The sequence below is a fragment of the Culicoides brevitarsis genome, chromosome 1 (genome assembly GCF_036172545.1).
Source record: "Culicoides brevitarsis isolate CSIRO-B50_1 chromosome 1, AGI_CSIRO_Cbre_v1, whole genome shotgun sequence".
NCBI classification, from domain to species: domain Eukaryota; kingdom Metazoa; phylum Arthropoda; class Insecta; order Diptera; family Ceratopogonidae; genus Culicoides; species Culicoides brevitarsis.
This window is the reverse complement of record NC_087085.1, coordinates 19,087,203-19,216,600: the sequence shown is the minus strand read 5'-3', so window position 1 is coordinate 19,216,600 and position 129,398 is coordinate 19,087,203. Positions and strand designations below refer to the sequence as shown.

Genomic DNA, 129,398 nt, shown 5'->3' with positions numbered 1-129,398 from the left:
CTAATATTTTGTCCTAATACATATTTTTAATTTTTACCCCAATACATATTCTAAAATTTTCCCCTAAGCACATTCTAAAATTTAACCCCAATGCTCATTCTTAGATTTTGCTCTAATTTATATTCTAAGATTTTGTCCCAACGCACATTCAAAAATGTTGTCCCATTGAGCATTCTAAGACTTCACCCTAATGTATATTTTTTGCGATTTTCCCCCAATGCTAAAATTTTGTCCCAATGATAATATGTCCTAGAAATTTTATCCCAAATGGACTTTGTTCCCAGTTACAGATTTTAATATTTTGTTCCAATGCACATTCTAAGATTTTTTTCCTATGCATATTTGCAGATTTACCCTGTAAGAGATTTTGCCCCAATGTACTTTTTAAAATGTTTCCCAATCGAGCATTTTAAGGTTTTGTTTCAATGTATATTTAAAAATTTTATCCAAATGCACATTCTGAAAATTTGACAGATTGAAATTTCTCTATTTTTCTATACGAATGCAAATTTTGATATTTAGACCAAAAACATATTTTATGATTTCGTCCCAGTGCACATTCTAATTTTTGCCCCAATGTACATTTTTTTAGCAAATATTTTCACTTGCGAGACATCAATTTTTTGCAGTTTCGTACGTGGATGACTGGATTTTTATTTACATTTGAATATGTTGTTTTGCTCCTTTTGGAAAAATAAACAAGCAGAGAAATATAAAACTTTATGAAAGATGAAAACAATGGCCGATATTGGTTACCGCACAACGGCATCGCATCGCAAAAGTATCATTTATCGATTTCAATATAAAAATATGGTTTTATTTTCAGATCTTTCGTTCGAGAGAATTTCAAGCACACACAAAAAAAGTAAAAAATTATATAAAATGGAAAATAAAAAAAAGAAAGCCGGAGAAAAGGTTAAATAAACCATGTGTTTGTTGTGCAACAGAGGGAAAAAATTGTTGTATGAAAAGGAATGGCTTTAAAGTGGTTTGTTTGCGTATGCAAGTGTTTTCGTTTATGTTTATTCCTAAAACCTCAACATAAATTTTATGTGTAAGACAATCATATTTTCCGAAAGAATTCAAAAGAAATGCCGTACATTAAATATTTATTTTGTTTTCGCATGTTGGATTTTACTTTTCTCTCGAAAATTTTATGCGATGCATTTAACCGAGCACAAGTAATCAGGAATTCAATCAGAAATTCTTATCGCGTTGCTCAAAAAGTAGTTTGAAGAACTAATCACGAAAGTCATATCTCAGCTAAATACCGTCAAATTCCATTTCGTGTGTTTTTTGCTGTGGGGAGAATAGCGATAGAGAAAGTTTTTGTGTGTGTCTTACTTTGCGACAATATTTCGTATATATGGAAAGGCAGTAAAAGGAGCAAAAAAGAAACATTTCATAAAATAAATCGTATTAATTAACATTTTTCTCACGTAAATAACATGATAATCTGTTTGCAATTAATCAATTCCGGTTGAAGTTACACACAAACTGTAACAATTGTGTGTGTGCGTGTATGTGGAAAAGTTATCACAGAAATTGAATTAAAATCAAATTAAATTGAATAGAAAATTAATGTTCATTTAATTAATTTCTGTTGTAAGTTTGAATGAGTTTCAAAGTTTATCAAAATTCCACTTTTCAGTTTATTTAAGGGAACGGATTCATGTAATTCTTCAAAAATTTCAAATTTATAGATTTTGCTTGAACAGGATAAAATCAGTAACTTAAAGTTTGAATGGCATTAAAAAAAACTGAAAAGTATGTGGTTTACGAAAAAGTTTGAATATGATAAATAAAACTTTTTTCAATAAAAGCTTTTGCGGAAAATTCTATAATTTAAAATATTAAAAAAAAATAAAATTGTTTAAAAATTTAAAATTAAGATTAATTAAAAAAAATAATTTAATTTTAATTTAAAAAAAATTAAATTTTAATTAAAATTTAAAAAAAAATAATTTTAAATTTAATTTTCAAAATTTTAATTTTTTTTAATTTAAATTAAATAAAAATTTAAAAAATCTTAATTTTGATTCAATAGGGGGTTCAAAGTATCATTTTTTTGCGTTTTTGAACTATAACATTATTTTTATGATTGACTCGTAAGTCATCTAAAATAAGTGTTTTCTGTCTTAAATATTTTTTTTTAATTTTTTTTTGTTGTTTTATTATTTTTTTTACAATTTAAAAAAAATATTTAAATGTAAATTATTTACTAAAATAATTTTTAAAACAAATAATTTATTTAAAATATTACAAAAAATACTACCAAAAAAATATTTTAGTTTTATTGAATTTTATATTTTATTATCAAAAAAAAATTATGATCATTTTTTTTCTTTACTTTGGAAAAAATCACGAACTTCATAAAAAATTGAAATGCAATGGCTTTATGAGTACTCAAACAAAAGTTTTCCAAAAACAAGAAAAAATGTCAGACAAATTCCTCTCACGCCTCTTCCAACAACAACAAATTTAATACCTTTGAAACATAAAAATAGAGCAACAACCTCTCTCGCAACGCACAAAGACCCAATTTTTATGAATTATTTATGAATTTTCTGATTGAACGTTTTTTCCATTGTCATTCCAATTTTTTTTTGTGCTGACTATTATCACGTCAAACATTCCGACGTATCACATGCCAGGCGCAAAAATATTTGCAGAAAAGTATTTACAGAAATAACAATGACAGATTTGTCAGGAATGTGCATCGAAACACCGGGAAAATCTGAAGTAGATTTGCTTGTTTTTCTCCGTATGATGATGATGTCATTAAATATCGTTTTAGTTTAGTTTAGTTTTTTTTTCGTCATTCCTGTAAATATATAAAATATATTTTATTACAGTTTCATCATTTTGACGCGGTGGCGATGTCGTATCGCGTATGACATTTTCCAAATGAAATTTGAGTTTGTGTTATTTATCAATATGTTTGAGTTGACACATAACGTTTTTTTTGTCCTCTTTCATTGGTTTGATTGGTTCAATCACCATATTCATAATGTACTTTTAATGGAAATGTGTCTGGCTCGCAATTTGCACCGTCACACCAATATATATAATTTTTTTTTGATAAATAATAAATAAATGGGTGAATTGATGGTTTTTTGAATTAGATCGCAATTGAATGAAAATTGAGTCAATATATGGCCGAAGCAATGATCAAAAATGTTTTCGATTTTTTTTTGTTTTTTAATTTTTTTTAGAAGAAATATCTAATTTGAAGTACAGGATTAAAAAAAATTATTATTAATTTATTTTGAACAAAAAAAAACATAAATTGTTTTTTTTTCAATTTAATTTATTTAAATAAATGTAATTTAACATTTTATTTAATTATTTTAATAGTCAAAAATTCTTATTTTTTTTTTAATTTTCTCGTAAAAAATAATTAATTTTTAAATATTCAATTAATTTAAATTAAATAATAATTTTAATTAAAATTAAATTAAAATATTAATTTCTCTTAAATTGAAAGTTCATGTACAAAAACACATTTTTTTTAATTTTTTAAGAAAATTATATTTTTCTGTAAATTGATAAATTTTTTTTTTTGAGGTGTTTAAGTGTTTTTAAATTATTCATTTTATTATTGGCTTTTTATTCCATACATGTATCACATGAAAAAAAAATGGAAGTGATAAAAGGCATTTGACTGACACAGAAAGCACTTTCAATTAAGAATGTTAAAAAGGACGAGCATAAACAAAATATTTTTTTAGGACATCTTAACACATAATTCGAGAAAATTTATTCAAGAAGAACGCACATGCTACGCCACAGTGGGCTAATTTTGTTAAAAACATACAAGATTTTTCTCTTACCAACTTTGTGGTATAGACTGAGTGATAAAAGAAAATGTTAACATGCATGACCTTGATGTCACGACGCATTTCGAGGTAATCCCTTAATGAAATTTTCCATCGTGTCTTACGCACCTCCAGAGGCAATTTTAATTTTGACACACAAACACACACACTCTGCCGTTGATAACAAAATTAACGTTATAAAGTATGTTGTTTTAGGAGATCACTCACAAACACTCTCGTATGTCCTTCTTGTGTTTTTTCCTTTGCTCGTGCACCCAGAGGAAATTAAATGGTTCAGGGCCATAAGAGTCTCAAATTTTGAAGGAAAATTATTCCAAATTTTTATTTTATTATTTCATTTTTTCAAAATTAAAAAAAATAAAAAAAAATATATTTTTTTTAACTTTTTTTTATTAAAAATTCATAAATTTTATCAAAAAATTTTTTTTTTTTTAAATTAAAAAATTTTTTTGCAATTAAAGCAATTAATGATTTTCTTAAAATTAATTAATTTAAAAAAAATTATAAAATTTTGAAAAACTTCTGACTAAAAGCCCTCAAAATAATTTTTTAAAATTTTTGTGATCATTTTTTTTTATAAAAAAAATCAAATTTGCTAAAATTTCTTTAGATTCTTTAGTTCAAGTTTGCTCCATATCCTCACAGAAATTTTTTATATATTTTTTAATTTGAAAAAAATGCGGTGTTAAAATTTACTTATTTATTGATTTATTTTTTTTTTACAAAATTTAAATATAATTTTTTCTAAATTTCGTTTTATTTTTTTTTTAATAAAAATAATTTTAATGAAAAATAGTTTATAAAAAATTTTAGTTAGAGATTTTTCAATTTTTTAATTTAAAAAAAAAATTAAAATGTTCTCAAAAAATAAAAATTTAGGAAATTTTCAAAAATAATTTTGCTAAAATAAACCCATTTTATTCCACAGGGCACAACATGTACATTACGAAGACAGAAAAACGTACCTTTTACACACCGAGAGAATATAAAACAAAATAATGTGGTTGATAGCTGCATAAGTACAAGTAACTTTATTAATATGTGTAAACATGACTAAATCGTGACTTTTCTCTTTGAAGTAACTTTTCTTTTTCCCCAGCACTTTTCCAGCACACAGGATAAGAGTTTTATATGAGGCAAGCAAAGCAATTACGTGCTCTGGAAGATTATAAAATTTCTCGTAAAATACAACATTAGATGCTTTATCTGGTCGTGAGTCAGGTATGACCTGGAGTAAATAATAATAATAATAAAATAATGGCTTTTAATGGGCTTGCAAAGACTTTTAAATGGATTTCAAGGCGAAAAAGAGTTACTTTTTAATATGCTTACGTGTGCTTTTACTGCTTCGTAGTTGATCTTTTTTTTCAACATTTAACACCACAAATCCGTTTTCCGATTCGAACAATGCTTTAAAACACTTGTCACTTGCACTCGACGATTTTTACGGAAAAAAAATAAAATAATAGAGAGAACTTTAACAAATTGTTACTGTGTTGATAAGACCGAAGTTAATTAAAAATTCTGCACCGCATTGTTCTCTCTCGGACAAATTATTCAAGGAATTTTTTTCTTCTATTTTTGTTTGTATTCATCTCGGCATATTTCTTGTGGAAAGTTTCGAAAAGAAAAAATACAATGGGAAAGGTCGAGAAATGTAATAAAAATTACAAGATTTTGTTCCATTGTTTGCTAAAAAAAAAATAATAAAAAAAGGTAGTAAGCACGTTATTAATTTGACTTTTCAGAATTTTGCTTGAAACAGAAAAATTCCAATAAATGCTGACGTCTCTCAAAAAAATATGTAAGAAAAATAAAAAAGAGCTAAGACATTAAAATAATCACAGCTTTTAAATTAATGCACACCCATTTGTCGGGCAGAATTATTGGAGAAAAATTTTACAGCCAAACAATATTTATTTTAACATTTTCCTCAATTTATCGAGTCTTTGTCTGCCGCGTAAGGGTAACGCCTTATGAAAGAGCTTTCAAATATAATATTTTTACTGCTAAAAAAAGACGTCTTTATTTTTTTTCGCCAACAACGATTTTATACACACTTTTAACTTGATTGAGTCGAAAAAAAGCGTTCGACACAAAAAAAAAATAAAAATGAAACTACGAAAGAAACACTGAAGACGAAATGTAGAATTGAAAAGCGGTGTCATAAATTAGGGCAAAATTATTGCTTAAACTGACATTTATTACTTTATTCTCTGGCGTTGCGTTCATTTGCCAGTAGAGACTCAATATTACTGCTAAATATCGTTTTTTATTACAATTTTCCACACAAGTAGCAGGAATGAGCTTTTACTAAAACTATTGTCAGCAAAAACCGCACGGATGTACGTGTGTGGCACAAAATAGAAAAAAAAGCCGGAGAATCACAGAAAATAAATAAAATACCAATCCAATGGTGGATGGGAGGGATGCATGATTTTGCTGAAGCAAAGTAAGTCACTCGTAGCGTACACAAAAGAATTTTATGGGGCGATTGCAGAAAATAGCTTTAAGGAACAGGCAGCACGAGAGACAAAGTACGTGTGAAAGTATTTAATAAGGTAAGGCATATAAATAACTTGTTTCAGATGTCAATAAAGTGTGTTTTGTTGTTAGCTTCTGTGTTCATATCAGGTGTTAATATGAGACAAAAACGAATGAAACACGAGTGCTTTTTGTTCATTAAGACTCTGGGAAAATTAATTTTGATTTTCTAGTGAAAAGATACTAGTGTGCATATGACATTTTTCTAATCCCCTTTTTCGAGGTAATTACATCAAATGACTGGAGACAAAAAATAAAGAAAAAAAATTCTTTGAAACCCCCAAAAAAATTGTAACCTCCATCAAAATAAAAATGACCATTCATCTCAATTTTCCATCTTTTTTCTCCCGTTACTTTATATTAAAACCCTTCATTACTATTCATAGCACATTTCTTAACCACAACTGACAGTTTCTTCAGCTATTATTTTACTACAATAATAATAAAATAATACAAAAATGTAACGGAATACACACACACGCTTACACCCCGAAAAAAAAAGACATCGTCCAACATATGTCACAACAACTTATGACTTAAAATGTTCATTTCTTGTCGTTTTCTTTGCTTTTTTTCTCGAGCAGAGCTACTGTTGTCGTCGTGTTTTGTGTGGCGGCAGAACAAAATGATGATATGTGATGTGTGTCAGCAACAAAAGGCCGTTATATTTGAAAAAAGGCGCGTATGTTGGAATAGTTTGATGTGAAAAGTTTGAGTTTCGCAAAAATTTATGAAAAAAAATATTTTATTTTTACTCGACATAGTTTTTCGAAAAAATTAATATCATAAAATTATTAAAATTATAAAAAATTAATATTAGTTAAAAAATTATATTTTTATATTAATATTTTTTTCAAAATTTCAAAACGATTAAGTTTATAATTTTTTTGATAAATATTTTTTTTCTTACTTTTTCTTATTTTTGGTAAAAACTATTAATTTTAAAATTTTTTTGGAATAATTTTTTATTTTAATTTTTCTAATTTTTTGATTTTTTTTTTGGATATTTTTTAATTATTTTTTTTAATTTAAATTATTTAATTTTTATTTTTAATTCACAATAAATTTCAATTTTTGTTCAATTTAAAAAATTACTTTTATTGAATATTGATTTTAAAAAAATTAAGTCCTTAAAGTTTTAAAAGAGTAAAAAGTCGATAAATAATTTTTTAAAAATTCTTACTTTTAAATAAATTAAAAATATTTCTTTTAAAATTCATCTTTGGCTCAAAGTTTTTTAATTTATTTATTTTATTCTGTTTATTTTTATTTCTAACAGAAAATCTGAAAAATCTTTTTATTGCGAAAAAATCGTTTTTTGTGAAAAAAAAATTGACTTTTGCATTTTTTAAAAAGTTTTTATATTTTTCTTTAAAAAAATTATTTTGGGTTAATTTAACTTAAAATTAAGTCAGCTTCACTTGAATTTAAGATTCATTAAGTCAAAAAATTTTTATATAATTCAAAAGTTTTTCAATCTAAAAAAAATACTATTCGAATTTATTTTGGTTGCGAGAAACTTTTTCCACACAGCAGAGAAACGTACAAAAATGACACAAAAAAATAATCGTAAAAACGGTTTTCAATATAGAAGATGGGTGGCATGACATGGCCATATCAACAGCGTTTCACAGGAATGACATACATTCGTCGTAGACAGTCACTTGCCTACATTCATATGCATGACAAAATATTTACAACCACGACGGGTCTCGCATATTCTTCACATATTCACGAGAAGGCGACGACGACGACACGAAGAAAATGGTGAGTCAGCGTGATTTGATGGCAGTTATGTAATTTTTTTTTCCAAAAGGTGGTCCAACATGACAAAAAAATTGACAACTTTTAAGATGACACGCATGGACATCCTAAGCCACCATTGTTACGCCGGGTATGAATGTAAATTTTTCTCCATTTAGTCGAACGAGAGTTGTTTGTTTGATCCAGCAAACAAACTCGCACAGTTATTTTGGTCACGGAACCGAAGATGAAGGGACATCATTCTCGTCATTGTCATTGTATTCATTTTCCATTTTATACATATTTTGCGAGCATGTGACGTGGATGGATGTAACATAATGCCGTCATTGTTGGCTCGAAACGAAATGAATGAGTGAGTGAAAAAAAAGAGGAGAAATATAAAGCAATTACAGGGTAAATGGTTTTCAATAGATTTCGTCTTTTCATCCTTGTCGTTGGCGAATGGCGTTGTTGGGCTGTGGATTGTTTTGTGTGGCGCACCAAGAACGGATTAGAAGCAACATTTTCGTTTCCTTTTGTTTATTGGAAGCCTAATTTAATACGACACCATCATCAGCTTTCATTTTATTATTACCGTTGTTGTCTTTGTTTGCCGAATGCGCACGTAGAAGAGAAAATCGCATTATGCAGATATGCGAGGACGATTGGGCAAAGGAACAAGTTTTTATCTTTGATGTTTGGAACATTGCATCCATTTAATTGTTTGGAAATATTAGAGTGAGTTTTATATAGACATCAATGGTTCACTTACCCTTACAAGGCAATCAATGTTTCAGAATGAAAAGCTGCACGAGATTTTAAAATCAAGTTTTATTTCAATAAAAAAATTTTGAATATTTTATGATTTTTGCCAAAATATTTTAAAATTCAAAAATTAGGCCGCTCCAATTTTTTTTGAACTAAAATAAAAAAAAAGTTAAAAATTTTCATTAAAAATTATTGTTTTTAGGTCTATTTTTTTTTTAATTTTGCAAGGAATTTTTTAAAAAATTATAATTTTTAATTATTTTTTTAAAATCATTAAATTTATGTTTTTAAAATCTTTTTTTATGAATTTTTTTTCAATTTTTAAGTTGAAATTCTCTGAAATCAATTTTAAATAAGAAGTTCTCCATGAATACTTTAAAAACAACTAAAACATTGATTAATAACGAAAAACTTTTTAGATTTTGTCATTTTGTGTGAAAAAGTATTTCAAATTTTTTTTTTTAATTGAGGTAAAAAAAAGTTCATTTATTTCCGGAATTCAAACTCATTTCCCTAAAGTAGATTTACAATTTTTTACCGCAAAATAATGAAAAAATCCTAAATTAAATCAATTTAAAAAATTTTTAAAAAATTTAATTGTCAAATTTTAAACTTTCCCAATTTTTCTCTTAAAAATTTGAAATTTCTCTATGCTCTTTGTAAATTTCCCGGGAACGAAATAAAATATAAACTTTTTTTTCTAAATTGTATTAATATAAGAAATTTAATTATCAAATTGTAAATTTTCAAAATTTTTCTCTTTTTTTAAAAATTTGTGAAATTTTAAAAAATTACCTTTTGCATGCAAAATTTTTGGTTTTTCAAAATTTCAACAAAAGTTTTCGTGCAAAATTGATGCAATACGTCTTTTTTGTAAAGATTATCAGTGCTTAAAACTTTAATTTTTTTAGAAATTTTTCTTTTATTTTTCAATAAGTTATAAATATGTAAAATAATGTTATTTTTCAAAGCTTTTTTTTAAATTTTACAATTCTTTAAGTCTTATTTTTCACATTTTTGATGTCGTGACAGGGTTTTGGGAAATTATATTCACTAAAATTTTACTGTTTTTGTCATTGCTTGAGAAATTTCGCTTTTAAAGGTTTAAGAAAAAAAAATTAATTTTTCTTTCATTGCTTATTATTGATTTCCATCTCAATTTTTTATTGAGAAAACTCAAAATTTCAAAAATTTTATTTAAAAAAACAATTTAATACAGGCTTGTGGTAATGTAATCAAGTCATTTTTTTCTGAGATATTCGGATTCGGGTACCCGGGTACTCGCATTTTTTGGATTCGAAAACCGGGTAGTGAAAACTGTCGAGTAATTGGAGTCTCTAATATTTACCAAATTTTATAGAATTAAAAAAATAAAAAAATCCTGAAAGCATTAAAAAAAATATCAATGAAAATATTATCTTTTACTATTTTTTATTTTTCAAGACAAAATTTTCTTTATTTAGTATAATACAGAGTGATATGAGCTTAAATTGACAATCATGCTGCATAAAATATTCAACATTAATAATAACATTGTCAAACAAAGATATATAATTTTGCCTATTCATGTGAAAGTTTTGTACATGTTCTGTTTTCACTCTGAAACAAAAAAATGACAATTACAAAGCAAAATGCACACGCACTCCAACTTTGTAAAAAGCTAATTACAGCTCTAATTAAAACTTTGTCATTCTACGTAGCTCATCACCGCTACGAGCATAAACGTGCAAGAAATTGAACGAAAAAATATAAATTAATTAACGTTTTTTTAAGGCTTTCACGCTTAATAAATTTTGAAAGAAAGAAAATTTCTGACCTTAATTTTCGATAAATTCGTGCTCAAGAGTGAATTTAAATGAAAACTCACAAATTATCAATTCATTTCGACATTTGACACAATTAAAAAATAGAATGATCATGAATTTTTTTTCTTCGTGTAAAAATCATTAAAACTGTTTTCAATCCAATTAAAATTAAATAAAAAAAGGTACTTCAAACAATGGTTCTTGAAGCAAATACTCTGCAGTTGCTAACAAGGTGGCATGTTTCTTTTTATTCAACACCGATTAAATGCTTGGCAAAGAAATCAACTTTTATTTGTTTTTTTTTTCAGTTGCATTACATAACCGACCAAGGACGCCGCTTCAATCACATTCCTTGTCAATTCAGTAAAACACGCAATGATGATAAAAAAAAAGTATATTAAAATTAGTGAGCAATCAAGTTTAGATCAAGATTGACATTTTCGATAAACGATACTACGAAAACTTCCATAGTAGCGGGTTGTTAATTTAGAAAAATGTTCACGACTGTCCGGTCATGTATTGCGAGTGTTTGACAGATATTACGAAAAGATATTGAGCGCAGCTTATGTTGGCAGGCAATACAGCTAGAGTGGAAATTACATTTGAAAGCGACAGACATTACGAAAAAAAAAAAGTGTTGCCATCGATGAAATTTATTGTCTGATTTCATTTTGTGTCTCGGTCAAGTAGTGGAAAATGTATCGGATTTAATAGAATTTAGCGACATTGGGACTGGAAAGATTGGGAGTAAAGACAGTTGTAAATTTATAAAATTTGAATTTTTGTGATACTAAAATAATAGAATAGACGCAAAAAAATTTTAATTCAAATGTTTCGTGAAAAAATTTAAACCTTGTAAAAAATCATTCCTCCTAATTTTTAAAAACCAAAAGGTACAGTAAAAATTTTATCAGCTTTTAAAATTTCTAAATATTGACGAAAATTTTTCAAAAATAATTCAATTAAGATTACAAAAAAAAAGCTTCAAAACCTCCATTTGTGTTGGCGGGAAAACCGTTGATTTTATAAAATATTTTCAATGAAAATAATAATTGATTCGATGCACTGTCCGTTGTTGGATGAAAGTTGTCAAGTAATTTGATTCTGAACCAAAACCCACACAGCGCTTTATGATGAGTATTTTTAAATATTTTTTTTTTTTTGTAAAAATTCCACGAAATTGGTTTAAACAATGTAAAAATTGAATTACGGTTACAATAGTGGAAAATTCTGTGATGGACTTTTTATTATAGAAAACCAAATTTTAAATTGAATCAATATAGTAATTTTTTTACCTTAAAAAAAAATAACACACTTTATTCTTCTCACCACAAAGTACCGCCCAGCAAGAAACGTTTAAAGATTCCCTTAAAGGTGCCTGAACTATCGATTAAGAAACCACAAATCCTAACAAATACTTATCTCGATCCCAATGATTGAAAAACTGGTGTTGGCAATTTTTTAGAAAACAATTTTTTTAGATTCGAACAATATTTTGTTCTGAACTATGAATTGGATAGTTTATGTTCAAAATTGATCAGATAAGACAACAATGATCGATCTTCTGCACCCGAAGGTCAAAGCGTTAAAATCTACTCTTGAAAGAGTGCATAATCACATGTCAGAAATCTCAAGAACGAACGTGAAAGTCTAATCTCTAATTGCCTTTAAAAATAAACAAAGAGCTTGGTTGGACGAATTACGTCAATCGCCTATCGAATGGAACAAAAATAATTATTTTCGAGTTTCTTACGACTTTAAAGTTCTAATAAAAATTTTCACATCTTCCAAGGAAACATTTTTCAAAGACCTCTAGCCACAGCTACTACAATTTTTTTTAATGAGTATAAATGAACATTTGTTAATTTAAACAAAATAAATTTATTAAATTTTTCATAAGAATTTTTTACCAAGAGCACTGATTTAATCCAATGCAACAAATCCCCATGTTCGATTTCCTTGTTTAACAATTACAACCGACATCCCTTTGACAATGACACAGAATAATAATAATACAAAGCGACTAAAACGTTTTATCGATTTGATTCTCGGTCTCTCGCATCGTAGTACTAAAAATTGTGAGGCAGAAAAAAACTGCAATTGTAACAGTCGCCATAAAATGCGCTATGTGCCAAAGATATTTCCGCTTCCTTTTTCCTGATATTTGACCAACATCGACAGACACACACACACACGTATCGTCGATTTAATATGAATTGTCAGTGAGCTTGTGATGACAATGAAACACAAATTGATTCAATGCGACAAAATTGTGTGTGTGTGTGTTCGGTCAAATGAATTCTCGTTTTTCTCTTTTACTCAAACGCCGGATATTACAAATATCTAATGCGGGTGTAGATGCGACGATAATCGGCCTCTGTTTGGACAAAGAGGAAAATTGTGTCGATAATCAAAAAGGGGTTTAAATGTCTTATCTAATCTACTGATGCGGTTGATTCAATAAAATGTTTAGGCTTATAGTGCAAACACATTTGCGGAAAATGGCTCGAAAGGAAAAAAAAACACACGGACAAAGATGTGTCGAAGATTATCTGCTGATAAAGGAACCTTTTTCTCGCAGTTTACTTTTGCACATTAGGCTAAAATGTTGAAATTTTATAGATGCAAATGAGATGGGGCAACGTTTTTCTTCTGTGGATTATTTTTTAAAGCGCGCTCACTAAAGCACATCTCATCACTCAATAAAGATAAAATCATCGATCTTCAGCGAAATACGGAATTATAAGCCACATTCACTTGCAAATATGATGAATCGTAAGTGATACATTCTTCGCGCAACGCAGCCAGCCACAAATTTCACTAACATAAAATATGATTGATGAAAGTGAGATGTAATTTTTTTCTTCATGCAATTTTCCATCTCGTCATACACGAGGATAAAAAAACGCTTCAAAATGTTCACATGATGAGATAAAAATGGTGTAATGTTTTATTATTGTGCCGCAAGCAAATCTAACATACATTCTAATGATCCGCGTTTGAGAAGAATTTTCAGCTATACACAAAGCTAGCTTGGAAAATGATGGAATAAAGATGATATATTTTGCTGTTACTTGCGCGAAGTGGAAAAAAGATTATCTTACAGAAATATTTTTCAACAACTAATATGATGTCTCTATTAAACTGCTACACACCTTCTTGCGTTCTGGCTTGGTACACGCCTCTTCATGCAACATAAATAATAATAATAACATTTCTCACAACAATTCCTTCAAGAATGGAAAAATGTTGCCATAAAGGGAAAATACTTGGAAAGTAAATAATGATGATGGCAATCCTTGTCTCGTTATTTTTCGTTGGAAATGAAAGTGAGATGATTGTACATTCATCAGTAAATGCGCACGAGGTAGAAATTAGACTAGTTTGAAACATGAAGTTAAGAATTAATATTTTGTTGAATTTTACAACATATAACCCGATTTTATCATTTCATCGAAAAAAATATCGAATCGAACAAAAACCCTAAATTCAACATTCAGGAACGAGATTTTAAGATTTTAGATATTTTTTATGGGATTAGTCAAATAGTTACTTGAATATACTCAAATACACTAAAAATGTCTGAAAATCTTAATAGCTCATTCCATTCAATTCAGGTTTTTTGTCAGGGTCGAAAAACTTTTTTGTGACTTTTTATGAGAGTGGCTTTAAATTAGTTACTTTTGACTTAAAGGCTTTTGTATGATTTAAATAAAAGCAAAAAGTCAATAACGAAAAAGCTTTTACTTTGATTTTTTAATGGCTTAATAGATTGATGAGCTAAAAATTTAATTTTTCAAATTTTATATTTTTTGAAAAATAAAAACTATACCTATTTTCATATTTTTCATGTTGAATAAAAATTATAAAAAGGCTGATCGTACATAATTTGACTCGAAATGGTATCAATTTAATTTTTGAGTTTTGCATTAAAATATTTTTTGTACAATATTATGTATGATAAGTATGATAGATGTTATTAGTCGAAATCAATCCAGTTAAAAAATTATAAAAACGTAAATAATTATGGAGAAAAAATGCTTCAAAATTTCAAAAACAGTTGAAAACGACCAAAAATAATTTATTTGTAGAATTTCTGATTAATTTTAAATGAAAAAATATTTTTCAAATTTAAAAATTTTCAAAAATGATATTTTCTCACAATTTTTTTTGCTTCCTTAAAATAAAAATGTTCAAAAAAAAAAAATTTTTTTTAGTAATCTCAAAAATATGACTTTTAAGCTTAAAACTGATAAAACTTTTGAAATCAAGCTCAAGATTTGATTTTTGACTTTTATTTTCAAAAAAGTCAAAAGCTTTTTCTTTTGAAAAAGTTTACTTATACAAGAAAAAGTCAAAAGTATACACTTTTAAAAATGAAAAAGCCAACTTATTTTATTCTTATTCTGAAAAAGATTTTTGAAAAGTTCAGGTAAAAGTCGTTTTTTCGACTTTTTTTGTACCTTAAGTCTAACTATACACAAAACCATCAAAAATTTTTTGATTTTTTTTTTATGAAATCCTGTTATCAGGTGATTTGTGGGAGGACTCAGTTTTTCTGTAGAACAATTCTGTAGAATCATTTTCTACGTAGAGTTTGTTTCTCATAATTTAGTTAGCTTGTAAGTACTTAAGCACTGAATTTTAAGAACTAAATAATTTAACTAAACAAATTTTTAGAATCAATTAAATCTATTTAACTTAATGTCCCAAGGAATCAACATGTGTTGCTGGATCACAAGGTCTTTTCGAACGAATATAAAGCTCCGTTTTGTAAAATCATAGTTTATTGTAAAACAGCAGTTTATAGCTACAAAATACCACAATGTATCAGCAATTAGAAAAGAAGAACTTTCTTGAGAAGCTCAATGATGTATTAGGATATCTTGGGAAAAAATTTCAAACCTTGGCAAGGAGAAATCATGAATGCCATGTTGAGCCCGTTGAAAGAAACCCGAATGAAATTTATAAAAACTTCATTGTTCCATATATAAAAACAGAGACGGCTTTGGTGGGTTATGACATGTTCAATCCGAACTATAAGTTGTCGTTTCTCTTAGGATTTATATTTGCTGATGTCTCAGTCTATTTGATTATCAACCTCATTGATATCTGGATCATTTGGGGATGTAACTTGCAAACCCTCGTCTTTTGTTTCGTAACTTGGATGCTTGGTTGGACCGGATGGATGCTCATTGTGACTGCTTTGCAGAATATTGTTCGATATAATGATTTGTGTACCTTGGTATACGAATTTGGTGACATGCTTAATGCTAAAACTGAATCTGAGGAAATCAAAAAATATATTGAACATAGTAAAATGTGCAAGAAACTAATATTGATGACTACTGTTCTTTGCGCTGGTGGTGGTCTTATCTGTAACTTTTATCCAATTGTTGTTTACTTTATCACGGGCAATAAAATCTTGCCATATGGTTTCTTCATTCCAGGCGTTAGTATGACGGAAAATCCTGGATATCTCATCAACTACTTTTACCAAATATTTCAATGTTATTGTACAGTACTTGGTACGATGAATTCAACTTTTCATCCGTATTTATTTTTCATTAGTAGTGCCTTTTTTCAAGTGGACAATATCATCATTAAGTTACACAAATTGAATAAAAGAATTGAAGCAAAGCCTCATGAAGATGGAAACGAAGATGATATACGAAAACTTGTGATGCTACATCAAAGATTCCGAAATTTTCTCTCAACAGTCGACGAAGCTTACAATAAGATGTTTTTCTTTAACATTGTCAACTATATGTTGATGACTATTTGTACTTTGTTTGTGATGGTCGACAAAATGTGGTTTGTTGGATATTACATGTTCCTTGTTAACTTTGGATTGATACTTTTACCCTGTGCTATCGGGACCGCTATAGAGATCAAAAACGATATATTGAATAATGAAATCTATGATGTTTCGTGGTATTTACTGGCACCCAAAGAAAGAAAAATTTTCACCTTTTTTCTGTTTGGAGTACACACGACTGACATGCCAAGTTGTGGAGGATTTTTGCCATTAAATATAAATACTTTCCGCTTAATATACTCAAAGGTTTATACACTTTTGATGTTCTTACTTGACTCTCAAAAGAAAAACTAATGTTAGATTTTAATTCAGCTTTTTTAAATAAAACTGATTCGCTCCTTTTGCACGCTTTAAATTTAACTTTCAATCAAGTTCCATTGCGCTATGAAATCGCTAAATCAATTATTATCATTTTTAGATCTTTTGGTTGACTTGATGGACACTTATACATAAAACACAAAAAATAAGAGAAGAAAAAAATTTTATGACTTACATATTGAGTTGATCTATGAGTTGAAATTATCGGTGAGTAGCTGGATGAGAATTATTTGATCACTATGAGAATCAATGACACCTCAGTTTATACAAGATTTCTCGAACAATCTAGTTAAAAATTTTGATTTACTCGATTTACTGAATTTGACCTATATAAAAGAAATTACTGTTAATCGATTTTCAGAAATATTTTATAAAAATTTCCACTGTTTTCTGCTCACAACTTTACGAACAAATTACAAAACAGAAAGTTCTACGGTGACCCAAAAAAATAATATATTGTTTTGCTTTAAATAGATATAAAGCGTTGTTTCTCGAATTTTAAGCTTATTTTGAAATAACATTTGCAACAGAAAAGTATCTTCATGTATCAACAATTGGAAAGAAAGAATTGTTTGGAAAAGCTCTATGACAGTGTCAAAAGTTTAAAAAGAAATTTTCAGAGCTTTTTAAGCAACAATAAGCAATACCGTGTTGAGCCTGTTGGAACAAATCCCAATGAAATTTACAAAAACTTCATTGTTCCGTACATCAAAACGGAATTGGCTTTGTTGGGTTTTGATATGTTTAACCCTAACTATAAACTCACCCCTTTTCTAGCTTTTATTTTCGTCGATGTCTCAGTTTATTTGATCATCAACCTCATTGATATCTGGATTATTTGGGGAAGTGACTTGCAAACGCTCGTCTTTTGCTCCGTTACTTGGATGCTTGGCTGGACCGGATGGATGCTAACTGTGACATCACTTCAAAACATTGTTCGGTATGCAGACTTGCTTAAAATTGTCTACGAGTTTGGCGACGATTTAAATTCAAAAACGGAATCTGAGGAAATTGAGAAATACATAAAGCATTCCAAGATGTGCAAGAAATTGGTATTGCTAACAACAGTACTTTGCGCTGGTGGCGGCATAATTTGCACTTTTTACCCAATCGTCATTTATTTTGTCACAGGTAATGCGATTTTGCCATACGGTTTTTTCATCCCTGGCGTAAGTATGACGGAAAATCCTGGATATCTCATCAACTATGTTTATCAAGCGTTTCAATGCTATTGCACGGTTCTTGGCACAATGAATTCAACATTTCATGCATATCTTTTCTTTGCCAGTAGTGCATTTTTTCAAGTTGATAATATCATTATCAAGTTGCACAAGTTGAATGCTAACATTGAAGCAAAACCTAATGAAGATGGTAACGAAACGGAAATCTTGAGACTTGTGAAACTTCACCATAGATTTCAAAAATATCTTTCGATGATCGATGAAGCTTACAACAAAATGTTTTTCTTCAACATTGTCAACTATACATCAATGACAATTTGTACCCTATTTGTGTTAGTAAAGAAATTATGGTTTATCGGGTACTATTTGCTTCTCGTTAACTTTGGATTGATATTTTTACCTTGTGCCATTGGGACAGCTATAGAGATCAAGAATGATGCATTGTTGAATGAAATTTATGAAGTTTCATGGTATTTACTTACACCAAAAGAACGAAAAATTTTCAAATATTTCTTGAATGGAGCTCAAACAACCGCTATGCTAAGTTGTGGAGGGTTTTTACCCTTGAATATGACTACATTCCGGGTGACATATGCAAAAGTTTATTCAATTTTCATGTTCTTACTTGATACTCAGAAGAAAAAGTAATCGCATGTTTCTATCATACGCTTGTGTATTTGTTCACTAAATTTTTTGCAATAAAATGTGGTACACGCTTTAATTTTTTTCTTTTAAAGTCTTATACAAACATTTAAAACTAAAGAAAGTAAGATTAAACATAGTAAAAGAAAAACAGGACCTACTTACCTCTCATACCTTACGTCCAGTATGTGGCCTTGGTATTTTGAAGAAGATTATACCATTCTATTACCTGAACGATTCCAAAGTACAACAATTAATAGTTCACTCGAACTAATATAAATCTGTTCATCTGTTGTTTTCTCAATCTATTAAATGCTTGTGTTTTTTCATTTGAAATGTTGATTTTCTCATAAAATTAATCTTTTTTAGGAAACTTATGGTAAATTTAGCTAAAATCAATTACATTTTTAAATTGTTTTAGAGTTTTAAGCCTAACTTTAAAATTTATCGTTTTATTCGCGATGTATCAACCACGAAAAACAGAGAGCCAGCTAATCTTAAGCTTGAAAGAAAAAGTTGATCGACTTAAAAGAAATTACTATTTCACTATCAAGAAAAAAGAAAATAGTGATGAAAAAATTAAACATCCTTATGATTTGTACAAGTATGTAATTATTCCCTACCTGAAGAGCGAAGCCTACTTTTGTGGATTCACTTTATTTGATCCCAATTATAAGTTTAGTTTTCATCTTGGCATAGTAACTTTTGATGCTCTGTCTTATATGGTCATTAATATCATTAACGTATGGTTGATTTGGGGAAGTGCATTTGAAAGTATTTGTTTCTGTCTCGTCACATGGATGCTCGGATGGACCTCGTTGATGCTCATCTATACAATATTGAATAATAAACTCGTGTTTTGTGACTTGCTTAAGCTCATGTACGAGAATGGATCTACTCTAGATATACAATCAGAACAACAAGAGATTGACAAGTACATCAAACACTCTAAAATGTGCAAAAATTTGATTGTTTTTACGACTTTTTTATGTGCTGGCGGTGGACTTGTGTGTACTTTTTATCCTGTAGTTATTTATTTCTTCACTGGTGAGGCTGTGTTGCCATATGGGTTTTTCATACCTGGAGTCAGTACCACAAGCAATCCCGGCTATCTTATTAACTATGCTTATCAAGCTTTCCAATGCTTTTTAACTGTACTAGGAACAATGCAGTCAACATTTCACATTTACTTGCTATTTTCTAGTAACACATTTTATCAGATGGATAATTTAATCATCAAGTTGCGTAAATTAAGTGCAGCTATCGAATCAAACCCCAATATGCGAGGACATGAGGAGCAAATTATTCAAATTATCAAAATCCATAATCGCATGAAAACATATATGTCAACTGTAGATGGCGCATTTAATAAGATGTTCTTTTTGAATATTGCTAGTTATTCCATCATGAATGCCATGACTCTGTTTGTTTTGGTGACAAAATTTTGGTTTATTGGATACTATTTGCTCGGAGTGTTATTTGGTTTGATCTTTTTGCCATGTGCTATTGGAACAGCTATTGAGGTTAAGAATACAGCATTAATTGATGCAGTTTATGAAGTTTCGTGGTACTTGCTGACACCGAAGGAACGTAAGACGTTTTGCTTGTTTTTGATGGGAGTTCAAACAACCCAAATGCCCACTTGTGGAGGCTTTTTGCCCCTAAACATAAATACTTTTCGTATCACGTACTCAAAAATCTATACATTACTGATGTTTTTGAAGGATACTCAAAAATAAATATTAATAGTCATAATGCAGTAGAAAATTATCAGAATGCACTTACCATAAATACCAATATAAACATTGGTTCTTCTATAGAAATGTAAGTTAATATCATAACATTTTCCACGAAAATTTTAATGAATTTGTTTTTAGCAATCGTTGCACCTGTTACATTCACAAAACTCAAATGACATCACCATGTGATGCCCTCTGGCGGAGGATTTTTCTCATTAAATGTGATCATTTATCGTTATTAAAATATATATCTATATATATGTGTTTTTAATTAATACTCACCAAATATAGAAAATTTACTCACCTCAGCGCTTCAGCAAACTAATTTTAGTAAATGATATGAGAGTCAATTTAAAGGAGGAGGAGATACATCCCGAACGTACGTGATCTATAGAAACAGATAACAGGTGGGGGTTAAAATTGTTACGTTAGAGCTCAAATTTTTGCAAATTAATGTTTTTGTCAAGTAAATAAAATACAAAATTATTTTCTCTTAAAAATACCCAGGCTTGTAATTTTTATATTTATTTTAATTTTTATAATTTATATATAATATTTTCTATAGTTTTAAATTTTATCCTTTTTTACAAGTACTAGACACAACATCTACCTTACCAACTAATTTATAGTACAAAATTTTCGTATTTTTCTGTTTTAAATAATTTTCTTCTTATAATTCTATTCTTTATTTATATAATTTTTGACTGAACATTCGAAGCTGTGGTAAAATATTCATCATTAATTAAAATAAATGTTTTTTTTTTACTTATCTATGGTGATTTAATGTTTAATCTCCTTGTAATCTCGGGTTTTTGTGTTGTTTTTTTTGGTGGTAACTTAAGCTATTTAGCTGCGTGACAGTACAAAAGCCACGAGTAATGTTGAGACAGTTGACAGTAAAAGTGGGAGCAATGTGCTTTCTAATTGATTTGAGCTACTGAAGAATTCCTTATCGAGTAATCCGTGCCCGACGGCGGGTTGAGCAGAGGGTTCAACGTCTATTTAAAATGAATTATTCATCGTAAGAAATTAAAAGTAATTAAAAAAACTTTCTTACCTTCTGAAGCTGTGGTGAAATGGAAAATGCTTGACAATTTGTTCCATCCATGGTCATTTCGGGCTTGTAATCGTGCTTCGTAGTTTGTGCTTGGCACCAATCCTTTAATCAAGAAGCTTCTGCGGTGTCGTGTGTTTTGAACGTGTTCATATCCCGCATAGCTCCGATAACGTAATCCTTGTTCGTCATACACTTCAGGAATTACGACATTTTCCCATTGGTTTTCAATGCCAAGACCGTAGTTGTATTTATTTCCAGCAAATATTAGATTTTCTTTGTCGTGGTACATTGCGGTCTTTGTATATTGTTTTCTATAGAATAAACGATACTCCCGGATCGGTGAATAGCTTTGAACGGTCCATGTGATGTTGTATTGATCACGATAGTGACCTACAGTGGGCTACAATTTCTTTTTGTGAAAATCTTGAAAATAAAAAAAAAAAATGAAAAGGGGACTTACCGAGTCAAAGAAACAAATCGAAGGAATGCCACTCAAGGTCAAGTAACCACGATCCCGTCCCAAACTGTTTGACGCTTGACATGTGTAGTTACCGAGATCGGAATGCGTAACATTACGAATGATTAAGCTGTATTTGTTGCCACGATTCTGCGAAAAGAGATAATAAAAAGCGTTTTAATGAAAATTTATCGTCAACGGCGAGACAAAAATTGTGTGATAACGACCCAAGCCTTCGCGTGTAATTCAATTCTCGAATTTGATAACGGTAACTCTCTTGTCTGGTAAAAATCTAATGGAAAATGTTTTCTTGACAACTATAATTTGTTTCTGTCAATTAGTTGTTAAATTTGAGTAAAATTAAAGTTTCGGCGAGAGACGGTTCCGCTTCACAAGAGAAATAACTTGAAAATATTAAATTATCGTGTTACAACGAAAACATTGATGATCTTGTAATAATATTAGGTTTCGTATACCGAGAAATAATATTTTGCAAAGTTAATTATTTGAAGTCAATTTGCATGTTTCAGGAAAATTTTGCAAGCAAGGAATTTCTCCGTGTATGCCTCATTAAACACAATTTTCATGTTGTGCCAGAGACTTTGTCGTTAGTTGTAGCTTGCCTTGTAATTGCATGTCTTTTGAATAATAAAAACAACATCGAGGGAAAACTATTAAAAGTTTCTCAAGTGATCTATTTGAGGTTTTATGAAGCCAATATAATCGAGAAAAGTTCTGCCACTCTGGAGTCATGTAGTGACGGTAAATTGCTTTTCTTTGTTTCCGATAAAATAATAATGGTGTTTTCTTAGGAGGACGATAAGAAAATCAATTGTTCAATGCATGAGGATTATCAAGAGAGTGCAGAGAGAAAAGCAAAACTTCAGTACAGAAATCGATTAGCACACTCAAATAAACAAGAAATGGAGATAAATTTAGCATTTACCTGTTGGGAATGTTGTTCCGTCGTGCCGAGCTGTGTAGTGTCTTTGTACCAGATTACATGCGGTTGTGGTTCGGCATGAACTACACAAGTCAGTTGTGCCTCAAATCCGACTCCAGTGTGTACGAATCCTCGTTCTACTTCGATTTCGGGTGCATCTGTACAAAAAAAAATTGTTAAAAAATCATCTAAAAACCATTTAAAAGTCAAAACTTACACAAAACATTGACAAAAATTTCGCGCGTGTCTGTTTGCCCAACCCGATTGTCAGCTGTGCACCGATAATGTCCGGCAGTGTGTCGTGTCGCATGCATAATTTCGAGTACATTTCCCGTGACATTCGCTTCACCGTTTGGCATTACGTTATTTTTACGCGTCCAAATTATCTTCGGTTGCGGATTTCCCGAAGCGCGACATTCCAACCGGATCGCCGAGTTCTTCGAAGCATCTAAACGACTTGGCGGCGACACAAAATCAATTTTTGGTGGCACCATCACTTCGAGCGTATGCACAATTTCACGCGGCACAATTGTTCCCAGCTGACACACATATTCGCCGGCATCCGAGGTCCGAACGTCCTTGATCTCCAAGTTGTAGCCATGCGACGCGCCCACAGTGCCGGGACTCGCTGTCGACGGCATGAGCCGATAACGGGGATTCATGTTGACTTTTACGGGACCCGCTGTGAGAATGGCAATGTCTTTCTTCCAGGCGAGCACATAATCTTCCGGTTTGTCTGCAAAAAAAAAGTATCAAAGTCATTAAGAAATGTGTCAAAAAAATGGGCGATAAATTCTCTACTTTACCAGTTTCATTAATTTTGCAGGGTAAGATGACAGTTGACCCAATTGCGATGCTGTACTTTTGTCCCAGCGTTAAAAATCCCGGCGTGTATTTGTCTTCCTCAATATAATTGTCTTGGTATCTACTACTGCTACTGGGTGATGTTTCGGTGCCTGCAATGATTTAAGAAAAAAAAGAGACATTAGTTAGGCTTTGACACAAACAATACGACGACGACGACGAAAAATTTATAAAATAAATGAAAGAATATATATTTTTCTTGTGAAATTTTCACTCGTTTGTCGGTGGTGCTGCTGATAAGGAACGAACGAGTAGGAGGTGCTAACAGGCTGTCAAAAGATGTTAGAGACAGAAATTGTTTCAAACAAACTTTTTCAATTTTATCTTAAAGTTTTCTGTGGGCAACTTTTCATGATAAATTATGATTTGTTGTTCAAATAAAATCAAGAGAGATAATTTTAAATTCAAAAGAGATTCATAACTAGATTTCAGATTATCCCCACAATGGAATTTATCACACTTGACCCTTTTTTATTTGTTCTGAATAGTTTGGCTAATGTTGATTTTTCTTCAAAAAGCGACATTTTCGTGCAAACTGAAATAAAAAAAAATTGTCACCACTTTCCAGGTAGACGATGACATGACAAGAAATGGTTTCAAGACATTTATTTGCTTTTTTTATCCTCACGAAAACTCGTTATTAATGTAGTTGCTGTTAAAGTGGAGACATTATTGCACTACCATTGTCACGAAAGAACAAAGTAAAATAAAAGGAGAGAAAGAAAATTGTATGAAGATTAAGTAATTCTTCATGCAACACTAGGGTGACCTCTTGCATCAAGGCTTCTTCTTCTCACCATCTCTCTTTTTTGTCTCTAATTTTGCACGCAAAGATTCCTCGGATATTAAAAAAGTGCAAGATAAATGTTTAAAATATTTTTTAATATACAAGACACACAAAAACTCTCTCTGGCAGCCACCCATCTTATGTCGGAACATTTGTAAAAAGGTTTATGCTGCCTCGCCTTGCGCTCTGCCTTCATCTCAATGCAATTTAGATTCATGTGTCAGACAAAATGGATGAAGTATTGCACTAAATACGGAAAAGGAGAGTAAATAAAATAATAATTTTACACAAGCCAAGTCAAGTGTAAGTTGTCGCATTGTGATTTCTCATGGTTTCAAGCAGAAGAAAAAACGAAGAAAATTGTTGTAAATTGTGAAGAAATGTGAAAAGGAAGAGAAATTGTTTATGAGAGCATTTCATTTTAACAAAGATAATGAAAGAAATGGATTTAACAAAAGAGATTAGGTTAAATTATTACCTCAGTGTTCTCATTAAATGCTCTCTCTAAAAAAGTTTTAGTAGTTTTCAAAATTAAATGAAATAGAAAGGCGCCTCTGGGTAATTTTCTGGATAAACAAAAACTATCCCTTTAAAGGCTTGTTAATGACCGAACGTTTGATGACCAAAAATAAGGTCAACAAACTAATCCACACCTCGTGGGGTTTGTCACTCTTTTTCCGTTCCATTTATCAAAGAGAAAGTAAGAAAAACAGGAAAACTCGCTCATTCATTATAATTTCATAACTTTTTTTTTACTATTTTGGACAGACTGTCCGACATAAAAGGAACGTTTTAATGGATATCTAGTGAAAAAAAATAAAATAAAATAAATAAAAGAGTGAGAGAAGAAAAAAAGGGAGAAAGTGTAAAAAAAATAACAGGAAGTGAAGGAAAAAAACTTTCCTACACAGATAATTTATGATTATACGGACAAAGTTTTACGTCCTAATTTTCTTTTTTTTCTTCTCTTGTTTCGTCAGAAAGTATCTTTTACGGATTTCCCATCAAAATTGTCAGGGAAGTTTAGTTAATAAATTACATGGTGCTGTCTTTATTATTGCCTTGTCTTGCGGACTTTTTGAAAAGAGTAAAAGTTGTGATAATTTTAAGTGATTGTTTTGATACGAGTTGTCTTCTTTTTAATCTAGTTACCTTCAAAACAAAACTTTTTGTTGTGAATTTAAGAACTATATTTTTTGATTTATATCAAAATTTCTTGTTTATTATTTTATTTTTCAATATTTTCTGATTTTTATTTTTTTTTCCAATTCTTGTGTGGATTTTTTTTTTAATTTTTTAAAAATGATTGTTATATTTTTTTCTAAATTTTTCATTTAGATTTTTATTTTTTTACATTTTATAAATTTTCTTGCTCTCACAATTTTTCCCTAATTTTATCGTTATTTCTCGAGTTAAAAAATAAAAAAAATAATAATTTATAATTAAATAAAATTTCGAACATTTTTTAGAAAAAAAAAAAAATTTTTTTATTAATAATAATTAAAAATTTTAACTTTAATTTAAAAAATTATATTAATTTTATTTTTTTTTTATTTTTCAATATTTTCTTGTTTTTCTGATAGATTTTACTATTTTTATTTTTGTTTTTGAATTTTAATTAACTTTTTTTTAATTCTACATCTTGTGTGATTTTTTAAAATTTTTGTCTAATTTTTGTATTAGATTTTTAATTTTATAGATTTCTCATAATTTTTCCTTAATGTTAACGTTATTTCATGGGTCGAAAAAAATTTAAAAATAATAATATTTAATTTTAAAAAATTAAAATTTTGAACATTTTTTTAAGAAAAAACTTATTTTTTAATTTTAAAAAAATTTAATTAAAAAAAAAAATTTAAATTTATTTTTTTTTTACTTTTAAACATTTTTATTTTCGGCCTTGATTATTTTCTTCAGAAATCCATTTAATTTCAACAAAATCTATGAAACACAGAAACTTGTCGGCGAACAGAAAGAAACATAAATTTTTAATCACAACACCTTTCAATATTGTCTAACATTCGTTCTCACATTCGGAAATGTTAGACACATATCTCATTAAATAATAAACGAACATTGTTTGTTAAAATTTTTGCTCAATCACCATCGTTAAACGGTGTGGAAATGATAAATAAATATTGCAACTCTTTTGTTTGATTTTCTCCCCCTTTCAATTATTCAAAGTTTCTGAAAAATTGCATGCACTGCAAAAAAACTCGACTGAATATTAGAAATACAAATATTTGATTAACAACTCGATTGAACATCGATAACTCTTTTATTTAATTTATAACATCATATCTAAGTTGTAATAAAATTAAGGACAGTAAAAAATATGTATAAAAAATAATTTCTTGGAAATAAATGACGCGAAAATAATTAATTTAAAAAAATATCAAAAACATTTTATTTGGAAAACTTTCCACTAATTTTATCAATAAAAAAAAATTGTGATAAAAATAAAAATAAAAATTTTTTCACGTTACTTAGCAATCGATACAATAGAATAATAAAAAATATTATTTTGCACATGTTTTTGCATCACATAACAAAATTTCAACATTTTGCGCTATGTTACATTTTTTTGTTGTTTTTCACGTGTTTGCGTCTCAAATACTCATAGAATAAATTAATTAACAAAAACACACAATAATAGTTAATAAAATTTGTCGAACACAACCAAAATATTGCGATTTATGAATTTTAAATGAGTCAACATCGATACTTTTTCATTTACTTTCGAATTCAATTTTCCTAATAATAATAATAACATGTTTATAATAAATTCATTAATATTTTATTATTATTCTGATTTATGAAATAGGACGTGCTGACCACGAAAAGTGCCCAAAACAAATATCAATTAGCATGAAAATTGTACATTTCGGAGAGGCAAAATGCAAAAAATCAGGTCAAACGTTAAAATGTGGAAGGAAACGCAAACAAACAAATAAACACACGCGCACACGGCAAATCATTGAATTTAATTAGGGACCGAAAATTTTGTGGTGTGAGACGTATGAATGGAGATATAATAACTACCTAATTAGAGAAACATTGTGAATTTTTCTTTTTAATGCGGTGTAGTCACCAGGGAGACGATGTCATGTTATGTCGTTTCATAATCTGGTTAATTGCTTTGCATGTCGAGAAGATAATGTGCCGTTGAATTTACAAAGAGGAAATTTTGTATTTGGAAGTTTTCCTTTCGTTTTAAGCGAGTTGTCACATCAAAGAGTTGTTTTTCGTCATTGAACAGAGAAATTACGTCGCTATTCATCGCGATTCAACGCAGGATAAAGGGGAAAATTTGTTTCCTCATGAGTGGCTTCTCGATGAAAATCAGCAATTTTGCAAAGTTTTGGAGGAATTGGAAACCAGATGCCAGTTTTCTATTTAGTTTTATGGATGGGCGTAGCGCGTCACAAAGAAAGCCAGATAAGGGACTCGTTAAAAATTTAATGTCTTTATCATGAGGCGGATTTTTTTCGTTGTTGAATGTGCTGCACAGGAAGTACTTTCTATCCGAGGGATTTTCATTTAATCGCAAATTACCGAGAAAGACCTGCCTCCTACACTCGAAAAACGTCACAATAATAATAAAATCGTTTACAAGCATTTTATGATCGGGATCCGCTGTTGTGTCGCACGTATTGTGATGTAAAATGACATGAGTGTAAAACAGGGTCGGAAAAAATTTTAGAAACTAAAATGCACAAAATGGGTTTTTAAAACCTTCAATTTTTTCTAAAAAATTTTTTAAATTTTATTTTTATAAAAAAAAATTATAAATAAATAAAATGTTAGGTGAAAATTCATATTTTTTAAAATAAATATTTTAAACCTTTAAATAATTTTTTTTAAATAAATGTTTTTTTTAATTATTTTAATTATTAATTTAAATTAATTTTTAATTTAATTTAATTAATTTAATTTATTTAATTTAATTTAATTTAATTTATTTTAATTTAATTTAATTTAATTTATTTAATTTAATTTAATTTAATTTAATTTAATTTATTTATTTTTAAATTATGAATTAAAAAAAAAAATAATTTGTTTAATTTAATTTAATTTAATTTATTTAATTTAATTAATTTATTTTATTTTTTTAATTTATTTATTTTCAAAATATTTTTTTATTTAAAAAATTCAAAAAGTTTTATTCCAAAAATTTGGAGGGTTTTATTTTTTTTAAAGTCGAATTTTCAAAAAACAAAATAATAGTAATAAAATAAATAAATAAATCGAAACCATTAAAAAATAAAAAATTAAAATTTTTTATAAAAAAACATTTTTCTTTTTTAAAAAAAAAATATTTAGAGTTTAAGCCAAAAGTTAAATTTTTGACTTTTTCTTTTAAGTCAAAGCAATAAAATCAAACATGTTGACTTCATTTACGACCCTGGGTGTAAATTTATTTTTTTTTACTGAATGCTTACTCAGTTGTTAGTCACACCACCACCACCGCCGCCGCCGCCACACGTCAGTAAAATAGATAAGTAGCAGATAGAAAGTGTATTTGGTGAATGTTTATCCTTTTATGGTCCTTTTTGTGTGAGTATAAAAAATCTGTGTAATGCTCCACTTTTATCTTGTTTATGTTTATGTCAACGTCAGGGAAAAAAGCACACAGAAATAAAATGGAAAAACATCGGTTTTTTTCTCACACCCCACTATCACAAAAAAAAGAGTTATACAAATTCATGTCAAAAGCACGAAGAAGAAGAAATTGATTCTTTCGTGCGTGTGTAAGTACAAAATGACGAAAAAGGGGAAAAATACCTTTTTAAATCCGTTATCTATCTTGTATCGAACGTATTTTTTTTTTTGAAAGATTTTCTTGTAATTGTTACCGCACGTGGTACGCTTAGCACGAAAAAAGGTTGAAAATCCCCAAAAAAAATATCCAAAGAACCGAAAACTTTCACGTTCACCCATTTTCCGCCACTTATTTTCAATTTTAAGGTTTTGCTCGACACTTGACTTCACGCCTAATGTGACAAAATGTCTTTATTACGCCGCCGACACTTTAAAAAAAAAGTCGCGTCTATTTGATTTTGGGGGAAAATTACGTCAGAACGTGTGAAAAAACGAAAAAAGTTGAGACGCAGAAACACTCTGGGAAATTTTTAAAATTTTTCTAAGAGATTCTGAGTAACTCTGAAGTCCAAAAGGGATCACATTACTCTCCGTAAAGCGAAATAAAAATGGAAACTTTATGCATTAAAGAGCAAAACAAAGGCCATCAAATAAAAATAAAAGTTATTTCGTACATTTACACGGAAATTGAATGTTTTCGAAGAAGAAAAAAAAACTTTTCGTTGCCACAACAAAAACAAGTAGAAGATGAATTATATCGGTGTTGCCATCATTTTACAATTACATCAAAAAATGGACATGAAATTGGTTTTTATGGCACTTTTCACGTTGTTTTCGGCTGCTCCCAGCGAAACATGATGAATGTGACACGAGGAAATTTATTGAGTTGTTTTCCCCCTCTTTCACTCACTTTTCAACGCACATTAATAAATAAATAAAAAAAAACATGAAAAATCACCAGGCAACTCCATTCGGAAAAATTGAGATATAAATGTGTCAAAAACAAATGTTGCTTCCCACAAACAACAATCTCCCGGAAATTTCCGTCTTTAAAGAAATAATTGGAAAATATTAACAAAAGTATTGAATTTCCTCTGAAAATGACGGAAAATGACCACCATCAACTTAAATCAACTAGAAGAAAAAAAATATCAAATATCCAAGAATCCTTTTTCTTTTCAATTTAGACCATCGAAGATTGCTTTAAGGCTCACCATTCCTTTTTGCCTTCTTGTTAGGATGATGTGACAGAAAAAAGAGACAAAAAAAAATTCGCATGTGTGTGTGATTTCATATCGAGAGAGACAATGAGACCGAAATCGACCCATCTCACTTTTTAGACACATGAGTGCCATCAAATTTTAAGTAGAATAGATTAAAATATTACAATATGCTCCGCTGGCAATGTGTGAGAGTGGAAAAAGGTTCCGCTCATTCATCAAAATATAGACACGAATTCCCATGGCAGTTGTTTCGCACACATGGCTGCGAGTAAAAAGCCTTCGCGGCGGCAACATGGAACATGGACAAGTGAAAAATGTTTGTAGATTAGACGAAAAAAAAAATATAAGGAAGAAAGAAAAAAAAAACAAAAAAAAAAGTTTATAAATGAGATAAAATAAAGAAAACATCAAATGATGCGGAAACGTGTTTAATCAACCAAAAGTGTATTGATTCTTAAAAAGAAAACAGTTTGTCGTTCATTTTTGTGTTGTCGGTTGTTATTTTTGTTCAAAATCGAAGCTATGAGAAATTGGTGTCTCGTAGGTCAAAATATCAGCGAGACATGAACAAGATTTAAAAAAAAGTTTCGTCAATTTTTTTTTCAAGTTTTTCAATATTTTTTTTAAATTTTTTTCATTAACAAAAATTTGCTGAAAATAAATTTTAAATGATTTTTTTTAATATTTAAAAACTAATTCCAAAAATTCGTAAAAAAAAACAAAATCTTGCTCAAAAGATATTTTTTGATAATTAGAAAGGTCTATTTAATTTTTCTTGCATGTAGAAATAGATAATTTAATTATTTAATAATAATTAAATTAATAATTAAATTAAATTAGTTCTTTTAATAAATAATAAAAATTAATTGAAATTAAATAAAATTTAAATTAAATTTAATTGAAGCTTTTTAACTTTAAAAAAAAATTTAAAATTAAAAAAAAAATAATTAAATTTCATTTAATTTAAATTATTTTCTTCGAATAAATAAATTCAATTAAATTTTTAATGAAAAATTAAAAAAATACTTTTTTGAAGCTTTTAAATAAAAAAAAATAATGAAAAAAAAATGCAAAAATAGTTTTTTTTAATTAAATAAAAATTAAGGTTTTTTTTAATTTTAATTTTAAACATTAATTTTTTATTATTTTTCTAAAGGTTTAAAAAATATGTTGTTTTTTTTATTTTAAAGTTTTTTAAAATCTTTAAATTTTTTATTTAATTTTAAACTATTTTCTTTCAATTTCTAGAAATTTTCGATGAATTTTTAAATTAAATTTTAAATTAAAATAAATTAAATTTTACAATTTTTTTTAAATTTCATTTTTATAGAAATATTTTTATTTTTAATTTTATTTCTATTAAACTTTTGTATTTTTTTTTTTACTTCAAAGAATAAAAAATAACTTAAGAATTGATTTTAAGATTTTTAAAATTTTTTTTTATACAAAAACTTTTTTTCTTTGACCTACAAAAATTATATATGACTTCTAAAAAACACAAAAAAATAATCTAAAGCTAAAAAAATATTTGAATTTTGATTTTTAGAGCTTTTAAAATATTTTGAGTGCTTGACGGACTTTTAAGCTTGCGAGACACCAATTTCTCATAGCTTAGGCCTTCGCTAAAAAGACGATAGCGAATCATGTCTTTTCATGTGAGCGAGCGTCATGTGAGATATTATCATCGTATTTTTTGTGTCCTTTTCATTATTTGTATCCGTTTTAGATCCGTCGCAATGTGTACACAAGTAATGAATTCCTTCATCCATCATCATCAACTTATTTAGGACAATTTACTGAACAAACATCATCAAACAAACACACGTGGCATGCGACACACACACACACACACACACGGACGGAAAGATATATCAATGAGGAGGAAGAAAATTGTTTACAATTCTGATAAAGATTCTCTCGGTGAGTCTTTTGTGTGTCTGTGTTTGACACGACAGCACTAAAAACGATGATGTAAGTTAAATAATCCGAAAACAAGAAATTTATTCGGTAGAATTTTGTTTATGATTTTCCGATATGACTGAGAGAGGCGAAATTTCGGTGAATGACCAAAAATCTCCAAATCTCATCCAGACACATTATTCGCCGCACATTAATACGTTTTAATGGATATTCTTGCACTCGGGCAGACGCATTCACATTTCGAAAAAGGCATTAAAACGGAATAGTTTTTGGCATACAAATGTGTTTTATGTTCATTTTTATTGCGTAATTTGTTAGAAATGACTATTTTCGGTCTGTCTCAGATGGGCGCCCGTTCATTTTTGGGGATATAACCTCGAAAAATGGAGTCATTGGTGTCGTCGTCACAGGTGCCTGACGACAATATCCTTTCATTTGTTTGGCAAGTCATCATCATCTGCTGGGGACAGTATAGTGACGACGAGTGTTTATCATGCGATTTAATTTATTCATTTTATTTTCATCATCAAATTAACCTCTTCCTCGTTTTCTCCTCTCTCTTCTCGTCCACATTCGAGGTATTGCTTGCAGAGGAAAATGATTTGCGTAAACAGTTTATTTACCCTATAAATTCTTGAAGGCTTTCCCCCTTTTTTGTCTTTTGTTTTTCAATGACCTCATCCAATATTTATTCACTTCAGCATGCCTTGATTGACATTTGCCTCATGCAAGCAAATTTTATTAATAAAATTTATGGGGGAAAATTATTTTTTATTCAGTTCAATCAATATTCAGTGTTCATAAGTCACAAAAGGCAAAAAAAAATTAAACAAATAAAAGTAAATATTGTGAAAGGGTTACTTGAGCCTTGATTTCATTAAAGCTGTCGGATGAAATTTAAATGTAGTTAGCACTTGGCAAATAGAAAAGTTTTTTCAACACGCAAAATTGTTGTGCACTCAGTTTGTAATTTGTTTCCTGTTTGCATGGAGACACCTCTTTTTGTTTTTAAAAAAATAGTCGTCGAGTTGAAATTTAAGAAAAAAAAGTGTATTTTCTGGATTTTCTATTTTTAAAAAAGAATTTTAAATCTTCTGAGATTTTTTTTTCTAGAAAATTTCGTTTCTTTTTTTAAATTATAAAAACATAAGTGTTAAAAAAATTTTTTTTAATTTTTTTTTTAAAAAAAATTATTTTAAAAAAACTTAAAAAAAATTAAAAAAATAAATTTAAATTAATTTTTTAATTAATAAATTTAATTTAATTTTTAATGAAAAATTAAAAAAAATTTTTTTTGAAGCTCATTTACTTTAAAAAAATTAAAAAAAAAATAATTAATTAACCTTACGTAAAAATTTTTATTATTTTTTTTTAATAAAAAAAATTAAAAAAAAAATTTTTTGAAGCTTTTTACTTTAAAAAATTAAAAAAAAAAAAATAATTAAATTTTAATTTAATTTAAATTAATTTTTTTAAAATAAATAAATTTAATTAAATTTTTAATGAAAAATTTAAAAAAATATTTTTTGAATTTTTTTGCGAAAATAATTTTTGATTTTAATTAAATTTAAATTTAATAAATTTTTTGATAAAAAAATAAATTAATTAAAAAAAAACAAAATTTAATAAACTATTTTTTTTTTTAAAGCTAAAGTGTTTTTGAAAAAAAATATTTTATCTCAGACAGACATTAAAACTTCCACAGAAATATTTTTTTTTATTTAAATGAATTAAAAGTTCTTTCATAAAATGTCAGAACGTGACACACAAGAAATTCCTTAAACCCGACTCTTTGTCATTTTAATCAAATTTTAACATCATACTTTTTTTTTGCTACAAAGTAACAGGCAATAAATAATGTTAACAACGTGTGTCATTTATGTCCATTGCTAGTTTGCTACTTTGCACTAGGGAGCCACATGAAAAAGCGGAAAACTACCCAGCTGGACGTATTTTTAATGGAAATAATTGTCATAAAATTATTAAATTATTTTTTACTTACTAACTCTTATCATTAAAAAAGTTCTGATCACTATCCTGACTCCATCACCTTTAAAGCCAAGCGATGCATTAAAAAATAAATAATTTATTTAATAAATTCAGTGACACCGTGTTCCGTAATCATGTTTAATTTAATGGAAATTCATTAAATCAGCAGGTGCGGCGGCAACGGTAGCGGCAGCAGCGGTGCGCGATATCCGATTCGACATCATCATGTTAGTGGATTTTTATTAATTGTTGCCAATTATTTTGGTGTTAATCAATCGACATATTGACTTTTTGCTGGTTTGCATTTCTCGAGAGTGCAATAAACTGAAATGGCATGACATGTTCAACAAACCGTGATTTCCACTTAAAAATTTTTCTCTTCTATTTAAAATTGATCGCACACATGTACCGAGCGTTTCATTGCAGTTGGAAAAACTTTCTTTTTATCCAATTATGAACGTTTTTTATTTTATTTCCCAGTCAATTCATGCAAGCAAATTTTATTTTATTTTATTTTTCCAAGTATTTTTTTTTCGCTGCATCTCTCTTGTGGAATGTAGGAAAAATATGTAAATATGAAGAAATTTCGTAAAATTATTCGCCTAAAGGGTTGTTTTGTCCTTCCATGTCCATTATCTAAATAAGTCTGCTTTTTATGATGCTTTAAAGAATTTTTAATTTTTTTTTCAAGGTCAAAAAATAAACAAAAATACGTTATTTAAAAAATCAAGTAAACCACGTGGTCTAAAGAAACCTAAATATAAAATATGGTAAAAATTTTAAGTGAGTCACGTGGTTTAAAAAAAATTAAGAAAACCACGTGACTTTGAAAAAAATTAAAAAAAACCACGGGGTTAAAAAAACAAAACAAAAAAAAACTAGGTTCAAAAATTCAAATAAACCACGTGGTCTAAATAACCTATATAATAAATATGGTTAAAAAATTTAAGTGAGTCACGTGGTTTGAAAAATTCCAGAAAACCACGTGGCTTTTAAAAAAGTTAAATAAACCACGTGGTTAAAAAATTACATAAACCACATGGTTTCAAAAATTCAAAAAACCACGTTAATTAAAAAAAAATTATTAGACCACGTGGTTTTTCAAAAAAGAACAAACCACTTGGTTCAAAAAATTTAAGTAAACCCTGTAATATTTTAATTTAAGTAAAAAATATATGAACCACGTGATTTCAAAAATTTAAATTTTTTTGAAAACCCACGTGGTTTAAAATATTTTAAAATTTTTTTAAATGAAAAAAGGCGCTCAAGTTTATTCAAAAATTCAAATAAAATATTTTTTTATTGTTAAGCGTTGCGGTGAGACGCCGTACCGGCAATATCATGTTACTTAAAAAAATAAAATCCCATATCAAATCCAATCTAACTTTTTCGATTGAACTTCTAGTGTACTTATATTTTTTTTTATTCGCTGCTGCATCGCATTTGTTGCAGTCGCTATTCTCATGTTGCATGCAATTTGAAACTTGTGGCAAACTAAACGAATTTGAGCAGTTTAATTTGTATTTATTATTGATTTTATCGGCACAATAAAAAAAAATATTCCGCGAGAAAATACGAATTTTTGTCCGTAATTGACTCACACTTCAGAAAATCCATTGTCCTATTTCAAACCACTTTTCCAGCGACACTTGGATTTGCCTTCGATTTTGCAGCATGCCACAAAAAAAAGGACTTACTGTTACACGAAACTAGTTTTGTGTCAATAGAGTAAGAGGAAAATTAGATTTGAATACGTGCGAGCAATCCGTAAGAGTTTTGTGGCAATATCACTTGAGTTGTGCCTACGGAAAAATCATTTACCTCCGTTTGTTTCCACTCACTTGAAATCCGGGATTCGTGTCACAAGTTTGCTACTGATTTGCCTTTCGCACAACTTTTGTCAATACACTCACGTCACACGTTTCAATGGAATAAAAAGGTATGGAAAATCCACCACCGATAAAAATTGTGTTTTTAGGTAAATTTGCTTGCTGGCTGGTTTTTTGTGTGAGAAGGGTGATGCTTTAACTTTATGCAAATACTCTGTTTTTTTTCCTACGAAACGTTGCTTTTCTTTCACACACACACACATGAAAATCTAACTTTAGACAAACACACACTTTTTTCTCCGGATGAAAACGTCGACGATGGCACAAACAACAAACAGACCGATATATGTCGAAGGATTTGATAACAAGCCTTGTACGTGGTCGGATTATGAAATATTTTACGATTGCAAAGGATTATTCCGATGTTTTGTCATTGTGTGTGTGTGTGTGTGTGTGATAAAAATGGCCCAACGCATTCAACACAATCATGAAGTGATTGTAAATTTCTTGATTAACATTTGCTTTTTATGTTTTTGTTCGAAGTCGAAGCTTGAATCGGAATAATAATAAAAATCGTTGTCGCACATAAATCATAGTTTAGAAGTTTTTCACAACAATGGGACTTGACTAGAATCTAATTTGTGTGGGTTTCGTAAAAATTTTTCCGAGAAAAGGTGATATCTTTTGGGGATCGCATGTGCAAGCGCAAAACTTTTAATTTAATTAGGTAACCAAATTCGCTCCAAATATGTCACTCATCCCTATTTTTCGAAGAATATTTTGCGCGAGATAACAAAAAGTTTTTCCTGCGCCTGAAAATCTTTTACGTCATCTTTTTGCACTAGGAAAAAACTCATGTCTCGCAAGCTAAAATATCTGCGAGACATGAAAATGTTCATTGGGAAAATATTTTAGAATTAGGGCAATATTTTAGAATGTGCATTGGGTCAAAAATTTAGAATATGCATTGGGGTGAAACTTAAGAATGTACATTGGGACATGTTGATTTTATCCCAATGCACAATTTGAATTTATTTCAATGCACATTTTCAAATAGCACCCCAAAGCACATTCTAAGATTTTGCCCCTATGCACATTCTTAAACTTTGTCCCTATGGACATTTTTAAATTCCGACCAAATTCTAATTTGAAATATTGCCCCAATGTACATTTTTATCTTTGCCCCTAATATTTCAGTATGGAATTTGGTCGGAATTTAAGAATGTCCATAGGGGCAGAATCCTAAAATGTGCTTTGGGGTGTTATTTGAAAATGCGAATTGAGGTAAAATCTTGGAATTTTCATTGGGGCATATCCATTTAAACCCGATGTGAAAATCTGAACTTATGTCCCAATGAAAATTTTAAAATGGTACCCCAAAGCACACTTTAAGATCTTGCCCCAATGCACATTCTAAAATTACAACCCAATTCACATTTTAAAATTTTGCCTCAAATTTTCATGTTTCGTCGGTATTTTAGCTTGCGAAACATGAACTTTTTGTAAAGTGAACATTAAACCCGATAAAAAACTGTTGCTGTTTCAGCGTTTCAAAATCAATATAGTGCCACAGTTTGCTGTGACACGAAGCGACATTTTCTGTCCATTAAATAAAGTAGACAAGTTTTCCACTTATCAGCATCCTGAACACATTTACCGGAGTAAAAAACGGGAAAAATTACTCTTTCTTCTCTCCGACTTCTTGTTTGAGCGAAATACGACGACAATCAGCCTCGCAGGCACATTTTTTACAACCTTGTTTTCGCTACTGAACGATGACATATTGTATCCAGCTAGGAAATAAAATATATTTTTTTTGTCGTCTATAAGATGCCTTTCTCGAGCAGAAAAAAAATATATAAAAAAGGGAAATCAATCGATCTTAATAACGAGATTTATTTTCTCTCGTATGTGTTTTCTGCTGACGGACGCAAAGAAGACGTTTTTTTGCGATATTTGTTTATTGACCACTTATTGGAAGACCGACGACTACTTTCCGTCTGTACTTTATTAGCAGTGACAATCCACTCGTCTCGGGATAATGTTATAAAAAGACACAACTTTTTTATTGGGAAGAGAAAAAAAGACAGCTTTAATTTTTTTTGTTTCGGTAAAGTCAAGTATTTACGACGCAAATAATAATTTTGTGAAGGACACACATTATTATTGAAATTCTGTTTGCCTTTTCCTGTGCAAACAACAAATATCACTCCTTGACAAACAGAAAAAAAATAAAAAATTGAAGAATGAAGACTTATTATCAATAACGGGATTATAATGTCAATATGTACCGAACAGATTTTTCTTCGTTTTATTTTTTCTTTAAAGACGCACCAGAAAAAAATGTCATTTTCTTGTCCTGTTGATGGCAGACGCGCATTAATTTTGACGATTTCAAGTGTGATTCGATAAAATCTTCTGTCAGTCACTTGTTATGTCGTTCAAAGTGAGATTGATAGTACAAAATGATTACTCAATTGGGGCGGAAATAATGTTAGTGGATCATGCTGATAATTTTTTAGGACATTTCCTAGAATTTTTTGTGCTATTTGTTGTCTGTTATCATCGAGATAATAGATAAAAAAAAACATGGATTGTTTTAAGGCAAAAATTTATAAAAAATTCGTGTAGCTTGATAAAATAAGTCATAAAATGTTTAAAATAATATAATGTCATAAAAAATATTTCAAAATGTTAAGAAAAATTTTCTCAAAAGTTTTAAAAGGCAAAAACTTACTAAAAACTTTTTTAGACCATAATATTTTTAATTTAAAATTAAAATTAACTTTTTTATCAAAATAAGGGAAGAAATTAATTCACTTATTCTCAAAAAAAAAAAAATCAAATAAAGCCGGACTAAAAAAAAAATTTTTTATAAAAAAAAATAAATTTATTAAAATATTTAATAATTATTTTTTTTTTTAAAATTTAAAATTAAATTTAATATTTTAATAATTTCTTCAATTAGGTAAAATTAATTAATTAATATCTAGTCAATTAAAATTAATTATTTTCATTAAATTTTTATTGTATTTTATTATATTTTGGGGAAAAAATTGTAATTATTAAAATTAAATTATAATTTTTCTGAAAATAATTTTTTTTTATTTTTTTTAATCCGACTTAATTTGATTTCTATTAAGAATAAGTAAATAAATTGCTTCCCTTATTTTAATTAAAAAGTTATTTATTTTTCATTTAAAATTTTTTAATACTCAAAAATTTTAAATAAATTGCCGACATATAAGATATTCGTGAAAATAAAAAAGAAATATAAAGTATTTAAAAAAAATATTTAAATCTCACAAAATTTTTAAATCTATTAACTTGTGCATTTCAAAGCTCAGGCCGGATTGGCTAAAATTCTTGAAAAAGGAAACGAGACTAAACACACAGGGCCTTGTGTTTTCGCAGCTTTCTTGTTTATTTCCTAAATTAAAATAATTAGGTAATATATTAAAATAAAATAATTTCTTCATTTCGGTTAAATTTAAATTATTTTTTTTTCAAAATTTTAATTTTTTATTTTCATGAATAATTTTGTCTAAGATGTTTCCTTTCAAACAACTTTAAATCTCTTTAATTTTTTCTTTATGCAAAAAAAAAAAAAATTGACCAACCGCCTCCATAATTTTGTTTTCCTCTTTTCATCTGTTTAAGAGGGTCGATGGCCTTTTCACGTCAGTTTCGTCATTATCATACTATTATGTGGATCAGGAAGAAAACAACAAGCCAAATATAGTAGGAAACAAACACATCCTTATTACAACACAAAATAAATAAAATCTTCCATTTATATGTTTGCGAACATTATTCCTTTTGCAACATTTTTTTTCGCCGATTTTTTTATTTTGTCAGTCTGTCTGTGTGCTGTCGCTATATAAATAATCTCATGATGTCTCCGTATTCCACTTTATGGCTGTCGTACGTGCGCTATACAAAAAAAAATGGCATGGAGATATCAAGACGACCGACGAGAGATACACAAATAAATCCTATTCATGAGCAATAATATAAATGAATGGGGAATAAAAATGTAACAGTCTGACTGACACACAGATTTTTATTTAAAGTCACTATCATCGCACGTATCAAAGTATCGCAGTGAAGGAGATTTTTTTTTTCTTTTCGACATTGAGTGTAAGTAGGTAGCAAGACATTTTTATTTCAATATCACACTCACATTTTTCTTCATTTTTTTTTCTTCTTTCGTTTTTCAAGTACTCACTATTTACACATCGTTGCTTGATATCGGTTTTTCGGTCTGACATTGCGTGAAATGTATTTATTATTGCTGTTGTTGTGTTACAAGTACGATTTTTTTTTCGGAAAAAAATAACAAAAAAATGTCAGGAAAATAGAAAAATATATATCGAATATTTCAAAAGCTTTGCTGGCGTATATTCAAGAAAGAAGGTCCTTCTGACGAATTCTTTTTGTTATATTATTGCTTTTTGTGCGTTTTTTGCCTCAATGAGGGGCTCTTCTATGGCTGTAGGTGTGTGAAATCGTTACGGTACATTATTATTATTATCATTATGAGTGAGTAATAAAAATATTTTTAGATTTTATTGACTACTGTACTTCTTGTGAATATAAATATTTGTTATTTTCTCGGTACTGATTTAATAAATAGGTCAAAAACGAAGAGATTTTTCGTGGAAAATCACTATTTTCCTTTAAATTTTCTTCCTTGAGTACTATTCATTTAAAATGAAATAAAAATTTAATATTTTTCTTTTCTCTTTCTGTCTTCGAAGAACATTTTTCACATAATCTTGTAATGTTTTTACATCACATAATGCCATAAAAAACTTTCCACCTACACGCGCGCATTAAAACATTCTCCCGTTTTAAAAGTCAGCATTAATTTAGCGGAAATGTACAAATGGTATGAATATGTTGAAGCATATTATCGTCGTAAAAGTGTGCATCACTCAAAGGATTTGCGCTGTGCGGCGCACACAAAACTCTCGTTTCGCTCGGTGTTTTTGGTGTGCAAAAAGTTTTCTGCATGCCGGAAAATCGTTTAGCAGAGCACCGTTGTCGAAAAGTTTTATGATAAAACTACATCTTTTACTGATGTGCAGAAATGCAAAAATACTATAAAATTTAATTTCCAGCTCATTATAGTGAGAGTAAAGATAGTCTTCAGTTGTTTTTGCAGCGTTTGCTTAGTCGGCATCGTCATCGTCGTCATATGGGAGTAAGATTATAAAATTGAGCCATATGCTTTTAGTTTAGTTCTCTGCTACTTGCATTAATCTATTTAAACAGCTTTAGAGAGTTTTAGATGATGCGCTTGTGAAGACAAAAAAAATTATATGTCGTCCAGAGAATACTTTTCTTTGCTTGGGCCCAAAAGACATGGAAAGCGAAAAAGGTGCACTTTTTGAGATAAGACTTGACTTGACTACACATTGGTCTCATTAAAGATTTTTCTTTTTTTTTCTATCCCTTTCATGTTTTTTTTTTAGTTTTTAAAAAAATTAAATTTTTAATTTTTTTAAAATAATTTTTTAAAAAAAACCAGAAGGCTTATTTTAATTTTTAAACTCAAATTTTAATAAAAATAAATTAAATAATTATTATAATTTAAAATTATTAAAATTAAATTAATAAATTTTATTTAAAAAAAAATAAAGGTATAAAATTAAAAAAAAAGATAAAAAAATAATTAAATTATATAAAATAACATTTAAATTAAACATAAATAATACATACAATATTTTATTGCTTTAATTTTAAATTAAATATAAATTATGATTTGAATTAAATAAATATAAAATAATAATGTGGATCTATTTAGATCAATTTAAAAATATTCATAAATTTTATTTTTATCATATTTAATTTTTTTATTTTATTTAATTTAATTATTTTTTTTTTAAATTAATTATTTTTAAATTATTTTTTTATTTTTTGTAATTTTTTTGTTTTTTTTTTTATTATTATTTTATTAGCTTTTTATTTAATGATATCTTACAAATATTAAAATTATTTTAAATCAAAATTAAAATTTAATTTAAAATAAAAATAAAATAAAAATTAATTAATAAAATTTTAAAATTTTGAAATTCGATTTTTGAATAAATTAATTAATAATTATTTAAAAAAAATTATTTTAAAAAATCCCGCGAAAGGGAACTTTTAAACACACATAAGAAAAGCTGAATGAATTTTCTGCCGTATATCTGGTTTCATTTATTTTTTGTTGCACATCAAGGAAACGGAATACAGTCAGCATGGCAGCAAAGTCTTAAAATTTAAACATCACAAAATTCTTTTTGTTTCAACAAAACTTTTGAAAATAAGGAATTTGATATTTTCCTTCTTGCGTTTTCTCTCTCATCTAAGAAATGGCAAAACGACGAACGAACATTTTATTACATAATTAAAATTTTATTTGACTCCATTTCACGTACGCCATGGCGCTAAGGTGATGTGCCTGCGAGATAAGATGCATGTGAAAAAGTAGACGAAGCTACGGCCTGCATCATAATGAGTGTGTCAAGATATCTTTTGTTTGCTCTTTGGCAACTTTTTTTTCTCTCCATCTCTCTTGGAGTAATTACAGTCTTGAGACATAAAGTTTTTTTTTTGTGCTTAAAGTTCCGAACAATGTTGAGGAAACCGGATATGATGCAGTGGTAATGCAATTGCAGTTGAAAGGTAAAACTCACACAGTGATAAGGAATGGCATTAAAAGTTGCTGGTAATAAAAAAAGGCTTTTTAACGTGTAGTAAAGTAATAAGTTGAGACATAAAAAAAATGAAGAAGAAAATTTAATTAAGAGCGAAAAAAATTGCGTCGTTGTCTCCTGCCAATTTTATATCAATTTTCGATAGAATGTCTGGCAGGACGAAATGAGGAAATGAAACGATGACAAAAAAAAGACAATAAAAATTATGTCATTCGTCTCGTTTTATTCACTCAAGCAAACAGCAGGCCGACAGCCATAGCAGTCTCGAGAGACACGTTTGCTTTATGGCATTTTTTTTTTCGTGTGATATGAAACTGAAGGAAGAAGCAAAGGAACGGAAAACTAAAGTAATAAAAAAAACGAGGAAAAATTCCACAAAAGGCAATTAAAAATATTTCATGCTCAGAAATGACTTGGCTGGCAATCAATGTACCTATTTTGTCTGGAAAGTTTTTTCTTTATTTTATTTCAATTTTTTTCCATTACGGACTTTGATTCGCTATTCAGTTTCAATCAATAAAATTGGCCGAATGATGTAAGTGTTAGTGAAAGAAGGAAGAATTTTTTTCTTAAAAAAAACTTTTCTTCTAATGACGTCCGTTTTTTTCTTTCTCTGGAGAATTAAAAAGGATTAACTTCCCTTTAAAGTGATTTTTTAGAGATTTTCAATTAAATGATAACAAAAAAAAGAACATCGTCGTAACAAGGTGAATCTCGCATCTAAAACATCTTCCTATTTTCTTTTGTATTTATCTTGAGTAAAGAAAAATATTTCTTGATTGTGTAGACGGAACACATGCTGCCTTTTTCTTGCCTTCAATAGAAAAAAAAGTCAAGAAAAGACGAACAACATCCACACACCCACAGATAAATTTTATAGAAACTGTTAAAACTATTTCCACTCATTGTTTATTTATAATACACTTTTAGCAAAATTTTTTGTTCCTGTCTGTTCTTGTATTTCCTTGTCTGATTTTTATTTTTTTTTCGACTATTTTCTGTTTATTTTGCACTTTTGTTTACGAAAAACGGAGAAAATCAGAGCAAGGAAAAAAAAACTTTCATCAGAATAAGTGTCTCTGAAATTGCATCAACGGGTAAATCTGAAGAGAAAACAAAAATAATTTTTGAATCAACAAAAAAATATTCCTACACTGAGAAAAAATAAATAAAAATGAAGTGGAGCATCGAGAAATGACTGCAGTTCTTCGTATAAATTTTTGTTTTTCTTCTGCCGGCATTTTTTTCGTCGTATGCCGTTTTTATTGTTGTTTAATATTTAATAAATTAGCAATAATTTTAAAAAGTTTTTTTTTACGAGCATACCACAACTCCTACCTGATGTTCATTCGATACAATTTACCGCTTTAAAAACTTTTCCTCGTCTTCTGCTTCTTTTCAATAAACTCAAGTGTGTGTGTGTGCAGCCGAATAAGCGATTTGGAAAAAAAACTTTCATCATATTTTGCAAAACTTTTGTGTGAATTGCAATTTTTTATTCATGAACCAATACAACTAGAAACGCTTTTAAATGTTTGAATTTTTAATGACACTGTTTTACGGCGGAGTTTTGCTTTGCGGCAACTGTGAAATTGAAAAGGATAAGCGTTTAAAAGGGAGTTTAAACGATTATTGTAAACTTTGACATCGTGCTGGAGCTCTTAATTTGCTACTTGATTTATTGATTTCTAACGACTTTTTTTCTGCAGTGAACATCCATTAATTTTAGATTTTTTTTCTCTATCTCGTTTCAGTGTAACGAGTCTTTGTATCATTAAAAATCATCAAATCATCAAGGAGATTTTTTTTGTGTGTCATCGCAACGCGCCGATATGATACAATTTTTCAAAATTTATTTTTGTATAAAAATAGGAGAGTAACCATAATGCAGTTTAGGGTTTTTTGTGGAGTTTTGGTGGTGAAATTTGAATAATTTTAAGGTTTTTTTTTAAGTTTTGAATTTATAAATTTTCGTAAAATATATAAATTAAAATAAATAAGTTTTTGTAAAATAAATTAAAATCAAATTGAATTCTAAGAAATTTTAATTTATTAAAAATTTTTTTTCAATTTCTAATTGTCAATAAATTTGTTTAATTTTTTTTAAATTTAAAAATAAAATAATTAAATTTTTTTAAAATTAATTAAATAAATTAATTTAATTTAAATTTATTAAATTTGTAAAAAGATGCTTTCTATTTTCTTTTGTATTTATCTTGAGTAAGAAAAATTTTAATTGAAAATAAATGAAAGTTTTTTAAAATTTAAACAAAAGAAAAAAACATTCGAGTCCAATAATTTTATTTCAATTACTTTTCACTTACATTTGAAGTTATTCTCACTTATTTTGGCCTCGCATGCTTTTTTCTTTTGCTTAAATTTTGAACCCCAATGACTATGAAAACTCAATCAATTAATTAAACAATCGCTTTATTTTTCCAAAATTATCCAGAATATCGCCAGAACGTCTATCTCCTTCTCTCTCTGGCACAAAAGTGACATCTCTCTCTCGTAACCGACGACCGGTAATCGCGATATTACCTGTCGCCGGTTACAAATTTAATAAATTAAATTTATATTTTTTTTAATAAATTTTATTTTTTAAATTAACAGCTAATTCTGCTAAGTAACTTTTTTTAATTAACAAAAAATAAAAATTATTTTTAATTCAAAATTTATCAATTTTAAAAAATCTTTGGTTTCTAAATAAAAAAGAAAATAAAATAAATTACTAAATTTTTTTAAAAGTATTATATTAAAAATAAATTTGAGTTTTTATTTAATTAATTTCAAAGAATTTTTATAAAAAATTTCGAAATAAAAAAATGTGTAAGATAATTTAAAAATTAATTAATTATTTTTTTAATTTAAAAATTAATTAATTTTTTTTTTTAAAAATATTAATTTTTATTTATAAATTCATTTTAATTCTTTTCATGAATTTTTAAAATTAAAAATTAATCATCTTTATCAAATATGTAATTATTTACGGTTTCACGCTAAAACCCTTGTGGGTGCACCTTTCACCCTCATCGATAAATGAGTGATTCACATTCAAGCATAATATAATGAATATTGAGCGATACGTGAAAACAAAACTCAAACTGAAACATTTTTTTATGTGCGCGTTGGAATTTGTAGGATAAATCTCCTTTTTTTCCATCGCGCTGCTCTACATGCAATAAATCATAAATCAAAATATATTTATCATCTCTTGCGCGTTAGCATGATTGAGCTGTTTTTGTTTGTGTTTATAGGGAAACAGCACGAGAAAAAAAATTTATATTCGAACGCGATGAGTGGATGTAAGATAAATGGGATGTAAAGTAGATGTTATTTATAATTTTTATAATGTTATTTTTTTGGCGACTCATCGTCCTTTTGTTGTGTGAGAATAATAATTTTTTTCTCTTATTTTTTTTTCTATTCCTTGTAATCAAATTATTTATTAAAGTTGAATTAAAAAAATATTTTCTTTTTTTTATTTGGTCAATAAGCACAACAAGCCTCTTAATTATATTTAGTTCTATTTTTATACCTCAAAGTGCGTTGGCGACACGTAACATGTTGCTCCCTTTCCGTGTGTGTCACACAATTTAATTTCTTGTTTCTTCCCTTTTGTGTGTTTCCGTAGCATTTACGACGAAACAAGCAAAAATGTAATTGAATAATATCCGGAAAATTACGTTTTTTTCCTTGGCAAAAGGACTTGCTTAATCATCATTGTTGTCAAAGTTCTTTTTTTTTGTTTTTATTTTTAGGAATGAACGAGCAAGACAGGAATGTGATTAAGATTTTCCGCACACAACACCACACCACACCAACGACACCAAGTGTAATGTGATTATTTCAGTACTTGAAGCGTATCAACAGCGCGCGCTTTTGTATTAAATACAAGAAAAAGCTCCTCGATGTCATAAAAGACAAGTGTTTGTCAGGGTGAAAAGCATATAATGAACATATGCTTTTGTTTTGTTACTTTTTCTCCTCGAATTTTCTTTTGTTTACTCATTTTACGCGTGAAAATTCAGTGGTAGTGGAAAATTATGTAATTTTATCTTCTTGATATAATCTAATAATACGAGCGATGTTAACAAAGGAAACTACTTGTTGTCTTTATTTTGCTTCCATTCAACGAGCATTTTCATTAAATTTTGTGGCATCCTCGAAATTTAGGTCAATGTAATAAAAACTTACCCAATTTTGAGTAATTTAAAATTTTTTTTTTTTAAATCCATGGAAACGGGAAACTTACCTAAAAAGAAAAAACAGAGAAAATAAAATTAATTAATTTACGATCAAACGAAATTTTGTTGGTGTAGGTTTTCAATGGGTATTTATTATGTAAAATGTCACTAACGAATCTAATTAAAAATCCTTTTTTCGTTTTTTTCCAAGCTTTTTCCTATCATCATCTGGCATAACAGAAAACTCATCGAAAATCATTAAAAATATTTATTTTCAACCCTTTTTAACTTTACATCATCATTCGTTTCAATTTGAAATACTTGATTTTGATAAAAATAAACCAATGAAAATAATGATGAATTTGATACGGATTCTCATTATAATTATTGATGTTGCAAAATATTTATTTGAATTTTTTGAGGATTTTTTCAAGTACCAAATTAAAATTTTCAAGTAAAAATGATTGAAAACTATTTTTGATCTGGATAAATTTTATTTTTTTTCATAAAAAAAATATTTTTTTGCTATCAAAATTCAACATAAATTAAAGTTTTAATTTTTTCAAGTTTGTAAAAAATTTCCTGTTTTAAATTAATTTGCTCATTTCATGAATTTTCCGCACAAAGTAGTCCAAAAGAGCTTATGAACGTCAAAAATTCATGAAAAAAAGTTTTGTTTCGAGTTTATGTTACAAGCATGATGATAAAAAAAATATTTTACAGGTCAAGCTTGATAAATTAAATTTTGTTATGATTCATGATGAAAATTATTTTCTGAAAAATTCACTGGAAACATCAAAGTCACCCTTGTAAAATTTTAATTAATTAATTGTTGGTAACATATTTATTTATTTTTTTTAGCTGGAGAAAATAATATTTTCAACCTTGAAGTACTCTTTAATTTTGATAAATTAATTTTTCATTGACTAACTGCTCAAGATGACCTATACAAGCGAGCAATTTATCAATATGTCAATTAATTTTAAAAGATGAATGAAGTGTATCGACAAAAGATTTTTGTTGTTATATATACTTGAGAAAATTGAGTAAGGACCAAAGTTACGCATAATTGATTATATTAAATGTTAATGGATTTTGGTTTTTTTTCGCCAAAAAATTTTCAGGAAGGAGATTTTGAAGCCATTTTGAGGAAAATATTTTATTAATATTCATGATTGAACGTGAAAAATAAGAGAACGGAATCACTCAATCGAAGAAAAATGTGTAAAAAATAAATAAAAATGAGAATCAATCGATAAATAATGTGCAGAAACGGAATGCCAGAAGAAATTTATACATACATAAAAAAATTATTATTATGAATGTATCGTTTGTTATCCTTTTAACATTTTCTCGGTTACTCGAGCCCGCATGCTACATTTTTCCTTTTTATTATTTTATTACATTATCGGAGTCAGATTGAATAATAAATATGTTTCCAGTATAAATCGATGATTATTTACGGAAATAATCTTCATATTTTATTGCGTCTTGTTACTTTTCATGCGAAAAATCGAATTGTTGGCTTGAGTTGATTCTTCGAGTATATAAGATTGGTATTTTTTGCTCATTTCCGAGTAATCATTGATTTTTCTATCGAACGCGTCTAGAACTATTTTTATCAGACGCTATAAATTCATTTGATTTATTAGTGGCGAAAGAATTTCAGGAATTTTGTTAAAAAATCACAAAATATAGAAAATTTAAAAAAAAAAATAATTTTTGGCGGGAAAATTTTAAAAGTGCTTTTGAACACGTATAGAACTATTTTTTTTATCAGAAGCTATAAATTTACTTAATTTTTTCAGTAGTAAAGGATTTTTTTCATTTAAGGCACGAATTTTTTAAAAAATAATTAAAATTTTCTTGATATTTTCAATACATATACTTTTTGGCGGGAAAATTAAAAAAAGGCGCAATTTTGAAGAAATTCAAGTTACTCGCCTCTTTTCTCACCCTCATTGCGTATTTACCCCAAAAATTAAAATAAATGTTTTCGTTCAGGTCCAAGAAAACAACACATCCAAATATTTACCACCTTAAGTGAGACGAATCGACTTCCTTGATGCCCTTTTTCTTCGCCACATTATTTATTTTAATTAAAAGACCGAGTGTGCAAAAAAAGAAAAAGGTTTTGTTTGATTTGGACTTAATTTTCGTAGATAAATTAGATTTGTAACAATCGTCTTTTGCTCCCAAAATAAAAAGTTAAATTTATCTACCTGGACTTTTTGGGACGAAGAAAAGTTAAGTAGTCAAGTCAGACACACCTTTAGCGGAAATGTATAAAAAAAAACAAAAAAATCGACTTTTTTAAATCCTTTTTTTTATCTTTGACTAAACAGAAATGAAATTGTCACATAATATTTTAATTCTAACGATGATTGACATACACGAGATCCGATCCCATTCACATTTAATTAGTTTTTTCGAATCCCCTGGCAATTGTAACATTTTTTTTTAGAATTTTTCAGGGATCAGTGTTCCTATTGTGTTAATGTCAATCATCGTCTAACACAAAACAAGCTGGCACGTATAAGATTATTATGTACAAGTGAGTGAATTACAACTGACTGACACATAATTCAATTCTTCCACTGATGAATTCATTCAAACAATGATGTCACGAAAAAAACAACAACTGAAAATTCACAAAAAAAAAATGACTTTTTGCTTTGCATCATGCACAATACTTTCTGCATCTATGCTAATCCTCAAAAATTGAATAGTGCTCTTCTCCATTATTATTCTTGCTGTTGTTAGGATTGTCGATTTCTATTGTCATGTGGCACCTAAATTCAACCGAAATTTGTATGTGTTAATGGTATTTGGCATGGATTTTGATATTATTAGTTCGTGCGTCGTCGGCAATAGTGGCGGGAAACAATAGAAACACGAAAAAAAAGAAGAAAAATAAACACGAGGATTTATGTTTCCATGGCGAAATCGCAGCACTATACTACTACCTACTACAGTGAAAATGATAAGCTAGGGATAATATTACACAATTTTTAATCAAATGAATCCTTGTTTTAGTTTCTCTTTCTCTCTCGACTTCTGTTTCACTAGCTTCGATTCAATTGTGTGTTGGCGCACGGTGAATTTCGATTTGCGTGAAACACAATCGTTGGAAAAAAATTCATAGAAGAATCATAGAAACTAATAATAATAAAAAAAAAATCTTTTATGATTTCGTTCGCTCGAATTGATTTTAGAAAATTAATAATATTGCGTTTTTGGTATCGTTTCATGTTGAGAAATGGGCACGTCAGCAATTTTAATGGCGTATTGGATTATTGTTTTCAGCAGTTTTTTTGTTGCGAAAAAGATATTAGACGTTGCATATTTTCTATGCTAGTCTTGTAGATTTGCACCTTTTATTTAAAAAAAAAAATATTAAAAAATTGAAAAAAAAAAAAATTAAAAAATTAAATAAAAAAAAATTAAATAAAAATTTAAAATAAATTTTAAAATGTTTTTACAAAAAAAAATTGTTTGTTAATTGTGAAAAAAAATTATTAAAAAAAAATATTAAATTATTTTCTTTTAAAAAGTTCTTAAATTCTACTAAAATAATAATGTATTTACACAAAAAATTCTTTATTTTTTAATTCCTAATTTTTTTAAATTAAATAATTTTTTTAAAATTAAATTAAATAAATTTCGCGAAATAAAAATTAAAAATAAAATTAAGGAAAATAAAGACTTTTTTGTGTAATTTAAAAAGATTTCTTACACTCGAAATATAAAATTTTTGTGCAATAAAATATTTATTTAGATTTATTTTTTTTTTAAATTAAATTTTATTTATTTATCAAAATTTAAATAAAATGTTCAAAAATTATTTTTAATTTACAATAACATCAAATTTTTTTGTAGGTATAACATAATGTCAGTAAAATTTATGAACTTTTTAATAATTTTTTAAAAATTTTTTGTTGAATTTTTATATTTTTAATTTTGAAGATAAAAATTATTTTTTTAAAAATTTACTTTATTTAAATTTTAATTAAAATTATTAAATAAATTTATAAATTTTTTAAATTAAATTAAATAAATTTGCAAGAATTTTTCCGTTTATGGGCTTTAAGTAGAAATTTTTCAACCAATTTTTTTCTCAGATTTATGCTTTTAAAATTTAAGGTGAGCACAAGAAAAAAATGCAACTACCTCCTTCTCATCAAAAGCCATAAATTTTCCCTAAAAATCCCGTCCAGTTATGTAAATTAAGCAATTTTACACAAAAACACACACAAGACACCAGCGTACGTTAGTCAAATTTACTGCTCTCATTATGGCTGAAAACCGCTTGTACACTTTGCTTTTATCACACACACACACGGCAACAACGCTGAATGACACAAATCACTGCCAATGTTAATAAATGCACTCGAGACAACTTAATGCGATCCACCTGGAACCGATGTGCAAGCAAGCCAAATATAGCAACAACATCATCATCACACCGTGAACCATGGTGCACCACACTTGTTCCGTGGATCGTGGTTGTGATAAACGTGAAAACATATTTACATAAATTCATGCACACAGAGACATGACACAAGTTCATCTATTTGATCGCAATAAAACAACAACAGCGACAATGACAACGAGGCGAGTCAAAGTAGCAGTGTGTCAATAAAATAGTAAATGAGATCATTTAATTCGTAGAAAACCGTCATAAATCAATAATTATTTACATCAGCCAGTTAGTTAGTTAGTCAGTTCGTTAGTGCTGAGACTGTCTCTTTTCCATTAATTAGTGCGGCAAAGGATTTTCATGTGTACGACATATGTTTGTTTTGAAATAAATATCAATTTGTAATAGGGAGGGAGTGCAGTAGTGGCAACATACAAATTAAAGTAATTAGACAAACAACTCTTTGAACGTAATTATTGTCATTCATGTCAATTGTGAACTGTTTTGTGGTACATTTGTCAGTTGGTGCTTTGAAATTGAGCGCGAAATTCATCAAAAAAAATGTAAGTAATAAATTAATTTTAAAAGGAATTTCAGAGTTTGTGGAATTTTTTTTTAAAGACTTTATATTTTCTTTAAAAAAATACTTTTAAATAAATTTTAGTTTTTACGTTTCATTTAAATTTTATTTATTTATTTGATTTTTTTTTAATAACATTTTATTTTAAATTATTGATTAAATTGATTTTATTATTTTTAATTAATAACAAAAATTAAATTAAATTTAAAATTAAAAATTAAATTTATTTGAAAACATATTTATTGATTGATTTATTAATTCAATGATTTATTGATTGAATTATTAAAAAAATTAATTAAAAATTTGTGAAAATATTAATTAAAATCGAGATTAAAATTCATTTTAAAATTAATTTTCTTTTTATTTTCATATTAATTATACTTTTTTAAAATAATTTATTTTATTTTTAAGTTTTTTTTTAATTGTTTAAAATTTAAATAATTTTTTAAAAATTATAATTTAATTTTTTTTAGTACGAAAATTTTTTATGAGATTATTAATTTTTAAATTGAATTGAAAAGTTTATTAAATTGAAATTTAATATTTTATATAATTCGCGAATTTCATACATTCTGCGAGATTTAATTTTTCACAGTAAAATATATTTTCCAAAAGCAAAATTCGATACTCGGATCGCATTATTATCGATGCTGCCCTGAAGATTTTATTAAAGTGAAATTTATTCTCTTTTTCCCCCTTCGAAACCGAGAAAAAAACTCAAATATGCAAGGAAAAAGAAAAACAAAAGAAGATGGATTTCTGATGTTACAAAACCGTAGAGAAGTTATTTATTATTATTATTTATCCGTTATCGAATTTCCCTCCGTACACTAGTTTATCTTCATATAAACACAGAGAGAGATTAACTTGGAGAAATGGAGCGTTTCTACCGATAAATCATCTTTTCTTTTATTACTCAGTCGATTACTTACTGCCTGTGAAAATGAATAAAGAGCAAGAAAATGTGGGTCAAAAGGTGTCGATATTTTAATGTGAATTGATCGAACTACCAAAGCAAGATTCCGATTAAGATGTTTCAATGTTTCATTAGCAATTAGAGACATTTTAAATTCAAGTGAATCGTTTTGCTTTGAATTTTTCGTTGAAAAGGTCGTTCAAGCAAAAATAATAACAACCTACACCCGACTAACGAGAACACAACCAGCAGCAGGAGAAAGGAAGCAAAAGCAATAATTGTTGTAGGTACCAGGTTTCCTTACAAATAACATACATCATTGTGTGCAACATTGAAACTGGTAGGAACTAGAGAGAATGAAATAATAATAGATGTAATTAAAGTACAAAAACAATGTCCTAGACATCGTCCTTACTCGGCACACAAAAGTTGCCAACAAACGGATGCCTGCAAAACTTTGAAAATGTGAAATAATGTAATTGCAAGTGTTGTTATTAAGTACAAGTAGCATGTGGAAATCCTTCTTAGACCGTTAAATTGTAACCTTTATTCGTGGAAGACGATTGCCTTTTTTTGTTCGTAGCTGAAAGCTGTTTGAAAGTCATGTCTCGGCAACAATTGTTATAAAGACATGAAAAAAAAAATAATTTAATAATCGATAAGTTTGTAACGACAAACGTGAAATCGTACAAATGAAGGGCAGGATTACACGTTGCTAAGCACTTTGGACAGTCAATGAACTGCGTCAAAGACGATTTGTAGGATGATTGTTGCTGGGCAGATAAGCATCGGCGAGGAAAAGAGATTACGTAAAGCTGTTGTTAAGACGAATTTCTGCGTAGAATCTGGCTGGAGGCAATAAACTTTTCCGTTTTTTTTTTATTTATTTATAGACAAAACACGGAAATGTGATCTTTTGTTTACTTCATTCATAAAATTGTGAACTGGGAAATAAATTCGATCACAAATTATTACTTCCCAGTGCACAATTTAATTTTTTTCATTTAAAAATAAATTAAAAATTCTTTAAAACTAAATTTTAAGATTTTTTTAATAAATAATTTAAAAGCCCTTTGTGACTTTAAAGAAACTTTTACTTTTTAAAAAAAACTTAAACAAATTTAATTTGAGAAAATTTTATCTTGGTTTTTTAAACAAATCTGATCTCTTGTGATCCGATCTTTCTGATCTCTTGTGATCCGATCTTTCTGATCTCTTATGGATGACGCCATTAATAAAGGCACCTTACGTAATTATATAAATGTGCACTGGGATAAATAATCGATCATAAGTTTTTACTTCCCAGTGCACAATATGATTATTTTCATTTAAAAATAAATAAACTTTAAAACAAATTTAATTAAAAAAATTTTTACAATGGATTTTGACACAAATCTGATCTCTTTTGATCTGATCTGTCTGATCTTCTAGATGACGCCATTAAAGGATGGCGCCTTACATAATTCAAAAGTTGCACTGGGATATATTATTTGATCAAAATATCAAATAATATCCCAGTGCACATTTTTCAATTAAAAAAAGAAAAACAATCAAAGATACTTTTACAAACAAGAAAGCGTAATTTTAAAATCTATCCATAAAATATTCAAGTCCTTAAGCAAATTTTCTTGTTTTTGTTTATATTTCAAAGAAACACTTACTTAAAAATTCATAAAATTCACAAAATCTAAGCTGATAATGAAAGAAAACAATTTTGAAGGTCATTGAAAGTTAATAACAAAAATTCATTAAAAGTTAATGAAACTTAATTCAGACCATCAATATCTTAAAAGCTTTTCAATAAAACCGAAACAATTCAATTCTTTCTTTTCTCACGTGGGTTTCAAATAAATAATAAAAGCAAGTAATCCACCGTTCCACGAACTTTCGAGTTGAACTGAAATGTAAGTCGATTGAACGCCCCGAGACGCTAAAATAACCCGCTACGCAATAAATCAGTAGTCAATTATTATTACCGCACAAAGCGTTCATCATTTCGTACATTCCACACATTCACCATATACATAAAATATCATTATCACTGTCGGGATTCCCAATAAATCCACTATAATTCCTTTAATGTCGTCGCCGTAATTACATGCGTCTCCTATGGACAACTATTTCTGTAAATTACCGTTGATAATATTTCAGAACATTGTTCGAAAGACCTCTAATTGTAGTCGGAGAAGGAAGACAAGGTAAAATATGTAATAAATCTAATGAATATAAAGCTACTGTATGCATTTAATAACATGTCTGACGAGGTAATTTAATACTCAATTTTTTTGATTTTTTTTTCTTTAAATTCAATGTTGTTACACAATCGATTTGAAAAATTTCAAAATAAAAGGATTACTTGTACGAGCATCCTATTATTATATTATTAAATATGATTCCCACATCTATCTACCCCTTTTTTTGTTTCCCGGAGAATTGAGTCGTATCACGCAGTGCGGTTGTACTGTCGAGTGGAGTGTGTGTGTCTGTGTCAAACTAACTGACTGCCTAAATGAACGCACAAATCAAAATGGATTGTAACATTAGTGCGGTTGCTGCAGGGTATATACACATTTCAAGTCCGTCATTCACACGTAAAATCGTACATGGAAAAGGAAGCGACGTAAGATGACGAAGACATGGAGAATGAAGGAAGCAAAAAAGGGGTATCAACAATAATAAAATCAAAATATACATTTATGGTTATTAATTATTATTATTATTGTTATTATGGTTCTCGTTCTCGCTCGCATGATATGATACTGCTACTGTGCGCTACTGCTCTTGTGTGTTCCTTACATTGTAGTTTTGTAAGAAACAGCAAAAAAAAGTAATAAATATACTTCACACACAAAAAAAATCGAGATTGAAAAGAATTTTTTGAAACGAATAGCTTAATCGCATTTAAAAAAGATTTTATTTTCAGAAATTTTTCCGGGATTTTTTGAAATTTTTCACGAATTTTTCAATTTTTTACGAATTTTCCGAGTTTTAATAAAAATTTTCACGAATTTTCCGAAGCTTTTCAAGAATTTTCACTTTTGAAGTTGCTCATGAGACTCTCAAGAACAATAATAGATTTTAAAATTTTAAAGTTTTTCTGATTTTCCACAAATTTTCCGAGTTTTCCCTAAATTTTCTAAGATTTTTATGAAGTTACGATTTTTAAATAGAAAACTATTTATAAATTGCAGAAATTCGCAGTTTTTTAGATATCTGAATTAAATTTCAAGGCTCGTTCTTACTTTTATGATAAACGGACACGACACACGGACAGACAGACAGACAAAAAACCATTACCGAATTTTATTAAAATAAATTTAGAAATGCGACAAAAATAAACTTGAGAATGTCGGATATTTTATTACTCTATCTATCTAATGATGCGGTTGTACCAGAGACACTCACAAATGAAGTGTAAAGGAAGTGAATATTAAAGCAAGAAATATTTTTTGGCATCATATTTCTTGTGGGTAATCCTCAAAATATTAAATAGAGAGACAAAAAAAAATTCCTCGTATCAGTTTCAAGAAGAATGCGCCAGCATGTAATGCGGTCCAATTGATTAACGATCTAATTAAGATTCCTCTTATTTTTTCTCTTTATTTTATGACGCACTTTATTTTTAAAAATTGAAAAATAATTTCAGAACCGTTTAGTAAAAAAAGTTTTTTAAAATTGTTTCATGACACGTTTTCCATATTAATTTGTAGTAGTTGTTGTTGCTCTTCCGCGACCATGGAACGACAAACAATGATGCAGGACGAAACGAGCCGCGTGCGTTTGTTTGTTGGCAATATTTTTCATGATTTATGACGAATGTAAGGGGAGATTTTAATGAAAAATTTTTTAGTGTGGATGATGAAGAGCTATAAATATTGTGCGATTTATATCATAAATGGCCGTTTTATGGTAATTTGAATTGAGCAAGAGACTATTAATGAGAACGAGAATGGATTAATTTTCTGCGGTTTCGTGCGTTTGTTTGTGTGGCGATGTAAGACAAAGGCTTGAGTACTTAAAATTTATGTTTTATGGGAAAATTTGTGGAATGGAAAAGTTTTTTGATGACAATGAATTTTTTGTGGATGGAAAAATTTATTTCCTTAAACACCCTCGTTTAAAAAAATATTTGACACGCAAGTTTGAATTGTCTTGAAAAAATAACCAAAATTTAATATAATTTTTTATTTGTTGTAAAATAAATTTTTAACCTAAAGATTTAAAATTTAAATAAATTAATTTAAAAATTGAATTTATATAATTAAAATTAAAAAATTATTATACAAAAAAAGAAAATTATTTAAGCAACTTTTTTTTTTATCTTTTTTTTATGTAATTTTATGAATTTTTCAATTAAATTTAACAGAACTCAATGATGGGTAGTTATATAAAAAAATAAATAAAAATATAAAATAGAAATAAAAAATAAATAAAATTATTTAATTAAATAAATAATTATAAAATAAAATGAATTTTAATAAATAGAAAATATTTTTTGAATTCAAAATTTTTATGAAAAACTTTGAATTTAATATTTTTAATTAAAAAAAATTAAAAATATTTTTCTTTGTTTAAAATTTTATTCAGACAATAAAAATTTAAAATTTTTTTAATAGAGGCATTTTAAAGAGAATTGAACAATTTTCGATCCATAAATAAAACAAAATTCAATAACGGACAAAATATTATTTTTAGATTTTCTTTCAAAACAAAAAAGATTCAACTTTTGTTCAGTTAGTTCACTTCAATCAAATGATGGTTATTATGTTCGTTCACCTTCCACGTTTGCGGTGCGCTATGTATATTCTATTCATGCACGTCACTACCATAATTATTGTTATAACCGCCTTGTTTGAATAGCTTTTTAAATTATGCACACCCAGGATTCCCCGCGATGCTCACCACATGATTAAATTATATTTGATTATTATAAAAAATAATAATAATATTGCCTTTGATTACACTTAATGATAGATCTCTGACGAATGTGACTTGCAGCGAGCGAACGACGATGCGTTAATTGAAATTACCAGACGCGCAGCTACATTTCTGAATTTGACACAAAATTCGGGAAAGCACTCATTTATGTTCCGTAATGCGATAACAAAACAATCCAGGTCGTTTGTTTGTGTCATGTCGAAATTGAGGCGATGCATTGACAACGAACGGTGTTTACATTGTGAAACGAATCAATCTTCTTTTTTGGCAACGTGTTGGAACGGGAAAGCTAATCATAGAAAGGAGTCCTTTTGGAAGGGAACAGTTTGTGGTTTTGGCAGTAGATTGATATTTCTAATTTTAGTCCATTTATCGTTCTGACGTTACTTTGTTACAATTTTGCAGGAGGCTGACTTCAGTTAGTGCAGAAAAAATATTTATTTATTTTTTTTTTGTTTTAATAAAATTCCAATTTAGTTTCTGTCCATCGCGAAGTGTTTCCAAGCGACACAGTTAATTACATTTTTTGTTCGATTTTTTGTTCTGATGTCGCAAAATGGACTCCCTCTGACTAAATTGCTGCAGCAGCATTTTCCCAGAATGGTATTTACCATCGAAAACACATACAAGTCCCACACCGAAAAAAAACACAGCAAATAAATCGATCGTTGAGAGAAATGAGTTTTTAGTTAAAAACATGGATGGAGTGCGATACAGTTCCGGTTGTTGCATGTTGCACAGCATTTTCATTGAAAATTGTTGCACAAATCGAACATTTTCTGTCAAATAGTGACGCGCATATACCTCCATTTATAAACTTGAAACCGATATTGCATAATGAACTCTCGCATGCGAGTTTCGGTTTATTTGTTGTGTGAAGACTTTGTGCCAGTCAATTCTTCCGAAATTTTGTTGATTTAAATGCTCCAAATACAAAACGAGAGATCTTTCTACTCCGATACCCTCGTTTATCAGCTTTTTGGATGATGTTGACTGACCGGTGTTTACTTAGTTACCTACCTTTCTCAATTTCGACCGAAAACCACTTGAAAGTGACAAACGAATGTACACCCTTGTTGTTGTTGTGTATACAACATTTCACAAGGAGTCAAAATTGAATTTAATAGAAAACCTTTTTGCGAGAATGGGAAAGCATCAGCAACAACCTGACGTGTCGTCGTAGTTGTTGTCAGCGCGTCGTAACATGTTATTCGATATATTTTGTCGAGCATGTTGTTTGCTTTGGTCTACTGGTTCCAAAATAAATATATATGTCGAGTGACTCGTTCACAAAACGTTATTTAGCTTGAGAAAGTACATTTGCAAAAAAAAAGTAAGTTGACGTCTGAGAAGAGTACAATTTTCTGATTTTGGTCAATTAGATTGGTAATCACAGTGAACGTTTGCTCATGTAATTTACTTTGAAGAACGATCTCGTAAATTGACAATTTGCGTTTGAATTAGAAAAGTGACAAACGTTTTGCACCTTTGAAATAGAATTAAAAATTTATTTGTGGGAAGGGTGTTGCTATTAAGAGCTTTATGGGCTTAACTTCTCTACACGCAGACAACGGGTCAGATTGATTCCTTCAAGATGTAAATTTGATCTCTAAAGGAATCAAATTGATCTGTTAAGCCTTGACAGTTAAGGGATTAAATTGACCTTCTGCATCAATTGATTTTCTGAATCTGTAGATGACCAATTCGAAAAGGAATCAGGTTGATCCCTTAAGATATCAAATTGAGCCCTTAATGGGAATTGATTCCTTTAAAGAAATCAAAAAATTCACATATGGGGTCAATTTGACTCCCGAGGGATATTAATTAAGGGATCAACCTGAATCTCTACAGGGTTGGTCATCTACAGACCTAAAAAATCAATCCTTGCAATTTGTCAGTCAGTCCATTTGATTCCATATTGTTGTTGTTGTGCTGGTTTCCATGCATCAATATCACTTTTTACATATTTTTCTAGTTCTTTCTTAAATTCACTCATTTCAGTATCTGTTTTCACTTTTCTTGTCATTTCATTAAAGAGCAATGTCCTTTTGTATATGAGAGAATTTTGCGTTGCTGCATTTCGCAAAGATGGAAAGCGCAAGTCGTTTTTATTTCGGAGCGAATAAGGTTGCATTTCGTTGACTGTCGTAAAAATCCATTTAAGTATTGTGGCAACAGGCCATTCCTTATCTTGTACTGTAAGATCGTAATTTTTCTCTGTAAACACCTTGGGTCTTAGCTTTTTACCTGTCATCCCATACAGGCGCTCTGGAAATTCACTCAGCTCAATTTTGAGCACGATTGGAGTCAGAAAAGTTTTTCATGATTTCGAGTCTCGAACCGAAGACCTTATGCCCATCAGTCTCAAGAGCGGATCTAGAGGATGAGGATTTTGAGCTGGATAGGGCTTGCTTGATTAGTCTGATATGCTAACCACTAAACTATTTGAACCACTGAATTTTTTAAGATTCAACCAAAAATTTTGTTCCTTTCTATTGAAAACTGTCTCTGCTGAAAACTCTTCATCGCAATAACCAACATACTTCAAAAGCCTCCAGTCAACTCGTCTAACAATGAAAATCTTATGTAAACCACAACGATACAATACAATGTTGTTGCAAAAGAGCAATTCAATTTATTTCTGCCTCGCCTTATAGAACCAATTTACGAGTCGAGTCGAGTGAAATCATTTTCCACTTGACATTAAACCTAAACGTGAAGACTTATTTCTTGTTGCGAATGTCTTCGCTACGGTGTCCATCTACGACATTTTTATTCATAACCGCACATCGTAAAAGTACATCTTTTTCTGACACACCAAGCCTAAGCTTACAAAGAATCAACTCGAACTCTACAATTTTCTAATGAAAAAAAGAAATTTCATAGTAACGCATACTTTACAAGCAAAGGTACTTACTGCGTTGCACAACAATTCAATCGAGTTACTTGTAGCTCCTCATAGATTGGCTTACAACTGAAATTCAATTTCTATTTTTATTTTATATATATTTTCTTCGTCGCCCGTACATTCCGAGTCAATACACATTTAAACTTATTTATTCTTCGTCTTAAGACGTAATGCTGAGAAAGAAATTGAACATAATATCTTTTTGAATAAAAATAGAGAGGAAGCAATTTGTTTAACACTTGCTTCTGGCAACTTTCAATTCGTTCATCTATAGTTTTCTTCTACTTTTTATTTTTTTTCTAGAGACTGAAAATTGTAAAATTGGATAAAAGATTTCATATTTTACAGCGCAAGAATTTACTCCGTTATTATTTGTTTATTTTTATTGAATTAATTTTGTTTGTGTAAATAATAATTAAATTATTTTCAACTCGATATTCGACTTAAAATAAAAAATATTATTAAAATTTTTTTTTTGTAATTTAGAATTTTTCAACTCTGGTACTGAAATTTTGAAAGAATTCCGAAAAATTTAGGAGAATGGCGATTACAGAATCGAAGGCATTTTTATGAAATAAGAACTTAAAAAATTATTGTTAAAGGCAAATTTTTAGAAAGAGAGAAAAAACTCTACAAAACAGAAGATTTTTGGGCATAAATACTCAAAAGTAAAATCAAAATTTAAAATTTTTTAAAAATATAATTTTTTCACTTTTTTCAACCTGTTTTCTAACAATTTATTTTTTTTTAATTTAAAATAATTTTTGAAATGATTGTACCTGAAAAATGTTGTAAAATTTTCAAACTTTTTTGAAGTTCCTGGTCAGTGAGTACAACTGTTCTGATTTTTCAAAATTTTGGTACTTAAAATGGGAAAAATAACCAAAAAATTAAAAAAAACGTGTTTTTAGCTTTTAATTTATTTTTTTCGATCCTCTCTTATAGACAAGAAGAAAATCTTAAAAAAAATAATTATACAAAATTTCCAATTTAAAAAATATTTATTGATGGTTTTCATTGACCTAATGACGACCATCAAATAAATTTACGGAAAAAAATCCATTTCACCCATGACATGTCGCAAAACAAGCAAAGATCGCAGAATCCAATTATTTGATTGCATTGCACGGAAAATTTACCACAAATGAAGGTTAAAAAGTAATTTTTAGATAGAAAATGTTGCCATTTTCCGAGTCATTGTTTCTGCTCTTGCTCTCCTCTTTTGCTTTGTGTGTCTCTGTGTTTATGCCATTAAATTGCACCTACATTTCTATCATTGTATCATTCCAATTGCATGCACGATATTTTATAGTCGCAGCAGCGGCAGCGAAAAAAAAAGAAACGAAAAAAAATAGCAGCATGTAGTACATGCACTTTTTTCTACTTTATTGCATCAAACAAAATAAATTCAGCAGAAAAATAAATAAAGTGCACAGTATAACAATAATGCAAAAAAAAGTGTAGCGTAGTGGAACAGCTAAAAAAAAATATGTGTCGTATACGGCAATTCTCTAGGTAAATAGAGTTGATTTTGATGAACAAACAGAAATAGAGCTTTGTGAGAAAAAAAAATCGGCCGACAAAAAAAATATTTTAGACGCATATAAGTTGTTGTATTATTTTAACATTTTTACCGTCAATTTTGTATGTCGCCAAAAACTGCATTTAAATTCAAACGCTCACTAAAGTGGCACATTCGCTTCGATTTGAAGCGTTATTTAAACATCAGTCTTTAACTAGGAATAACAGGGTTGTCGCCGCCGCCGCGCCATATGTTCCGTTCAATGAATGTTGCTCAATTTATCGACAAAAAGACGTCCAATGTAGCTTTTCGATTCGATTTTATGTGTATTAAAATGTGCATGAAATGAAATTGAAACACACACATGCAGCCTGCGAGAAAAACGATCCCCATTTATATATGTATGTGTCACACATTTTTCAAATAAGTGACTTCAATTTTTTATATCAAACGACACATAGAGGAGCTACACATGCCACTATTATGCCTTGCTGTTTGTGTTGCCGCTCCGCTGCTATGAAAATAAAATAAGGTTTAAAGGTGTACGAAAGAATGGCATGACAAGTATGCAAACGACACACATTATTACTCAAAGTTGTAGCAATTTTCGGAATAGATGCTCATTTTAACGTTTTTTTTGTCGCTTGATTTTTTTTGTGTGCTTTTCTTATTGTGCAGTTATATCAAACGACGAAAAAAAAACGAAGAAAAACGTCGAGGAGAAATGACACGCAAAAAAGCACATATTCAAACAATGACAAGAAGGAAGGAACAAACGTTGTTTGTTTTTTTCTACAGATACGAAAGAAAAAATAAATTAATGCCTATTTGAAGGCATGAAAGTTGTTCTCGTTCTACGAAGAATGACAAATGCGAGATCTATTTCATCAATTGTCAAATGCAATATGGGAGATGACTTGTTTTTTCCTGGGAGTTGTTGATTGGTTAGGTAGAAAAAAACAAAAGTTTTTCAAGGAAAAGTTTACATACATGAACTGTGATGAAAATATTATCATCAAGAAAAGACTTGAAAATTGTTTTTTGGGTTTTTTCATATGTCAACCGTAAAATTCAATTTTATCTGAAAGAGTATATCATTGTTTTTGAGCAGGGTTGACAAATATATTTCAATATCGATTCAAAAGATTGGATCAATTTTTAATTCTTAAAAAGATTTTGATCTAAATTGATCGATAGAGATCTGTTGATCTTTAATTGATCTGATCTTACAGATCTCAATTAAGATCTTGATCTGTTTGGATCAGCTGATCCGATCAATTATGTCAGTCAGAAAAAATGTCAGGTGAAATTCGTTAAAGATCTGTTTGCTTGATCTCAAAGTGATCTTAAGATCTGAAAAAGATAAATGTCACACCAAACATAATGATTTATAAAAAAAAAATCTGATCTTACTGATCTGTTAAGGTCTTAAATTGTATCTGTAGATCTTAAACAACTTTTTAAGATCTGAAGTTTGATCTTGATCTGTTTAGATCAGCTGATCTGATCAAATTAATCTTTCGATTTGAAATTTAAAATGAATCTGAAACAATCTTAAAGTGATCTTTCGATCTGACTGAAAGATCAAAATCAACAAAAATTGAAGGATCTTCTGAAAAAAGAACCAAAAAATTCATATTGTCATCATTGATTCTAAGCTTTTCACAACCCTAACTAATATTACATAGAAAACTAGAACAAATCAAATTAATTTTCAGAAATATTCATATTGCAAGGCAGAATGTAGGAAGCCACACTTTATATAAAATGCAATTTAGACGCACACACACATACACAAAATAAATATAAAGTAATTTTATTTGTCCTTTATAAGTGTGCAAAGTGTACATATTTGCAATGCATTTTAAATATCTCAAAGCAAAATTTAATCAAATAACTAAACTTTTCTCTCTTTTCCTATTTCGTACTTTGTGTATTTATTGTGTATGAGAAAAAAGAAGAAACTTGTCTATATGCATTACAATAATAATATTGCTAGTTTTGTAAAAAAAAATAAGAAAATGCACAAATGACGATAAAGAAAACAAATTACTTTTTCCATCTACTGAAGTAGTCTCTCCTACACCCAAGAAAATTTCCTTTTACATATTAGAGAAAGCCTCAGGGAGAAATTTTGCCATGCATCCAGAGATGTTTTTTCTTGTGTAACAAATTCATATGAAAAAGAGCTTTAAAGGGAAATTGCTTGAAAAGTTTAAACTTGAAAATTCCATCGAATATCAATCAAATTTTAAACAGGAAGAGCTCCAAGTCATTTGTTTATTTTCTGTGAATCATCTGTGCGAATGTAAGTTTATTAATAAATTTTGTTCCCAAAATTTCCTTCCTTGTCGGCAATTTTCATGTGATCTAATATTTGAGGATTTATCATGCATGAAAATATTTCAATAAAGTAACATTTAGATACGAAACTCATAAAGAGGCTTACGGAAGGGCTTGTGATGTTACGTCAAAAATATGAACACAAAATGGAATTTAACAAATATATTTGCATATGAAGCTATGAGCTGAAATTAAACCTCAAGATATTCATTTATTAATTAAATTTTTGTTTACTTACGAGGCAACTTATGACTCAAAATGAGAAATATTTTGACAAAATTTTGTCAACAAGGCAAAAAAATGTTAGAAAAATATTTTACGTTACAAAAACTACATTGAAAAATTATAAAACTAAAATCTAGTGAATAAAAAAATTAAAATAAAATTTAAAAGAAAATTGAAAATAAAATTAAAAAAAAAATTAATTGAAAGTTGAACTTTTGAAGTAAAAATAATGAAAATGGACAATTTTAAAATATTCAGTTAATTTTCCTCGAAAAACTTGAGTTACCTGAAAAAAGGAAAATGCAATAATGTTGTTTTGTTACAAATAAATTATTTTCAAACTTTTCAAGTTTGTTAAAAGTTGAAATTTTTATTTTACCCACAAAATATAAATTATTCATTTATTTTATTGACCAAAAATTTTATTAAAATATTAAAAGCTTTTTATTTTCTTTCTTTTTTTTTTGGAAAAATAACTGACCTGTGAATTTTATTACAACAATTTTTTCATGACGCACTTGCGACGTCCTGTTTTCGTCCTTGACGCAAAAATTTTACCTTCCACATTCATTAAATTTGATGACTTTTCATATTTTTTGATCTTGTTTTAATTTTTATTATGCAAATATCTCGCGACTTGATGCTAGACGACTGAATTTCATCAACTACCAAAGTGCCGATTCAGCTTTTTTATATTTTTTTTTCGTAATGAGGCTTTTTTTATTGTGCCAGTAATTTTTCGTCATCTTTGCCGCGTTTTCGTTTTATTTCCACCGATATCGTTGCAGCTGTAAAAATTCTTTGCGTGCCACGAAAATGTTAATGAACTGTTCATGCAAATACTTGTTAAAAATAAATATATACGGAGCAAAGATAACCTGCTTGTAGTACACCGAGCATCGATTGTGGCTGCTTTGACGTTGCTACAATCCAAACGGTTGTTATTATTTTTTGCCTTTTTTCCGTTTCGCGGAAATGTAAAAGAAATGCAAAAAACAGACTTTCTTTTGCGATTCAAATTAAAATTCACATGTGTGCGCGAGAGAAAACTTCAAAAAAATTACACGAAAAAAAAAAAATAAAACAAGGACCGTGAAGTAGAAAGGAAATGGATTTTTAATGAAAACATTGTACGGGTACAATATCAAAATTCCATGTTTCGCGAGCCAAAATATTGGTATGAATATGCGAGAAATTTAGAAAATTTAGAAATTTCGGCCAAAAATTTTTTTGTGAATGAATGAAAAATAAGTCAAATTAAATTAAATAAAAAATTGAATAAATTTAATAAAAATCTGCAATTAAAAAGATTTTTCTTCTAAACTGCTAAATTCAAGCGTCAATAATAAAATATTTAGACCAAAATTTTTTAAATATTTTTATGTTAAAGAAAAAATTAATAAAATTTATGAATTTTCGAAAAAATAAAATTCCCATAAAATGAAAAGAAAAATATTTTTACAAAATTTTAATATTTTTTATTAACAAAAATAAACAAACAAAACAAAAATAAAAAAATAAAATAAAAAAAAAATTCTTAAAAAAATATTTAAACTTATTTAAAAGAACATTTAGAACTAAAAAATAATAAAAAAATTATTAAAAGGTTGATTTTTAGAGAGCTAGTCATTTTTTTTAACAAAAGAATTTTTATTTTTTAGCATCTAATGTTTTAACAAATTTTTAATAATTATTTAAATTTTTATTTTTTTGGCCAGATGCAAAAAAAAATTAGAAAAAAAAATTTCTTATCAAATTTCTCAGTTCTGATTTTTTTTTGTAAATCGTCGCGAAACACCAATTTTTCTTAAGAACCTAGGCAAAAAAGGAGCAATAACTGAAAAAAAGCTCAAACATTAAAATGACGTTCGTTGTTTACTTGGTTTCCTTTTTCTTTGACATTTTTTTTTGCAACTCTTCAACCTCATCATCATCGTCGTTGTCGTCGTCAACACGAACAACATTTTTTCACACCGGCGAAAGAGGTGAAGATATGCTTCTTGGTTATGTGTCACGTTATGCAAGAAAAAACAAATACCTTTTTTGTACCTTTGTGTATACAACAATTTTCCTCATCAAATACGAAACCATTATATTTTGCCTCGGTCTGTGCAAGTGTTTGTTCGTTCTGGAGCATGATCAAAGCAAAAACCTTTAAATTCGCTCAAAAGGAGTGTTGTTGTTGTTAACAATGTTAATGTGTAAGCCTTCTCGTTTTACCTTGTGCTCGAAATTACACGAAAAAAGGAAAACATTGCAAATTATGAGGATTTTTTGCGTTCTAGTTTTTTTTTTCGTTGATGGGTTACGAGAGTAGCTAGTTATGGAAGTTGAAGTGACACACATTAAATATTCATGCCATAATTTCGTAAATATTGCCAAAGGTTTTGCATTTTCAAAGGAAAAAAATGTTTTGAAAAAAACGCCATTAATTAAGTTATCGCTTGAGTGTCTAGAAAAAATTCCAACTGTAAACAAGTTTCCCGGATGAAAATGTTGATTATATTCCATCATCACTCCGCGAGCCTGTCTTATTCTAATTTATCCATCATCTCATGTTTTATTTAGAAAAAAAACGCGACGAGGGTGGATTGTTATTATTTGTCAGATAAAAATTTGCAAAGAAAAAAAATAATTTCATAAGGACATTCAATGTCATGCCACTACCTCGACAGCGACGACGACAAGAAGAGAACGAGAGAAATCACGAAAGAAACATTTCATTTTACTGTTATTATTATCTTTTCAAACACATTTCTTTTACTTAACTTTACACGACACGCATTTTTACGTTGTGATTTTCCGTCTTTTCCTTTCGTTTTAATTTTCTCTCTCTCTCGCAACGAATGTCTTTTTTCCGGCAGTTCCTTATCACATGACATCATCTCACTTGCGTACCAAATATTTTTAACAAGGTAACGCAAAAGGCGAAAGCAAAAAAAAAACAGCAACTGTGTGGTAAAATAATAATAATGTTTTGTATTGCTTCCTCCAAATTGGTATTTGGAGCATCGTCATCATCATCATCATCAGTGGCAGAAAAGTTCGGTCCCCGAATAGATGTTTGCCATCACCAATAGACAGATATAATGAAGAAAAATGTGCACATTTGTTAAGATTCTTTCTCCTTTTTTGCCGTTCATTCGTTACTTTTTTTGTGTTGACTCATTTAATTTTTCATTTATCCCATTTTCTAGGTCTACAAGTTTTTTGTTTAGGCTCTAGAAGTTTTTTTTTCTCGTCTTCAAGCTGCTATGATATTTGATATTTCCCCTATTCGGTGTCTGTCACTCTAATAATGATTCTAACGATTCGTGCAAAATTGAGTCCAGTTTCTAAATAACAACATTTCAGGGGTGTTGAAACTTGAAAAAATTTAAAATGAATTTCAAGTTGAGAATTTAAATTACACAAATAATTTTTTTTTCTATTTTTCCATTTTAAAAATTATTTTGATTGAATTTAAATTATTTTATTCAATGAATTGAATAAAAATTCAAAAAGAAAATTAAAAGTTTAAATTGAATTTTTAAATTAAAATAATTTTTTAGTAAATTGAAAAAAATAATTATTTTAAAAAAAATTTTATTAGAATTTCTGTTATAATTTTGTTGGAAATATTAATCATTTTTAAAATTTATTTTTTTTTCTCCAATTTTTATCAATATTTCATTAAACTTAATTTAATTTAATAAAATTTTCATTTAATAATTAAATAAATTAAATAAAAAAATAAATGTTAAAATTAAAAAAAAAATATTAGAAAAAGGTTGAAAATTGAACAAAAAATTTTCATGCTTTTTTAATTATTTTTTTCGTTATAAAAAATTAATAATTAAAAAACAAAATTCTAAAATTAAATTCTATTAATTTTTATTTTTTACCAATTTTGCTAGAAAAAACTCTTGTTTCTTGTAATTTTATTAAATTTCCCGCCTTTTTCTCGAAAAACTGTTAAAATCACACCAAATACGTCCCTGAACAGCAATAAAGTATGCGTATGACATTTATCGCGATAACGTCAGAAACATAAAAAATGCACTTTTTATTGATATAAACCACTGCTAGCACCAACAAACAAAAACACCCCCCGAAAAAAACGAGAAAAACTAGCGAGAGAAAATAAATCTGATCGTAAAAATGATAAAAATTTGTGTGAATCCATATTTCTAATTCGCCTCAGCACAGTTATGAAATAAGAAAAAACACAAATCCTCTAACATCAGAACAATGCAACAACCGCTTTGAACGCGACATGAAATTATACAGCAGAAAAAATCTCTTTGATTGTGGAATCAGATAACATCACACACACGCTCCTCTATAACAATTCTCGCACATCGCAGGGAACACACACGCCGTTCCTTCAATTTCCCTTTATTGATGCCATCACACAAACATTTTTCTCGGTAATTTTACTTCAGGGTGCAAATAAATGACTATAATGAGATCTTTATTTTTTTTTCACAGAGCAAATGCGGGTTCTGCTTAACTATTACTTAGGAACAAACGCCGTAAAAAGTAAGGATTTCATGAAATTTGAGGTTGTGGTTTATACTTAAAAGGAGTCTCCCTTATTTCTTTTTTTTTTGTATTCTTATAAGAAAAGGGCGTTGCTCTCATTTATTTATTTGCAGCATAAATTCACGGAAACGCATAAATTGCATCGAAATGAAGACGGTGCAATTTCAGTAAATTTATTCAATTAGTCGAGATTGCATGAAAATGAGCTCATTTTCATAGAAACAGCCTAATACAATGATTTAAATGATCCGAGTAATTATAATCTCATTTTATTGTTATTGCCTACTCGCTATTCGATACACAAAAAAACACCAACGCGTAATTATTAACATCGAGATAGATTGTTACACTACAAAAAAAAAACAGGAGAAAAAATCGTAAATGTATCGAGAATGGAGTTAATTACAGCCGCCAAAAATATTTGTGTGCGCGTTGATTGCCGGTTTTAATTGAAATTGTTTGAAATGTTTAATCGGCTTGTAACGAGATTAAAATAAATAAAATGTAAATTTGAAAGTGATAAGTGATTGAACCGAACGTTAATTTAAATTGTGAGCAATTCCAAGCTTAAATTAATTGATTTACATAGCCGCACGAACCAATTTACGGATGACGGGTAGCGTGATAAATTAATGCGGTTTGTGTAGGTGACACATAACAAAACACAAAAAAAAAATTTCGTTGACGATGGAAAATTTCCAGCTTATAAAACTTGAATCCATGCAGAAAAGAAAAACTGATGGAATTTATCGACATATATCTTTTCTGATGATGTACGAAGTGCACTCAAGCGATTTTTTTCCTTCTTCCAGAGTCAATGGAGAGAAAGTTCATGAAAGGAATATTGATAGCACAAAAAATACAAAGGAAGGAAATTCTTGGATACCACAAAAAGAGGAACGTTGTCATGTGGATTTCCTTCTTTCTTTCGTCTATATGAAGAGTCAATGGGATAAATCGCACATTCACAGTTTTTGGGGAAATCAAGATAAAAATGTAAAATAGTACGTAAGTATTTATAATTTTTAAAAATCTTCAATGGGTAAAGTGTTATTCTAATATGCCAATAAATAAATAAATGGCTAAAAAAATTATATTCAAGTTCCTCCAAATTGTTTTTTTAAACCAGATACTTAATTTTATTAAATTGATATGAAATAGTTTTTTAACATCCCTAGACGAAGAACATAAGTTCATACCTCAAATTTAGTATTTTTCCATTCTTGGGAACAAGAACCACAAAGATTTTCAAAAACACTAAGAAGAAGTCTAACATATGCAACACCATGGCTTGATTTACGATATCGAATGTAAGTATTATAATTTTTGTTTTTGAATTACATATAATTTTTTCAGCAAACAAGGTTTTGCTTGTTTTTCGTACGCTTAAAAGGAGAACAGGGAAGGCAAAACACGAAGATTCTGCCGTAAAAGTCATTGGAATCGAAAATTTTAACAAAAAAAAATTTTGGATTACCAGCAACCATCAAGAAAATGAGTTATCTAGATGATAACAAGTTGCAAATTCGAACATAAAATATTTTTATTTGTGTTTTTATGCTATCAAAAATTGATCCTTAAGTTCAAGAAGAAGTTAAGACTTTACAAATCGCATAAAATGAATATTACCTATGTCCAATATGAGAACATGGCTGTTTTTTTAAAGTTTACAATCTTAAAATATGACGTTCTTATTTTTCGTAATTTTTTTCCGAATTTATATCCATATTTTTTGAAACATTTTAAATATTTTATAGGTATTTTTATAGATCCATTATAATAATTTTCTCAAAAAATTAAAAATTTCTATGAAAATTTAGAAATGAGCTTATAGAGGAGCTCTAAAATTTATGGAAAAAATTCCATAAAATTTTTAAAAATTGTCTATAATTTTTTTTATTAAAGTGGTTATAAAGTACCACGAAAAATCGATTCTTTCAAAATTTCTAAATTTTTAAAATTGCAATTTTGCGATTTATCCAATTGACTCTTCATACAATAATCCAATCGAGTGACATAATCCATATACGTAAGACGGAAAATTCCCAAGAATTTATTACCTCAGCATTAATTTCCCTTCCTCAGCTATGTTAATCTTTAATACAACTTTCTCGCACACTTTATGCTCGCAATTTTCCCCGAGTTTTTAATATAATAACGAGAGACTTTTCGCAATTTATAACAAGCACATGCATCGCGCAGCTAAAACTATCACCTGCCTTCGCAATTTTCTTTATCTATCTTGTCGACAAAACGACAACAAAAAATTGCAGTTTATTTAACGTTGAGACGACGTTGCCGCTGCCGCCGCCGTGTTACAATATTCATGGCATGTTTGTAACTTTAAACCACATTAAACAACTTTATAAATACTTTGGGTGATGTTGTTGTTTTTTTTTCATGGTTTTCTGTCTCTTTTGTGTGGATGACTGAGTAAAACAACACCATCGCTCGCCTACACGAACTATATGGATGAGAACTGGGACAAAAGAGGATAAAATGATATTTACATAAATTACGGCCGTAATTTTATCCACATAAATAAATATTTTATACAAGATATGGCAAACAAAAAAAAAAAATGTTGTGGATAAGCGCCACATGAAAAACGAACATTTTCTGTACATTTACGTGCAGCGAGCATATAAAAAAAATAAACTGGTGTTTAAACACTTGTTCTCTGCTTGTTTGTAAATTTGACAATATTTGCCGCACGAGACACTTGCGCGAAAAATAATGAAAAAAAAAGTTGAAAATATGAGAAAAATGAATATTTATCATCACAATGCCAGACATTGTCTGCGTAAATATTAATAAGGTGGTTAAATTGGACGAAATTAAGAGACAGGTAATCTCAAGTGGATGTCGAGATTTATTTTCACAAAGTTTTTTGTTATGCGACATTTCCTTATCTTCTTGTTTATTTATTTTTATTCATTATTTTTTAAGGAAGAACGGACTTACCTTTAACTATAAGCATTAAGCTCAACAGCGAACATAAAATAATCCGGTCCATGGTAGCTATTTGTTTGCGCGCCATTTTTGGGTGTACTTAAATTTTGTTTATTTAAATCCTTTTGTCCCAATTTTGTAAAAAAACACTTTGGCGAATTCTTTTTAATAAAATTTTAATTATTTTTTTTCTGTTATTTTTTTTTATAAAATTATTCAATACATTTTACTCTTGCTGCGTGGAAAAAAATAATTTTTCAATAACATTCATTAAATTTACACTTTTTCAGTTAATTAAATTTATATGGTTTCACGTTCATGTAAAATATTTATAATATTTTTATTTAATAAAATACGTTCCAGTAAGAAGAATTTCAATTTATTGTTTATTATATATTATTTTTCGGGTGAATGTGAATACTTATAAATATGTGCAGTAGTATAATAATGAAACAGTAATTGAATTCTGTTGTTTTTTTTTAATATACACACTTATCAATATTTAAACTTCATTAATTGTTATTTGTATTATAATTATTAAATATATTGTTATTATTTATTTAATATTTTATTTTTTAATTAATAAATAATATTTTATATCACTTCTGGATATTTTTAAATAATTTTCATTATTTTTTATTTTTTTCCTAAAATATCAAGATTTTTTTTTCTTTTTTTTTTTTTTTTATTTTACTCGATAAACACAAAATAAATCTGAGATACAGAGGAGATCTTTACAGATGAACGTCATCCGAACAACTGTTTGTAAATAGTTAGAATTGTATTGAACGAAGGTATGAAAAAAGGAAAAAGATGAAACAGAAGAGAATTTATATTTCTATGGTTGCCCTGCACCGAGAGAGCGAATGTTCTTGCGTGTATAACAAAAAGTGAATGAGAGAGAGCGAGAGAAAAGGGAATTTTTGTATAACAGAATCACATGTATGAAGAAGAAATGTTTTGTAAACTACAAAAGGGTCGTTTGATACAACATTTGAATGGATAAAATTCATACATTTTTTTACGATTTTTAATTTAATTTAATATAATACTTTTAAAGTTTTTTAAAAAGCTTTTTAAATATTTTATTCTAAATAAATATTCAATATTTTTAACGAAATAAAAATATAATAATTGTATTTTTTGGTATTTTTTTACTTATTCAGAAGAAAAAATATATTTTTATTACAAAAATTTAAAAAAAATATTTTTAGAATTTAAAAAGAGTCAAAATAATACGAGAAAAATAATTTTTAGTTAAATGACTAATAAAACATATTTTAATATTTGAAAAAATTCACTAATAATATTATTTTAATTTTTATTTAAAGTTTTTTTAAAGTCTTTTAAAAAATTCATAGTCCAAATATTCATATTTTTTTACATGAAAAATAAATTTTTAAATAAATTAAACAAAAACATCCCAAAATTAAATTAACTTTAAGTTTGAAAATCAGTTTTGCCTTCGTTACAACTTCAAATACGAATTTAAAAAAATAAAATAAAACTAACAAACAAAAAACAGTTTTTACCTTTTAATATCATAGAGGTTGTTAACGAAACTTTTAAAGAAGAAAATTTTCCCAATGCAGCAGGAAAACTTTGCCCGGAGACAACATCTTTTAAAAATGCTTGCGTCTTGGTTTTTCCAGAAATGTTTTTTAAATGGGACACAATGCATCGCACATGCATAACACACCTTAAAAAGTGGGGAAATAAAATACAAACTAAAAAGTGCAAAGATTGTCATGATTTGAAAAGTTTTTTAGCTGGTGTTGTACACAAAAGTCTCTCTCATTTAATGACACACAATTCCTTTCCGCACACACAATTGAAAATGTTTTCCTTTTTTTTTTAGTTTTTTGCATAAAAACAGTTTTGCATGCAAAAAGTGCAAAACAAAAAACACACACATATACGCATTCTCAAGTGCATATGTAATCATCATCATGATTATGTCATTATTATTATTATTACAGCAACTTCCATTGTTCTCCGGTTGTATGTTCATGTAATTCAATTTTGTGTTTTCCTGTGATGTTGCTTGCCAAGCAGTGACTAGGAAGACGCACTATCGCTCAAAGTTTAACGTAAAATTAGGAAAAATAATTATTCTTGTTAAATAAATGTTTGTAGTAGTAAAATAAAACCGTCGTTGTCGCTGGAATCATGTATCTGTCGTTTCTCGGTTGTTGTTATTTTCATTATTATCCAGAGTTTTGCCTTTTGTTTTGCTGAGTAACTTTTTAGAGGAAAAAACATAAAATAACATTGGCGACAACAACGAGACTCATTAAAACTTTTATTTTTATATGTATAGTTTCGGGATTTTTTTTTAATTCGTAGTTTAAGCACAAGAAAGATTTTCATTTAGTTTTCCCCTGTGTCGACGGCGACGTAGGTACATAAGTGGCGTTCATGTATTTCTTGTGTTTTTAATTTTCGTTGTGCTTCACCGAGATGAGAAACAGAACTTTTCATGATTCTTTTTTTGCGTTGCTGTTTTTACTCACCTGACGGATTGAAAAGGGATGATAAATACCACTTGATGTGTTATTGACTTAGTTAGATCTATTTAGTTCCTTAAAATGTTACTCCAACCCGAGCCTCTTGGAGGTTATTTCAAGCCCTTTTGATATTCGAGTAGCAGAACTTTGGGGCCGTGAAGAGCGAGAAGAAAAGAGAGGATGAGATGAGGAGGAGAAATAAGAGGAACAGTATGAACAGAAGTATAAAAGTGATGAGGAAGACGAAAAATTAAGACGCATAAAAGAAACATCGAAGAGCTTGCTTCACAACGGAAGGAAATTCGTCGCTTGAACCGTGAATTGGAGGTGACTGAGCAGGAGTTGCAAGGATGTGCCGCAGCCAACGCAGCTTTTGCTCAACAAAACGATGAATTTAGGGCCACGATTCATCAGCTTGAACAAGCAAATCACTAGAGGTTCCATGCCCACTTTCAGCTCTGTAACGTCCTGAATTAGCCTAACTCACGATAATTATCAATCTGTCAAAGTGTCCTCCGCTAGAGAGCGGCGGCTATTAAAGCACCGTTCTCTAGCGGACTCGTTCTTTTTTGTACTTCATTAATCGAACCAACAAGACGTGTTTTATTTCTCCGAGTATTCTTCGACATAACAAGCTCCAAGATGAAATACAGCATCTGCAGCGACAAATTCAGATACTCCTCCCGGAAGAAGAAGAGCAATTCGGTTCAGGGTTAGAATTAGTTAACCTCAAAAGGGGTTAATATCACTGTTTTTCAATCCGTAGGGCAACTATTAAACTTTTCCAGATGAAGTACTGCTTTTTAAGGTTTCAATTTGCAAGAATAATATTTCCTTTCGATCAACAAATGCAAGAGAATTTATTAAAAATCCATTTTATTATTTGAATTTCTTTGAAATATTTTTCTTTTTCTTTCAATAGTTGAACACTTTTTGCACTTACAAATTACACACACAAAATTTTTCTTTACTCCTGCTTTTCGTTATTTTTCTGTTCGAGTTCTGCCTCGAGCATGTCAATTTTTTCCGCATAACCTCCTTGCAGTTGCTTGAACAGTCCATTCTGCAAGTCGTATTCCTTCTTGAGGTCCGCATACATTTTTTGCGATAACGCAAGTTTCTTCTCCATCAAAGCTTGACGATCTTTTTCCGCCTTGAGTCGCAGCTCAATTGTCTCGAAACGTTGATTCAAGTGTTGCGCCTCCGTGTTCCGGATCTCAAGCATGTCCTTTGTGATTTGAATGACTTCTTTGAGTTGCACAATTTGCGCTTTGTATGCCTCGATTTGCGATTCTTGCTGCTTGTTTTGTTTCGTTTTCTCGAACAACAACTCTTTGGCTTTGGTGAGAAGGTCGTCGTGTCGTTGACGCATCTTCTTGATTTCTTGTGATTCGTTGCGGTTTTTCAACGATTCCAGCTCCTTTTCCATCTCGCCGATTTTCGATTGAGACTTGAGGGCTTTTTCCAAGTCAAGTTCGAGTTTTTTGACTTGTTTTTTGGTCTCGTTGGCGGCATGCTCGCGTTCCAATTCTAGCAAGGCGATTTGATTGAGAAGTTCTCGCTCGCGCTCTTCGGGTGTTTGTTCTTCGGTTTTTGGTGCATCGCTCTCTGACTTGGTATCGGCCATGTTTTTATTTCTTGCGTTGATTTTTTGTTGGAAAAACTACCAAAAATTGCTGAAATTCAATGAATATTAAGAAAAATTGGTGATAAGTTGGTCAAGGATGAACTTACCTAATAGAAAATGAAACAAAAAAGAACTGAAAAGAAAATTTATCTACTTAATTTCAATAAATTTCGGAGAAAAAATTAAAAATATTACGAGTCTTCTTGACTGACTGAAGAAAACTGACGGAAAATGAGAGATTTTCGATGAAACACGATGAATTTTCTCACTTAAACACATAAACACGGCTATTAATAGAACACTAAAAAATCATCACACGTAGAAATTTCTGAACGCAACGTACACATGTGTAAAAATATTTGAATTTCTTACTTGAACAACTCTGCTTTGTTTTAATAAACCAAATTTGGAATTATTTCAAGTTCACGTGAATCACGTGGGTTTACCGCCAATATTCAATTATTCCAAAAATATCAATTTTTTGTGGCTTTATAATTTTTTTTATCCTTCTAGAAATCGAAAACACTCAAAAAGGCTTAGATCGTCTGGCACGTGCACCAAAAAACATTGAAAATAATAATAACAGTCATTTTTTCGCGTTTCCCAGAATTTTTATTGTATTATTAGTCGCGCGTTTTCCCGCTGTTTTTGTGCCATGATGACAATCATTCGCGCGCCAAATGCAAAGCAAAGAATAAAATATGCAAAAGACAAACACAGAAGAACACAATCAAACGCTGATTAAATTAAATGGTGATGACGACGACTCAAGATGATTTACGTCAGCGCAATTATGGAAAATTTGGTCCCACAGCGAAGCAACGAGAAATTTTTTGGACCGTAGAACAAGGGCAAAGATAATTACCGTTGATGATGACAATAATATAATGAAATTTCACGCTCTTTTCATCTAATTTTTCCTTCTTTTAAAATTTTATTTGTGACATCCACTTCATTTCAGCTAAAAACTCGCACCTGGTTCAGCGGAAAAAACAACAATTTGGCATTTTTCATCGCTAGTGAACCAAAGCGAAGTAACACACTTCCTGATTAAAGACACAGAATTTTTACACAATTCGAAAAAATAAAAAAAAAATAAATGAAAAGTAATCATTGTAAAAGCTTCCTCCACACGACATCGATGCATAACGGAAGTTCAACGCAGAAAAATATTAAAACGTTGAATTGAAAAATTGAAATCAATAATTTACAAGCTTGTTTTTCCTCTGCAAACGGGTTCATTCGTTCGTTTTTTTTTCCTCTCGCTGCATGCAAGAGAGAAGCATGGGAGGTAGAATTTATCGGCACACCAAAGTGGTTCTGAACTCTATTAAGTAAATGGCTGACATGCAAAAATGAACAAAAATTGTGAAGTGCAAGGTTTCACTTTTCGTGTTGCGATTTTTTGATCATGTTGCTGGCTCGATGGTTATTAAGAATGTATCAAATTTGCAATGTTGGAATATGAAAGAGGAAAAAAGTGAAAAAAATTACGATTTTGTGAAATTTTTTATTTTGAATTTTTTTCTATGGAATTTATTTTTTTTTTAATTATTTATTTTTAGTTTAAATTAAATGAAAAATTTTATTTTTTTTTTCAAAAATATACGTTTTTAAATGAGAATTTGAATTTAAAAGAATTTTATTAATTTTTATTTATTTGAAACTAAATTAAATTAATATTTATTGAATTAAATTTATTTTATAATGAAATTTTTTTTGAATTTTTAGTATAAAAAAAATAGGAATAAAAATTTTATTGTTTTTGAAGTTTTAAATAAAATAATTAAATTTATTAAAATTACAATTAAATTAAAAAAATTATTTTTTTTAATTTTAATTTTATTAAATTATTATAAATTACTTTGAATAAATATATATTTTTTTTATATAACTTAAAAAATAATTTTAAAATATTTAAAATTAATAATTTTCTTTATAAACAGAAATATTTATTAAATAAAATTTTTACAAATTTAGCATTTGACAATGCTACGAGAAAAAAAAAGTCAAAAAACAATTTTTGAAAATATAAAGTAAACTCATTTTAAATTATTTAAAAAAATTATCAAGTTAATTTACTTCAATTTTTGATATGTCTTATATTTATTTATGAAATGATGATTTAAAAAAATATTTAATTAAATTAATTTTGTTAAATTAAAACTTAATTTATTTTTTTGTTTTTGTTTTATTTAATTAATTTACCTATTTAAAAAAATTTTAACATCCAACTTAAATCAAAATTCCTGTAAATACGTTAAATTTGAGTGAAATATTCATACAATAGCACATTTATGTTTTCCCAACTTCCAGCAAAATCAAAAGATTGTTTTGCGAGGCTTTTAATGAAGAATATTAATCATTTTGCCTCGAAACTCTTGCGAGAATAAATGTTGTGCGGCTTCCTAACAAAACTAATTTTAATTAAATAAAAGTGCAAAGATCAACAAGGAGGTTTTTGCTCATTTCAATAAAACTAATAGCATGCCATAGCACAGTTGATCTGAGGCCAGTTTATGCTTGTCAAACATAGTCATGCGGTAAAACAATACTTTTTGCGTAGGTATGTGCGGAGTTGTGAAAGATGAGTCAAGAATATCATATTTTTTCCGTATATTTCATTGCTTTTCATCTCGAGAAAATTTAATTAAAACTCACATCATATATAAAAACAAAGAGACAAGGGATTCCCATGCACACCAAATAATTTATATTTGTCATCTCATGTGTCACTAGGTGATTTTATTCTATAACATAATATATCATATTATGATTATTTTATTAAAAAAATGAGAGAAAGCACGACGGCCTCAGAGAGCGATCCTCTCGCACACAAAATTAAAGTATCTCAATAAATAAATGAAAATGATGATAATTGACCTAGTTTTCATCGGTCATTCATATAAATTCATCTGTGGCGTCGTTCGTTCTACGGCGAAAATGGCAAAGGCATTGCAAGTGCAATCAGCGGGATGTCCTACAGAAATAATAATAACAAGCAAATAATTTGTTGATATTTATTTTGTATGTTGTGCAAAATATGCAATTAAAGTCATGTTTATAGGAGTGTTAGTTTGCCTGAAAAGACTGAAAAGGAAAGAACACAAAAGGACGGCAGATGAATTATAATGCAAAAGGCAGTCGTACCACAGGCAACACAATAAATAAAATGATAAAATAAGACGTAAACACAGAAAATTCTCCGTGTCAGTAGATGGAAGGAAGAAACAATGACGACGACAACAACAATAATAATAATATGAAGAGCCTTTTTATCTTGTTGACTTATATAACACCATCTTGTGTATTCAAAAGTAGGTCCCTTTTCTCGATCTCCTTTTCCTTCTTCTCGTGTCCGCTTCGTGGTGCGTCTCAAAGTGTTTTACTGGAACTGATAATAAAATGAAGAAGCAAATGACGATGAAAAGAACAATGCGGCTAATGCTATTGTTGAAAGGGACACAGAACAAAGAAATATGCATATCGGAGAGAGAGTGGGTGAACGATGTTTAGTGTTTGACAACAAAACATTTTAAATCCTCTTTTTTCACTCTTTTTCTCCGTTTTTTTCCTCTGTATCTCTCTGTTATTGGGTGTGAAAATGTTGGCAATATATTTTTTTGTGCAGAATTTATTTGCTGTGTTTAACAAACAAGAGTATTAAATAAGATTTAAGTGGACAGCAATTCTTTTGTTTCATGATTTTTTCTGAGAAATGTTTAATGAAATTTCGATATCAAGCAACAAGTTTGAGTCTCATATGATTTCCTTCTGGTAAACAGGATCTTTCTAAAGAGGAACGAAAAAAATTTTCTGAAAATCGATTTTATATGTCAAAAAAATATTTAGTAAATTTTAATAAAAATTTTAATTTGATAAAAGTTGCTTTAAAAATTCATTCATTTTAAAATATTAAAAATTTTTATTTTTTTTTATTTAAAAGAATTTTATTAAAAAATTTTTGGGAAAATTACAAAATGTTTTAAAATTAATTTTAAAGCTGTGATTTTAACAAAAAAAAAAATTATTGATCTCTAAAAAATTTTATAAAAAAATAAGAAAAAAATATTGGGACTTTTTTTTTATTTTTCCGAAATTTTTTTCTGGTGAACATTAAAGCAAAAAAAAATGTCCAAATTCAAGACATTTTTAAGTTTTAAAAACTTTTTAAATTTTTGTATTTAAATTTTTATAAATAATTTTTAATCAAAACTTAAATTTTAAAAAAATTTTAAACTAAAAACATTTATTTTTGAAAACTGTTAATAATTTCAAAAGCAAAACTAAATCAAAAATTAAAGTTATTTTTGAATTTTCAAATGATGCACAGGGTGATTTTTTTTACAAAATATTTTAAAATTAAAATTATTTTTTTAAAGACGAATTTAAAATTTTGTCTGAAATCTTATCAGAATATGTTAAAGATTTTTATTTAGATTCTAAGACATCCCAAAATTGCATCAAAATATTTAATATGTTGGGTTCCAATGTTTCAAATAGTCAAAATTTCATTAACCAAACCACCCTATCTGAATTTAAGTTGTATAAAAATATTTATTTGAATATTTGAGAACTTAATTTGAGAATTTAAAAATAAATTAATTAAAGTATTTATTACTGCTGTTCTCCTGGATAAGAAAAAAAATTTAAAATAAATTTAATTAAAAAAATTTATAAAAAAAATTATTAGAAAATAAGAAAAAATATTGAATTTTTGCCCTGTGTTTTTTATTTTTCCGAAGTTTTTTTCTGGTAAAATATTAAAGCAAAAAAAAATATCTTTAAGAAATTCAAGACACTTAAGTTATAGTTCTAAAAACTTTTTAAGATTTTTGTATTTAAATTCTTTATAAATAATTTTTTCATCCCTGACGATCAAATTAAATTTTGAACTTCAAGAACAAGATTTTACTAAGAAACATTATATTCTTGTGATAACTGATAATAATTTCAATTAAGCTTAAGGTACATTCCAGAAATGCATAAACAAGACAATTTTCACCATTTCTCTCTGTCCAACATGATGTCAAGTCGCACACCTACAGCTAATCTCCCCTTTAACATATGTCTGTAATTGATATTACGGATTACATTTCAAATTCAATTAATATTGATACGAAATTGTAGCAAACTGCAATTATTAGGGAGACGCACGAGGGGGAGGTTTTCATACAAATTATTGCACAAAGGCTGCTTAACACCCACTTATGCATCTATTTTTGCCAAAAATAAAATTAATGCCTGGACAACATGTTTGCAACAACAATATTTTGACAGAATTAATTTTTTGACGTTAATTCAATGCAACAGATTGAATTCACATATTTTTACCGGAAAAATTTCTAGATCTCGTAATATTTCCGTAAGCCGGTTTTCCCGCGTTAAATATTTCTAATCCATTTTTTTTTTGCTTGAAAAAACCAAAAAAAAAAACATTAAAAATACTTTTTTATTTGTTTCGCACTTTTGCACAGTTTATTTTTTTAACACCGAACAACATATTTTTTTACACGCGATAAAATATTTAATTTGTATCTCCCATTTCGACACCATCGTCATATCGCCACAAAAGTAACAAAATTCTAACAACAACATCAGAAAAAGTGATAAAAACGAGCAACGTATAAGTTTTAAGGGATTTTCTATATAATCTTGAATTTATTCCTTTATATGAGAATCGTGTGTATTTTATGACTCGAATTTTTTTGTGTTGGGATTTTTTTTCGGTAGTAAAATGCTCTTGCAAGTGCTAAGTCTGAGTTACAGTGTCGATTAGTGTAATAAAAATGTTTTTTTCCTCTCTCTTGCTCATCATTAGTTATATTTTCTTCGTTGGATGAAACTCTGGCGGAACAAGTAATGCAACTGCGAGCAACAACTTGGGAATTATTCGAGAAATAAACATTTGTTTCCTTTAATTACTCCTCATGAATTTTCAATGACTAATTAAATTTGTGGTACACGTGCTGCTGCCTTAATTGAATTCAATGTCAGCAAGTTTGTCTTAACTTTTCCACATGCCGCTCACTCGGCATTACAAGTTGTGAACAAATATTATTTTATTACCGAATGCAAATTATTTTATATCAGATAAATGTCTCGCAGAGATAGTTTCCGACAAATTTTACAACTTGCTAAAATGATACTCTAATGATAATCTTGTTAAAAATTCATTACACTTCCCCTTGTAGATTTCGTGATTGCCGAACAAATACAAGAAATTACGTTAATAAGTTTTTTGTGATGCAACGATGCACTGGAAAAAAAACAAATGATTGATGACAATGCATTTTCCACCAAACGAAAAGTTTAAAAATCTGGATTTGTTTGAAATTACCCTTTTTGTGGTGGCAATGAATTTGTATCAAAGGAAATAATAATAGTAATCACATGTAACGAAACAAAGGGCGGTCATAAAATTTAAATTTTTTATGCTGGTGCATCGTTTTTTGTCACTGCATTCAAAAGCACAATTAGCTTGGAAAATATAGTGAGGATGTTTTTTGTTGTTGGGCGAAGTAATTAATCATGAACGTTAACTGAATATTTGGAAAGTTTTTTTTGTTTGAAAGTCATATGTTTGCTTTTTTTTGTTGTTTATAAGATTTGAAATTTCTTAGAGAAACGGTTGAACGCAATTTAGTTTTTAAAATCATTTAAAATATTTTATACCTACATATTTAATTTGAACTAAATTAATCCATTTAAGAAATTAAGTTTCTGACATCTAAATGCTACACAGTAAAAAAATATACGTCGTGGCGCGAGACGTGGAAAATTGATACTTTTGGATTTTCTGAAGCAATGGTAGGTTTGCGGGCATGTTTCTTGGCAAAAAATGATCTATTCGAGACAACAAACAATCCTAGTGAAAAACAATTTTTTTAAAAAAAGTTTGATTTTCGAAAAATCGAAGGAAAGAATTGAGGTGAAATTTTCTGAAAAATTTTTACTTTGTAATAAAAGATCTACCTATGACTTTTACTCAAAACATCTTAATCTAAGACTTAAGCAAAAAAATGCAATTTAATATGCATTCTGAGAGCTATTTTTTATTCGCCAAAAAGTATTTTTTTTTGTGATTTGGTGATTTTTTTCTCATTTGTCCAATTAATTAATTTTAAATTGTAATCAGAAGCCTGTTAAAACAAACTTTAAGCCTTACTTTTTAATAACAATTTGTTAAATTGCCAGTATATTTTTCAATACTCGGGAGCACGTCCTTGTCTCTTGCCTTCACTCAATCAAGTCCCTTTTTAGCAACAAGTAGCCAACGACGCGGATTATAGAAATTTTTCATGGACAGTCTGCAGATTGGACAACATGTAGTAGATTTATTTTCCAAAACGCTATTCAAAGCTTTTCCGTCCAACAGAGTGAGCTTCAAGTCGAATTTGACTTTCACCTCTTTTTGTCCAACTTTTGTGTCATAATCCCTTAAGTTGTCGACTTCTTCTTGCAATCTAGCTGTACGGTTTTATCGACATTACCTTTCGTCGGTCATTTTGGCATCCCTTATGGACCTCTTCAGCGATATTGGACCCGCTCATTTCTTCTTTTGGCAAATCGCGCCCTGTTACAAGAGTCCCGATGCCCCCTTTTGCAGCTCAAAATGTACTAAAAATTACAAAAAAGATACGAAAATTGACAAAAATGACAGACAGTTCTTCGCATGATGTTCTTCGTCCGTAGTAGAGGTGGCACCTGTTCGCCTCGAAAGTCTGTCCATTTCGAATTAGTACTCCCTTAAAATGAACCTTTTATTGTTTTTTTTCCATAAAACAAAACTCAATTTCAATCTGAAAAAATTGTTTCGAAAGCATCCTAAAATAGAATAAAACACACGTTAATTCAAATAAAAAATTAAAAAGAACTACAAAGAAAAAAAAATTATATGCAAATAAGACAAATTAAATTGATTATCCGTTGTTGTACAAAATACCACATAACAACTCGTAACCCATTGCACTCTATTTCACTCCATTGTTCCGCTTCTCTCTCCTATTTTTTTGATTAGATGCTGCATTTCTAACCATAGAAAATCCGCACTCGCAACACAACAAAAGGGTAGGTACAAAACATAATTTCACTTGCATAATTTATTAATATTTGTACGGCTGCTTTACGCTGCACTTCATTATAAATTCATATATTTCATTGCAGCAGTCCGCCACTGTCTAACTTTCTAACATTCACCCATCACCATGAGCAAATTAGGGATCTTTTGTTAATAATAATAATTTAATCCACTTTAAAGTTCAACATGATACGTTTTTTGGTGCATTTTGATGAATTTCCACAAAGACCCCGGTATATAATAAAGGTGCCTTGACCATTCATCATTTTGCATCATTGTGCCATGCGAAAGTAATAATCATAATTTTGTATTTATCGTGGCTTTTGGTCCGGTGAGTTTGTAAAGTAAACATCCAGTTTTGATTGAAATTTATAATTGGAATGGCTTATGTGGGTTTATACATAAAATACAATTAAATTCGCGAAATGCTATTGTTTTGGTCCCTTTTTGGGAGATTTTGTGACGCAATCACGACACAGGAGCAACAAACAAATTCCCCATTAAAATAAATTAAGTCGTATATATTTCATTGCCTTTGAGTCATTTTTCGGGTGAATTTGATGAATGATGATGACAAGTTACGCGAGGCGAATGCCAGACGCCACATATCCCTTTTTCCTTATTTTTTGCCGATTGTTTGGATGTTCACGAGAATACAATAATAATAATAACAATCATAAATTGTGCTCACTAGACTGAAATTTATTAATAATGGACCCCGTGTATGTATTTATTCAGGTTTCTTGTTGGATTCGCTCAAATACGAGAAAATGATGAGACAATTTGATTTTAGTAACAATAAAACACGCATTGATGACTTTGTTGCTGAGGGGTTGTTCCATGCTTTTATATATAAATTCGACGAAAAGTAATCAAATTTGGGATATAATTTGTCAACATTAAAAGGAGATTATCATTTTATGGAAGCGGATGACTTAAGACATTTCTTGTAGTCGATAAAGCCGTTTCAAATTAATCTTTTAAAATTGAAATATTCGAAATCAATACATTCGTGGAATTCTAGAATTAAATTTAAAAAAAATATTTAAAATTTTACTTTTTAATTTAATTTATTTCTTTTACCGAAAATTAAAAATTCATTTTCTCAAAAAAAAAAGTAATAAAATATATAAATTAATAAAAATAAATAAGTATTTAACAGTTGAAATTGAAAAAAATAGATATGTTTATAAATAATAAATAAATAATTATAAATAATTAAAAGAATTAAATTGTGTAATTAAATAATTTAATAAAATTTTTAAAAAATAAAAAAAAATTTTTTTTCAAAAAAAAAAATTGAAATTTAAGTTTTTTAAAAAAACATTGGATTTAAAATAATCTTATTAAAATAAAAAAATGCTTATTTTTTTAATTTTTCAGTTACTCTTTCATTAAAATTTTCGAAGAACGCAAACAAAATTTTAAAAATTTTCTCAAATTTATTAGCAATTTTTGCAATAATTCTTTTACTTTTTAAAATTTAAGACATCATTCTATATTTCATTTGAAACAGCTTAAAAATAAGAAAAATCCATCGAAAATCATAACATCCAAAAAATAAAGGGGAATAATGGTAATAATTGAAAAATTAAAAATAAATAATTGGCAAATATTGACACACGAAACATATGTTCGGTGTTCGAATCCTTTCTCCGGATACACTTTAACGCGATTTTCAATTCATTCGAGTTTCAATATTTACTCTTGTACTGCCAAAAAATTTTTTTTCATTCGATTGTTTACATTTTAAATTAATTTTACTACAACTTGCGTCATCGCTCATTGTTTAAATCCGTTGCATGCAGCAGCGTCAGACTAGGAAATGCGCCGTACAATGATGAATTAAAAATTAAAGAATCCAGACAGGAAAGTAAATTTATACTCGTTTAAAAATTCATCAAGGTTTATTTTCGATATATATGTGTGTTTACTTGTGCGAAGAAAAAAGTAATTGGACGGGAAATATTTTAAATTTAGGGAGAAAATTTTATTGAGAGAACTTTAAAGTCGATGAAACTATTTTTTTCCAACATATGTTGCAAAAATTTTAAAGTTTTGTTAGATAAGTCAACGCATGTGTGAAAGCCAAGAGATTTTTGCTGATGGAGAAAAGATTATCTCAAAGCCTTTTCTTAATGCGAATCTAACACAAACAAACACACAAAAAATAGCCACAGGTAAAAGAAAAAAAAACAGACAAACACATCAAGAATTTCTTATTTATTTTGCAACAAACTTGATACTCACCCATTTATTTCTTCCTCTTTGCCATTATCTAGTTACTTTTGTCAGAAGAAGTAAGTACTCCAGCACAATGCAAAAGTGGGATCCTTACTTACATAAAATGGAATCATAATAATAAATAGAAAACCGAACCAATATTCTATTGAGATTGTATCATATTATTTGTTTTGTTCTCCGCTAGACCGTATTCTGTGAAAGTATTTCAGAGACAGAAGCTTTCTTTGAGCCATGTTTACACAAAACACGATCAATTTCTATTATTTTATTACACAGAGTGTGATACTTGGAAACATTTTTGCGAAAAATATTTGCATTGAAAAGACGAAAGAGAGAGAAAGACGACGAGACATATGTGGTGCGAAGGCCGATAATGCTTGTTTTGTTTGCACCTTTGTTTCGTCTTTTGTGATTTGCCAGAAAATGTAAACTTTGAAAGATTAATGCAAAAATATTGTCAAGTACAATACACTGGAGAAATGATACAAATAGTGAGATAAAAGGCATGACGAAAATAAAAAGATGCGTTTAAAGATGAAATTTAAATTTAAACAATTTTTTAAGTTTTTTTTCTCCGTTAAAAAATTATTTATATTTTATTTCAATCAAAGAAAAATAAAAACTTTAAAATATAAATATTTAAAAATTATCATAAAGTTTGATATATGAAAAATTTTGTTCAAATAAAATTCAATTTTTTAAAATTCAATACTTCATAATTGAAAAAAAAATAAAGAAAAAAAGTGAATGGGATAAAAAAATTAAATCGAAAATTTTATCATTCATCATTGATTAAAATTTTCAAAATTTGTGATATTTTTACTAAAAAGTATTTTTAAATAAATTAAAAAAAAATAAATTTTGGAAATCATTGATTTCTCCTGTATTTCATATTAAAATTTTTCAAAATATTTATTGAAATTTTTATTTTGAAATATAATTTATTTAAATTTATTAATATTTCTATGAATTTTTTTTTTAAATAATATTTTTGCGATTTTTAAAATGTATATTGTATACCTACGAAAACAATTTTTTTTTTCAATTTTTTTAAAATTTTAATTTTAATAAAAAAATTAATTTTTTACCATTAAAAATTTTTCCTTTAAAATATTATTTTCTCTCATATTTTTTTTTTAAACTTTTAATTATTTTTTGACAATCTACTGTTAAAAACTATGAAAATTAATAATAAAATACGGATAAAGTCATGCAAAATCTAAATTTCCCTAATATTTCAATCAAAATTCATATAAAATAATCAAATTAAGTGCGGCGACTGACATCAAATAATTTGCACCACATCATCAAGCATCAGCACTACTAATCGAATTGCACTTTTGAACAAGTAACAAGATTTTCGTCCATTAGGCAATCCACTTCGTCGACCAACTGGAACACTATACACAAGAAAGCGAGAGAGGAAAATGCAAATATTTATCTTTTAACAAAATCAAGTTGATTTTCATTGAGCCAAAATACATTTGTTATGTTTTTGCATATAGTACAACATTTGGTCATATTGTTTGTTTATCTCTTCCTCATACAATCGGACTGGTCTTAAGAAATGTCGGACGATTTACCAAAGTTTACTCACAATCAAGCAACTTGAAATCCAGTTAACAAATTTAAAGTTAGTCTACAACTTAATTTCAGTAAAAATGCATAAAGGATTTTTTTGTCGTTCCATGCCTTGCGTGTCAATAAAAAATTGAAAATAAAAATTCATCATAAAAAGTTGAATAATATCGATGAATTTTTTTACCCATTTCATCATTACTGCAACTACCATTGTTTGTACTTGAAATTTTATGCGCCATCATTTGTGCAAAACTTATCTATTTCGGCAAAATAGTCAATAAAAAGTTAAATTGTAAAAAATATATAAACAAAAATTGTCCAATATGTATCAAATATGCTATAAAAATCAATGTATTTGCAATGTCGACTTTTTTTTTTGTTCTAGCGACAAAAAAAAACTGAACAAAAAAAAATAAAACGGCATTTTGTTTGTATTTTAACTGATAAAAAAAATTTAGCCATGTAGCATCATGCCATGCCAAATATTACCGATCCTGACATTATTTTTCCTGCCGAAACATAAAATTCTATTTTATGATGCAATTCTGCAGTAGAATCGTTATTATGTCCCCGACGCTACCCGACGTTGCACAGCACAGAGATGATAGCATGTGATACAATTAGGTTTTTTTTTTCGGGGTCCGTACGAGAAATAACAATAACATTCAAATAAACTAGTTAGTCAAAAATAATGTACCTCGACGTTTGTTCCTCCGTTTTTACATTTATTGGAACGATGAAATGAGATAAGCATGCACTTGATATGAGCAATTCTCTCTCCAGTTGTACGTTTAATAAGAAGATGATGATAGTTAGTTGCCAAAAAAGTGTGTCAGCCAAAAAGTTTTGTGCTGCACGTTTATGGCTTAACTAGGTCTCAAGCTCGTGCAAAAGTGCAAAAGGACATCTGCGATGACCATCAAAATAAAATAATAATAAAATCAAATTAAACTTATTCCGTTGCAAATGCATGCAACTTTTGGACATTTTGAATTTTTTTATGCAAGAAATGTCATTTTGGAGAGAAAAATAAATTGCGATGTCGTCTGTTACTTTTATGTTAAATGCCAACAAATGTCATTTTCCGTGCGTGACATTTCCATGTGACGTAAATAGGGAAAAGTTTCAAGCTTTTTTAGCCTTTTTCGATCGCTGATAAATGAAAAAATTGTCAAATTAGGAAGTTTTCAATTTTAAAAATTTATAAATCCTATTTTTAGAAATTCTTTGGAAATAAAATTTTCTTAATTTTGAATGACAAAATAAAGATAATTTTAGAAACAAAGTTCTCAGAAAGAAAGTTTTAACTTAAAATTTATTTTGTTTAAAAATTAAATAAGGTTCATAAGGTTTGTTGTTTTATTTGTTTAATTGAATATAGGTTTCAGACAATTTAAATTTTTTTTTAAACAGTCAATTTTTATTTGTCAGTATTTTATAAAATAATATTTATAGTTCAGTTCAAAGTCAGTGAACATCATCGGAAAATTTTTGCAACTATATTTTTTCGTATTTTTTAACTAAAATTGTAAATTGTAAAATTTTTAAACTAAATATTGATTTAATTTCTCTTAATAATTTAGTTAATAATAAAATAAAGATCAAAAATTCGGATTTTCAATTTAATTAAAATTTTAAAAAACCGAACGTTTATTATCTAATTTTTTTTTTTGCATTACAACTTTTTTTAGTGTTAAAGAAAAAAAAATAAAGGGTAAGTAAAACTTTTATTTCGAAATCTTTACTTTAATTTATTTTTTTTTATTAATTTATTTTATTTTTGATTATTTTAGGTTAGGTTTGAGGATGCATCTCCGCGGTGCGAAGACCTATTGTGATCGACAATAAAAAATTATTTAATTTTAATTTAATTTTTTTATTATTTTTTTTGGTAAATAAATTTTTAAAGAATTTTAATTGTTTTAATAGAATTAAAATAATAAATAAATTTAATAAATAAAAAAATATTGTTTAATTTTAATTTAATTTTCTTATTAATTTTTTTTTTTGAAAATTAATTTTTAAAAAATTATAAATTTTAATTGTTTTAATAAAATAAAAAATAAATAAAATTAATAAATAAAAAAAAAAAATAAATTTTAATTTAATTTTTTTATTTATTTTTTTTTTTGTAAATTAATTTTTAAAAGATTTTAAATTTTAATTGTTTTAATTCTCTAAAAATAAAAATGTAAAAATAATAAAAATTTGTAAAAGTTTCTATGAAAATTTAAGAAGATTTTTTTTACCACGAAAAACCCAAAAAAAAAACAAATAATACATAATTTTTTTCAATTTTGATTATTTAAACTAACTAAGTTTTATGAGAAATTTCATATAATTTTGCACCAAAAACTCAATTTTTTTGCAATCATAATCCATAAAATCATAAAAATAAATAACTTTCATCAGTAATTGGGGCAAAAACTAGATTTTTTCTCACATCACAAACAAACGACGATTCAATTCATCAATGTCTCGTTCGAAACTGTCCTGATTTTATTTTTATTGTTACACAACAAAGCATTAAAAATTTTCCATCACCAACAAAAGCACCATCATCAAAGGTAAATTTCAATTCCTTGACTTTCCCTGTTCAGTCAATTGTTTAATCGCTGCATCTCTGTATCTACCTTTTTCTTGTCGTTCCTCATTCGATGACGACGAGATAAAGAGAAAATAATCTCAAAGCGATACAAAAGATATTATTTTCACACATCGTTAAACCTCACATTGATTGAATCTTTCGTTACAAAAATCACTTTTATTTCACTTTACCCATACATTGCAGTAGCACCGAGAAAAAACCGATAAAAATAAAATTGATAACAGTCTGTTGAGTATTTCGCTTGTTCGTTGCGGGTATTGTTGTTGCTGCGCTCACCCTCAAACGAACGCTGCTCGATGATAGCAAAATAAATAACAAGTGTTTTGGATGTGGAATCGTCGTCGTCGCATCGAGCCGGAGAGGTAAATGTTCTTGTATATTTGTTACAAAAAACCCGAAAATTCAATTGAAACTGAACAGTGTTGTGTCTAAATTCAAGTGGTTTTTATTAGATTGAATTTCACGATGAAACGGCGCGCATTGTGATTCGGGATTAGAATAATGAGCGAGAATAACATTGAGGTTGAAGAGCACGAGATTTCATGTCTGTCAGATGTAAAATTGTTTCTGGCACAATAGACACGCAAGTGTTTGTTTTGATTTATTTGATTAAAAAGGGACCTGCTTTTCAACAGATTCACAGCAGAAAAAGGATTTTTTTTTGGAAAGGGTAACAAAATGTAACGACTCAATTAATATTCGTCTTAATAGATAAATGAATAAATAATTACATCATTAAAGAACGGCTGAAATGAGGACAAATTACGTTATTACCGAAATTTATTTCGTAGGTCAAGCTTTCTTTCCGCACTTCTCAGGAAAGTTAAGAGCAAAGATAATCATCAAATTCCCATCAAAAATTCATTGCCATCTTACGGTAAGGAAGCAACAGCAAAAAAAACTATCTTGCAAAAATAATCTTAAAATTTTTCACTTTTAAAATCTTCGGTTAATCGCATTAGACTGCTAAATATTTAATGAAGGGAACGGAAGAACACAAAAAAAAAAAATCATGAACAAAAACCGGTTGGAATGCAATTTTTCTCAATAACAAGAGCGTATTTCCCTTTAAAAAACAGACAAAAGCTCGATTTTTAAAAGAGAAATGTTTTTTGCACGAGAATTACGTATTTCGAGTACTTGCTCAATACAAAACAAATTTTTAATACAAAATCCAACCTTGAGTAGATTAAATGCCTAATGCTTCCATTTATGATTTATAAATTTGCTGTAATAACTTCCCTTTTTTATCATTTCCTAAAATAATCCGGCCAAAAATTTTAAAAATATTTTTCTTACCAATTTGTGTCCGTTTTTTTTTACCATTCTCTCTCAAAATTCTTTACATTTTTTTATTTTGAATTTTTCCGTAATCCGTAAATGATGTTTTTTACATTGTTATGATTACCGGTAAAGATGTGTTTTTGTTATCCGTAAAATGTTGTTACTAGCTGTCAATAATTTTTTGCTAGATATAATAATAATTTTTTTTATGGTAAAAACAACAATTTGCTTTTATGTCGTGGCAAACATTTTCAGCATTAACTGAGGCCAATTATGTCTGTGTTCAAGTGCTACTTGTGTCAATATAATTTTTTTATTACTTAAAAAGACGTAAATATAAGTGGATTGCAGATGTTTGTTTTTTTTTTCGTTTTCTTGGAGAGGCAGTTGTCTATCGTGGTTTTTTTTTTATCATTTTTTTAAAGGTTTGATAATTTGCATAAATAATCTTTTGCAAGAAAATATTTTTATTTTTACACCTTTTTTTAATTCTGGAGAATGAATTTATTCTTAAAATTATTTTCGAATTTTTATAGATAACTCCTACCTACCCTGTGAGAAAAATACGGGTCAGATTGATCCCTCAAGAGTCAAACGGACCCTTTAGAGGATTTTCTGAACTATGAAGTGATAAGTTTGTTCCCTTAAAAGCTTAATCTGATGCCTTAAGAAATCAACCTAATTTCCTTTCGAAATGGTCATCAACAGGCCTAAGAGTTCGATCCTTCACAGTAAAAAATCTGCGGCGCGAGACGTGGAAAATTGATATTTTTGGCTTTTCTGAAGCAATGGTAGGTTTGCGGGCATATGTTTCTTGGCGAAAAATGATCTTGAAATTCAAAAAAAATTTGTACGAAAATTCTCTTGATATTCAAAAAAAAAAAAAATTGTACAAAAATCCTCTTAAAATTAAAAAATAAATTGTACAAAAATCCTCTTGAAATTCACTTGAAGATTGAGATGTTTCACGAAATTTAAAAATTAAAATTCCTAAAAGAAATCAAAAAGAAAAAACTTTATTTACCAAACGACTTGAAATTGTCAAAAAATTTTAAACACAAAAATATTTTTTTAAGAAAAATATCTAAAATTTTTCCAAATTGCGCTAAAAAATAACTTGCAATTTTCATGAATTTTTTAATACAATTCCATCTTCTTTTAAAAATAATAATTTACCTACAAATCAAAAAAATCAAATCTACAAATCTGTTGTAATTACAAAAATAATTCTCATAGAAATCAGTTGCAATTCAAACAAATTCAAAAAAATAATTATTTTAAAAATTTTCTTGCATTTTATTCCAAATTTATTTTAAAATTTTTACCAATAGCCAATGTCCCGAAGTTTATTTTTTGGAATGAAATTCTGTGGTCCTGGATTGCAAAAGTGTCCAATAGTAATTATTTCATAATTTTTTGAGAATCCAATAAACACGAATGGCTTATCTGCTTCAAACCATTTGTCAACGTCATCTTCTTGTTTGAAATTTGGGTTAAATACTTTGGAATCATCGGGATTTAACGCTAGACTAACAAATTTATTCGCATTGCTTTGACGATACATGGAAGCTACCTTAAAAATTGGGATTTGTACATGAACTTTTTCTACTTTCATGTTTTCTTTAATTGATTCAATGTAGCTCATATTCAACGATTTAGTTAGATTGGTAAGACCCATTCTGGTACTTGGTCCATGAGGAAGTAAAATCCATAATTTTGAATCTTCATAACAGTTTTCTCCCATTGTCAATTTCTTGAGAGGCAACTCAATAACTTGTGTCCCATTTTCTTGTTTAAAATACTTGAAACTGCCATTAAATACCAAATATTGCACTTTGTAGAAGGAATCTTCCAAATTAAATGGAAGACTCTCCAAAAACATTTTGTTATTTGAATCGATTTCGATCGATGCCTTTTCATGCAATACTGTTACGTCTTCAGTTTTGTTTGGTAACCGAGTCTCAAAGTAATTGTTGCTTTGAATTTCTGTTGTATTAATTGGAATTCTTCCTGAAAAGTCTTTTAGCACCGTTGCAAGTGTTTTGGTTTCTGTTGATGTGTTCCCAGTTAATGCCACTAAATTAAGAGTGCGGTTCTTAAAGGATGCCTTGTAGAAGTCAACTGCATTTTCTTGGCTTGCAACTTGATGTGCAACAAAAAACTGAATAAATATGAATATTAACATTGTTTTGACTTAACGAGCTAAGCTGTAATGCAATTAAAATCGGAATATGATGAAACTTTTGTAGATGGATTTCCATGAAAAAATGTGTTAAACCACATTTCAATCTGTCTCGAGTTTATTTTTAGTGAATTAAAAAACTTTTAAATTAGGCTGAGGCAATTCAGAAAATTATTTAATATTTCATCGAAAATTAAGTTTTGAATATTAAAAAAGTTTTGTCCCGTTGTCAATTTCAAAAAATTAAAATTGTTAAAAAATATTTATTTCTCCAAAAACATTTTGTTATATTTCGAAAAGTTTTCAGTTTTGTTTGGTAACCGATTCAAATAATTAAAAATTTCATTTTTTTTTCATTGATGTGTTTCCAAGAATGCCACATTGTTTTTTCTTGGCTTGCAACTTTTTATGTGCAACAAAAATCTGAATAAATTGAATATTAACATTGTTTTGACTTATTAAGAGTGCTAAGCTGTAAAATTTCGGAAATATTTATTTTTAAAAAATTGTTGAGCCACATTTCATTTATTTATTTTTAGTAAATTATTTTAAATTAGTAATTTAAAAATATTTAATAAAAAATTAAGTTTTAAATAATTTCAAAAAATTAAATTGTGAAAAATATTTATTTCATATGAAAAGTTTTTATTACAAATTTAAAACATTTTTTTTTTCAGAGAAGAAGATTGTTTTTATTTTTAAAAACATTTAATTTAAAATTTATTTAAATTAATTTTTTAAAAATTTTATATTAATTTAATAAAATTTTTAATTAATTTTTAAAAATTTATTTATTAAAAAGTTATGATTTTTTTAATGAAATATTAATTTTTTTTATTTTTAATATAAACTTTAATATTTTTTGACAAAATAATTTTTGCTTTAATATTAGCTTTTCTGTATATTATTTAAAAAGTAAAATATTTTCCTTCACTGCTCCATCCGACATCATTCTTATTTAATTTTCAGTAATTTTAACCGCACGCCGTTCATGTAGTGTGCTTCAAATTCCATTTTAACTCACACAACGGAAAATCACCTGGTGATAAAATGTATGATTTTGACAAGTTTTGTAATGCCAGTAAAATGTAAACTAAAATTATGCAATTCAATTGACACATGACGAAACATATATGGAGTTTTAAGTATTGTATGACAGCATTTGATTGAAATGTGGTTCAACAATAATTTTTATGCAACACTAAAAATATCACGAAAATTCATGGAAAAATTTAATATTTATCATTAAATAAAATTTTGCATTGTTATTTCCTCAGGTTAACCCTTATTATTATGATTTTGTCAAATTACTGTTCATTATTTCAAAAATAAACGTGGTCCTTAGTCTTTTCTGTGAAAATTCGAAACAATCAAGAAGCTACCGCGATGTCATGGTTAAAAATATTTTGATAACGACCGACTTGAAAACTAACAATGTATAAATAACTCCATTTTCATGCGCAATTATGGTTATTTGAGCGGCAGGAAGTTACATTTAATGGCGTTCGGAGGAAAATGTAGCAAAAATAACAAGGCCTAGGGCAATAATATGTTACTTTTTCGCGTATGTTTTGTAAGAAAGTAGCACATAATAGGAACAGTCCCGCCACCGATTAAACTGGATCATTTAATTAATTTAATAAAATTTATTGTCGACGTGCAAATGAATTAATTACACGGCTGCACATCGGTTTAATACTGCATTCTGGAGAAAAAATGCGATTTTTTCATGGCATTGGTGGTACTGATAATTTCTAAAGTCACGTGGTTCAACTCAAAAAATTTTCAGGTTTGAATATTTTTTAAGTCACGTTGCTTTTCAAGTCACGTGGTTTGAAGATCTTTCAGATCAAGTGGTTTTAATATCTCTTTAGGGTCACGTGATTTAAAGATCTATCAGAGCACGGTTATTAAATTTTTTTCAAGTCACGTGGCTTAAAAATTCATATAAGTTTGAAGATTTTTTAGATCATGTGGTATAAAATTTTCTCAAGTCGCGTGGTTAGAAGATTTTTCAGATCACGTGATTTGAAAAATGATCAAGTCACGTGATTTGAAAACTTCTCAGATCACGTGGTTTTAAAATTTCTCAGGTCATGTGGTTTAAAGATCTAGTGTTTTGATGATTTTTCAAGTCACGTAAATTGAATATTTTTTAAATCTCGTAGTTTGAAAAAATTTTTAAGTCACGTGGTCTAAAAAAATTTTAGATCACGTGGTTTAAATATTTATTCAAGTTTACAGGTCACGTGGTTTAAAAATTTCTCTGGTGACGCGTCATGACGTACTTTTAAAACTTCTTAGGTCACGTGGTTTAAAAAAATAATTAAACCACGTGGTTAAACCGATCATTAAGTTATCAAAATACGATAGAATCGTTGATATTTTCTCCTAACGAAAAATATTAATATTTTTTTTTTTTAACCTAGTTAAAGCCTGACACACTACTCACAACAAATATTTGTTTCGTGCAACTCTCACTTGCACACATGCTAACAAGGCTGCATATACTGATTAAAAACATAAATATTTTTCCACACGCATCATTTTTCTGCACTTTCAATCCTGCAAGCAACTCCATCGCATGTTGCATTTTAAATGAAAAAAAAAACTTAAATATTAACATTTGAGCGAAAAAAAACACAACAACAGAATGAATTGCAATTGTGTTGATTCTGATGATGGTGCTGAAGAAAAATGAACCGGAGACCAATTTAATAAATTGCTTAATTAATTAAATTAAGTTATTACGAGTGTTTGATACGGCAAAATAGTTTACATTGTTGTAAGAGAAAAATGCTTTCAACGGAGTTAATTAGCTTCGTACGCCGGAAAATGTGCCTGTATCGATAAATAATTTTATAATTTTTTTCATCATTTTTGCATCTTGTCGCGTTTATTGCATCATTAAATCTCCATTTTTCGCACAAACACACAAATTTATCATATTTTCACGAAATAAATAACTCGTGTAGCCTTCCATCAACATCGCGTCGTCGTCGTCACACATAAATGTAATATCACGCACCATTTTCCCATCATTACGATACACGTAGTATCGCTTTACATTCATTTCCATCCACGACGATGCCGCCGTGATGAGGAACGACGCACAACAAAAATTATTATCTTTATTGTTGGTAAATGATGTTATGTGACTAAAATAATAATAATAATCATTTTCCATCGCGTCATGTCGAGGAGCAGCGAACGAGTGTTCTCCGGTAGTTGTGTGATGCCGAACGAGTAGCGGCAACCACATGCTTCATTATCACACCATCATAGCTCACAGCTCAAGATAAATTGTGGTAGTCTCGTAGAAAATATTCATCAACGCGCGAATCTTTTATCTGTCGTCTCTCTGAACTTACGAACCCGAAAATAGCGATAAATGATTAACAAATTTCTGAAAATGACTTTTTGACGCCACCACCATGACAAGTCCCGCGCGAGATAACGTCTCAAAACTTTCGATTAACATCGAAAAACGCGCGAGTAAAATAGTGCGAAAGGTAAGAAAGACAGGACGACTGATGTGATATGTTTGCCACAAGGGATGCCAAAGTTCAAGGTAAATATTCACTTTTAATATATTTTATTTTTCCTTTAATGTTGTGACAATATTATGTCATGTCATCGTCAGCATTGTCTTCGAGCCCACGTACGAGGTGTGTGTGTGTCAACCAAGAGAAAGTTAATTGCTGTAATTTGCTTTAAATGAGATTGAGTATGTGTGGTTTTGCTGACAGTACTTTGCTGGAAAATTAAAGAAAAACCGCAACAAATTTTCATGAGACTTTTGAAGAAGGTACATTTTTGTATACGGAAATTGTTGCGTTACTGAAAGGAGGTTACTGCTAGAAAGTGTTAAGGATGGCAATAAAAGTAATGTGCCAAAATAGATATTGGATTAGTTGGAGAATGCTCTAATTTGCAAAGGTGGTTGTGGTAAGCCAGGATCATCAGCGCAGTTTTCCGTTGGGAATTTAACGATTTTTTTGTATGATTAACAAAATCTAGGTGAGTTAAATTTTAAATTATTTTTTAATAAATTTTCTTTTTTTTGATTTGATCGAAAGCTATCTTAAAAGAAAATATTTTTGTGTAATCACCAGTGAGACAAAATGACCTTTTTTAAGGCCCTGTCATTGAAAATAAGGCCCTCAAACTTTTACAACAACAGTTTTCAAAATTAAATAAAAAATAAAATTAAAAAATATTTATTTTTTTCTTTTGAAAAAATGAAAAAAATAAAAAATTTCATTCTTCCAAAAAAATAAAAATTTATAAAAAATCACCTTATTTTGTGGGCCTTATTTTCAAGACCTCAGGACCTTAAAAAAAGTTTATTTTGTCGCACCGGGAGAAAAATTCTAAAATAAAACCTTGTAAATTAATTTATTTCAATTAAATTTGTAACGAACTTTTTTTTTAAATGATTTTTGTTTTGTTCTTCATATACAAAAAAGTTGTTCATATACAAGATCCTGTGCTTTTATGTAGTTATGCTACGTATATATGTATGTATACAGACATATGTATTACATATCCTACATGAAAATTGTTCATATGATAAAAAACATCGAAAAATATAGAAACTTGTGAGCTTTTATATACAAGTTACTTGTACAAGATTTTTGAGATCGATAACCGTTATTTGATGTTTTTTTATAGCAAGATTCAGTTTGAGTAAAAATAATATTATTTATATTTAATATTTTATAAACTTAATATTTAAAAATTAATAACAATTTAGATGATTCTTATGGAAAAAAATACGTTATATTAACGAAAAAATACACAGTATCTAAAAAATTTGAATCTCGCACGAGACGATTTTTGAAATTTGATATTTTTAGCTTTTCTGAAGCAATGATAGGTTTGCAAGCATATGTTTCTTTAACGGAAAATGATCTACCACGTCACTCGATTCAGCCTTTTCATCAAAATTAATACTCCGTCGCTAATTTTGGTATTTTTGGATTAGTTAAACGACCTAAAGAGTCTAGAAAACACAAAAAAGAAATTCTAAAATCCTCTCTGAGTTTTAGCGCTGAAATATATGATGAGCACATGAGAATTTCAACAATTTTTACTATATTTTTATCTTCATCAGTAAGTAAATGATTTTTTTTAAATAACCATTTAAAAGCCGAAAAAATTTCCTAAATTTTGGTATATACTTTTTGTATAGTTCAAAGTATTTTACGGGATTTATGGCAATTTTAATCAAAATATCGATTCTCATCGGGGTCAATATTTTACTGTTGTAAAGTAGAGAATCTATGCTTTCCAACGCATATACTCAAGCATGTGTATTTGTATGAAAACTGTACGTTAAGGGTGGCATAAAATTCAAAAAAGGTTAAAAACTTTGAATTTTTAGCCATTTTGAAGGCAAATGGGGGTTCCAATCAGTTCAAATGTGGAAATTTTGTACACTATTGATTTGTACAAACTCTAATTTTCAATTCAAACTTATACCAACTACTCATTACCACATCCGATTAATCAAAACACAAAAACCTTCACACAGAGCCCAAAACCACTAGGAGATTTTTGCACTAGGAAGTTTCCAATAGGAAACCACGAGGAATACAAGGGAGCAATAGGGCAACTAGGTAGGCTAGGAATAGCATAACTAGGATACACTAAATTTAAATTATTTTAATAAAATTGCTGAAAAAGTTTAAAAATTAATGGACAAAATATTGTTCTATTAACTTCGAAATTGAAGTTTCTTTAATTATCACAATTTTTTTTTGTAACGGATTTTTTTCAAAAATAAATAATAAATATTCAAAAAATATTAAAATTACTTCAATTAAAAATTTAAAAACATTTTTTATTATTGATGTAAAATTAGATTATAATATGATGATTAGAGTAAATATTATTTTTCTAATTTAAATTTTGTTAAAATTTATTTTAAAATTAAATATAAAATAATACTTCAAAAAAAAAAAAAAATCTATAAATCTACCAGAACTAAAAATAACTTTCAATATTTATATTGAGTTTTTTTTTGTTAAATTTACATTCAATAATAATTAATAAATATGTAAATAAAATAATTTTTCTAAGAATTCATGCCAGTAATTAATCGGAATCATGTAATTGGTCGTATTTTATTGCAAAATGAATTCAAAAATTCTCCGAAAATACATGAATTTATTAAATAAAGGCACTTAACAACAAAGACCTTTTTCCAAGAATTCATCATATACATAAAGTGAGTAAAATAATTAATTTCAAACCAAAGAGCCATTGTTTGATGTTCTCCAAAGCTTATCAACATGCACCTGATTCAAACTTATACCAACTACTCATTACCACATCCGATTAATCAAAATACAAAAACCTTGAAAATGGGTCAAGCAAAACAAAGACAGCTGTGAACTTTGAAACCTTTTTTGTGCGATATTTCTAAATAATATTTTTTGTCTAAATTGATTTAAAGCCACAATTTTGAACATAAATTTTATGGGTCATTCTGTTATTTTTTTTTTCGCACAGTATAAACAAACAAAACTCCTAGAAGGAAAACATAAATTAATGATGACCATGAATCTTTTTTAATTTATTGTTTTTTCTGTGCTCTGACGTGCCCGAAGTGTATTTGGGACCCAATTTGCAAGTATTAAAATAATTGAATTTGTCAATGTCAAAGTGCTTTTGGGTTGATGCGAGAAAAAAATATTTTTATGGGAAAGTTGAAATATGACTCAAACAAGATTTCGATTTTTTATGATGCTGCGTCTGTGCTTCAAATAATATGGGTGTTGAAAGACTGTTTGTTGCACAACGAAGGGATTATCTTTATTGAATTATTACTTTCTGGTAGGAATAAGTAGCTGGAGCAAAATAATTCTGTCTAAACCACTTCCTGCTATCATCATTAATGGAGTTATTAAACATTAAAGTGATTTGAGTGCACTTTGCATGCAGAACGATTGGGGAGAAACTTTTGTCCAATCATTTTCTCGCAATAATGCAACGATTTGCAGCTCGTTCGTATGGAAATTTTTAACTTATCCCAAACTTTTTCAATTAGTGAATTATATATATTTAAAAAAAAATCTGAACTTTTATCAGCTTGCACAGAAAAAAGTGCAAGCTGACCCAGAAAAATTGATTGTTGTTCACGGTTCAATAGAAAATGCTTAAACAACAATTCCTTTGCACAACAACACAACTCATCTACCGAAGGAATTACTTTTCAAATTTAATCCAAACCAAGTTGCTGTACGACTGAGAGAAAAAAATGAAAACTTGTTCCATTCCTTCTCTCCAATTTTTTTCGTTTTTTTTTTCATGTTTAACTTTTGTGCAACTGCCAATGTACGAAACTCGAACAATAAATATTTTTGTGATGTATTTCGAGATAATCGCTTAGCCTTAGATCATCGGCAAGGAAGTGCATCAGTTGGTAAGTGGTAATATTCATACGGGACGTGGCGGACTTTTACATGTCTGTTCGAGTTAAAAGCAATAAAAGTTTTGTTATTATTTGCAAGAAGTTTTTTCCTGCAATTTCTACAATAATTTCATGTCGTTTTGAGCAAAGAAATATTTATGAAAAGTCGTCATTTGGAAAACGACCGAAATTGGTATCGCATTTTGATTTAGTTGATTTATTTATGAGAATTTTTAACCACGTGGTTCATTAAAATTACACGTATCCACGAAACTTTTTCTTAAAACCACGTGACTTGAGAATTATTCAAACCACGTGACTTCAGATTTGTTTAAACCACGTGACGTGAGATTTCCTTTAAATGATACGAATTTTTTAACCACGTGACCTAAAATATCTTTCAATCACGTGGTTTAAGATTCCTGCAAACCACGTGACCTGAAATACTTTCAAACAACGTGACTAGAGATTCTTCAAACCACGTGACCTCAGACTTCTTTAAACCACATTTATAAACCTCTTTCAAAGCCCTCGGAATCCAAAAATAAGGTCACGTGGTTTGAAGAAATCTCAAGTCACGTTGTTTGAAAGTATTTCAGGTCACGTGGTCCGTAAATGTATAAAATCAGGTGGTTTGAAAAATATTTCTAGTCACGTGGTTAAAAAATTCTTCCGTAAAATACCGCATTTTTCTTAGAAATGCGATAAAAATTTATTTCTGACACAATTTCCAACGCCAATATCAAGAAAAAGTCGTTTTAAATGTGAGAGATGTCGTGTAAGCGTTTTGTAATGGAAATCACTTCAAAGCAAGATTACTCCTCGTATGATTTTATATCCAATGAATATTTGATTGCAGATTAGAAATTGATATGCATTTGATTGTCAAGATACAATTGAAAGACGTGCACTTGTGTCGTGATTGCTGTTATCATTTTATCTGAATGTTATTGACTTTCAGGCAGTTGCAGTTTAACGAGTTTAAAATGATATCCTTTGTTTGTTTCTTCGAATTTGTCCAAATAAGTCACGAGTGCTTTCAACAAATTTCGAAATAAATAGCTTTGTTTTCGGAGAATAAACAAAATTTCGTATTAATATTCACTGAACAAACAGCAGGTAAATTCATAAAAAAAATAAACAAATAAAAAATAAAATTGATTTAAATATGAAAAAAATTGACATTTCTTTTATGCATCACTTGGTTCGTCATAATGCATAACTAAACTAACCGGGTGCATAAGTAATGAAATGACATTTAAATGAAGTGAACGGAATAATTTTTACATTAAAATCTTCCGTTTTTGTTTGGGGGACAAGTCCTTCTGACAAAAAATTTGTAAGTTAAAATTTTATTAGAGAACTTTATTAACAGAGCTGAGCAATTGACAGGAGACGGTCAATGAAATGATGCAGAAAATTTATGAACTCAGAATTTTATCCTTGAAAAATTCATTAATATTCATGAATTGATGGAATTTGCATTCAAAACGACAATTTTTATTTTTTTATTGAAAAAAATTACGATTCATTAAAGTTTTTTCAATTCTAAGACAAAAGATGAAATTTAATATTAAAATTGTTAAGCTGTAATTTTTTTTTTCAATTAAAAAAAATTTTTTTTAATTTTTTTTTTAATTTAATTTTTTTTTATTTTAAATTTTTTTTAATTTTTTTATTTTTTTTTTATTTTTTTTTTTATTTTTTTTTTTTTATTTTAAATTTTTGTGTTTGGCATGATTTGAAAATTCTAATTTTTTATTTTGATTTTTATAAAAATAAAAAAACTAAAAAAATTATAAATATAATTAATAAAAATTTAATAAAAAAAATATTTTAATTTAATAAATTTTTCTTTTAAATTTAAATAAAGTAAAAATTAAAAAAAAAATTTTTTTCAAGTCAATAATTTAAATATTTTTTCCAATCTTTTTATATTTTATTTTTAGATATGCAAAAAAAATCATTCGATTCGCTTTGAATTCATTTTCACAAAAATTGACAAGAAAAGGAATCTTTCACGAAATAACTCAACCTTTTTTCCGTTGTTCATGTCCACCTTTGTCAAAAATGTCTCAAAACGCCAAAGATGAAAAGGCTTAACTGCCAGGACACGTGTTCATTTGACACATTTTCGCCCAAGTCGGTATGGGAGAAAGTAAGATGATGTCCGGTCCAAATCATATTGATTTCCTGTCCCTTGTCATATTTTGATTTGATTTTAATTTCTTCGCTCAGTAAAAACGTTGTTTTGTTTATCAAAATTAAACAAAACTGAAAGAAATTTTGGCTGAAATCCGGAACGTTTGAGAACTTCCTCTCTCGCCGAGAGTTAAAAGCAAACTTTTTTATTTACTTTAGCGATAAAAACAACCTCGCGCAAAATAATTAGAACGTCCTGTTTGCATACACAAACACGAAAGTTGATCCGACCGAGGGAGTGAAACCACTTTTGCATTACAAAAATAAAATAAAAATGAATATTTTGACACCATCATCATGTTAACGCTAATGGATGAAATCTCGGTACATGACACGAAAAAGGGGGTGACTCTCCATAAAATTTAAGTAACAATAAATTAATTAGGCTTTTGTCAACTTCTAAACTTCTGTCGTAATGTAATTTGCTCGAGTTAGTTGAACAAAAGTTTCTCTCCTCCTACGACGAAAATACTAATCACGAGGAGCGATAATAATAATAATTTGTGTCGATTTGGAATCAATGCATGAATGAGTTGGATAAAAATTTATTTTTAAATAAAAAATTCAAGTTGGAATGATAAATAACGCAAAAATATAATGCATGGGGGAACAATCATGAATATTATTAAAGTCGTACCTCCTTTATTCATGCAAATGTTGACAATTTTGATTCAATTTAGATCTCTTGATGCACTTTAAAAAATTGTTATATTGTCTCTAATCTCGGGTATTATATCTCGGTTTTGATTTATCCGACGTGCATTTGTTACGTTTGTTCATATAAATTTATAAATATTCAAAAGGGAAGCATTTTCGAGGGTGGCATAGACGAGACTATAAATTGATTAAGAGCACATTTCCGTCGTGAATTTTATTCAAATTTTTGCTTTGATTTATATTTATAATTCTATGTGCGGTAATTAAGTCAAAGGAAGATGATTAACATAATCGAGTGACGGTCATGAATTTGAAATATTTCACATTTATGTGCATGTATTCGGTATTCAAAATTTGCATTTTCGGATCTTTTGGTGATAATTTCTTTGGTTTTGGTTGTAAGAGTTTTAGTTTTGATTTTATCAAGTGTTTATTGGCTTTTATTAATTTTAAAGCGCTTCTCTATTTGTCAAATATTTATTTTGTATTTAATATTAATTTTTATTAATATTTTAATTAAATTAATTTTTAATTTTTTTCTGTTTGAAAAAAAAAATTAAAAAAAAAAAAAATTCATAAAAAAGTAAAATTTTTTTTTCCTTAAATAAAATTTTTAAAAATTAAAAAAAAATCATTAAAAAATTAACAAAAAAAAAAATATAAAACTTTTTTTAATTGATTTTTGCCGAATTTCGATGAATTGAAAATAATTTATTTCAGTTTATCATGGTTTTAATATCCTAAAATAGGGAAAAATAGGCAAAAAATTAAAATTATGAAAGTGCCCCATATATAAATGTGCCCCCTTTCCCCTATTGAAACAAATTTTTCTGAATTTTCTTTTTTATTTTAACAAAATTCGAAAAATATTTTACAAAAAATTTTTATCAATTTTTTTTTTCAAATTTAGTATTTTGAAAATTTTCATGAAAAAATGCTTTATTGACAAAACACGCAAATATTAAAATAATTTCCAGGCAAAAAATCAAAATTATGAAAGTGCCCCATATATAAATGTGCCCCCTCTTCCCCTATTAAAACAAATTTTCTGAATTTTCTTTTTCATTTTAACGCAATTCGAGAAAATACCAACATAAACAGGTTTTTATCACAATTTCTTACTTTTTAGGATTAAAATAATCAAAAATAATGATTGACAAAATATGCAAATTTTGAAAATTTTAAAAACTCTAAAATTTTTTTGCAAACAAATTTTAGCGTCTGAAAAGTAAAAAAAATTAAAATTTCTTTTTTATTTCTTTATATTTTTTTTTATTTTTTTTAAGCTCTTCAACTTCAAAACTGATCCCAGCTGTTCATAAATTTAAAATTACCCCATGTAACTGCCATGAAAATTTGTCAATTCCAAAACTATCAAACTTTTCTCGGCACTGTCATAAAAGTCTTGAAAAGTATAACAAGTCCATTTATTCAATTGCTGCGATAAGCTAGCAAGAAACTTTTTAAGTGATCTATTTTCTATATTATTACACTTTTCTATTTATTATTTCTTTCTTATACTTTTTATTTTACAACGTGTCTCTTGTCATGTAATGCCACGATGTAAGAAGTTGTTGTATCGTGTGTGTGAAAAAAGTAGCAAAAAGCTCACAAATATTACATTCGTGTAATAAAATAAAATTTATGAGCTTGTAAAATTACTTTCATTGGCCTAATTTGATGTATATTTTTATTTTTATTCGGGATTTTACTTTATATATCATTTAACTGTTATTTTTCCTGGCTTGTGCACAACAAACAGCTTTCTTTCGCAAATCGTGAGAAAATTTTCGCACGTTCACATATTATATTATTGTTTTATCTTGATTTGAAAATATTTTTATGTGAGTTTTTCTTCAATAACGACCTACATAAATGGCATGTAACGCTGTAGCAATGGTTGGGACATATCACTGAGCTGTTACTATTATTATTGCGATGATGATCATCATCACTAAACGATTGAACAAAACGTTTTTGTAATGATATTTTATGGCAACTGGAGTTTTTTTTTCCTAACTTTTCATTCAAGTAATCGGGAACGACAAAAAGGGAGAAGTAAAGAATATTGAAAAACGACCAACGATTCATTTTGATTCGATCCTTCACTACTTGTTGGTCTTTTAATTTTTTGACCACGTGGTTTAAAAATTTATCACATAATCTTTAATTTATTAACAACGAAGTTTTGTAAATATTTGTTTGTTTTTTCATATTTTTTAAACCACGTGGCTCTTGTCTATTTTTTACCTGTTTACTTCACTATTTTTTTCAATTTAATTTTTTAACCACGTGGTTTATTTATTTTTTTCTAAACCTATTAATATTTCAATTAATTACTTTTTTAATTTTGATTAATTTTTTTGTTTAATTTTATTTAATTTTGAAATTAATAAATTATTCGTTGATTTAGCTTTTAATAAATTTTGTGTTTTATTATTTTTTAACCACGTGGTTAAAATATTTTAACTTCATAATTTCTTCAATTTTTTGAGCAACTAAATTTATTTTTATTTCATTAATTAAATTAATTTTCAAATTTAATTTTTAATAAATTTAAATTAATTTGTTAATTTTTAACCACGTGGTTTTTAAACTTTTTTTTGAGCAACCAAATATTTTTTAATTTAATTTTATTTCATTGATTTTGATTAATTTAATTTAATTTTAATTTAAACCACGTGGTTTTTAATTCTTTTACTATTTTTTAACCACGTGGTTTTTAATTTTTTTAAAACACTTTTTTTGGTTTAATTTTAAAATTTTTTGATAAATTAATTCATTTCATTAATTTTAATTTAAACCACGTTTTTTAATTATTTTTTAACCACGTGGTTTTTATTTTTTTTACTATTTTTTAACCACGTGTTTTTTTTATTTTTTTACTATTTTTTAACCACGTGGTTTTTATTTTTTTACTATTTTTTTAACCACGTGGTCTTTTTATTATTATTTTTTTCTTCAAATTCGGTAAAAAATTGAAAATTACTGCAAAGCGGTTCTCTTCCTGATTCCTTGATAAATGCCTTGTTTGAAGATGATTTTCTTCCCTCCTTTATAATAAATTTTCTAGATCAAGCAAACAAACTGCAGCCACTTATGAGAAGATAATAACACGAACGAAATGTTGCTTGAAATCGCAAGAACATAAATTTCACTTCAGTCTAGTGCACACATTATCTTTGCACTTTGTTGTCACATTAGGACCCCCTTCGTTTGAACGTGTGCTGTTGCGATGCAGTCGTGCAAACGAATAAATTGCTTGCTTGGTTTTCACTTTCTTTTGCTTGCCCGAAGTACCGTCATCGATATGTTAAAATATGCAGAAGATGTTAAAGAAGATGTGTGTTTGTGATAAACAAGATGAACTTTTTTGCGTCATCTCTTTTGTTCTTGAGGGGTGCCACACGACATTTATGGAGAGAAATTTATGCAATGACTTTTCTTTGAGTTAAACAGGCAAAATGGGGAGGATAAAGGAACTTTTAGAGGCATTTATTATTGAATTATATCTGATTTATGATGCACTTGATTTCTTTTACGTGAGATGGGAACTTACTCGATTTCACAGTGAATTTGATTGAAATGTTGGTACATTTTTTATTCGCCTCAAATAACTCGTATTTTCCGAATGACAAAAATTTTCCGAGAAACCAGTGAAAAAAATTTTTATGGAAAAAAAAAATTCTGTGGAAATTTCCTATTAACTGCACAAATTTTTAATAAAAATGTTTTCGAAAAACGCCAATCCAACCACAATCCGTAATCTGCAATTTTTTTTTTTTTTGGTAAATTTTTTTGGTGTTTCTCATTAAAATTGCCATGTCACAAATTGCGTACAAATGATACAATTCATTCTTTTGTGCCGAAAAATTTACTCTTTCTCGTCATTTATTCCATTTTTTTACATAACCTTCACTCACTGCCAAACTAGACATTGACGATTCACAAAATTGCTTTCGTTTAAAGTATTTGCATAATTTAATGTTATTTTCAATTGAAAATTCACAAATGTGTGCATTTTCGGACCCTTTTTTCTATTCCATTCCATCACGACCGCACAAAAAAAGCCGAGAATAATATTATGGACTCCCCAAAATTTGCGCCTTCATCACACAAAGAGACGAACAACACAAAAAATTATCGCTTTTTATGTATTTTATTAGTGCAAGGACTCCTTGTTTCAATATTTATGACGTCGTTTGTGCGTGTATGGGGGCCAGTTTATGTCTATAAAAGTTCTTCTTTTATATTTTTTTTTTCGCAACAGAATTTGTGGAATAAAATTTACATTCACACTTCCCCCACAAGTTTGCGCTTTCCACTTGAGTTTAAAAACTGTCTGTCCCGTTCGTCTAAGTGAAAGCAGTGAATAGACGGATTATTGGATTGTTAACGTGAACAACTCAATAGAATTTGATTTTCTGGCACGGCAACAACAAAAACTACCAAACAAAAAAAAAAAGCCGGAGAGAAAAAAGTTTTATTGTCTGAAGGGTGAAACGTTGTAACAAATTTTTAACAAAATACTTTATTTTTTTGTGTCTGGTTTGATGTGACCTGTGAGTGAGTGAATTTATTTTTGGACGAAAAACGAGGCAATATTTATAAAAATTCCCATAAATTTTATCCCGCACCACAAAATAAATCCGACGACTACGACGATGCACTGTATCATCCTTAATCCTCTTAATGGTTCCGTTTTTGGTGTTTTACGCTTCACATGTCCTGTTTGTGTTCATTACTTCCATTATTATGAGGCGAGGAAGCGAAATGGTCACCAGTTGGTGCTTCTATAATGTCGCTTTTGTTCGTTAATGATTCTTATACAAAAGAGAAATTTATCACTTAAATATCTTTTTTTAAGTAGAGATGGTTCCGAGAAATAAAATCAATTCAAATTATTGGGAGATTATGATTTTATGAAGCTCTGAAGAAATTGAGGTTAGGTTTTCAAGGGCATTAAAAAAATGTAATATTTTCAAAATTGAGATAAAAATACAAGGCGTCATAAAAACTTTGATAGATTGTGACCTAAAGATCTAGAGATCAAGTCAGATCTAAATCACAAGATAAGTTTAGATCTCGAGATCAGTTAGGATCTCAATATCAGTAAAGATCGAGAAGATCAATTAAGATCTCAAGGATCAGTTATGATCTAGATTCTAAAAGATCAGTCAAGATCCAAAAGATCATTTAAGATCTAAAAGATCAGGTTAGATCTAAAAGATCAGTTAAGATCTAAAATAACAGTTAAGAACTAAAATATCAGTTTAAATTTAAAAGATCAGTTAAAATCTAAAAGATCAGTTAAGATCTAAGAGATGAGTTAAGATCTAATGATCAGGACAGATCTAGTGATCATAACAGATTCAAAGGATCTTCTATTTTGTACTGAGCGAAACTGTTCAAGATTGTTTTAGAGTAAAAAAAACTTACATCAGTAATTTAGATCACATTAAAGATTGCGGAAGATCTTTTAGATCATTTTTAGATCATTTAGATCAGATCATTTTTTAATGCATCTTTATTTTTTAACAGAAATAATCATTTAAAAATTTTTAATAAATTCTAATAAATATCTAGTTTAGTATTGCATTGAAAATCCAATCACAAAAAAGGCGCCAAATTTCAATCATCAATCTAATGGATCTGACTTCTTTTCAGAATTCCCCAAACACATGTTCAACTCAAACCATGAGCAAATAAAACGCTTAATAGATAAAAATATCCGCATTTAATGACATTTGCTCACAAAGACGCGACACACGTCTCAACTATTATCAAACAAGAAAATAAATTGTCATCACCCATGTTCTCCTACTGACTTACAACTACTCCCGCACCGCATCTACACTCACTTAACCAACTGATCATTCAACTATCTCATCCGAAAAAATATGAATCAAACATACCACACGCTTATTTATTATATTTTTGCGGAGGCAACTCTCTCTCACTCGTATCTGATTAGAATATATTCAGGACACGTGCCTACCGAGTAAATTTACATCTGTACTAAATTTTTATCTAGCAAATCAATTTATGATGAAAATAATAGCCTCGCCACACATATTTAACCTCTCATTCATCCACGTAGATTTTTCGCAACATATGGACCGAGTGTGAACGGAGTGTGGGCGATATTTTTAAAAAAAATTTCGAGTTGAAAAATGTGTGCCCTTACAACATATTATTATTTTATTTTATTGCACAGAGAGTCATCGTTTGCGGATCGCAAATGCATCGTTCGGAGGCAAATGATGATATTTATATTTGTTTAGACATCTAATAACATTTGAATAATGTGTCGTATGTGTGACCTCACACAACACCGAGAGCACCATCGCCGAGTGCGAATGTGAATGTGAACCGCAACTACCAATGTTTTGCATCTGTTGTGCTTTGTAGATTGCTGCTAGCTAGAGGTTTGGTGTGGCGATGCATCTAAAATTGTGGAAAATAGTAATTTGTTAACAAAGTCCGAAAATGTGTGTTCGTACTTTTTCAATTCATTTTTAACTCCACACAGTTGCGTGTTTGTCATTGCGTTTACATTTGTTGCGGTTTCAAATTGTTGCCAAATAGCAAAAACCAAATTATCTATAAATTTGATCATCCGTTCGGATTTAATTAAAACCAGCTCGATTTTAGACCTTACGAAACCATCCTTAATGAGACAAAAATATTCTGCAAACACAAAAAAATCGATGAATAATTTATCCGGGACTGAAAACGAGATCAAAATCGACATCATCAACCATATCGTGTTGCATATTATTTAACATACTACTCCCTACTCGATATGCGAAAATAACGGCGTATACACGTGAAAACACTTCAAAAGCACAAAATTGGGATAGAAAGCAAACAATTTGTTCGCATTCGACAAAAACGCCAGAATTTTCACAATATTCGTGTAAATGATATTGTTTGAGGGTACAAAGAATACTAAATTTTACCTCTTTCTCTGTGTGCTTTTGATGGTGATGACGACGATGCGCTCATATGTGATAAAAAAAAAGTAGATTCGACAAAATGCATTTTGATACAAACAAAAAATAAACTCAAAAAGGTAACACACATACTCAGTCAGTCACTGGTTGAATGCAAATGCTCGGATATGAGACAATGGTTCGTTAGCAAACACACACACAGAGAAACAGAGAGTAAAAATTGATTGCCTTTGATCTTTTTATATCGTATTTAAATGTGATTTTAAAACATTTGTGTTTGCTCGAGAATTTGATTGAGTTGGGTTTTTGATTTTAAAATGAATTTGTTGCGTTTTCGTTGGATTTCGTTGTTTGAAATGGAACAAAACGGAAAAGGAATGCATTAATTTTTTTCGTAGAATTTGGTTTTTCGGATTGGAACAAAGCTTGTTTGGTAATCAAAGTTGATCCTTGTTTGTATTTGATGACCATCTAATCAAAATCCCCCCTTTTTTGTGTTGCATTTTGTTTTTTTTTTTTTTTTTGTAGTATGGATCAGATTGTGTCCCGAAGGTTTTCCGATAAAAAAGATTGAGTTTTGTTAGAAAATTTACGTAAGCGTATTTTAATAAAGTTATTTTTTCAATAAACTTTACTGAATTTAGTCGTTTTTAGAATGAAAAAAAATTTTACAAATAAAAAAAAATTATTAAATTACAAGAAAATTAAACATTTTAATAAATTTAGAAAAATCTTGTTTTCTGGGATTTATCAAAAAAAGGGGAATTTCTTAAATAAAAAAAAATTAAATAATTTTTTGATTAATTAAAAAATACCTACCTAAAAATTGCATTTGAAAATTAAGATTGTTGTAAAAAAATAATAAATTATTAAAAAACTAATAAAATATTTATAAACAAAATAAAAATTATAAAAAAATTAAAATCTTACTAAAGTGAAAATTTAAAACGTGCGTAAAATCGAAATAAAAATAAAAAGAATTTTTAAATTAATATTAATTTAATTTTTAAAATTTTACATATCTAAATATTTATTTTTTTATATACATAGATACTTAAAAAAAATGTAAAATTCTAAGTTGCAAAATTTTACTCCTTTCTGTGCTCAGATAATTTCAGGTTTAATTCAAAATAAACAAGTTCTCTTCAATTTATTAAATTTATTTTTTTTTTCTAAACAAAGATAAACAAAGACTTTTGAGTTCAATTGAATTAGTCAAATAAAAATCAAACTTTCAATAATTTTTTTTTGTCGAAAAAAAAATTAAAAATCTGTAAGGAAAAAATAATTTTTAATCATAAAATATTTAACTTTTTTTAAATTATGTATTTATTAATTAATTAATTTGTTAATAAAAAAATCAATTAAAAAAAAATATTAAATAAAATTAATTTTTTTTTCAGTTGTGAGTCAGAAGAACAAAATTGCAATAAAAAACTTATTTTCCGCACAAAATGCACGTCCCTTTTTTGAGGAATTTATCCGGTTGTCACGAAAAAACAATAAGGGTCCTGAATAAACACACAAAAATTATTATCCAAATAAAAAATTACCGTAATCTGTCCATCCAGCTTCCAACCGTAGTTCCGTCGTCGGGTGCATTGCAATGTTGCAGGATGCCGAAATAAAGAAAACAACAACAAAAGAACATCATCCACCCCATGTTTCACATGAATTGCACCATCGTAACGCAATGTTTATTATTCTTATTATATTTTAAGTAAGTACTTGTTTTGTCTCGATTGTCTTTTCGTTACTTTTACGCCCAATGGTTCTTTGCAGATATCTGGACACAAACATATATTTTCATTATTTACCACAAAAACTGTCCCTTTTTCCACGTACACACGACGAAAATTGTTACTAATCCAAAATAATAAAATGATATACAAAAGTACTATTTGTCATTATTATAAAATATTAATGTTGGTTGTTCCTTTGTCCCGGGGAATATATTTAAATGTTAATAAATGTTCGTTTCCACAGACACACACACGGAGGGTGTCCTCTCTGCATTATTACACACATATTTAGCTGTTTTTCGTCGCTTTTAGAGTTGCTTGCGAGTCAGTCGTGCATACATTACACATATTTATTATAATTTTTTATGGACATTTGTTTGTTTTGTTCGTACGAGGGACCCAACGAAACGCATTCAGAGCGTATCTTTTTCATATTAACTCACATTTTGATGAATGACTCGTCAGTCTGTCTGCAAATGAATACGAAATAATGAAAAAAAAGGAATATTATAAATAATGATCTGGTTGTGCATGCTAATGAAAGCAATCAGTTAATGATTTGGACGTAAATTTACGGGGGAAAAGTGGCTTTTCGTCGCTCTTCAATCAAATCAGAATCCTGATTGCGTAATAAAGCCTCATTCGTCAATCATTACTTCATTTTATAAAAATGCTGGCATGGAATTCAATCATCATTACATTTTTTTCCGTGAATTTAAATAGAATAAGAAGGAGAAATTAATTGCACCAGCATCCAATTTCCATCTCCGACAGATAAAAACATAAAAGTAAACATATTCTCCATTTTTCCTCTCTAACGAACAACCAATTGATAATTACTTTGAACATTTCATTAATCTAATCCTCGTTCGAAACATGTTGCCATTCTCGGGCGAATGTTCAACAGAAAATTTTAACGTCCCACGCATGCCTGAGAGATTCCGATGTCGAAATGCACTTTTTTCCTCGGGAGGGGAAGTTCATGAAGTCGATGTACCCGATAATAAAGTGACGAGGGGAACGTTATTCAAGAAGGTCGAATATTTTCTACCCACTGTTGAACGAACCATCGTGAAATGCTAAGCTAATTTTCAGAATGGTGGCTTTGACATCAAACTTCACGACTTTATTACCACAAAAATTTAGTTTGACAGGTCAAACAAAGCGCGAGTTTTTCTATTCGCTAATTGGATTGATTTGAATTTTTTTTAGTAAAATTTTACATAATATTTTATCATGTTGTGGCGCGCATTGTCCATTGTCCGTCGTTATGACAATTCACAGATGATTTCGGCAAACGAATGTCACTAGCAACGCAACGAGTAAAATAAAAATATTCAAATAATTTTATTTCGTGTATCTGTCGAGTTCAATGATTTTCATGACATATTTTTGCATTTTTTGTTTCTAGTGCACACTATGCGATATTAGGCTTATGAAGTGAATTTTTCATGACGATGATATGAAGTGACAAAAAAGTTAATCTAATCTAGTTTTTTCTGTAGTGTGTGGCCGTTTTTTTGTCATTATGTGTCGACGTTGATGGACATTTTATTTGAAACGTTAGTTTTTAGAGTAAAAATTCAATACTTTTTAATATGTGGTGAAAAGTTTGTGTGTCGAATGGATATTTTTTGATGTCAATTTAAAATTTCAAACAATATAAAATTTGTAAAAAATAAAAATTTAACAAAAAAAAATTATTTCAATTAAAATTTTAAATTAAATTAACTTAAATTAAATTTTTTATTTTAAAAAAAATTTATTATTTTTAAGAAATTTTTATTATTAATTAAATAAATAAATAAATAATAGCTCAATTTAATTTCTTATTAATTTTTCAATTGAAAAGATCTAAAAAAACTTTAAATTCATTAGCAAAAAAAATTAATTTTTAAGTTATTCAAATAGATAACTCAATTTTAGAATTCGTAAAAAAATATTAAAACAATTTTTTTCAATTAGTTTTTAAAAATCTATTTTTAATTATAATTTTTTTTTAAATTAATATTTTGATTTTTATTAATTTTTAACTTTTTAAACAGAAATTTTGTATTTCGAATGCGAAAAATATTTTTAAATTACACAATAATTTTTATTTTCTAATTCCTCCATTTTTATGCGAATAAAAAAACAACAATTTTTTTTTATTTTTAATTTTTATTCGTAAAAAATTTGAGGAATTGAAAAATAATTTTTTTTTGTGTAACTTATAAAACAATTTTATTATAATTTTTTATACTCCGAAAAATATTTTTTTAAATTTTTAAAATCTTTCATTTAGGTATTGCTTTTTATATTTAGTAAAATTTAAATATTTTTTAAACATTTTATTTTTTTAAAATTAATTTAAATTTTGAATTAATTTATTTTTAATATTAAATTATTTATTTAATTAAATTAAATATTTAAATTAATAAATGCAAAATTTAAATTATTTTTTTTTTAATTTTCAAACTGTAGTTCTTTTCGCACTTTCATATAAATATAAATTTGAAATGACGAAAAATATTTTTTTCACAGTTGCAAATTTTCAGCTAAATGGGAATTAATTTAAATATTGATAAATATTTAAAACCGGCCTTGAACTTCACCCACAAAAATTTGCTGCGTAGTAAAAAAAAATTACATCAGACCAAAATAAATTACCAGTTATAAGAATACCCGTGGGCAGGAATATTGCTAACAGAGGACCTTTATTTTGTTTTTATATTTTGAGTCATGTTGGAAAGGTTAATGGATTTCTCCCCGAAGACTGCGTCAAAAAATTGATTAATGTAGCGAAATTTTCATTTATTTTGTTATGCATATTTTTTTTACAATATTTCGCAATAAAATAAATAATATGTGGTTTTTTCACATATTTTAACAAACGCGCACGACAACCACATACGCGACTTTGGGAATTTTCAACGGACAAACAATACGATGAAACGATAATAATTTTCAGAAGGATTTATTGCTTTTGCCAAATTAAAAAATTGGTCTCATAGCGGCAATCATCCGGTGTGTGATGTGTTGTCCTTACTTTTGTAGCGACTGATGGCGGTTTTATGAATATTCTACAAGGCATTTATCGTTGACGACCTCGACGACGGCTTTTCATACAAATGGCAAATGGTCCTTTTTTTACTTTTTTGAAGGTAATTTTGTTGTCAGTTGGTCTGTTTTTTAATTATGTGGAATGGACAGCGATGAGATTTTATCCATTAGTCCAAACAAAAAATTCATTTGAAGAAAATTTTCCTCAGTTGCTCCTAAGCAACAACCCATTTCTGGATTAAAGTACACTCCAGCAAAATTTCTGTTCAATATTAATTGAGTTTCCACTTAGCCCAATTACTTGCCAGTCATACAAGCAATTCATTACATGCTCTAATTGCTTTTAAAGTGCGTATGAGAGTAAATTGGATTTTCAATTGGTCAGTTATGATAAATTAAATTTCCATATTGGTACTTTAATATTTTCGACACAAAAGTGTAAAATTCCGTTTTATTGGAACTTTTTAAACTCGAAATGGCAAGAGAAATTTCATTTCATTAAAAAGTCTTGTTAAAGCAAAATAAATTGGCTTTCAATGAAATCGATCATTTCTTATCTGTTTTTGCATGTATACAGCGCAACTGACAACCGGATGAAATATATGCAAAACTTTTTTATTTTTACAAGTATTTTCTAGTTTTCTATAAGGAGGATTGGAGATTTCTTGCTTGAAGCTCGAGTTTTATGCATTTTTTTGCAATAAGACAAAAAGTCAACTTTTGTTTAAAAAATTAAAATAATTTTAAATTGGAATCAGAAAATTCTAGTTTTATCTAAATTATGCAAATTTATTAAAAAATAAAATCTTGAAAACTGAAAAAAATTTAATCAAATTAAAAAAAAAATATTTAAAAAATATATTTTTACTCTTTATCAATATTTTTGTTTTTTTTAGATTTTTAATTCGAAATTAAATTCAGAAAAATTCGAATCAAAAATATTTAATTTGAATTAAAATAAAATTTATAAAAACAAGAGTACCTATATTTTTTTTTTTTTTTTGAAAAAAAAAAAAAATTATTTTTTTATTTAAATTTTTTTTTTTTATTTAAATTTTTTAAATTTTTTTATTATAAAAAATTTTTTTAATTAAACAAATAAAAAAAATTTTTGAAAATTTTCGAAAGAATCTCTAAATTTTTTTTTACTGTGGCTCCTTATTTTTTTCGTGAATTAATGCGAAAAGGGATGACAAATAAAATCAATTTTAAGCAGCTTAATAATTTTTTTAAACTAGTTCAAAAATTTTTTAAATTTTTTAAAATCATTTTTGATACTCGAGAATTACAAAAATCCTTCGATTAAAATCTCCAATTCAACAACTAACAGTATTTATCACTTTTGTATGACTCTGAAATAAATATTATAAGAAAAACATTCTCGACAATTTGTATGTCTTTCAGCAACAGGGGTGTGTCCCGACTTCCTTGGCATGCAAATGCCTAAAAGCAACAAGAGATGGTCATCACTGTCGTCGTACGAAAACGTAGCAAGACAATAACCCAGCAGAAAAAGAAGAAGAAGACAAAAAAAAAGTCCGTTTATCTCATGCAGTAAAATAATTTTTTTAAGCCACAATATTTGCCGTTTCTACGTGAATTGTGAATGGAATTCAAATATTCAAATAAAATACATTCTTTCTTGTAGCATTTGCTCGAATGGAAGCTGCCAGGTTGCTTGATGGTTATAGAAAGTTTGTTGCATTTTATTTTGAATTCTCCTTACACAGAGACACACTCACACATACGGAATTTCAGAACTGCTGTCTATTTGAAAATTTATGCACTTTTGAAAAATATTTTAATGCTCCAGATGTCCTTTTTCTCTACTGTGCTGCATATGCACCGACAAACATATATTTTATCTCATTTTCTGATATTTTTCCTGCAATTTGTTTCTTTCGTTTTTTTCCATCCATTCTTCATTCGTCAGATAAGAGTCAACACAAAAACTTTCCATTTATTTTCCGTTAACAATTTGATATGAGCAAAACGTGATTGTTCCATTTTTGTTGTTTTGTGCAAGTCTCGCTCAAAAAGTGTCTTTTGCACTGACGATGGATGCACCGAATCTCAGGTGAAGGCTGCTTGTGTACGCAAGAAAGGAACATCACGGTAAACAAGTAAACTAATTATCATAAAATGTAATTTTCATACAAATTAATTTAAATGTGCTCCGTTTTTCGATGCAGCAACAGCAAAAAATATAAAAAGTTGTCGTTTGGAGAATAACTAACGATTTTAACGCATTTTGAGATCGTTAACTTTGTGATCATTGCAACCACGTGGTTTGAAAATCTTAAAACGCTTAGATCTCAAACGATTTAGATTTTTTTTTAGGTCACGTGGTTTGAAATTTTTTCAGTTCATGTTGTTTAAAAGATTTCCAGGTTATGTAAAGGTCATGTACATTAAAAATTTTGAGGCCACATAACTTGAAAAAACTGCAAACTACGTGACCTGAAACACTTCAAAAGCACTTGAATTCTTTAAACCACGTGATTTGATAAATTTTAGATCACGTGATTTGATTTTTTTTCAATCTACGTGATCTGAATAAGTTTTCAAACCACGTGACCTGAGTAAGTTTTTAAACCACGTGACCTGAGAAAGTTTAAAAAAAAAATAAAGTTTTATTTTTAGATCACGTGGCATGAAAATTTTCTCAGGTCACGTGGATTGAAAAAATTACGTGATCTTACGTGATCTAAAATTTTTCAAGTCACGTGGTTTAAAGAATTCAAGTGGTTTTAAAGTGTTTCAGGTCACGTGGTTTGAAATTTTTTCAAGTTATGTGGCCTCAAAATTTTTAGTTTTAAAATTTTTTGACTTGAAAATTTTTCAAACCACGTGACCTTAGAAACTTGTTAAATTTTCAAATCACGTGACCTGAGAAATTTTTCAAAACACGTTGGCTGAAAATGTTTCAAGCAACTTTACTTGGTAAACCCATATTTTTTTCTTCGAAATGCGTCAAAAACAGGAAATTCGTTATAACATGATGTCAGTGAGTGAGTGTGTGTGTCATTTTCAAAAAAGTATAAAAACACTCCAAATCGTAAAATAACGAGTATTTTTCGTGTGAGAGACCATCAACTTCCCATCCTCATTATGAGCACGTCCTGATTTTGTTTTGCTTCTTGTTTCTCGTAAAACACAATATGGACAAAGAACTCACGTCTACTGATGAATATTAAATTATTATGTGACATTTTACATATTCACGTGCAACGGAACGGTGGCGCGTGGCTGGGACTACGAAGAAATTCGTGTGTTTGTAGTGAAAAATGAAGAAAAAACATGAAACTGATTCAATGAGTTGTATCTTTTTTCATCGCAAAGAGGTTTAAATACTTCTTTCTCGTAACCGAACAACATTTGCAACAAAACAAACTTAACCGCATTCGGTGTTTTTCCCATTTTCTGCAGAAACTTTTCATTATTTTTCATCATTTCTTCGTCGTCGTCGTCGTCTTTTTCACAAGGAAAACACGGAAGAAAACTTTAAATTACTCGTTATTTACAATTCAGTTTAATTAAAAAATTAAATATTTAGTATTCATAGCAAGCAAACATGGAATGAATCAAAAAGTTTTGTTCCATGTATCGCCAAATGCATAGACGAAGAAGAAGGAACCTGAATGTATTCTCCTGTGTTCGATATTTTTTGATCATTGTGCTGTTGTGTGAATGAATTTACGGCACAAAAATTTCTCACATGAAGAATTTTAAAGATTTTTCATTTAATAAAAAAAAAAATCTGATAAATTCATAAAATTCAACTTCATGATTTTTTTAAAAAATTTTTTTACATTTTTTTCAACCATAAGAATTTTTTGACCGAATTTTTCATAAAATCACTTTGCACAAGGGATTACTGTTCGTTTTAATTACGCCGCCGTAAAATGCACAAAAAATAACGGAAGCGTCTACGGAAGTTGTTGAATAGCTTCAAGTTTTTGTTGTTTATTTCTTGTTTTATAGATAAAAATTTACAGGTTGCATTTAATCATTTTTTTCTGTATTGCGAAGATTTTTTTTATCATAAACAAATAAAAACGCGACGAGGCATGATGTTCCATAGACGTCCTCCATAAATTATTCTAATTCGATTAAATGCACACTTTTAAAGGCTTAACCATCTGCGGTGCGAAAAAAAAAATTTTTAGGTGCCAATTTGTTTGCTCCTTGAATTTTTTTCAAAGTACATTCGAAATAAGCTTATTGGCATTAAGTGTTCTTAGGGGTAAATTGTCGTATCGTATAACCCCTTTTGTGACAATTTTTATTACAATCCGAGTTTCTTTTATGTTTTGTTCCTTACTTGTTGTGTATGTTTTATTTTGCTGTTCTAATTAAAACAGTTCTATAAATTTTCACAAACAACAGCTTTGATGGCAATTATAAGTTCATGTTAAAGTTAAGGGCAGTGAATATGAGAAATAGATTGAAGCTGACATTATTGCGAAGTCGGTCCTTTACTTTGTGCCTTTTTTTCAACATTTGTTTATGCAAAATTCATGAAACATAAAATACAAATTTTTAAATGCATTTAAAAGCGTATGCAAATGTTCTTTTAAATGCACCTTTACTTTCTTGCACTTATTTTTCCTGTCTTTGTGGCGTTTTTTCAAAAGTTGGAAATTGCTTTTAATGGGATTTCAAAATTTGTCCGTTTATCAATGAGAATTTTTTTATGAGAAATTTTAAATTTGAAATATTAGGTATTTTAGACTTTTTCGAAGTTTAATGATTTTTGAATTCATTAAAAAATTTTCATAGTATTATCTCGTTTTTTTTTTATTTTACTTTAAAAATTATTTTAAAATAAATTATTTTTAATAAAAATAAATTTTGAAAATGTGATAAATTTTATTTATTTTAATCAATTTTTAGAGGAAGTTGCATAAGTTTTAAATTTTGAAAAAACTTTTGATATAAATTTTAAATTTAAGAATAGGAATAATTTTTTATTTTTTAATATTTTTGATTTTTTTTATTTGTTCCTAAATTTACTTTTGATTTTTAGATAAGAAAAATTCAATTTAAATTTTGATTTTAAATTTTTTTCTCAAATTTTTAATTGGGAATTTTATTTTTGAATTAAAAGTTTGTTCGAACGAATTTGAATTTTTTAATGAAAAACTTTCTTAAATTATGGAAATTTATCGAACTTTCATATATTTACTTAAAAAATATTTATTTACAAGATATAATTTTTAACTTTCTGTTTTATTAAGACTTTAAAAAAAAATTTTTTTTTGTGATTTATTCTTTTTAAATCCAATTAAAAAGCGCTCATACCATTTTTCAAACGAAAAATTTTCAAAAATTTTTTGTACACATTTTTTCAGTTGCTACACTTTATGCACCTACACTCCCCGAAAGGGATTTGCATTTAAATTTTCAATTAAATTGACAGTAATTGAAGTCATACTTTTTGTTGTAATATTTCATTTTGACGTACGACGTATTTGCGTGCACTTTTCTTCTGCTAATTGAAAGTTGTTGATATTTATTCGAAAAATGTGCAAAACAAGCAAGAAAGAAGCAGGAAAAACAAAGGAATTTAAATGACAAAAACCTTTGACCACTTGAAAGGGATTAATCAGGATTTTTGCTTACTACTCCGAAAAGAGTAAAACCAAAACTGACGTTTAATTAAAATTCATTTTAAATTCAAGGTTTTTCTAGTTTTCTGGGTAATTGGATTACTACGACTACCTTGCAATTCAAATTATTTTTTGTAAAGAATTTTTTTAATGATATTTTTCTTTATAATCAACTATGAAAAAAAAACTCTTGACTTTTTATTTCCACTTGGACGATGTCATTTGCATCAACGTCATCATCCTCATCGTGATATCGATGGAACGGATATCCTTCTTACTAATTTTTTTATAAAGTTGAAATAATAGCAAAATAATGACGCTACGATTTTTTATTATATTTATTATTTACATTGTCATTACTATGATGAAATATCCAGACAATGTGCAATCTTGACAGAAAGAGAGAGAAAAAAAGTCGATAAGTAGCGGCATGTAATTTGCTCATCAATGACGCCCGCTGGAAGGTTCGGGAAATGTTAAAAAAAATGAAAATTAATAAAAAAAATTTTTTTTTTAATAAAAAATTAATTAATTAAATTAATTAAAATCTTTAAAAATTTAAAAATACAATAAAATTTTAAAAATTTTAATATTCAAAAATATTAATTTTAATAAAAAAAATTTTTTAAAAATTATTTTGAAATTTTTTTTTTTAATTCAAAAAATTTTTTTTCATTTGAATTTTTTGTTGATTTTTTTTTGTTTTTTTTTTTAATTTTTAGAAAATGTTTCATTTTTTTTTTTTAATTAATTTTCAAATTTTTTTTTATTTTTTAAAAAATGAAAAAAAATTTTTAATTTTTTAAAAAAATAATTTATCAAAAAAATTTAAAAAATATTTTTCAAATGTTTAAAATTTAAAAAAAAAATATTTTCATAATTTTTTGAAATTTTTTGTTTTTAAATTTTTGATTTATTTAATTGTATTTTTGTAATTTTTAGAAAATGTTTTATTTTTTCAAATCAATAAATTATCAAACAAAAATCAAAATAATTTTAATTTTTATTCGTTTCGATTTTTTCACATTTCCCGCACCTTCCTGCAGCAACTATGAAAAACGAGAAAAAATGTTATAAATAAAAATTCCTCTAATGCTGAGAATAACAAGTCTCAATATCATCAGGCAAAATAATAATAATGACAGTGTATGTAAATAAATTTTTATGTAGTCAAGTGCCTTTCTGTCAAGATACAAAAAAAATGCAACATTATATCGGTATCAAGTGATGTCTTGCTGAAAAAATTTAATCAGATTATCCATTTACTTAACGTTTATTACAGTAATTGGAAGCAATATCGACTGCAGAAATTTTTTGTTGTCTAGTAAAATGTATCATTTTTTGTTGCCAACTGATCTCGTGCCCATTGCGGAAACTCATCCAAGTCCGGATAAACGACGTTGCCCCATGTGTTGAACATCACCAAGACCGTAACGAGTGTAAAAATCGACGGACCAATGCCCGCAATTGCCATATCTCGTGTTCGAATGTTTGCCATGCCGGCAACAATTGCATTCGGTGGTGTCCCAACTGGCATGTGGAAGGCAAAGCAGCAACTCAGGGCAGCAGGATACATCAAAGCCAAAGGATGCGTCTCAAAAGCGATCGCCATTTCAGCAAGAACTGGCAGCACAATATTGGAAATGGCCACGTTCGAGGTAAATTCACTCATGCACTTGCCAGCGATGCAAATAATCAACAAAACAAGGAATTTTGGTAGTTTTTTCAGGGGTGTCAAGGAATTCCCGAGCATAGCTGACATTCCGGACTCACTTCCACCCTTGGCTAAGGCAAATCCGCCTCCCAGCAAGAAAATTAGACTCCACGGGACTTTTTCATGAATAAATTTCCATGAAATCAATGCTGGGGTCTCTTTCGTAGGAAGTCTCTCCGGATTTCGACGACAAAAATTCAAACAACTCCACGTGATGGGAAACAAAAAGAACATGATGACAATGAAAATGGCTGCCGTTGCATCTTTAATCTTGATATCACCCCCAGTTGCATCACGATCCGGGAATAAATCCGCCCAGCCGGTCATAAATCCAGGTTGTCGTGTGAAAAACAAGACGCCACCAAGCAAAAATAGGATTGCAACGGAAATTTCATGATTCGACATGGGTCCTAAAGCCTTTAAACGTCCTTCAATAACGTCCCGTGCGATTTTTTCGCCAGCTTCTCCGATATTACACTCCTTGGCTTCCTTGCTATTGGGTCGGAACAATCCCATGTACAGCCATTGGAGGTAAACCCACGTGAGACACGTAAAAATCAGCATGCCCGGGATATTGAAGAACATCCATTTGGGGAAATCCAAGCCTGGCGCATTGGGAAAAGCACTTTCGTAGATGCCCTTGAACGAAAGATTGACTCCAGTGCCGATTAAAGTGCCACATCCGCCCATCGTGGAAGCGTAAGCGGTGCCAAGGAAGAAGCAAATTGTAGTTTTCGAAGGTCGTGGCGGTTCTTCATCAACTAATTCTCCGTCTTCGATGCGTTTCGGCTCTTTTTCCTCGTACATCTTGCAAATTCCCTCCTTTTCGAGCTCTTCCAGTACCGCTTGGATAATGGGACACATCATTGCCGTCGCAGCAGTATTCGAAATCCACATCGACGCAAACATCGTGCTCATCAACAAACCAAAATGCAATTTTCGCTGAGTGCAACCAATTAAGCAGATGAATTTAAAGGCCGCACGTTTATGTAAGTTGCAATATTCGACAGCGAGTGCGATAATAATGCCACCGATGAACATCAACATCGTTTCTTTGAAGTATGCCATGGAAACTTCGTCGGTGTCGAGAATGCCGAGCATCGGAAAAGCCACCGTCGGAATGAGAGCCGTAATTGCCATCGGAATTGCTTCGGTTATCCAAAAAACTGCCATACAGAGAACGACATACATGCAGCGATATGCCGTTCCTTCGTTAAAAATCATAATTGGCAAAAAGGCGAATGGCGTTGTGCAAACAATTAACATCCGCCAATAGCACGAAATGAATCCAGTGATCCTGGAACAACAGGTGATTGGCGGTTCTTTACTGAAAAAAAAAAAATTAAAATTATTTTTTTGGTTTGAAATTAATAAATTTTTACTCACATTACGACAGAATCGTCCATTTTCACGTGAAAAAAATTAATTTGACACAAAAGTCAATGTTCGTTTGATTAAAAAAAATAAGGTCCTTCAAAAAAATGACGTAAATAATTTTATTCACAAGAACGTAATTTCAAGTTGATTAGAAATAATCATCAACAAAAAAAAAATAATAAATTCTTAATGTTCGTTTCCAAGAAATTTGAAATGAAAATAAATCGAAGACAATAAAGAAAAAAAAATTAATAAAAAAACGAAGAAAATCAAAACAGACATTAAAACATTACTCAGACATAAATTACGACATATTTTCCCTGTGACCGGATCCATCAATGTACAATTCGTGCGACTTTTGGAAATTAATTCAGATGGAAAAAAATTGCTCATCAAATTTAATTTTTTGTTCACCTTTATGAGCTTTTTTTCTTATCGCTTGTGTTGGTTAAGCAACAGAAAAAAAATAAATATTTGGAATAATCAAAAAGTTTTTTGTTTGCCGAGATTTTGTCTTTCGTCTTATGGATATTACAATTTTTTTTGTAATCTTTTAATATTTGAACTTTTTTTATTACTTTTTTTTATCCTTCGATAAAACTCACACAAAAAGTGCGGAGCGAAAGAAAAATTATATTGATTAAGGTCGCTTTCGAATATCAATAAAAAAGTTAAACTTTTTTTTTCTCATAAAGGTTGTTTTGTGTGTTTAATTAATTTAAAAGGATTCGAAAGGTTTTTCATGCTCTTTTTCATCCGTTATCAATTTATTATTTTTTTTTTGCTATTTTTTTTTTTGCGAAAAATGGGAAAAAATTGTCATCAATTAATAGAAATAAGTGCAAAAAATAAAACATGTAAAACTTGCAATTTTTTTTTTTGAAGTCCTATTTTTATTTATTTTAATTTATTTATTAAAAGAGCGTCAAATAAAAAAAAAGTATGTCTTTTTGCTTGAAAATTTAATAAAAAAATCTTTAAAAAAAATAATAATTTTTTATAATGAACAAAAATAAAAAAAAACATTAAAGACATTAAAAAAATTCATTGTAAAAATTAAAATTATTAAAAAATTTATTAAAATTTTTATTAAAAAATAAAAAAAATATTATTTTTCGTTCTTTTTATTTAATTTTATATTTGATTATTTTATTATTTATTTAATTAATTATTTATTTATTTTTTAAAAATTATTTTAATTTTTTTTAATAAAAAAATATTTTTTTGTTTGAAAATTTATCAAATATTTTTTTTATGATAATAAAAAATATTGAAAAAAAAATATTTTATTTAATTTTTTTTTCAGTTTACCTTTCAAACACTTGTTCAAACAAAATGTCCAAGTTATTAAATTTAAATTCATATTTTATCAACATTTTCATGTCAGACTTTAACAAACCACAATTAAAACTTTTTTCCACAACATCCATCCATCATGAAGTTTGTTAAAATTAAATTACTTGGAAAAAAATCCGCTCCTAAAACTTTGATTGAAAGGTTTCTGGCTCCAAATATAAAATTTTCGGGGAATATTTAGATTAATTATACGCACGAGGTGTGTAAATCATGCAATCCCGGATAACAATTACACTTGAATGTTATCTGAAACTTTGTAATCCTGATCAAGATGATGATAAACACTTGCAAAAACAACTTTCTTAACGTGTACAAATTTAATTTAATCAAAACTAGAAATAACACATACGAAGTCTTATGATATGCCACGTGTGGATCGCATAACAATAATAATAATTTTAATAGACAAACATCACGACGACGACGACGACGGTGATACTTTGTTGAATCTGATAAAAGGATTAAGTTTATCAGACCGTATTTTCGCAACGTCTAAGCTACCGCGTACCATTATTGTTGTTATGCATGATGATCATTAACGTTATTAGTGCTTCCAATTATGTTTTATGTAAGTGCGGGACTTTGTTCGAAGGAAGAGTTTGGAGCGGCTCGTAATTGTTGCGGTGTGCGGGAAAAGTTTCTTGATTGGTAACTGAAACTTTGTAACTTTGGAAAGACTTTAAAGTTAATCAAGAATCGTTCAACTCCACACTATCACTTACCTTACACATAAATTTCTGTAATGGAAACCGTAATAATAATGTTTTAATAATAATGTTGTTCCCAGTCATGCCACGAAGACGTCGACGGCGTTCGGACAAAATTTCATTATTCATTTAATCGTTAATCAGGTAGTTTATTTCTTCGATACCGTTTTGTTGAACCCTGCGGATCAAAAAGGTGGAGTAAAAAAGATTAGCAAAATTATTCGATTTCATTAATTCAATATTGATTGTTGTAGGGCGTAAAAAATGCGTATGCACTAGAAATTATTTTATGTAACGGTTGGAGTTTGCAAAAAGGACATAGCTCTCTCATAAAAGGACGTTGTCTTCTTAGGTTGTAATTGTAAGGGCGTAATTAATGCTTGCAGATATTTTTTGTAAATTTAGAATTTAATATTATCATTGAAGGACATCATGGAAAGCCGCTTTAAATGTTTTTTAACAATTAGCATTAGCATATAAAATTTTAAACGATGTTTTTAAAGTTGTCCCAAAAAACAAAAATCAAAATTCTGTAATGAAATTTTTTGTAGTCCTGGCACATTTTTCAATTTAATTAGATATTAGTTTTTTGAAAATCCCAAAAGTCGCTTTAAAATTTGAAAATCTTCAAGAGCTAATTTCAAATTTTGAATTTAGTATTTTTCAAAACTAAGAAATTTTAACTATAACTAAGCAAAAAATCTCATGCAATATTTTTATAGTTTTAAAAATCCAAAAATTTTTTATGGTTAAAAGGTTTCATTTTTGAAAAGAGGCTATCAAAATTTAAAAGGACTTATTAATTTTTAAGATTCTTTGTGTAGTATTAATGAATGAACCCAACGTCATAAGTGGACGCGCCCTTACTTATTCGAGAAGGTCCTGACGCTGATTTAATCCTTGGAAACAAAATAAAAATTAACATGAATTTTAATTATTTTATTTACTTTCAAAGTGTCAGGTTCTTCCGGGCGATCAAATCTCATTACAAAATTTTACACCAATTTTTTGCACTACATATGGCGACGAAGATGGGACTTGATGAAGCATGGACTGATATAGCAATCGATTTCATGGGCCCTTTACAAAATGGTAAACATCTATTGGTAGTAGTTGACTATTACAGTCGATATCTCGAATGCGAATTTATGTCACAAATCACATCAGAAGCAACTATTCGAGTCTTGCGAAGGATTTTCGTGCGTTTAGGAAATCCCACAACGATAATTCTCGACAACGGAAGACAGTTTTGCTCTAAAGATTTCAAAAATTTCTGCCATGAGCATAAAATCAAACTCAACGAGAAGTAGAAAGGCAAAATCGTTCAATTGAGAAACATTTGCGAATTGCTTGGAATAACCTTCCAAAGAGAAAATTAAAAGTATAATTTTTTGGGTCTTTAGATGATCGAGGACTTTAAACTCTTAACTATAAAAATACAAGAAACTTGAAAATGCCCAAAAAAATATTTGTATTTAAAGTTTTTCTTAATTTTTCTCAATCTATGTATATTTAATGATTCCATTTTCTGTAAGAATTTTCTGACAGAAAATAGAAAAATGTTTCCATCAAATATACCGAAAATGGGTAAAAAAACATAAAAAAAATTATTTCAGCGAAAAAAAAATTTTTTCTAGCAATTTCAGGTGAGTTTTTCGTATTTTCATAGCTAAGGAATAAATTTAATACCTTTTCAATCCGTGGGGCACGTAAGGTGGCGTAATTTTACCTTGCACACAGTTTAATATTCTCATCGAAAATGAACGAAACAATATTTTATTGCCTTGGCAAGTGGCTCCCGTTCGCGTTATATGCGCTTTGTGTTTGTTTATAATTTTCCAATTTACATAATATTATTATGCGATAAATATCATGATAATGTTGTAATAAAACAAACACAGTAATGAATGAAAATATGGATAATAATAGAAAAATATTGCTGTTGAATAGTGTTGAATATTTCTGTTTGTATGACTCCTTTTTCCATGAATAAACGATTTGTTGACATGTAATATTAACATAATTATTTTGTGTTGTTACCTCGTTTTCTCTCCGTTTTTTTGTGTGTTTTTTCTCGAGAAGCAACCACTTTTTGTTTGTCGAAGAAAATGTCACTTTTGAAAGGTGGTTTCGAAAAATATCGAGGCCGACGACAACGACAAGAGACATGACGTTAACCGCATTTCAAATAAGAGGAAGTGCTTCGGTCATCTAGC

At 28.4% G+C, this 129,398-nt stretch overlaps 6 protein-coding genes across 6 annotated transcripts; 3 read left to right on the top strand and 3 right to left on the bottom strand.

Moving 5' to 3' along the window:
* Positions 1-15,524: 15,524 nt before the first annotated feature.
* On the top strand, positions 15,525-16,811 carry LOC134837403 (putative odorant receptor 83c). Its single transcript, XM_063852778.1, has one exon. The coding sequence runs from the start codon at positions 15,525-15,527 to the stop codon at positions 16,809-16,811; it is 1,287 nt and encodes a 428-aa protein (XP_063708848.1).
* Positions 16,812-17,377: 566 nt separating this feature from the next.
* Positions 17,378-18,664, top strand: LOC134837402 (putative odorant receptor 83c). Its single transcript, XM_063852777.1, has one exon. The coding sequence runs from the start codon at positions 17,378-17,380 to the stop codon at positions 18,662-18,664; it is 1,287 nt and encodes a 428-aa protein (XP_063708847.1).
* Positions 18,665-19,380: 716 nt separating this feature from the next.
* On the top strand, positions 19,381-20,397 carry LOC134837401 (odorant receptor 94a-like). Its single transcript, XM_063852776.1, has one exon. The coding sequence runs from the start codon at positions 19,381-19,383 to the stop codon at positions 20,395-20,397; it is 1,017 nt and encodes a 338-aa protein (XP_063708846.1).
* Positions 20,398-21,177: 780 nt separating this feature from the next.
* LOC134827212 (lachesin-like) lies at positions 21,178-72,558 on the bottom strand. Its single transcript, XM_063839790.1, has 7 exons — positions 72,300-72,558; positions 23,661-23,810; positions 23,072-23,590; positions 22,858-23,012; positions 21,915-22,061; positions 21,455-21,854; positions 21,178-21,395 (listed from the first exon to the last, which is right to left on the bottom strand). Exons 1-7 carry the CDS (start codon positions 72,373-72,375, stop codon positions 21,244-21,246), a joined length of 1,599 nt encoding a protein of 532 aa, XP_063695860.1. The 5' UTR covers positions 72,376-72,558; the 3' UTR covers positions 21,178-21,243.
* A 3,106-nt stretch (positions 72,559-75,664) lies between these two features.
* On the bottom strand, positions 75,665-76,629 carry LOC134838490 (early endosome antigen 1). Its single transcript, XM_063854032.1, has 2 exons — positions 76,529-76,629; positions 75,665-76,470 (listed from the first exon to the last, which is right to left on the bottom strand). The coding sequence occupies exon 2, from the start codon at positions 76,419-76,421 to the stop codon at positions 75,762-75,764; it is 660 nt and encodes a 219-aa protein (XP_063710102.1). The 5' UTR covers positions 76,422-76,470; positions 76,529-76,629; the 3' UTR covers positions 75,665-75,761.
* A 46,720-nt stretch (positions 76,630-123,349) lies between these two features.
* Positions 123,350-125,148, bottom strand: LOC134837400 (protein I'm not dead yet-like). Its single transcript, XM_063852774.1, has 2 exons — positions 125,129-125,148; positions 123,350-125,069 (listed from the first exon to the last, which is right to left on the bottom strand). The coding sequence occupies exons 1-2, from the start codon at positions 125,146-125,148 to the stop codon at positions 123,350-123,352; spliced, it is 1,740 nt and encodes a 579-aa protein (XP_063708844.1).
* Between the last annotated feature and the right edge of the window lie 4,250 nt (positions 125,149-129,398).

What these genes read in the sequence shown, in the direction of transcription:
- LOC134837401 (XM_063852776.1), top strand. Translation starts at nt 19,381, where the DNA reads ATGGTCATTAATATCATTAACGTATGGTTGATTTGGGGAAGTGCATTT.
- LOC134837402 (XM_063852777.1), top strand. Translation starts at nt 17,378, where the DNA reads ATGTATCAACAATTGGAAAGAAAGAATTGTTTGGAAAAGCTCTATGAC.
- LOC134837400 (XM_063852774.1), bottom strand. Translation starts at nt 125,148, where the DNA reads ATGGACGATTCTGTCGTAAT. An exon ending in ATGGACGATTCTGTCGTAAT is followed by an intron (nt 125,070 to 125,128) that starts GTGAGTAAAAAT and finishes TTTTTTTTTCAG; the next exon opens with TAAAGAACCGCCAATCACCT.
- LOC134838490 (XM_063854032.1), bottom strand. Translation starts at nt 76,421, where the DNA reads ATGGCCGATACCAAGTCAGAGAGCGATGCACCAAAAACCGAAGAACAA.
- LOC134837403 (XM_063852778.1), top strand. Translation starts at nt 15,525, where the DNA reads ATGTATCAGCAATTAGAAAAGAAGAACTTTCTTGAGAAGCTCAATGAT.
- LOC134827212 (XM_063839790.1), bottom strand. Translation starts at nt 72,375, where the DNA reads ATGGCGCGCAAACAAATAGCTACCATGGACCGGATTATTTTATGTTCG. An exon ending in CGATTTGTTTCTTTGACTCG is followed by an intron (nt 21,855 to 21,914) that starts GTAAGTCCCCTT and finishes AAGAAATTGTAG; the next exon opens with CCCACTGTAGGTCACTATCG. An exon ending in TTTCACCACAGCTTCAGAAG is followed by an intron (nt 21,396 to 21,454) that starts GTAAGAAAGTTT and finishes CATTTTAAATAG; the next exon opens with ACGTTGAACCCTCTGCTCAA.